A 144,179-nucleotide genomic window follows, 5' to 3' on the forward strand; every position below is an offset into this window, starting at 1 on the left:
TTTGCAACATCTGGAGGTCTGCAGGTTGGAGACCACTGCTATAGGGGGTCAAGCACATGGCCATAATATAGATCCACATAGTGATTTATACATGCATAGCTGTGTGCCTGCAGGTCCTTACGACTTAGGGACTTTGCATGCAGCCGTTCAGGTTATCTGCACACAGCTTTACCATGTGTATGAGCCTTTAGGACACGGATCCCCAACCCATTACTTGTAAGCCGCACAGCAACTTACCAATTTACATTTGGGGGAAGTTGCTTATGTCACGATGCCGGCTGGCAGGAGGTGGATCCTCTGTGCCAGAGAGGGATTGGCGTGGACCGTGCTAGTGGACCGGTTCTAAGTCACTACTGGTATTCACCAGAGCCCGCCGCAAAGCGGGATGGTCTTGCTGCGGCGGTAGTAACCAGGTCGTATCCACTAGCAACGGCTCAACCTCTCTGACTGCTGAAGATAGGCGCGGTACAAGGGAGTAGACAGAAGCAAGGTCGGACGTAGCAGAAGGTCGGGGCAGGCAGCAAGGATTGTAGTCAATAAGGTAATAGCAGGAGGTCAAGTACACAGTAAGGACAACACAGTAACGCTTTCACTAGGCTCTAAGGCAACAAGATCCGGCAGGGGAGTGCAGGGGCAGAGGTCAGATATAGTCTGGGAGCAGGTGGAAGCCAATTAAGCTAATTGGGCCAGGCACCAATCATTGGTGCACTGGCCCTTTAAGTCTCAGGGAGCTGGCGCGCGCGCCCTAGAGAGCGGAGCCGCGCGCGCCAGCACATGACAGCAGGGGACGGGAACGGGTAAGTGACCTGGGATGCGATTCGCGAGCGGGCGCGTCCCGCTGTGCGAATCGCATCCCCGACGGCCATGACAGTGCAGCGCTCCCGGTCAGCGGGACCGACCGGGGCGCTGCGGAGAGAGAGACGCCGTAAGCGCTCCGGGGAGGAGCGGGGACCCGGAGCGCTAGGCGTAACAGTACCCCCCCCCCCTTAGGTCTCCCCTTCTGTTTGTCCGGTAACTGCCTCCCCTGGGATGAGGACACCGGGAAAGAATGGAGGGATTCCTCAACGGCAGGCAGTACAGCAGGAGTGGGAATGGGGAGGGAGGGCAGAGGGCGAGGCCTGGCACGGGGCAGTGTGACACCAGGACGGGGGCCATGAGGAGGCACCGAGGCTTGCCTGACTGGACTGGGAGGGGGGGAGAGGCACTTCTTATGGCAGGCAGAGTCCATAAAGACCTTAGGGAGACCGGATACAGGGGGAACCACAGGGTCACGGCAGGGAGTACTGGGAACCGGTTTAAGGCAGTCCTTGAAACAAGAGGTACCCCAGCTCTTGATCTCCCCTGTGGACCAATCCAGGGTTGGGGAATGGTGTTGAAGCCAGGGTAGTCCAAGGAGAATTTCGGAAGTGCAATTGGAGAGGACCAAAAACTCAATTTTTTCGTGATGAGGTCCGATGCACATTAGGAGGGGCTCCGTGCGGTAACGCACGGTGCAATCCAACCTGACTCCGTTGACCGCGGAAATGTAGAGTGGCTTGACGAGACGGGTCACCGGGATGCGGAATTTATTCACCAAGGACTCCCGAATAAAATTCCCAGAGGCACCAAAGTCCAGGCAGGCCACGGCTGAGAGGGAAGAGTTGGCTGAAGGAGAAATCCGTACAGGCACCGTGAGATGTGGAGAAGCCGACTTAGCATCAAGAGACGCCACACCCACGAGAGCTGGGTGCGAGCGTGCGTTTCCCAGACGTGGAGGACGGATAGGGCAATCCACCAAAAAATGTTCGGTACTGGCACAGTACAGACAAAGATTTTCTTCCCTACGGCGATTCCTCTCCTCCTGGGTCAGGCGAGACCGATCCACTTGCATGGCCTCCTCGGTGGGAGGCCTAGGCGTAGATTGCAACGGAGACTGTGGGAGAGGTGCCCAGAGATCTAAGTCTTTTTCCTGGCGGAGCTCTTGATGTCTCTCAGAAAAACGCATGTCAATGCGAGTGGCTAGATGAATGAGTTCATGCAGGTTAGCAGGAATTTCTCGTGCGGCCAGAACATCTTTAATGTTGCTGGATAGGCCTTTTTTAAAGGTCGCGCAGAGGGCCTCATTATTCCAGGATAGTTCAGAAGCAAGAGTACGGAATTGTATGGCGTACTCACCAACGGAAGAATTACCCTGGACCAGGTTCAGCAGGGCAGTCTCAGCAGAAGAGGCTCGGGCAGGTTCCTCAAAGACACTTCGAATTTCCGAGAAGAAGGAGTGTACAGAGGCAGTGACGGGGTCATCGCGGTCCCAGAGCGGTGTGGCCCATGACAGGGCTTTTCCAGACAGAAGGCTGACTACGAAAGCCACCTTAGACCTTTCAGTAGGAAACTGGTCCGACATCATCTCCAAGTGCAGGGAACATTGCGAAAGAAAGCCACGGCAAAACTTAGAGTCCCCATCAAATTTGTCCGGCAGGGACAAGCGGAGGCTAGGAGTGGCCACTCGCTGCGGAAGGGGTGCAGGAGCTGGCGGAAGAGATGGTTGCTGCTGTAGCAGAGGCAGAAGTTGCGACTGAAGTTGCTGCACCATGGTGGACACTTCCGACAGCTGGTGGTTTAGATGGGCGATCTGTCGGGATTGCTGGGCGACCACCGTGGTGAGATCAGAGATAGAAGGCAGGGGAACCTCAGCGGGATCCATGGCCGAATCTACTGTCACGATGCCGGCTGGCAGGAGGTGGATCCTCTGTGCCAGAGAGGGATTGGCGTGGACCGTGCTAGTGGACCGGTTCTAAGTCACTACTGGTATTCACCAGAGCCCGCCGCAAAGCGGGATGGTCTTGCTGCGGCGGTAGTGACCAGGTCGTATCCACTAGCAACGGCTCAACCTCTCTGACTGCTGAAGATAGGCGCGGTACAAGGGAGTAGACAGAAGCAAGGTCGGACGTAGCAGAAGGATTGGGGCAGGCAGCAAGGATCGTAGTCAATAAGGTAATAGCAGGAGGTCAAGTACACAGTAAGGACAACACAGTAACGCTTTCACTAGGCTCTAAGGCAACAAGATCCGGCAGGGGAGTGCAGGGGCAGAGGTCAGATATAGTCTGGGAGCAGGTGGAAGCCAATTAAGCTAATTGGGCCAGGCACCAATCATTGGTGCACTGGTCCTTTAAGTCTCAGGGAGCTGGCGCGCGCGCGCCCTAGAGAGCGGAGCCGCGCGCGCCAGCACATGACAGCAGGGGACGGGAACGGGTAAGTGACCTGGGATGCGATTCGCGAGCGGGCGCGTCCCGCTGTGCGAATCGCATCCCCGACGGCCATGACAGTGCAGCGCTCCCGGTCAGCGGGACCGACCGGGGCGCTGCGGAGAGAGAGACGCCGTAAGCGCTCCGGGGAGGAGCGGGGACCCGGAGCGCTAGGCGTAACAGCTTATTGATAATAAATTGTTACTATCTGGATGGCCAGTGGCAGGATAGGGTTAAACTCACGTGATTACATGGACTGCCAGACATCCCACTCAAATCTATGTGACTTCCAGAACGGAAAGTCCGTCAGTCCGTCTGATCTAAGTTTCAGTGCTAGTCTTGGGCAATGGGATTACACTTTTTAGTTTAAAGGGGTACTCCGCCCTTAGACATCTTATCCCCTATCCAAAGGTTTGAGGATAAGATGTCTGATCGCTGGGGTCCTGCCGCTGGGACCCCTGCGATCTCTGTGCAGCACCTGGCATTTGTTTATAACGCTGGGTGCGGGCGGCAGGGTCGTGACGTCACGACCACGTCCCTCGTGATGTCACACCATGCCCCCTCAATGCAAGTCTATGGGAGGAGTCGTGGAGGCCGCCACGCCCCTTCCAATAGACTTGCATTGAGGGGGCATGGCATGAGATCCAGGGGCGGACACAGACAACAGAGGGCCCCTGTGCAAAGAATAAGCCTGGCCCCCCCCCCAGGTAATATGTTTGCTAGGTAAGCAGGTAGTACGTTTGCAAGTAGTAAATTAGGTAGGTGGAACATTCTCTAAGTAGGTAGGCAAGTAGTAAGTTTGCAAGTTATTTAGGCAGGTAGTAAGTTCAGTTGGTAGGAAGGCAAGTAAAAGGTTTGCCGCTAGGTAGGTAGGTTATACGTTTGTTAGGTAGGCAGGAAAAGTGTTTGCTAGGTAGGTAATATGTTTGGTTGGTAGGTAGGCAGGCATATGTTTGGTTGGTAGGTGGGTGGCCACGTAACATTTGGTCGGTAGGCCCTTAGTCCAGTGTTTTCCAAACAGGCTTTGGCTGTTTGGGCATGCTAGGAGTTGTAGTTTTGCAACAGCTGGAGGCACTCAGGTTGGGAAACACTGGACTAAGGGCCCAACTACCCACCAAAATGCCACCTTCTTTTGCAAAACTCTAACTTCCAGCTTAAGACTGTCCGAGCATGCTGGGAGTTGTAGTTTTGCAACAGTTGGAGAGACAATGTTTCGAAAACACTGCTGTAGTCAGTGTTTCCCAACCTGGCTGCCTCTAGCTGTTGCAAAACTACAACTCCCAGTATGCCCGGACAGTCTTAAGCTGGGAGTTATCGTTTTTCAACAGCTGGAGGTACCCAGGATGGGAAACACTGGACTAAGGACCTACCTACCAAACCTGAGTGCCTCCAACTGTTGCAAAACTATAACTCCAAGCATGTCTGGACAGCTAAAGACTGTCCAGGATTCTGCTGGGAGTTGTAGTTTTGTAACAGCTGGAGGCACCCAGGTTGGAAAACAATGGACTAAGGACCTACCTATCAAACCTGAGTGCCTCCAGCTGTTGAAGAACTATAACTCCCAGCATGCCTGGACAGCCAAAGACTGTCAGGGGAATGCTGGGAGTTGTAGTTGTGCAACAGCTGGAAGTGCCCAGGTTGGAAAATACTGACTAAGGCAGTGTTTTCAAAACAGTGTCTCTCCAGGTGGTCCAAAACTACAACTCCCAGCATTCCCGGACAGTCTCTAGCTGTCCAGGCATGCTGGAAGTTATAGTTTTGCAACAGCTGGAGGCACACTGATTTGTAAACACTGGTGTACAAAAGCAGAGATACACACCATGTCCAACGGGTCACGTCCTATCTTCTCCACAGGCCAGGCATCCGTGAGTGATGTCGTCAAGGCAGAGGTCACGGCCTGCTCTGTATACTGTGTACAGCTCAGAGCGGCGCCGGGGCGGGAGGAAGCCGGGCAGGAGCAGTGCCGTCAGTAAACTTTTTGTTTTCTTTTGTTTCCGACAAGGGAGGCTGACATAAGACGGGGAAGGGGGCCCTGCAGATGCTCGCCATGGAGGTATGTGCGGGGCACGCTACTGTAGTCTGACTGATTGGCTGACTCAGACTGTATGTAGTCAGTCAATGAGCAGTGCACAGTGGCGGCCCCCAGTGGTCAGTGAGTGACAGACACAGTCACTCACTGACAAGAAAGAAAAAAAAAGCACAGGGCCGGCGGGCCCCCTGAAGCTCCGGGCCCCTTAGAGGAGTAGGGGTTGTACCCCCCGATGGCGGCCCTGGCCCTGACTGTGAGCAGCGGCGGTGCAGCGCTGCTGCTCAGTGTGTGTTGTGTGAGGGGGCCCTCTGCCCTTTCAATGGGCAGCGGGCCCCCTCACACACTAGGGCCCCTGTGCAGCTGAACCGGCTGCACATATGGTATGGCCGCCCCTGATGAGATCACAAGGTGGTGTGGCCGTGACGTCACAACCCCGCCGCCTGCTCTAAGCGTTTTGAACAAAATGTTCCGAACGCTCGGGCAGCGGAGTACCCCTTTAACCTTATTTTGCCTAAGGCTTGAATAAGGCTGGATTTATGTATGCATTTTGCCTGAGCCGAAGGACAAAATTGTGCCCATTGAGGACCTGTCACACATCCGTAACAAAGAAACATCTGTATTCTGTTATATATCATGCAGCATGATAATCCTCGGCTGAACTGGCACAGTATCTGACATCTATATCCTCTGTATTACGGTATTGCATGTTATATTGGTCTCCTCAGAGGAGACAAACTTAGAAATATTGGGTTCGGCACCTAGGAGTGCCTAGAGGTGGGACCCGCACTGATCACACATTTATGGCATATGGTGTACATAATAGAAATACAACTTAAAGAAATAAATCTATATTACAATTTATGTGTATTTCCCTATTATATCATTTGACAATCTTTTGACCCCAAAAGGTACATATGGCATCTACAAAGGCCTGTGCATGTAACCTCTTTATAATGAATGAGGCCTGCATTAGTGATAAGCATATGAAGTAACCATGGCAACAGTGGGGACAATTGCTTATGTCATAATAAAGATTCCATTAAACAAGGGCGCTCTGCCATGATCAGCGCCATCTTGGATGCACCTTGAGCTTGACTACCTTACTCTACCCTACCCTTGATGTAATTTGGAGGTTCTAGAAGGGGACAAGTGTTACCTGCTGTAGACAAAACCTTTAACCAAGTCTCCACCTTCCTGAGAAGTGGATCTTGTCAGTAAGGGAGAAGAGCTACTCCTGCCCTGCCATAAATAAGGTCACATCTGGTTTAGTATACCTATAGTTTATTTTTGTTATGTCGTTGTCTGTAAATCATGTCAATTATACAAATTCTTAAACTATCCTGTTACATTTTGGCATTATCCTCTAAGCCCAAGGGAGGGGCAATACTCCGTCAATTTTCATCGATACTTGCATCATTTCTTGGTAAAAAAAAATTCCCAAATTTGATGAAAATGTAAAAAATTTTGCATTTTGTTTTACTTTGAAACTCTCTGCTTATAAGAAAAATGGACATCCCAAATAAATTATATATTGATTCACAAATACAATGGGAGACATTTCCTAATCTAGTCTATTCTGGCTATGCTTATAGACCAGCGTATGTGGTAGTCTCCTGTCTATTCTGCTCCTAATTTATCAAAGGTCTCACAGCCCTTGATAAATTCTGTGCTCAGACTTCAGGGTCTACAGCTTAAACTGCATTTAGACCTGCTCCAACATGGTCTGACATTTCAGCGTATTTTGGGCAGATGCGACTTGTCGCACAAAAGTCGCACTTTTCAGCACCAATGCAGTTTCCAAAGCATTTCCGTCTAAAATAGACTTGCATGCATCATGTTCTAAAAATCCTCTACAGCAAAAGTCGCAGAAAAGTCTCACATATTTAGACTGCGACTTTCTGTGCGACAAATTTAGACAGGAAAAACCAGTCTAAATCCTTTGATAAATCTCCCCCAATATGTCTACTTTATGTTTGCATCATAAAGTTGACATGTTTTTACTTTTGGAAGACACCAGAGGGCTTCAAAGTTCAGCAGCAATTTTCTAATTTTTCATAAAATTTTCAAAATCAGAATTTTTCAGGGACCAGCCCAGTTTTGAAGTGGATTTGAAGGGTCTTCATATTAGAAATACCCCATAAATGACCCCATTATAAAAACTACACCCCTCAAAGTATTCAAAATGATATTCAGTAAGTGTGTTAACCTTTTAGGTGTTTCACACGAATAGCAGCAAAGTGAAGGAGAAAAATTCACAATCTTCATTTTTTACACTCACATGTTCAAGATGTAAAAGGAGAGAAATCCCCCTAAAATTTGTAACCCAATTTCTCTCGAGTAAAGTACCTCATATGTGAATGTTAAGTTCTCTGTGGGTGCACTAGAGGGCTCAGAAGGGAAGGAGCAACAATGGTATTTTAGAGAGTGAGTTTTTCTGAAATAGTTTTTTTTTGGGGGGGGGGCATGTTGCATTTAGGAAGCCCCTATGGTGCTAGGACAGAAAAAAAAAAAACACATGGCATACTATTTTGGAAAATACACCCCTCAAGGTACGTAACAAGGGGTACAGTGAGCCTTAACACCCCACAAGTGTTTGATGACTTTTTGTTTTTTTTCACTAAAAATGCAGGTTTTTCCCAAAATTTTACATTTTTACAAGGGGTAATAGGAGAAAATGTGCTCAAACATTTGTAACCCCATCTCTTCTCAGTTTGGAAATGCCCCATGTGTGGACATCAAGTGCACTGCAGGCACACTACAATGCTCAGAAGGGAAGGAGTCACATTTGGCTTTTGGAAAGCAAATTTTGCAGAAATGGTTTTTGGTGGGCATGTCGCATTTAGGAATCCCCTTGGCGCCAGGACAGCAAAAAAAAATAAAACACATGGCATACTATTTTGAAAACTACACCCCTCAAGGAACATAACAAGGGGTACAGTGAGAAAATGCCCCCTCCAAAATTTGTAACCCCATTTATTCAGAGTATGGAAATACCCCATGTGTGGACGTCTAGTGCTCTGCTGGCACACTACAATGCTAAGAAGAGGAGGAGCACCGTTGAGCTTTTGGAGAGAGAATTTGGTTGGAATAGAAGTCGGGGGCCATGTGCGTTTACAAAGCCCCCATAGTGCCAGAACAGTGGACCCCCCACATGAGACCCCATTTTGGAAACTACACCCCTTACAGAATTTAATAAGGGGTACAGTGACCCCACTGGCAATTGATAGATCTTTGGAACAGTGGTCTGTGCAAAAAAAAATTTCATTTTCACGGACCACTGTTCCAAAAATCTGTCAGACACCTGTGGGGGCGTAAATGCTCACTGCACCCCTTATCACATTATTGAGGAGTGTAGTTTCCAAAATGGGGTCACATGTGGGGGGTCCATTGTTCTGGCTGGGGGCTTTGTAAACACACGTGGCCTTCAATTCTGGACAAATTTTATCTCCAAAAGCCCAACGGTGCTCCTTTTATTCTGAGCATTGTAGTGTACCCGCAGAGCACTTTACATCCACTTATGGGGTATGTTCTTACTCAGAAGATATGGGGTTACAAATTTTGGTGGTCTTTTTTTCCTATTTTGCCTTGTGAAAATGAAAAATTTTGTGTAACGCCAGCATTTTAGTAAAAAAAAAAATATTTTTATTTTCCCATACAACTTTAACGAAAATTTGTCAAACACCTGTGGGGTGTTAAGGCTCACTATACCCCTTGTTACGTTCCGTGAGGGGTGTCCTTTCCAAAATGGGGTCACATGTGGGTATTTATTTTTTTGCGTTTATGTCAGAACCGCTGTAAAATCAGCCTGAGCCATGTTGTGCGCTTGCAGAGCATTTTACGCCCACATATGGGGTATTTCCGTACTCAGGAGAAATTGCGTTACATTAACATGCTGGTATAGACCCCAACTTTTCCTTTTCATAAGAAGTAAAAGAAAGAAAAAAAAAGCCCCCCAAAATGTGTAACGCAATTGCTCCCAAGTACGGAAATACCCCATATGTGGCCCTAAACTGTTTCCTTGAAATACGACAGGGCTCCGAAATGAGAGATCGCCATGCGCATTTGAGGGCTAAATTAGGGATTGCATAGGGGTGGACATAGGGGTATTCTATGCCAGTGATTCCTAAACAGGGTGCCTCCAGCTGAAGCTAAACTCCCAGGATGCTTGGACAGTCAGTGGTTGTCTGGAAATGCTGGGAGTTGTTGTTTTGCAACAGCAGGAGGCTCCATTTTGGAAACACTGCCGTACGATACGTTTTTCATTTTCATTGGGGGGGGGGGCAGTGTAAGGGGGTGTATATGTAGTGTTTTACCCTTTATTTTGTGTATTGTAGTGTAGTGTTTTTAGGGTACATTCACACGGGCAGGGGTTTACGGTGAGTTTCCCGCTAGAAGTTTGCGCTGCGGCGGAAAATTTGACGCAGCTCAAACTTGAAGCAGGATACTCACTCTGGCAAACCTCCAGTTGTTGCAAAACTACAACTCGCAGCATGCACTCGGAGTTGTATGCTCGGAGTTGTACTTTTGCAACAGCTGGAGGCACACTGGTTGGAAAACCTTTAGTTAGGTTCTGTTACCTAACTCAGTATTTTCCAACCAGTGTGCCTCCAGCTGTTGCAAAACTAGGAGATGTAGTTATGCAACAGCTGGAGGTACGCAACTACAACTCCCAGCATGGCAAGACAGCCGTTTGCTGTTAGTGCATGCTGGGAGTTGTAGTTTTGCAAGATTTAGAGGGCCACGGTTAAGAAACCACCGCACAGTGATCTCCAAACTGTGGCCCTCCAGCTTTTGCAAAACTACAAATCCCAGCATGCCCACACAGCAAACAGCTGTCTGGGCATACTGGGAGTTGTAGTTTTGCAACTGTATAGTGGTCTCCAAACTGTAGCCCTCCAGATGTTGCTAGGCAACAACTCACCGGCTTCTGTAGTCTGCACCAGGGAGACCCACGTCATTGCCGCACGTCATCGCCGCCCGCCGATCGCCGCCGGTAAGTGACCGCTGGTCACAACACGGTTCCCCCGCTCTGCCCTGACTACCGTGGGTGGGCAGAGCGGGGGAACCGAACTTTAACCCCCCCCGCCCCCGATCTGCTATTGGTCGGTCGCTTCTGACCAACCAATTGCAGGGATAGGAGGGATGGCACCCCTGTCACCTCACTCCTATACCTTCAGGGGGATTGCTGGTGTCTTGGACAGCCCCGATACCCCCTATTTTCTGGGTCACCGGAGACCCGTATGACCTGAAATTGCTGCATATCTCTGGTCTGAATTGACCGGCGATTTGTGGTGCTTGCTGTGAAGATACGATATGTGCAGCACCTGAAACTATGGTTACTGGAAGCCTGTGCTAGCATTTCTCCTGCGGTGTATATAGTAGTATATAGCAGTGTATACAGATACTGGAAGCCTGTGCTAGCATTTCTCCTGCAGTGTATATAGTAGTATATAGCAGTGTATACGGATACTGGAAGCCTGTGATAGCATTTCTCCTGCGGTGTATATAGTAGTATATAGCAGTGTATATGGATACTGGAAGCCTGTGCTAGCATTTCTCCTGTGGTGTATATAGTAGTATATAGCAGTGTATACGGATACTGGAACCTGTGCTAGCATTTCTCCTGCGGTGTATATAGTAGTATATAGCAGTGTATACGGATACTGGAAGCCTGTGCTAGCATTTCTCCTGCGGTGTATATAGTAGTATATAGCAGTGTATACGGATACTGGAAGCCTATGCTAGCATTTCTCCTGCGGTGTATATAGTAGTATATAGCAGTGTATACGGATACTGGAAGCCTGTGCTAGCATTTCTCCTGCGGTGTATATAGTAGTATATAGTAGTGTATACGGATACCGGAAGCCTGTGCTAGCATTTCTCCTGCGGTGTATATAGTAGTATATAGTAGTGTATACGGATACCGGAAGCCTGTGCTAGCATTTCTCCTGCGGTGTATATAGTAGTATATAGCAGTGTATATGGATACTGGAAGCCTGTGCTAGCATTTATCCTGCGGTGTATATAGTAGTATATAGCAGTGTATACGGATACTGGAAGCCTGTGCTAGCATTTCTCCTGCGGTGTATATAGTAGTATATAGTAGTGTATACGGATACCGGAAGCCTGTGCTAGCATTTCTCCTGCGGTGTATATAGTAGTATATAGTAGTGTATACGGATACCGGAAGCCTGTGCTAGCATTTCTCCTGCGGTGTATATAGTAGTATATAGCAGTGTATATGGATACTGGAAGCCTGTGCTAGCATTTATCCTGCGGTGTATATAGTAGTATATAGCAGTGTATACGGATACTGGAAGCCTGTGCTAGCATTTCTCCTGCGGTGTATATAGTAGTATATAGCAGTGTATATGGATACTGGAAGCCTGTGCTAGCATTTCTCCTGCAGTGTATATAGTAGTATATAGCAGTGTATACGGATACTGGAAGCCTGTGCTAGCATTTCTCCTGCGGTGTATATAGTAGTATATAGCAGTATATAGAGAAGAGGGTTGCATTGACAATCCAACACAATGGGCAGCACATTGAACACATTTTATAAGTGGTCAGAAATTTGTAAATAACTCATGAAAGAATAAAGTTACGTTAAAACCAAGAACATCATAGTTTTTCTTGTGAAATTCCCAATAAGTTTGATGTGTCACATGACCCTCTTCCTATTGAAAAAACAAACGTTGGATTCAAAATGACCGACATCAAAATGGCCGCCATGGTCACCCCCCATCTTGAAAAGTTTCCCCCTCACATATACTAATGTGCCACAAACAGGAAGTTAACCCCTTAAGGACGCAGCCCATTTTGGCCTTAAGGACGCAGAAAATTTTATTTTTACGTTTTCATTTTTTCCTCCTCGCCTTCAAAAAATCATAACTCTTTTATATTTTCATCCACAGACTAGTATGAGGGCTTGTTTTTTGCGCGACCAGTTGTCCGTTGTAATGCCATCACTCACTTTACCATAAAATGTATGGTGCGACCATAAAAATACTATTTGTGTGGGGAAATTAAAAAGAAAACTGCAATTTTGCTAATTTTGGAAGGTTTCGTTTTCACACCGTACAATTTATGGCAAAAATGACGTGTTTTTTATTCTCTGGGTCAATACGATTAAAATGATACCCATGATAACATACTTTTCTATTACTGTTGCACTTAAAAAAAAATCACAAACTTTTTAGCCAAATTAGTACGTTTAAGATCCCCCTATTTTGAAGACCTATAACTTTTTCATTTTTCCGTATAAGCGGTGGTATGAGGGCTCATTTTTTGCGCCGTGATCTGTACTTTTTATTGATACCATATTTGCTTATATAAAACTTTTAATACATTTTTTATTAATTTCTTTAGGAATATTTTGGACTTTTTTTTTTTTTTACGTTCACCAAATGGTATCATTAACATTTTATTTTAATAGTTCAGATATTTACGCACGCGGCGATACCAAATATGTATATAAAATATATTTCTAACACTTTTTGGGGGTGAAATAGGGAAAAGGGGGCAATTTACGTTTTTATTGGGGGAGGGGGTTTTTCACATTTTTTTTTTTTACTTTTTTTACTTTTATTTTTACACTTTAATAGTCCCCATAGGGGACTATTTAAAGCAATCATTCGATTGCTAATCCTGATCAGTGCTATGTATAGGACATAGCACTGATCAGGGTTATGGGTCATCTTCTGCTCTGGTCTGCGGGAAGGCAGATCAGAGCAGAAGACTCCCGGAAGACAGCGGAGGCAGGTGAGGGGACCTCCGGCTGCCAAGCTGGATGATCGGATTGCCGCGGCAGTGCTGCAGGTGAGCCAATCATTCAATTAAGTGACTGCGATGCTGCAGATTGATCACGGCATCTGAGGGGTAAATGGCAGACATCCGCAGGATCGCAGATGTCCGCCATTACCGGCGGGTCCCTGGCTGCGATCAACAGCCGGGACCTGCCGCGCATGATCCGGGCATCGCTCCAATGCCTGCGGTTATGCTTAGGACGTAAATGGACGTCCTGGTGCGTTAAGTACCGCATCACCAGGACGTACATTTATGTCCTTCGTCGTTAAGGGGTTAATATCACCAACCATTTTATTAAGGTGTATCCATATAAATGGCCCACCCTGTACATACCCACCTCATGTTTGCTTCCTTGCCGGCAGGATTTCCCTCTCCCCAACTCTGCTATGGTGGCCACCAGCAGGAATGCGGGACTGTAGTGGTCATCTATTGTGCGTCTGATAGAGTGTAGATGGCTGCACAGTATTAGAATGGAGCTGGAGCCCAGTACTATGGGATATATTGTTGTCCGTGGTATCTGGAGGTTCCATTTGTCGTGTTATCTAGCACATTATAGTGGTTTAGTAAAGAAAGACAGATTACATGTAGCATATTATATCTGGATCTTTCATAAGACAAAATTACAAGATTGTAGAGAGACTTGGAGTTCCCTATACTATCTAAGACACCTTTCTACAGGCCTAATTGGAGAAAGTACAGATGGAGTTGATGGAGGCCATTTATGAAAGAAATGACGATTAATGTTACTTAGTCTATCTGCCCTAATCTTCATGAAGTGGTGATGTGCGATTACTCTTTTATAAGGAATAAACAACGTTCTTTGAGGATACTCATCAAGTCCCAAAGATATATCTGATGGCACGATTTGCCTCTGGGAATGTCCAGTACAACAAACAAATTTACATCTTAAATTGTCTTATGTACTACTGTATTTGTCTACCGCTTGCTATTTGTTGCTATGTATGTCTACTACACAGAATGGAATGATCTTTGACATCTTATTCCCTCCACTCTATAATTAGCACACATGTATAAACCCCTGATGAACCGTAACTGTATCAGCTATACGGAGAAATGCGTCGGGTTGTTGTAGGGGATTGACCCTGGGTTGATGTAGGGGGATTGTCACTGAATAGGGCCTCTTAAGTCTTAACCGGAGCCCTTGAACTCCTAGTATCTAGTGATTTAAGAGTTTTGTAATTGTTTTTAGACACTTTTTCAATAAAGATACATTTTAGCTATTTTTTTGAGTATTTTTTGGTTTGAGGGTAGCTAACTTGGACAAGTGAGTCCTTTTTTGTCAGTGATTCAAGTGCTCAGTACCTCTTTCTTTTTTGTATGTATGGACTGCACAGTGCCACTTCTCATGTTTTATGTGCTGGGTATACTTTTCAGTAACACTTGTCCTGTTATGTATCTCCTGGTGTCATTCTCTGTATTCTGTATGTTTGGACAGTGCACAGTATCCTGTTTAAGGGAAGGGTCACACGTGCCGTATCTTGCTGTGCATTTTGCTACCCATTGATTTCAATGGGTAGGAAAATACGCAGCAGCAAATATGCAGCATAATATGGCTCGTGAGACCTCACCCTAAATAGGACTGTGCGGAAAAAATCTTCTGATAAAGAGGAAAGTGAATCTATAAAACTGTACAAAATATGTAAATATCCTATAAGTCCCTTTATGAAACCAGCCGTGTGAACCTAAAGTACAAGTTGACTTGGATGAACTCCTCGCATCATTCACAGGGGTATCTGTATCTCAAAGCTACATCCATCTGGTCTGTGCGTTCATGATCTTCAGAAGGATTCTGTTACTTACATATATGGGGATTAAACTCTTACATATAAAGCAGCCCGGCTATAAAATCCTGGACTATAAAATGAAATTGGGTGTAATGTTTCTTGTATGAAAGGCAACTGAAAAAACTGTGCAACCATTTAAACTGCTAGGGACAACTAACCTTTTCCCTAAAAATCTGTCCAGACCAAATTCACTGGCCCACATTTACTAATTGTTGTCCCCTGTTGCACCAAGATCTGGCAACACATTCCAAATTCCAGGCAAATTCATGCAACACAAATTTGCCGCAAATTACACCCTGAGGAAGGTGGTGGGAAGTAACACCACGCCAACATACAACGTTTTTTGAAAATTGCACACTTACCCCAAACGCGCTGAAAAACATCAAAGAGACCCCAGTATTACAAATGTCATTTGGTAGGATGGGGATCCTTATTACACATTTTACACTGGAGCTTCAAGTAACATCTCTGCTTTTTTTAACTAAAAAACTGGGGAAAGGGTTTGGGCTTCCATCAGACGTATTCGTCGGCATGCTGCCAAAAACAGGATTCTGGTATATACTGTAATGGGGCACAGCGGATGGTCCGAACTGAGTCCCCACTCGGGCAGTATACTTTTTTTCAGCAAACCTAAATGTGCGGCCTGCTACATTATCCAATCTGCTACAAATAGCGCTTACAATATAAATGCCATCTGCTTCCCTTGGTTATAGGTATACGTCAGCATCCCATTTTCAGCCCCACGTTATCGTATACATCAGCATCCTGTTTTTGGCCCTCCATTATGGTATACATCTGTGGGTGGGGGGGGGGGGGTAGGGTAGCTGGGGTGTTGCTGATCAGGTATCAGGGGTTTATTAACCCTTGTCCCTCGTGACGCCAGGGTGAGGGTTAAATGCTGAGGTAACCCTGGGCCTATCGCCACCCTTCCCAAGAGCGATAGGTGAGTGCAGAATAACGGATTGTCCACCACCAGTGCTTAGCTGAAACCTTGTAGAAACTTTACTGAAGATTTTCTGTAACATGCAGCAGTAACAACAGTCCAGATAACAGAGTCTATATACAGCTGAAGCAGCAATTGACAGGTGGTTGGGACCTTGTAAGTTCTCTTTAGTTTAGGAGGATTTTGTAGCATAGATCCGCTGGATTTAGGGGTAGGTTTAGGTCCAGTGATCTTGTGGAGATAGCGGGGAATGATAAGAACTCACAGTCTTTAGCGTAGGCTGAGGCCGCAAGGCTTAGGCCTAGTAATTGTCTTTGTAAGTTGCGGAGGTCCTACCTCATCCAGTGTCAACAACCCAAGAGAGAGATTAATGGCTGCAGCTCCCTTATATGGGCAGGGGCGGGCTGTTTTGGATTGGTCCTTACAGCTGTCACTCACCGTTACATTGCATTGTGGGTGAACACCTGACACATACATTTATATTTAGATGAATATTACCTAACTGAGGGGTGATGTGGGGCTAACTAGAAAAGAGGGACCCCGACGTTCCTAGGAACTCTGACTTTGGGGACCTCTACCAAGGTACGGTATGCAATATGGTAGCGGGACACCACACATCGACATCCCATTTTTGGCCCTCCATTATGGTATACATCGACATCCCGTTTTCGGCCCTCCATTATGGTATACATCGACATCCCGTTTTCGGCCCTCCATTATGGTATACATCAACATCCCGTTTTCGGACCTCCATTATGGTATACATCGACATCCCGTTTTCGGCCCTCCATTATGGTATACATCGGCATACCGTTTTCGGCCCTCCTGTATTGTATACGTCGGCATACCTTTTTCGGCCCTCCGGTATTGTATACGTCGGCATCCTGCAGACAGTTAATTCACCACTCAGAACCCTCTTGTCCAGGCATTTCACAGGCAGTTTTTTTATTTCAATTATTTTGGTTTATCATCAGAGGAGGCTACTAACAAAAAAGGGACCCCTTTAAGAAAGTTCTACAATATAGTTAGGCAGGGAACAAGAAAAATGTGTGAACCTTCAAGGGGCTTCTGGCCTTTTTCAAAACTTGCAGATAGGCAAGGAATGGGGCGCAAAAAAGAAATTGGCAAGTGACTGCTGATAGGTTCCAGTGCCACATGTTCTTTGTATGGGGACATCATGGCAGCAGTTTGAGCAGGGGAAAACCACAGTGGTCCGGAACTGAGGGATGAGTACAGTTTTTTGTGTTTTTTTTGTACCCTACTCCCTGCCTGTGTGTGATTTTTCATAAATGACTATAAACCCTTTTTATGGGCTTTCTTGCTTCCATAGCAACACAATTTTTCTTGGTAGTCATACACTTTAGAAAGCTTTGATCTGAATGCTTTTTTGGTCAATGTCTATTCCTAACCCCCCCCCCCCCCCCCCCCCCCTTCTCCAATACACATACATGCTTTGGTTGAACATACATGTGTTGTAAGTTGGAAGAAGAGTTTACCATTGCCAGAATTTTCCATTGCCAGAATGTCCCATTGCCAGAATTTCCCATTGCCAGAATGTCCCATTGCCAGAATTTCCCATTGCCAGAATTTCCCATTGCCAGAATTTCCCAGCGGCTTATCTTTCTTGAATGAAAGAAAAAAAGAAGACTAGGTCAAGTTCATAATTTAACGTTTTACCCAATTTTCTCCGGACACATGCCATATAAACATGGGACAAACATGTTAAACACATTGGATGGTTGCCTAGTCCTACCAAAACTGGCAGCTTCGGTCAACCTATATCTCATGAGTATGGCCACCATAACATTGCTTATATAGCCACTATGCTATAGCAAATATATACTTGTAAATAGCTACCGTATATTGTTGCTCAATAGAGATCTTGAGCTTTATGTCTATAATTGATTGTTATAAAAGAGTACAGCTGGACCCTTCACTGTTCTGGTACTGCTGGAGTCCAAAATAAAAAAATCAAGTGATGATCCCCCCCCTAATAGTAAGACAGCGGATAGGGAAAAAGTGTTCTCACCTGCATGGACTTTCCCATATGTAGCAGTAGGTTTAGCATCATGATATACTGTAGGACCACTATACACCTCTTACTACAGACAATACCATGGCTCATACCGCCACTATGCTATTACTATATATACTCCTTCACTAAGCTTTATTACTGCTCCAACAAGATCTTTAGCTTTAGACTATGTTCACATGACCAAAACACAAAAACATTTTTGTAAATAATGAGTTCCATTAAACTAAATGGCAAAATGACTGGTAAACCCCATTCAGTAAAAATGACAGCAATAAGTTTACAGCTGCGAGGTATTTTTAGCCATTTACTGCTACAAAAAAAAACCCTGTTATTGGGGGTTTTGTTTTGCACAGTTTTGAGTTTTTGGTTTCCAAATTGCATATTCACATTTAATGTAGCAAAAAAAGGATAAGAAATGAGTTAAAAATCGTAAAAAAATAAAAAAAATACTAAAAATGGACCAAATGGCAGAAAAAATTGCAGAAATGTTCAGCCTTTACTGCGTGAAAAACTGTTGTTACCTTAAAGGGGCACTCCATCCACATACATCTTATCCCCTATCCAAAGGATAGAGCATAAGATGTCTGATCACGAGGGGTCTGGCCGCTGGGACCCCCCCCCGCGATATGCGGAGCTTCCTGGTTCGTGACCTCACGCCAACCCCCATCCAATTAGGTCTATGGGAAGGGGCTTGATGGCTGTGGTCGCCCATCATCCGGCACAGAGTGGAGTTCGCTCCGTGCATAGGATGACTGGGGTGCTGTACCGAAGATCGTGGGGGGTCCCAGCAGTAAACCCCCCCACCACCACTACCACCCCTGCGATCAGACATCTTATCCCCTATCCCCTATAGGGGATAAAATGTCTAGGGGTGGAGTACCCCTTTAAGAATGAAAATCAGCAGTCCACTGATAGGTTCCTGGTACAGTCAGACCCTCTGCTAAAGTACCTATGCCCTCTGGGTGTTGTCCCTGTGATACATATTATAAAAATGACTGAAAACAAACAAAATCCAGCTCACCCTATTCTCTTTTCTGCGACTCAGTTGGTGTAAGGCTGCATTTACATTACGTTTGGGCAAAATTTAAAACTGTGGTACTTTCTGACTCCGGCCAGCTCATTAAAGTGAATGGGTTTTGGCGCCGGTCCGGCTGGTATACGGGAGCTCCCGGTTTAGAAATTTCCCAGCCGTAGTGCCTGAACAGAATGTGACTGCAGCCTAAGGCAACAGCCATAGAAATGTACAAAGGATACAAATGGCCAGAGCAGAAGTTTGTTTCCAAAACTTTATTGTACAAAAATCGACAACAGGAAACAGATAGTGTCATGTGACGCGTTTCAGGTGTTTTGCACACCCTTAATCATGCATTAATGTACGGAATGTAGGGAATGGTTGTTCCTGAGGACAGGCAGAGTGTCTCACAGGATCTGTCCCTTTCCATACGCATTCACGCAAAACTAACTGCAGTACCATGCAATTATAGAAAGTGGTAGTACAGTGGTCCCTCGGGTTACAATATTAATTGGCTCCAGGACGACCATTGTATGTTGAAACCATTGTATGTTGAGACCAGAACTCTATACAAACCTGGTAATTGGTTCTGAAGACCCCAAAATGTCATCCAAAAATAGGAAAAAGTGAGGATTAAAGAAAAATAAGTAGATAACTAATATAGATAAAGCAAATCCTTACATATAAAAGTAATAAAGATCTGCTGGGAGCTGTAAATAACTGTCTATTTAAGTGTTTCCCAATCAGGGTGCCTCCAGCTGTTGCAAAACTACAACTCCGAGCATGCCCCGACAGCCTTCGGCTGTCCGGGCATGCTGGGAGTTGTAGTTTTGCAACAGCTGGAGGCACCCTCTTTGGGAAGCACTGATCTATGTAGAGGACAGAAGCTTCTTCAGGGTCCTGTACAGAACATGCAATGTCCTAAAAAAGGAAAATGGAGCCGCCCTCACCTGATGTCCAAAGGAGAAGCTAACCCTGGAAGAGGTAAAGTGTACAGAACATGTAATACCTCCCTGTACTGTAGGGGGCGCTACCAGACACCAGTCAGTGCATACGCTTTAGGAATACACAGGTTTTACTAGTGAAATATCCATTCTGATTGGTCGGTTCTTCCAGCCATTGACACGTTTTGCAGATTCCATTAGCATTGTATGTTGAGTCTGGTTTCAAGTTACAATGGTCCAGAAAAGACCATTGTATGCTGAAACTATTGTATGTTGAGGCCATTGTAAGTTGAGGGATCACTGTACTGCTAGAAACACATGAATAGTACCTGACATTGGCCCCCATTTACTTGTAAGTCTATCTTGCTTTCTTACCCGACTGCTTTTTTCCCCTGGTATTTATTATTATGTCGCATCTTGTTTGTCGCACGTGGGTTTTGTTGGTTTTGGTTTCCAACTCCTCTGAATTGTCGGGAAAAAATCCACAACAATTCAACAAATTCGGGTTGGAAACCTTTATAAATACGTGGGAAAGCTCAGAAATGTCGGGTTACGCCCCTTTTTCGGGTTTGGGAGAATCCACATGGGGTCTGTCGGGAAAAAATGTTGCATCGTGTCGCAGACTGGCGCATGATGTCTGCGACATGTCGCAGACAAAGATGCGCCGAAAAAACCCGACAAAACAAGTCGGGTTTGGAATAGTAAACGAGGGCCATTATCTACTGTATAATGGAGCGATGACACAAAACTCTTGCCTCCCCCCCCCTGCTGATCTACCAGGGACTCCTGCTCCGCCACATGTATCATGTCGTGTCCACATCTGCAAACATTTTATCGGTGCAGCTCTGAAGCATCTTATAGCTTCCAGATGGTTTTACTACTTCTCCTTGTTGTGATGAGCTCGTAGTCACTGGGGGGTCATATAGAGAAGACAAAGCTTACACAGACTAGTGCATCTTTATTTGGGCAATTGTGTCCAATAAAACCCCCCCAAAAAACAAATACGCATTGTCTGTTTACACATAGGCCGGCATAATATTCACGTATTCATCTCACTAAAATAGTATTTGTGACAAATAACTATATACTGTGACTACAGAGAGAAAAAAAATCAACTATATGCATTATCTCTGCATCGACTAGGTATGTATACATGCACGCGTGTTTGCAGTGATGACTAGGTATGTATGCATTCATGCGTGTTTGCAGTGAGGACTTGGTATGTATGTATGCACGCGAGTTTGCAGTGAGGACTAGGTATGTATGCATGCACGCGTGTTTGCAGTGATGACTAGGTATGTATGCATGCACGCGTGTCTGCAGTGAGGACTAGGTATGTATGCATGCACGCGTGTTTGCAGTGAGGACTAGGTATGTATGCATGCACGCGTGTTTGCAGTGAGGACTAGGTATGTATGCATGCACGCGTGTTTGCAGTGAGGACTAGGTATGTATGTATGTATGCATGCACGCACGCGTGTTTGCAGTGAGGACTAGGTATGTATGCATGCACGCGTGTTTGCAGTGATGACTAGGTATGTATGTATGCACGCGTGTTTGCAGTGATGACTAGGTATGTATGCATGCACGCGTGTTTGCAGTGATGACTAGGTATGTATGTATGCACGCGTGTTTGCAGTGATGACTAGGTATGTATGCATGCACGCGTGTTTGCAGTGATGACTAGGTATGTATGTATGCACGCGTGTTTGCAGTGATGACTAGGTATGTATGCATGCATGCGTGTTTGCAGCGATGACTAGGTATGTATGCATGCATGCACACGTGTTTGCAGTGATGACTAGGTATGTATGTATGCACGCGTGTTTGCAGTGATGACTAGGTATGTATGCATGCACGCGTGTTTGCAGTGATGACTAGGTATGTATGCATGCATGCGTGTTTGCAGTGATGACTAGGTATGTATGCATGCACGCATGTTTGCAGTGATGACTAGGTATGTATGCATGCATGCGTGTTTGCAGTGATGACTAGGTATGTATGCATGCACGCGTGTTTGCAGTGATGACTAGGTATGTATGCATGCACGCGTGTTTGCAGTGATGACTAGGTATTTATGCATGCATGCACGCACGCACGCGTGTTTGCAGTGATGACTAGGTATGTATGCATGCGCGCATGCACGCGTGTTTGCAGTGATGACTAGGTATGTATGCATGCACGAGTGTTTGTAGTACTGAATGGTGCAGCAGACTTTGCTTTCAGGGCAGCAAAATAAAAATAAACAGTATCCTTATGGAAAATAACAAACATGTCAATTTGGCATACAAACCTATACTTTTGTTTACTCTTATTTTGTATGCAAACATATACAGTGGTCCCTCAACATACGATGGTAATCCGTTCCAAATGGACCATCGTTTGTTGAAACCATCGTATGTTGAGGGATCCGGGCAGTGTAAAGTATAGGACAGTGATCTACAACCTTCGGATCTCCAGATGTTGCAAAACTACAACACCCAGCATGCCCAGACAGCCAACGATTGAAGACCACTGGTATTGGAGGTTATACTCACGTGTCCCCGCCGCTCCGGACCGTCACCGCTGCCCTGGATGTCGCCTTCCATCGCTGTCACCGCGTCCCCGATGCTCCGACAAGGCCTCTGCTACCCCGGCATCATCGCTCTCCGTCGTCGCCATCACGTCGCTACGCATGCCGCTCCTATTGGATGACGGGACGGCGTGCACAGCGACGTGATGACGACAAGTGCTGGGATTTCTACTTGTTTATCATGCTCTGAAGTATCAGGCAAACCTGATGTGATCAACCAAGTTGATGTGAAGTTGTGGCACCATGCGTGCAGACCCTGTACGGCGGCACATGGAATCAGCCCCTATATGGTTATGCTTACACATGGCAGATACGCTGCAGAACTGTTGCAAATTTCACATGTGGCAGACTCGCTGCAGAACTGTTGCAAATTTGTTGCAAATTTTTACTTCCCTATGGAAGTTAATTATGACAATCCACAACAAATCTGCAGTGTATCCACCATGTGTGGACATACCCTGCATGATCAGCTATGCCAGTGACGGAAGCCTGCACTTGAGAAGAGAGGTCTGTATCCCGTGGATACACCTTAATAAAACGGGAATGGTTGGTGATATTAACTTCCTGTTTGTGGCACATTAGTATATGTGAGGGGGGAAACTTTTCAAGATGGGTGATGATCATGGCGGCCATTTTGAATCCAACTTTAGTTTTTTCAGTAGGAAGAGGGTCATGTGACACATCAAACTTATTGGGAATTTCACAAGAAAAACAATGATGTGCTTGGTTTTAATGTAACTTTATTCTTTCATGAGTTATTTACAAGTTTCTGACCACTTATAAAATGTGTTCAATGTGCTGCCCATTGTGTTGGATTGTCAATGCAACCCTCTTCTCTATATACTGCTATATACTACTATATACACCGCAGGAGAAATGCTAGCACAGGCTTCCAGTATCCGTATACACTGCTATATACTACTATATACACCGCAGGAGAAATGGTAGCACAGGCTTCCAGGATCTGTATACACTGCTATATACTACTATATACACCACAGGAGAAATACTAGCACAGGCTTCCAGCATCCATATACACTGCTATATACTACTATATACACCGCAGGAGAAATGCTAGCACAGGCTTCCAGCATCCGTATACACTGCTATATATTACTATATACACCGCAGGAGAAATGCTAGCACAGGCTTCCAGTATCCGTATACACTGCTATATACTACTATATACACCACATGAGAAATGCTAGCACAGGCTTCCAGTATCCGTATACACTGCTATATACTACTATATACACCACATGAGAAATGCTAGCACAGGCTTCCAGTATCCGTATACACTGCTATATACTACTATATACACCGCAGGAGAAATGCTAGCACAGGCTTCCAGTATCCGTATACACTGCTATATACTACTATATACACCACATGAGAAATGCTAGCACAGACTTCCAGTATCCGTATACACTGCTATATACTACTATATACACCACATGAGAAATGCTAGCACAGGCTTCCAGTATCCGTATACACTGCTATATACTACTATATACACCGCAGGAGAAATGCTAGCACAGGCTTCCAGTATCCGTATACACTGCTATATACTACTATATACACCGCAGGAGAAATGCTAGCACAGGCTTCCAGTATCCGTATACACTGCTATATACTACTATATACACCGCAGGAGAAATGCTAGCACAGGCTTCCAGTATCCGTATACACTGCTATATACTACTATATACACCGCAGGAGAAATGCTAGCACAGGCTTCCAGTATCCGTATACACTGCTATATACTACTATATACACCGCAGGAGAAATGCTAGCACAGGCTTCCAGTATCCCTATAAACTGCTATATACTACTATATGCACCGCAGGAGAAATGCTAGCACAGGCTTCCAGTATCCGTATACACTGCTATATACTACTATATACACCGCAGGAGAAATGCTAGCACAGGCTTCCAGTATCCGTATACACTGCTATATACTACTATATACACCGCAGGAGAAATGCTAGCACAGGCTTCCAGTATCCGTATACACTGCTATATACTACTATATACACCGCAGGAGAAATGCTAGCACAGGCTTCCAGTATCCGTATACACTGCTATATACTACTATATACACCGCAGGAGAAATGCTAGCACAGGCTTCCAGTATCCGTATACACTGCTATATACTACTATATACACCGCAGGAGAAATGCTAGCACAGGCTTCCAGTATCCGTAGTTTCAGGTGCTGCACATCTCGTATCTTCACAGCATAGACAATTGCCTTCAGATGACCCCAAGATAAAAGTCTAAGGGGGTCAGATCGGGAGACCTTGGGGGCCATTCAACTGGTTATGTAAAATTGCTACATGATTATGTGTTTCCCTCTTTATGCACTGAAGCTGGCTCGTTCCCTGAGTTTTTCCAGTTGAATGGCCCCCAAGGTCTCCCGATCTGACCCCCTTAGACTTATCTTTGGGGTCATTTGAAGGCAATTGTCTATGCTGTGAAGATACGAGATGTGCAGCACCTGAAACTACGGATACTGGAAGCCTGTGCTAGCATTTCTCCTGCGGTATATATAGTAGTATATAGCAGTGTATACGGATACTGGAAGCCTGTGCTAGCATTTCTCCTGCGGTGTATATAGTAGTATATAGCAGTGTATACGGATACTGGAAGCCTGTGCTAGCATTTCTCCTGCGGTGTATATAGTAGTATATAGCAGTGTATACGGATACTGGAAGCCTGTGCTAGCATTTCTCCTGCGGTGTATATAGTAGTATATAGCAGTGTATACGGATACTGGAAGCCTGTGCTAGCATTTCTCCTGCGGTGTATATAGTAGTATATAGCAGTGTATACGGATACTGGAAGCCTGTGCTAGCATTTCTCCTGCGGTGTATATAGTAGTATATAGCAGTGTATACAGATACTGGAGGCCTGTGCTAGCATTTCTCCTGCGGTGTATATAGTAGTATATAGAAGTGTATACAGATACTGGAAGCCTGTACTAGCATTTCTCCTACGGTGTATATAGTAGTATTTAGCAGTGTATACGGATACTGGAAGCCTGTGCTAGCATTTCTCCTGCGGTGTATATAGTAGTATATAGCAGTGTATACGGATACTGGAAGCCTGTGCTAGCATTTCTCCTGCGGTGTCTATAGTAGTATATAGCAGTGTATACGGATACTGGAAGCCTGTGCTAGCATTTCTCCTGCGGTGTATATAGTAGTATATAGCAGTGTATACGGATACTGGAAGCCTGTGCTAGCATTTCTCCTGCGGTGTATATAGTAGTATATAGCAGTGTATACAGATCCTGGAAGCCTGTGCTAGCATTTCTCCTGCGGTGTATATAGTAGTATATAGCAGTGTATATGGATACTGGAAGCCTGTGCTAGCATTTCTCCTGCGGTGTATATAGTAGTATATAGCAGTGTATATGGATACTGGAAGCCTGTGCTAGCATTTCTCCTGCGGTGTATATAGTAGTATATAGCAGTGTATACGGATACTGGAAGCCTGTGCTAGCATTTCTCCTGCGGTGTATATAGTAGTATATAGCAGTGTATACGGATACTGGAAGCCTGTGCTAGCATTTCTCCTGCGGTGTATATAGTAGTATATAGCAGTGTATACAGATACTGGAAGCCTGTGCTAGCATTTCTCCTGCGGTGTATATAGTAGTATATAGCAGTGTATATGGATACTGGAAGCCTGTGCTAGCATTTCTCCTGCGGTGTATATAGTAGTATATAGCAGTGTATACGGATACTGGAAGCCTGTGCTAGCATTTCTCCTGCGGTGTATATAGTAGTATATAGCAGTGTATACGGATACTGGAAGCCTGTGCTAGCATTTCTCCTGCGGTGTATATAGTAGAATATAGCAGTGTATACAGATACTGGAAGCCTGTGCTAGCATTTCTCCTGCGGTGTATATAGTAGTATATAGCAGTGTATACAGATCCTGGAAGCCTGTGCTAGCATTTCTCCTGCGGTGTATATAGTAGTATATAGCAGTGTATATGGATACTGGAAGCCTGTGCTAGCATTTCTCCTGTGGTGTATATAGTAGTATATAGCAGTATATAGAGAAGAGGGTGGCATTGACAATCCAACACAATGGGCAGCACATTGAACACATTTTATAAGTGGTCAGAAACTTGTAAATAACTCATGAAAGAATAAAGCTACGTTAAAACCAATCACATCATTGTTTTTCTTGTGAAATTCCCAATGAGTTTGATGTGTCACATAACCCTCTTCCTATTGAAAAAACAGAAGTTGGATTCAAAATGGCTGACTTCAAAATGGCCGCCATGGTCACCAGCCATGTTGAAAAGTTTCCCCCCTCACATATACTAATGTCCCACAAACAGGAAGTTAATATCACCAACCATTCCCCTTTTATTAAGGTCTATCCATATAAATGGCCCACCCTGTATATTCCTGAAGCAATATTTTAGGGCTCAAACTATTTGATAGAGAAAACCTCTAGAAGCGTACTAACCTCCTAGAGTCGTGAATGTGGATAGGTGCAGCTCTATTGTAGGCATGGATAGATAAACCACACTCGCTTCACCCGGTGATATCCATTGGCATACTTACAGGGGACAGGGAATCAGAAGAATGCAGCAGATGCCTGAGGAAGGTTGATGCCGTAAGGACCGAAACACCTTTTATGTTTCACTCTCATGAAAACTAATATTTGCTATTGCACTCCTTATGGTAAATAAAAATCTTTTTAATGTACTTTGTTTTAAAAAAATGAAGTTTCCCATGTTTAATTTGTGTTTAAAAAAAGCTGCCTCCCTACTTGTGTCTCCCTACTTGTCCAGAGCACATTTCCCCCCTATCTCCTGCACAGACTCATGCTGACCTGGCAGAAGTCCAAAATCAGGAAATGCAGTCTGGAGTTGGGGGGGTAGTGCAGCCTTAGCCAATCATAGCTCATTTCACACACTGAACTGCTCTGGGCTGTGTGTAGCAGAGTGAGGGAGGAGGTTCTCCCCTGTATGGCTTCAGATGATGTCCCGCCTGCTCGGGAACGTCCCTTCCCAGTCTGTGAATCTGACTAAGACTGAGCAGATAATACAGAGCAATATCAAGGTAGAAAACTAAAAAATAATAAAAATAAAGGCAGGGGGTGGTTTATCATGATGGGGCAGTGAACTGGGAGGATTAATAAATTTACCAAGATAATGAGGTACTATTTAATTTATTACAATAATACTCTTATACTAGTCACAAGTGACTGGTGGTATTTACAAGATCTACTGGCTCGAACCTACGAGCGCCCATGTGATCCTGGATCTCCGGCAATCTGGTCCTGATTTCATTTTCTGCAGAAATAATGTTATAGAAAGTGTCACTTAGGCTATGTTCACACGGCAGAATTTCCAAATGGAATTCCGCAGGAATGTTCTGCTCGGAAATTCCGCTGCAGCAGAGTCCCATTGATTTCAATGGGAATCTGCTGCACTATGCAGACGGTGGAAATTACATATTTTACTTGGTATGGAAACAAAGCCAAAAACTGTTGTAAAGAAGGGTTTAATAATTGTGACCTTTTTATGGTACTTTTGTGTACAAGCACTTCAGTTTTTATTTTTGCTTTTAGAGAGTAAGGTCGGGTTCACACGGGCGAAAATGTGCGGAATGTCCGCTGGAAAATACCACACATTTACTTGAATCGGAGGCACTTGGACCACGCGGAAATGCCCTGTCTCCATAGATGGCAATGCATTTCAGAGTTTCAATGTTTCTGCAGATGCCGGAATCTGTATTTCCGTGGCACAAACATTGAAACTCGGAAACGGCCCTCGTGGCCCTTGTGAAATAGAGGTGGAGGTGAAGAAAAGACTGTTATCTGCTACTGTGAACTGTACAGAGGTAGTACCTGAAAGGGTTAAGTTGGTCCAGTGTTTACCGCACGCCCAAGCGGTCGCAGCTCCGCCCCGTCAGTCCCCAGCGGTGACGCCTCTTCAATCAAGTGAGGAGGAACCAAAGAGCCGCCCTGGGTTGCACAGGGGAAGATTTTGCCGAACGACCGGACCAAAACAGAAAGTTCCGTGGGCGCAGCCATATTGGAGGTTCCGGCTGCTGCGTCTGGCTCTGCCGCTATCTGTCAAGCACCCGCTGCAGTGCAGATTCTGCTAACTCCAATGATTGTCAGTATTAAGTCTCCGGTGTCAGTACCTGTTAGCATTAACCCATTAGCACCTACAAGTCTGGTCGCAAGACTGATTACAACCGGGTGCCTGCAAAATAGAAAGGGAGCATCCATTACAGTACCTCCATCAGTTAAGTCCAAGCCGCTGCAGCACTTCAGCAATCATCTTAAAGGGGAAAGCACTTTATTCTTCTTAAAGCGACAGTGCACTCAAAACAACAAAATGTCAGAACCCAGCTCTCCAGATCAACCAGACAACATCGCCCCTTCATCTCCAGCAGCGAGTTCATCACCTGCCCCAGCAGCCAGGATCTTGCCAGCTCTACCTGCAGTCAGCATCAACAGTCCTGGTGTTCTAGCGTCTGCACTAGTATTCATGTGGAACCCTGTCCTCCCTGCCTACAATGGACACCCCTTAACCCTGAGGGATTTCAAAGAGAGAATCCAGAGTTTGTTTGTCTTTTACTGTTTCCCTCCTAATCAACAGGTGCAATTGCTCACAGGACAACTCAGCGCTAGAGGTAGTCTGCACCTGGCCAGCCTCCAAGAAGGCAACTGTAGAGCAGATCTTTGAAGGGCTGTATCAGGTATTTGAGTCACATTCTTCATCACAGGTACGTCTCCGGCTGTATGAAAGGCGACAAAAGCCAGGTGAGACCTTGAAAGCATATGCTATAGCTCTACAGAATGCCCTAGAGACTGTCCAAAAACGACATGGTATAACTCCCGAGCAGGGCAATAAGGTGTTAATGGACAGATTTATTCATGGGGCTCATAATAAGTGGGACAAAGCCCAGCTGAGAATGTTAGCGGTCCAAAACCCTACTTGTCCTTCCCCGCTTTCAAAAGTGATTAAATCCGTGACTGAGTTATAGAAAGCTTGTGCGCTCCTTACAACTGTTCCAGAGGCACTAGGGGCGGTAGCCAGATCTATACCATCTACGTCACCAGCCCCTGCCCCAATGTAAAAGTTATTGTAGAAGGTGTACCATTGGAGGCATTGATGGATACAAGTGTCTACTATACCTAAAAGTGTTTTCTATGAGCATTGGGATGCTAGTCTATTGTGTGAGCCTGATGATGTTAACTTCCGAGTAGTTGCGGGTAATGGGCAACCAGTCCCCAGACATGGATAATGGGAGCCAACCATTCAGTTGGTAGAGCACGTACTTAGCTGGCAGGAAGTGATTGTAACTAATGTGACAGGTAAGGGGTCTGCTGAGTTTATATTGAGGATGAACATTATGAAGAATTGTTTCACTGACGTGTTGGATGCCTTGCATGCCTCTCTTCCCCATATGTCTCTTTCAGGTCAGCGGGCTGCGCCGCACCACTGGAAAGTTCTACAGGCGGAGCAGAAGTTTGACAACAAGCAAGGTGAAATCTGCAGAGTTTGAGTTCAAGACATCAGGTCGGTGACCTTAAAACCCAACACGGAGACCATCATCTGGTGTCGTGCATGTCCTGGAGTTAAGAATAGAGACTATCAAGCCCTGCTGAAACCTATGCAATTGGCAGATCCCAAGGGACCAATTCAATGGAATCATCAATGTTGCCAAGAGGTACCATGAGGCTTTCAGCAAGCACCCCACAGACTTCAGGCAGACTTCAATGATCCAGCACAGAATCCTCACAGGTGACAGCCCAGCTATCCAGGAAAGACAGCGTCCGGCATGAATCAGACTGTCAAGAAGATGCTGGCCGACATGAAAGAGGCAGACGTGTCCTAGTCAAGAAAAAGTCAATGTCACACATAAGGACGCTTATCCATTGCCAAGGATCGAGGAGTCACTCACCGCCCTCGAGTCGGCTGCTTACTTCTCCATCCTGGACTTAACCAGTGGATATTGGCAAGTGCCATGGCCGTAGAGGATCGGGAGAAGACCACCTTCGTGACACCCATGGGACTGTTTGAGTTTAAAAGTATGTCGTTTGGGCTGTGCAATGCCCCTGCTACATTCCAGCATCTCATGGAAAAGTGCCTGGGCCATCTGAATTTTCAAAGTGTCCTATTAGGACAATGTCTGTGCTTCAGTCCTAAGTCTGTGTATAAGATGGGGGAAAATGTGCTCTTGAGCTTTTTTTAAGCACAAATAAAACACAGAAAACTTCATTTTTTTTAAACAAAGTACATTAGAAATATTTTTTATTTAACATAAGGAGTGCAATAGCAAAAAATAGTTTTAACGAGAGTTACCCTTTAACCCCTTAACGACGAAGGACGTATATTTACGTCTTCCGCCGGCTCCCGCGATATGCTGCAGGGTCACGCGGTGTCCCCGCGGCATATCGGGTCGGTCCCAGCGGCTATCAACGGCCGAGACCCGCGGCTAATACAGGACATCACCGATCGCGGTGATGCCCTGTATTAACCCTTCAGATGCGGCGATCAAAGCTGACCGCCGCGTCTGAAGTGAAAGTGACCCAGCTGCTCAGTCGGGCTGTGCGGGACCGCCTCGGTGAAATTGCGGCGTCCCGAATAGCTTACAGGACACCGGGAGGAACCTTACCTGCCTCCTCGGTGTCCGATTGACGAATGACTGCTCCGTGCCTGAGATCCAGGCAGGAGCAGTAAAGCGCCGATAACACTGATCACAGGCGTGTTAATACACGCCTGTGATCAGGATGAGAGATCAGTGTGTGCAGTGTTACAGGTCCCTATGGGAGCTAAAACACTGCAAAAAAAAAGTTTAAAAAAAAAAAAGTGTTAATAAAGGTCATTTAACCCCTTCCCTAATAAAAGTTTGAATCACCCCCCTTTTCCCATAAAAAAATAAATAAAACAGTGTAGATAAAAATAAACATATGTGGTATCGCCGTGTGCATAAATGTCCGAACTATAAAAATATATTGTTAATTAAACCGCACGGTCAATGGCGTACGCGCAAAAAATTCCAAAGTCCAAAAAAAGCGTATTTATGGTCACTTTTTATACCATTAAAAAATGAATAAAAAGTGATCAAAAAGTCCGATCAAAACAAAAATCATACCGATAAAACTTCAGATCACGGCGCAAAAAATGAGTCCTCATACCGCCCTGTACGTGGAAAAATAAAAAAGTTATAGGGGTCAAAAGATGACATTTTTAAACATATACATTTTCCTGCATTTTAACCGTATGGACCTACAGAATAATGATAAGGTGTAATTTTTACAGAAATATGCACTGCGTAGAAACGGAAGCCCCCAAAAGTTACAAAATGGCATTTTTTTCTTCGATTTGGTCGCACAATGATTTTTTTTTCCGTTTCGCCGTGCATTTTTGGTAAAATGACTAATGTCACTGCAAAGTAGAATTGGCGATGCAAAAAATAAGCCATAATATGGATTTTTAGGTGGAAAATTGAAAGGGTTATGATTTTTAAAAGGTAAGGAGGAAAAAACGAAAGTGCAAAAAAACGGAAAAACCCTGAGTCCTTAAGGGGTTAAGGGCAGGAGGGGTGTTAGGAGTAGTTAGGGAACATAGCCTGAGAACAGTTTATTTGGTGACAGGTACTTTTTAAATAAAAATGTTTTTACTATAAAATGTGCGTGGGGTAATTTTGATGTGAAGCTGCCCAACATTTGGTTTCTATGACATGTACTCCAACCTGTGGCTGGGAATTGTAGTTTTGCAAAGAGTCACAGGTTGGGGAACACTGCCTTAGGACTAGAGAACAATCATGTTGTCGGTTGCTATAGGCAACTACAGTGATCCCTCAACTTACAATGGCCTCAACATACAATAGTTTCAACATACAATGGTCTTTTCTGGACCATTGTAACTTGAAACCAGACTCAACATACAATACTATGGAATCTGTGACACGTGTCAAGGGCTGGAAGAACCGACCTGTATTACTGAAGCGTATGCACTGACTGGTGTCTGGTAGCGCCCCCTACAGTACAGGGAGGTATTACATGTTCTGTACTCTTTACCTGTACCAGGGTTAGCTGCTCCTTTGGACACCAGGTGAGGGCGGCTCCATTTTACTTTTTTTTAGGACACTGTGTACTGTACAGGACCCTGAAGAAGCTCCTGTCCTCTACATAGACCAGTGTTTAGCAAAGAGGGTGCCTCCAGCTGTTGCAAAACTACAACTCCCAGCATGCCCGGACAGCCGAAGGCTGTCCGGGCATGCTGGGAGTTGTAGTTTTGCAACAGCTGGAGGCACCCTCTTTGGGAAACACTGAAATAGACAGTGATTTACAGCTCCCAGCAGATCTTTATTACTTTTATATGTAAGGATTTGCTTTATCTGTATTAGTTATCTACTTATTTTTCTTTAATCCTCACTTTTTCCTATTTTTGGATGACATTTTGGTGGCTTCAGAACCAATTACAAGGTTTCCATAGAGTTGTGGTCTCAACATACAATGGATTCAACATACAATGGTCTTCCTGGAACCAATTAATATTGTAACTTGAGGGACCACTGATCTTCAAACACAATGGAAGTCTTCTAATAGACATAAGTCAATAAGAAAGATAAATTTCTTCAGAAGCATTGGCTCCTAAAACCGACCACCTAACCAGCCGGGCACCTGTAGTCTGTGGACTGTGACCACCACCGCCGCCATAAACATCTCGCGCATGCGCTTTACGCCACGAAATCTTTCTGATATTGCCCCGCGCATGCGCGCTAGAACAGCACGGAGTTTTTTTTTTTTTTGTTTTTTTTTTCTCCTGTTTTGTTTAGTAGGCATGCGTCGTGTCCCTAAGAACTATGGTCGTCGCCCAGGGTGAGCGGAGCAGGTTGCGCATGCGCACTGGCCCCGGCAGGTCGGCCGCCCGGCCCCGGGGAAAGCAGTGGCGGTGGCTCCACGGGAGGATGAAGGAGATGGTTGGAGGCTGCTGCGTGTGCTCGGATGAGAGGGGCTGGGCCGAGAACCCGCTGGTCTATTGTGACGGCCACGGGTGCAATGTGGCGGTGCACCAAGGTGGGGCAACGCGTCCTGGGGGAGGGGCAAATATTGACAGAAGGGGCGGTAGATAGACACCTTTGGGGCAACTGTTCGGGTGAAAGGGGCAGGTGTATGACGGACGGCTATGCTAGAGATTGGCAGTGGGGGCATTGAGGATTAAATAGCATTGACCCCCCCTCTGCTGCCACCCACCTGCCCTCCCCTACTAAGGGTTAATCATAGGCAGTATTTACAAATATGCTAATTAGGTGTCAGTTACTTTGTAGCATATGTTTTGTAAATAGAACGTTGGGACCGTTACCGCATCACCTGATAGTTACAGTGTATCCGAGTGTGCACGGGACAGTCCGGGGCTGCGACTTTTCTCTTTGTGTTAAGCCACTGTTCACACTCAGCAATCTCAGATTGTGCGTTATTCACCATAGAGCGATTTATTTGTATTGGAGACCCCCCCCCCCCCTAGAGCAGTGGTCTTCAACCTGCGGACCTCCAGATGTTGCAAAACTACAACTCCCAGCATGCCCGGACAGCCAACGGCTGTCCGGGCATGCTGGGAGTTGTAGTTTTGCAACATCTGGAGGTCCGCAGGTTGGAGACCACTGCGCCTAGAGAGTTTTATTTATCTGGAGTGGGTTGATTTTTATTTATTTATTTATTTATTTATTTATTTTTGCTTATCACTGTTCAGTATCTGTACGTATAGGACCCCCTCTAAAAATCATCCAAAGGGATAGCGTTTTCCTGAATAAAACCCATTGACAATAGTTTGGCGTTTTCCTTTTCTGTAGTATTGCTGCGGCCAGTTGTCAGTAGGATAGTGTTTCCCAATTGGTGTGCCTCCAGCTGTTGCAAAACCACATCTCCCAGCACAACGGGGAGTCTATAGATATGTATTCCATATATCAGTGTTTCCTGAGCAGGGTGCCTCCGGCAGAAATGTATAATTACTATATATCTTGATCTCATACAGATAGTAGCAGTATACAGATAGAGCTATATATCCTGATCTCATACAGATAGCAGCAGTATACAGATAGAGCTATATATCCTGATCTCATACAGATAGCAGCAGTATACAGATGGAGCTATATATCCTGATCTCATACAGATAGCAGCAGTATACAGATAGAGCTATATATCCTGATCTCATACAGATAGAGCTGGAGGGGCTGTGTATAACTACTATATATCCTGTTTCCCAACCACAGCAATAAGAAAATATAAAACACATAACAAAAAGTACTTTTTTGTTTGTGACGGCTTTTTCCCCCAAAATGTAGCATGTGGTGACTATGGTGTTTTTTTTTTGTTTTTTTTTTACTCCTATAGACAATTTTTTTCCCTTTAAATAGACATTTAAATGTGCATGCTGGGAGTTGTAGTTTTGCAACATCTGGAGGTCTGCAGGTTGGAGACCACTGCCCCAGAGAGTTTTATTTATCTGGAGTTAGTTGATTTTTATTTATTTATTTTATTTATTTATTTTTGCTTATCACTGTTCAGTATCTGTACGTATAGGACCCCTCTAAAAATCATCCAAAGGGATAGCGTTTTCCTGAATAAAACGTATACGTTTTTAACTTTTCACTCCATTTTGAATAAAGTTTCACTTGTTTGAAATTCCAAGAAAAAAAAAACTGTGCAAAGTAAAAAAAAAAACGTATAGGGTGAAAACCGGATGGGACCGTACGCACATATGGTTCTGTACGTTTCCCATTGACTCCCATGCAAAAAAAATAAAAACGTATACGGTTTAATACAGTTTTTCACCCGGATCAAAAACCGTGGTAGACTACAGTTTTGGGTACGGGAAAAAACTGGACAAAACCGTACAGGATGCAAAATGGACGCAACCTGATGCATCTTTTGGCATATGGTTTACAATACGGTTCCGTACGGTTTTCACATTGAAAACGTATACGGGAACTGTATTGCAAAAACGTGGTGTGAGTGCAGCCTTAGGCTGGGTTGACACCACGTTTTTCAAATACGGTAACCGTATACGATTTTCCGCAAAAAAACGTATACGAAACCGTATGCATGGAGAAGCATTGTAAACCGTATTCCAAATGTTGTATACGGTTGCATCTGTTTTGACCCCGGATATGGTTATGCCGATTTTTCAACCATAGGCAAAAACGCTGTCAACCACATTTTTTGCCTCCGGTTGGAAAACCGTATGCAGTTCTTTTAACATTGTTGTCTATGAGAACCGTACACAGGATTTCAGAATACGGTTGCACACGGTTTTTCTAATCCGTTTTTGGAGTTGACACATGCGCAGATTGGAATTTCAATAGAACAATAGTAACTTTATTAAATTGCTGGAAAACTAATTCCAACAAAATAGCAAAAACTGATGCAAACGGATAGAACCGTACGGGGAAAAACCGTATACGTTTTAATTTGGAGTCATACGGCTGTATACGGTTGCATACGGTTTTTGCCATACGTTTTTTAGCGGAAAACTGTATACGGTAACGGTATTTGAAAAACGTGGTGTGAACCCAGCCTTACAGTGTATCCGAGGGTGCACGGCTGTCCGGGCATGCTGGGAGTTGTAGTTTTGCAACATCTGGAGGTCCGCAGGTTGGAGACCACTGCGCCTAGAGAGTTTTATTATTCTTAAGTGGGTTGATTTTTATTTATTTATTTTTGCTTATCACTGTAAAGTATCTGTACGTATAGGACCCCTCTAAAAATCATCCAAAGGGATAGCGGTTTCCTGAATAAAACCCATTGACAATAGTTTGGCGTTTTCCTTTTCTGTAGTATTGCTGCGGCCAGTTGTCAGTAGGATAGTGTTTCCCAATCGGTGTGCCTCCAGCTGTTGCAAAACCACATCTCCCAGCACAATGGGGAGTCTATAGATATGTATTCCATATATCAGTGTTTCCTGAGCAGGGTGCCTCTGGCAGAAATGTATAATTACTATATATCTTGATCTCATACAGATAGTAGCAGTATACAGATAGAGCTATATATCCTGATCTCATACAGATAGAGCTGGAGGGGCTGTGTATAACTACTATATATCCTGTTTCTCAACCACAGCAATAAGAAAATATAAAACACATAACAAACAGTACTTTTTTGTTTGTGATGGCTTTTTCCCCCAAAATGTAGCATTTTGTGACTATGGTGTTTTTTTTACTCCTAAAGAAATATATATATATTTTTTTTAAATAGACATTTAAATGTGTGTTTGCGTTTTTTATTGTTGTTTTTACCTCAATTTCTTTAAAGGGGTTATCAAGGAAAAAAACTTTTTTATAAATATCAACTGGCTCCAGAAAGTTAAGCAGATTTGTAAATTACTTCTATTAAAAAATCTTAATCCTTTCAGTACTTATGAGCTTCTGAAGTTAAGGTTATTCTTTTCTGTCTAAGTGCTCTCTGATAACACGTGTCTCGGGAACCGCCCAGTTTAGAAGAGGGTTGCTATGGGGATTTGTTTCTAAACTGGGCGGTTCCCAAGACACGTGTCATCAGAGAGCACTTAGACAGAAAAGAACAACCTTAACTTCAGAAGCTCATAAGTACTGGAAGGATTAAGATTTTTTTAATAGAAGTAATTTACAAATCTGTTTAACTTTCTGGAGCCAGTTGATATATAAAAAAAAAATTTTTTTTTCCTGGAATACCCCTTTAATATAAATTATTTAATCACATGAATTTAAGAATTATGGGGGAGATTTATCAAAACCTGTTCAAAGGAAAAGTTGCCTAGTTTCCCATAGCAACCAATCACATCGCTTCTTTCATTTTTAACAAGGCCTTTGCAAAATGAAAGAAGTGATCTGATTGGTTGCTATGGGCAACTGGACAACGTTTCCTTTGCACAGCTTTGATAAATCTCCCCCTATATGACTTTTAATGCCAAAAAAAGATGCATTTACTAATACACACTATTTTGAGGGAAAAATGCTACAAAAAGTGGATCTTGTAGAACCAAGTTAAGTGTATTTTAAATTTTTTTTGTGTATTTTTTTTAGGGTATGCTAAAAGTATGTGTGAACAAAGCCTAATAAAAGGGTTGATAGGTAATCTCAGGCTTGAAATTAAAATACACTTAAATATTCCGTAGTACTAAATGTAGTGTAACTAGTATACGCAGGTTGCTAAGTTTTATATGGAGGAATGTTGTTTATTTATACATAAATATATATTGAGAGAGATAACACTGATGTATGGGGATATAGTTGTAGTGCTAGTTACAGACGTTTTCTAAAAGCTGTGTGGTTAGGTGATGCTGTCTCTGAGGGGCGGATGTGGGTTCCATATGATTGAGCTGTCGCTGTCATTCACATTACAGGAAACCAGTGCAGTGTGACGGTATATATATATATATAGCATTCAAGTTGTAGATTAGGAAAAGATTTGTGTTTTAAAAGTTATATACTCATATGGGGGTTGTTGTTTTTTTTTTTCTCTTTAACCCCTTAACCCCTTAAGGACTCAGGATTTTTCCGTTTTTGCACTTTCGTTTTTTCCTCCTTACCTTTTAAAAATCATAACCCTTTCAATTTTCCACCTAAAAATCCATATTATGGCTTATTTTTTGCGTCGCCAATTCTACTTTGCAGTGACATTAGTAATTTTACCCAAAAATGCACGGCGAAACGGAAAAAAAAATCATTGTGCGACAAAATCGAAAAAAAAACGCCATTTTGTAACTTTTGGGGGCTTCCGTTTCTACGCAGTGCATATTTCGGTAAAAATTATGCCTTATCTTTATTCTGTAGGTCCATAAGGTTAAAATGATACCCTACTTATATAGGTTTGATTTTGTCGCACTTCTGGAAAAAATCATAACTACATGCAGGAAAATTTATACGTTTAAAAATGTCATCTTCTGACCCCTGTAACTTTTTTATTTTTCCACGTACGGGGCAGTATGGGGACTCATTTTTTGCGCCGTGATCTGAAGTTTTTATCGGTATGATTTTTGTTTTGATCGGACTTTTTGATCACTTTTTATTCATTTTTTAATGTTATAAAAAGTGACCAAAATACGCTTTTTTGGACTTTGGAATTTTTTTGCGCGTACGCCATTGACCGTACGGCTTAATTAATTTATATATTTTTATAGTTCGGACATTTACGCACGCGGCGATACCACATATGTTTATTTATTTATTTTTTTACACTGTTTTATTTTTTTTATGGGAAAAGGGGGGTGATTCAAACTTTTATTAGGGAAGGGGTTAAATGACCTTTATTAACACTTTTCTTTTACTTTTTTTTTGCAGTGTTATAGGTCCCATAGGGACCTATAACACTGCACACACTGATCTCTCATCCTGATCACAGGCGTGTATTAACACGCCTGTGATCAGCATTATCGGCGCTTGACTGCTCCTGCCTGGATCTCAGGCACGGAGCAGTCATTCGTCGATCGGACACCGAGGAGGCAGGTAAGAGCCCTCCCGGTGTCCGATCAGCTGTTGGGGACGCCGCGATTTCACCGCGGCGGTCCCGAACAGCCCGACTGAGCAGCCGGGATACTTTCAGTTTCACTTTAGAAGCGGCGGTCAGCTTTGACCGCCGCTTCTAAAGGGTTAATACCGCACATCGCCGCGATCGGCGATGTGTGGTATTAGCCGCGGGTCCCGGCCGTTGATTAGCGCCGGGACCGACGCCATATGATGCGGGATCCACAGACTAGTATGAGGGCTTGTTTTTTGCGCGACCAGTTGTCCTTTGTAATGACATCACTCATTATATCATAAAATGTATGGCGCAACCAAAAAACACTATTTTTGTGGGGAAATTAAAAAGAAAAACGCAATTTTGCTAATTTTGGAAGGTTTAGGTTTCACGCCATACAATATACGGTAAAAATGACGTGTGTTCTTTATTCTGAGGGTCAATACGATTAAAATGATACCCATTATTACATACTTTTCTATTATTGTTGCGCTTAAAAAAAATCACAAACTTTTTAACCAAATTAGTACGTTTATAATCCCTTTATTTTGATGACCTATAACTTTTTCATTTTTCTGTATAAGCGGCGGTATGAGGGCTCATTTTTTGCGCCATGATCTGTACTTTTTTTGATACCACATTTGCATATAAAAAACTTTCAATACATTTTTTATAATTTTTTTGAATAAAATGTATTAAAAAAGTAGCAATTTTGGACTTTTTTAAAGTTTACGCAGTTCACCGTACGGGATCATGAACATTTTATTTTAATAGTTCGGACATTTACGCACGCAGCGATACCAAATATGTCTATAAAAAATTTTTTTTACGCTTTTTGGGGGTAAAATAGGAAAAAACTGCCGTTTTACTTTTTTATTGGGGGAGGGGATTTTTCACTTTTTTTTTTTACTTTTAATTTAAAAAATGTTTACATTTTTTTTTTTACACTTGAATAGTCCCCATAGGGGACTATTCATAGCAATACCATGAATGCTAATACTGATCTGTTCTATGTATAGGATATAGAACAGATCAGTGTTATCGGCTATCTTCTGTTCTGGTCTGCTCGATCTCAGACCAGAGCAGAAGACGCCGGGAGCCGGACAGAGGCAGGTGAGGGGACCTCCGTGCGGCATTCTGAATGATCGGATCCCCACAGCAGCACTGCGGGCGATCAGATCATTCATTGAAATCACACACTGCCGCAGATGCCGGGATCTGTATTGATCCCGGCATCTGAGGGGTTAATGGCGGACACCCGCAGCGGGTCCCTGGCTGCGATCAGCAGCCGGGATCAGCCGCGCATGACACGGGCATCGCTCCGATGCCCGCGGTTATGTACAGGACGTAAATGTACGTCCTGGTGCATTAAGTACCACCGCACCAGGACGTACATTTACGTCCTGCGTCCTTAAGGGGTTAAAGGGGTTGTCCAGGAAAAAACTTTTTTTTTTATTATATCAACTGGCTCCAGAAAGTTAAACAGTTTGTAAATGACTTCTATTAAAAAATCTTCATCCTTTCAGTACTTATGAGCTTCTGAAGTTGAGTTGTTCTTTTCTGTCTAAGTTCTCTCTGATGACACGTGTCTCGGGAACCGCCTAGTTTAGAAGCAAATCCCCTTAGTAAACCTATTTTACTCTGTGCAGTTCCTGAGACAAGCAGAGATGTCAGCAGAGAGCACTGCTGACAGACAGAAAACAACAACTCAACTTCAGCAGCTGATAATTATTGAAAGGATTAAGATTTTTTAATAGAAGTAATTTACAAATCTGTTTAACTTTCTGGAGCCAGTTGATATATATAAAAAAAAGTTTTTTACTGGAATACCCCTTTAAGGCTGGGTTCACATCACGTTTTTACCAATATAGGACCGCATAAAGTCTCCTTCTTGCTAAAAAGGCCACTAGGTGGAGCTATATATATATACATAATGTATAAATCCCTCTCTATAAAAACATGTCACATGCATTTAACCATTACTATACTTTTCAGGATATTTTACAATTGGGTAAGGCTGGGTTCACATCACGTTTTTACCAATACAGGACCGCATATGGCTGGGGGAGCTAAAACCTTGCGCTCCTGTATCCCTGCCGTATGCCGCCCGTATGTCACTCATTTTAATGAGCCGGCCGGAGTGAAAAGTTGACTCCAGTCGGCTCATTTTTGCCCCGTATACAGTTCTCCACCGCACCTCAAACCGTGGTCGACTACGATTTTAGGTGCGGTGGGAAAACCGCATACGGGGCAAAAATGAGCCGACCGGAGTCAGCGTTTCACTCCGGTCAGCTCATTGAAATGAATTACATACGGGCGGCATACAGCAGGGATACAGGAGCGCAAGGTTTTAGCTCCCCCAGCCATATGCGGTCCTGTATTGGTAAAAACGTGATGTGGACCCAGCCTTACCCAATTGTAAAATATCCTGAAAAGTATAGTAATGGTTAAATGCATGTGACATGTTTTTATAGAGAAGAATTTATACATTATGTATATAGCTCCACCTAGTGGCCTTTTTAGCAAGAAGGAGACTTTAGTAGTTTACATAGAACATGAAAAACAGATGCGATGCAGTTTTTAAAGACAAAGCCAGAAGCAATAAGGAAAAGTATAAAGTAGTTCTTCTGTCGTGCATTTAACACAAAAAAAACCAAAAAAAACACAACCTTTAGCACTGCATGTGTGATTCGAGCCGCAGATATAAAAACGTTAGGCTGAATTCACATTATGATTGTAGTATCTTATGGCCTCAAATCATATATTTAAAAAAAAAAAAAAAACTAAACGATTGTGTCTAACAATCATATCTGTCATCGCACATTTTTGTCCATTTTATTAAATAAAAATTTTGACAAAAAAAAAAAAAAATGGAAGGACTCCAAAGGTAAAAACAACAATATAGAGGTCAAGGGGAATAAATTATGAATACTAATAGCCTATAAACAAGGTAAAAATACCACTAAGGAGACCATATTATGAGAAAACTTGTATCATCTTTATTAAGGTATACTAACAAAATACAATAAAACAATGTAGTACCACATAAACAGTATGGAAGTAGAACAAAGGGGGTAATGGGAAGGGCATCCTGCTATGCGTGTTAAAGGGGTATTCCGGGCAAAAACATTTTATCCCCTTTCCAAAGGATAGGGGATAAGATGTCTGATCGCGGGGGGCCCGCTGCTGAGACCCCCCGCAATCTCCCTGCAGCACCCGCATTCTATGCGGGGGCTGCGTCTCTAGTTTTGGAAACCTCCGGGACTTGGGACGTGACGTCACGCCACACCCCCTCCATTCATGTCTATGGGAGGGGGCGTGACAGACGTCACGTCCCCAGTCCCGGAAACTTGGAGGTTTCCGAAACTAGAGACGCAGCCCCCGCATAGAATGCGGGTGCTGCAGGGAGATTGCGGGGGGTCTCAGCAGCGGGCCCCCCGCGATCAGACATCTTATCCCCTATCCTTTGGATAGGGGGTAAAAAAAATTTGCCCGGAATACCCCTTTAATAATATGCTGATAAGGTTCAGTGGGCAGAGAAGCATAAAAAATAGAAAAAACCTGGTAATGTCTGGGCATGTGTATAAACACCAAAAAACATATAAGAAAACATAAGTAGCAATATACATCACCCTAAGGCATGCCATGCATGGAAATATAGTAATAGAGCCAAAGTGCAAGTGATAAAGTACTAGGAGAAAACCCTCAGTGCTGAGAATAAAGCCGCATATACAGTAGAATCTCCCAATAGTGGACACTCAAGGGGAATAAAAAAAAAGAGTCCGCTATTAAGAGATGTTCCTTATTAGGAAAAAAGGCTCAAAAGTGACAGAATACTGTACTATACTCCCTCCAGAATGTAATTACTAGAGATGAGCGAACTTACAGTAAATTCGATTCGTCACGAACTTCTCGGCTCGGCAGTTGATGACTTATCCTGCATAAATTAGTTCAGCTTTCTGGTGCTCCCGTGGGCTGGAAAAGGTGGATACAGTCCTAGGAGACTCTTTCCTAGGACTGTATCCACCTTTTCCAGCCCACCGCAGCATCGGAAAGCTGAACTGATTTATGCAGGATAAGTTAGCAACTGCCGAGCCGAGAAGTTTGTGACGAATCGAATTTACTGTAAGTTCGCTCATCTCTAGTAATTACCTATAAAACATTGAAGCAGGAGACCACTGTTTAAACTTCTGTTTAGTCTTCTGCTTCTGTGCTGGGGCTTCTGCAGGGGGGTGCATCAGGGGCCTGGGCCCCTTACTGGGGTATTGGCTGTACCCCCTGACAGTGACCCTGTGTGCAAGGTAGGGCTGGCGCATAAGCCTGGTTGTCCCCTATTGGGAGTGTTTTGTCCCCTATTGGATGTGTCCATGACTGCTATTGGGAGTGTCCCCTATTCGGAGGGTGCAAATACAGTAAAGGGGTACTCCGGTGAAAATCTTTTTTTTTTTTTTTTTTTTTTTTTTTTTTATCAACTGGTGCCAGAAAGTTAAACAGATTTGTAAATTACTTCTATTAAAAATCTTAATCCTTCCTGTACTTATTAGCTGCTGAATACTACAGAGGAAATTCTTTTCTTTTTGGAATTCTCTCTGATGACATCACGAGCACAGTGCTCTTTGCGGACGTCATTATAATAATAATAATAACTCTTTATTTATTGTTGTCCTTAGTGGGATTTGAACCCAAGGCCCCAAAGCTGCAAGGCAGCAGTGCTAACCACTGAGCCACCATGCTGCCCTTACCATACATCTGCTATGCACGGTTGCTAAAATGGACAGAGATGTCAGCAGAGAGAACTGTGCTTGTGATGTCATCAGTGTTCCAAAAAGAAAGGAATTTCCTCTGTAGCATTCAGCAGCTAATAAGTACTGGAAGGATTAAGATTTTTTAATAGAAGTAATTTACAAATATGATGATGAAATTACAGAAAAAAATAGATCAGACTGTGCTTCACTTTAAATGATGTACAAATTTAATATAAATTGATATAAAATATTGCAAATGAGACATAAAATAAATAATGCAAATCTAATACATAAATGCCTCCTACCACAGGGCCCTTGTGGGGAGGTATGATATTTGAATACAAAGCATATATTAAATATTCAAATTTTAATATATGCTTTGTATTCAAATATCATACCTCCCCACAAGGGTCCTGTGGTAGGAGGCATTTATGTATTAGATTTGCATTATTTATTTTATATCTAATTTGCAATATTTTATATCAATTTATATTAAATTTGTACATCATTTAAAGTGAAGCACAGTCCGATTTATTTATTTTTTCTGTAATTTCATCATCATGTACCATTTTATGGTATTAGTTTAGAGGCATTTGGTACCTCCCCTTTTTTACCTTTATATATTATTTTGTACTAGTATTTTTGGGTGTAAATACTTCCCATTTAGCCTCGACTAATTGATATTGTGAGCTGCACATACCCCAATTTCTTTCCGATTTAATTTACAAATATGTTTAACTTTCTGGCACCAGTTGATTTAAAAGAAAAAAGGTTTTCACCGGAGTACCCCTTTAAGTCTTATGGGACTCTTCCGGGGAATTAAAAACTGTCCACTTCTGGGAGGTGTCCGCTAAATGAGATTTTACTGTACTTATGCATACATAAAGCATAGGTCCCCATGTCCCAGTTACCCACCACACCTCCAACGCGTTTCGCCACCAGGCTTTGTCCAGGAGTGAAATTTTATCCATTTTTTCCCTCAATCTTTCTAGACTATTCCTAAGCTATTGTGCATGTCTAAAAAAAAAAAAAAGAATTGTATGGTTAAGCAGATAAAAATGTACAGTGATGCAATTCAATGGAACTTACATAGACCGTAATGTAAAAAAATGTAACACTGTCTGTTGTTTGTCTTTAGCCCCATTCCGGTTGCTCTGTTCATACATAAAGGCATTATGCCTTTCCTTAGTAACTCTTAAAGGGGTAGGTAGTCCACTGGCCAGTGTTCAGAAGTAAATGCTCCGAATGCTGTTTTCACGCTGCGGGGGTCTGCCACACACGTGATGCCACCTCCCATTGATTTGCATTGAGGGGTGGTGACCATGACGTCATGAGGGGGCTTGGTCTTCCCCCGCAGCTCGAAAACAGCGTTCAGAGCATTTACTTCTGAACGCTGGCCAGTGGAGTACCCCTTTAATGCTTGGCTCTAGTTTTGCTGCTGTGATTCCCTGCCAAATCTCTATGGCTCTCTTACTTAGCTTTCTAGAAACTATTTGTGTCCCTTTAACTCCCTTCCTAGCTGACTGTCAGGGCATGATGGGTGTTGTAGTCTTGCAACAGTCTGAGAACCACAGGTTAGAGGAACCTTTCCGTATAGCATTGTAGAATTCTTCTGAATTGGGTTATAAATAGCGGCACTATAAATATATTCGGATTGAGTAACATTGTGACAAATATTCTCTGTGCCGCTTTTGTTTCAAAAAAGTTTTAAAAACCTGCTGCGTGGTTAATTTAGATTAACCCTTCAGAGTGTTGACAAGGTGATTTTAAAACTGCACAACACCTCACATACTGAACGGCTTGTGCTGGGCTGATGATTTACACAGTGCACCAGAGCCCTGCATGGGACTGATCTTTTTTGTTTTTATTTTTAGTCTAGCTCCCACGATGTTTTTAACCACTACTGCCTTCTCCCACAAACATTTTGTCACAGGTTTTAGAAATGGTACCCTCCCTTGCCATTTTAGATCTCCCCTCTTGTGCCATTTCGTCACCCCTCCTTGTGCCATTTCATCACCCCTCCATGTGCCATTTCATTCCCCCCGTGCCATTTCATCAGCCACCTGTGACTGACTGTATATTTTGTAATCGCTTGCAACAGCCTCATTACCATTTTATATTGGGTCCCGAGGGCTCTTCAGTACACTACACTAGATGGCATGTAAGGGTAAAGGAGTTACTGATGTACTGTTTTTTTTTGCAAGGTGCTATGTGACCTGAAATAAAAGACACAGCAGGACAGCAAGGAAAGAGTTACTCTAGGCACTAAACAGGTTGCACCATGCTGGGGAATGATTTATACAGTACACTACTTTAGATGGCATATGGGGGATGAGAATCGGTTAATAGTGCACTAGCCTTGCAAGATGCTATAAGCAGAAAGGAAATAAACTGCAGCAGCAAAGAAGGTGGGAGGGAAGCCTTGATTTACCTTGCATGGACAGTGCAGATCCTCGTAGATGAAGGGACAGTCTTTTTCTTGCCTTTCTCCAGCACAGAGCACAGGGTATAGCTCCACCCCCACTTCCTGTAATCTGTTTTGCCATGGCTGTTACTAGAGAATAGATTTTCCCTAACAAAGGGCAGAAGATAACAGATTTAGGAAAGAGGGGCACCTAGTGGCCAAGACTTTAGAGCTGTTTTTCTGGATTGAAGTGTACCTCAGGGTAGGTCAGGGTCTGAACGTTCGGACCCTGACAGAGAACCATTATAAATCTGCCTGAAACCAAGACGGTCTAGTTTTGCCCATAACAACCAATCACAGCTCAGCTTACATTGTATCAGTGCTCATAAAGATATGAGAGCAGGGCTGTGATTGGTTGTTATGGGAAAACCAGACAGATTTGTTTTCAGGCAGATTTGATATATTAAAATAACTTTCGACTTATCAAAATTGTTAAAAGTGTTGATCTTAAGGCAGCGAAAGACATGGATCCACAACCAAATCTAATCCGGTCTCTGTTTCTCACTCTCCAGCATGCTATGGGATTGTACAGGTGCCTACCGGACCATGGTTCTGTCGAAAGTGTGAGTCACAAGAGCGAGCCGCCAGGGTGGTAAGTTGGGATTTGTATGTATACTTATTATCTTATGTATGTTCTACCCTAATCTTATCAATACATGCAGCTCACTAGATACATTGCAGGCCTTTGTAAATGGCTCCTAGACTGACAGAGCACTGGTGGGACTGTAGTTCAGCTTTGCAAGTCTGTGATTGGAATCGTCTGGTTTATATAAGAAAGAGAAACTGATCAATAAATAGTATATATTTATTTGTTTAATTCCCTCCTATATCAGAGAACGTTGCCCACAACATTTTATAAACTAGATAAAAAATAACTTTCATAACACTTATTCATAGTTACATAGTTCATAAGGTTATAAAAAAAAAACAAGTCATCAAGTTCAACCTAAATCCCTACTGTGTTGATCCAGAGGAAGGCAAAAAACCCCATGAGGCTGATGCCGATTGCTCCATGACAGAGGAAAAATTCCTTCCTGACCCCAATATGGCGATCAGAATAAATCCCTGGATCAATTTTCTGTCCCTATAAATCTAGTATCCATAACCTGTAATGTTATCACTCTCTAGAAAAACATGTTTATTGAGAACCTGTTTATGGAGTCAGACATCACAACATCATGTGGCAGAGCGTTTCATAGTCTCAATGCTCTTACAGTAAAGAATCCCGGTGTGTGATGATGGTGAAACCTTTTTTTTCCTCTAGACGTAAAGGATGCCCCCTTGTCATGGTTACCGGCCTAGGTATAAAAAGATCACTAGAAAGATCTCTGTACTGTCCCTTCATATATCTGTACACTGTGATCAGATCACCCCTAAGACGTCTTTTCTCCAAACTAAACCCCAAGCTTGATAACCTGTCTTGGTCCTGTAATCCTCTCATACCATTATTATCTTTGTCGTCCCCTCCTCTGCACCCTCTCCAGTTCAGCCATGTCATTCTTATATACAGGGGCCCAAAATTGGACACAATACTCCATGTGTGGTCTGACTAATGATTTATATAGAGGCAAAACTATGTCCTTGTCACAAGTCTCTCTGCCTCACCTGATACATCCCATGATATTATTAGCATCTACAGCCAGGAAATAGTAGACAGTGGCACTTGCTAAGCATTGGCCAAGGTTGGACACCACTGGATGCCACCTGGGCCCGATGATTGGTGTGTTTTAATGTTAATAAGATGGCGCCGCATAATTATTATTGCTGGATCATTTACATTATCCACTCATGTCATGTGACATTGGATTTTCCTTTTGTAAATACAGTCGAGAAGAGGGCATCTAATTGTCTTTTTCCTCACCCTTCCCCACAATTTAACTCAGATTATTTCTTAGGAGGCCAACATTTTCAGTTTTAAGTTTCTAATTATTTATGTAGGTGAAGAATATTTTGGGTTATTTTTACTTTTTATGGCAATTGTTCTATCTGTTACAATTTTTGCAAATTTTGTTTCTTACAAAATGTATTCCTCTGCTTATAATGTTTAATGCCTCTCCAATACCTTCTTGTGTCAGTGGTCTGAATGCTTTCCTCTTATCATTGATCACATTCCGAACGGTTTTGGTTAACCAATATTCTAATACAAGATCTATTCAGGATGCTTTTAAAAATGTCCCACATAGCTGTGTACTTTTATTCCTGAGGGCGCTCCAATCTGTGTTATTAAGGTCCTTACTAAAGTAAAATGTTTATGTAGTCCCACTAGTAGACATCTTTTTATAGAATAAGTTAAAGCTTATTATGTTGTGGTTACTCTTACCGAGATGACCCCCTACCTCTACTTTGGATACTATGTTTGGCCTATTGGTTAATACAGTGATCTCCCTATTTACGATGGCCTCAAAGTTCGATGAATTCGACTTACAATGGCCTGTCACAAACCATCATAAGTTGAATTCAGCTTTAGCTTACAATGCCTCTTTCCATCACAGACATCGGCCATCCCTGCCATGACTGATTTGTATAGCCGCCCCCTGTTGGGATAGCTGACTTCTGGCACTACCCTGCGGTCGGTGGCTGTACTTGGAGCACAGGTAGCAGAATAGTGATAGTGAATATAGTGCGTACGCAGAATAGTGATAGTGAATATAGTGCGTACCCAGAATAGTGATAGTGAATATAGTGCGTACCCAGAATAGTGATAGTGAATATAGTGCGTACGCAGAATAGTGATAGTGAATATAGTGCGTACGCAGAATAGTGATAGTGAATATAGTGCGTACGCAGAATAGTGATAGTGAATATAGTGCGTACCCAGAATAGTGATAGTGAATATAGTGCGTACGCAGAATAGTGATAGTGAATATAGTGCGTACGCAGAATAGTGATAGTGAATATAGTGCGTACCCAGAATAGTGATAGTGAATATAGTGCGTACGCAGAATAGTGATAGTGAATATAGTGCGTACGCAGAATAGTGATAGTGAATATAGTGCGTACCCAGAATAGTGATAGTGAATATAGTGCGTACGCAGAATAGTGATAGTGAATATAGTGCGTACGCAGAATAGTGATAGTGAATATAGTGCGTACGCAGAATAGTGATAGTGAATATAGTGCGTACGCAGAATAGTGATAGTGAATATAGTGCGTACCCAGAATAGTGATAGTGAATATAGTGCGTACCCAGAATAGTGATAGTGAATATAGTGCGTACGCAGAATAGTGATAGTGAATATAGTGCATACCCAGAATAGTGATAGTGAATATAGTGCGTACGCAGAATAGTGATAGTGAATATAGTGCGTACGCAGAATAGTGATAGTGAATATAGTGCGTACGCAGAATAGTGATAGTGAATATAGTGCGTACGCAGAATAGTGATAGTGAATATAGTGCGTACGCAGAATAGTGATAGTGAATATAGTGCGTACGCAGAATAGTGATAGTGAATATAGTGCGTACGCAGAATAGTGATAGTGAATATAGTGCGTACACCTTAGACCCCTGAAATACTACAGTTCCAGAGGCCCTGAGTCCAAACTGACTGACAGTTTCTGCTGCTCCTGTCCCGGGATGTCAAGACTTCCCCTCCCCCTCACTTGTCACGCTGAGTAGCATTAACTGTTTGTGTACCATGCTTGCTGTCAGGGGATCCTACAAAATGCGAAGAGGGGGTGTCCAGGGTCCAGGTCTCCTGTAAACACACTTGCACTGCATGTCTTACAAAGCAAGGTGCTAGTGGACAAGAAGGGAATGTCTGCAGACATCAGCCGTGCGGTCATACAGCAGCTTCTGGCCAAGGGACTGTGAGTGTGTGAAGGGTGGGAGCAAACGGGCTACACTAGGAAAGTGGTGTTCAGACACTGGGGGCTCCAGGAACGGGGGGACCCTGCAGTCAAGGGGAAAAAATGAGGAAGGAAGAATCTGGGGGCACATCTATCTCCTATCTATCTATATATCTTTCTATCTCCTATCTATCTATGTATCTCATATCTATCTATCTATCTATCTATCTCATATCTATCTATCTCATATCTATCTATCTCATATCTATCTATCTCATATCTATCTATCTATGTATCTCGTATCTATCTATCTATCTATCTATGTATCTCATATCTGTCTGTCTCATATTTATCTGTCTCATATCTATCTATCTCATATCTATCTATGTATCTCATATCTATCTATCTCATATCTATCTATCTATCTATGTATCTCATATCTATCTGTCTCATATCTATCTATCTCATATCTATCTATCTATCTATTTATCTCATATCTATCTATTTATCTCATATCTATCTATCTATCTATCTCATATCTATCTGTCTCATATCTATCTATCTATCTATTTATCTCATATCTATCTATTTATCTCATATCTATCTATCTGTCTCATATCTATCTATCTCATATCTATCTATCTATCTCATATCTATCTATCTCATATCTATCTATCTATCTCATATCTATCTATCGCATATCTATCTATCTCATATCTATCTATCTATCTCATATCTATCTATCTCATATCTATCTATCTATCTCATATCTATCTATCGCATATCTATCTATCGCATATCTATCTATCTCATATCTATCTATCTATCTCATATCTATCTATCTATCTCATATCTATCTATCGCATATCTATCTATCTCATATCTATCTATCTATCTCATATCTATCTATCTATCTATCTCATATCTATCTATCTATCTATCTCATATCTATCTATCTATCTCGTATCTATCTATCTCGTATCTATCTATCTCATATCTATCTATCTCATATCTATCTATCTAATATCTATCTATCTCATATCTATCTATCTCATATCTATCTATCTCATATCTATCTATCTCATATCTATCTATCTCATATCTATCTATCTCATATCTATCTATCTCGTATCTATCTATCTATCTCCTATCTATTTATCTCATATCTATCTATCTATCTCATATCTATCTATCTGATCAGCTATTAATCCTCTATCCTGTGGATAGGGGATAAGTAAATTTTTGCTAGAGATCTCCTTTAATTTTTTTTAATGCATTTTGCACATTTTTTGGGCCATCTTGCAATCAACTAGTAAGCAAACAGTTCCATAGCATTTAAGTTAACAAAAATAATATATAAATAAATGGCCCCATGTGGGCGGGCATACAGATGCAGAGGTGACGGTGGTAGGGATGATGTTGGGTATGCTGGGTCCCGCCTCCATTGTGCAAGCTGGCAATTAACATGTTAGCAATGAAGGCTAATACATTGTCTATCTCCACACCAGCGGCAACGATCCGGGTGTGTAATACAGTGGTCCCTCAAGTTACAATATTAATTGGTTCCAGGATGAACATTGTATGTTGAAACCATTGTATGTTGAGACCATAACTCTATGGAAACCTGGTAATTGGTTCTGAAGTCACCAAAATGTCATCCAAAAATAGGAAAAAGTGAGGATTAAAGAATAATAAGTAGATAACTAATACAGATAAAGCAAATCCTTACATATAAAAGTAATAAAGATCTGCTGGGAGCTGTAATCACTGTCTATGTCAGTGTTGTAATCACTGTCTATGTCCGGGCATGCTGGGAGTTGAAGTTTTGCAACGGCTGTGGGCACCCTGCTTGGGAAACACTGGTCTATGTAGAGGACAGGATCTTCTTTGGGGTCCTGTACAGTACACAATGTCGTAAAAAAGTAACATGGAGTCGCCCTCACCTGGTGTCCAAAGGAGCAGCTAACCCTGGTACAGGTAAAGAGTACAGAACATGTAATACCTTCCTGTACTGTAGGGGGTGCTACCAGAATCCAGTCAGTGCATACGCTTCAGTAATACAGGGGTTTTACCAGTGAATGCCCATTCTGATTGGTCAGTTCTTCCAGCTATTGATAGGTATCACAGATCTGGACTGTCTGTACATTGTATGTTGAATCTGGTTTCAAGTTACAATGGTCCAGAAAAGACTATTGTATGTTGAGGCCATTGTAAGTTGAGGGATCACTGTATATGATTTTTATCTGGTTCAACCGCACTATAACCCTGTGTATTTGGTTTAGTGTGGGTAAACCAGCTGTCAGTGTGAGTACAATGTTTAGTTATCTCCATCAGTCCCAAAGACTTTGAATAGACCAGCACTGTGCATGTTTGCCCATCACACCATTCAAAGTCCTCCAGAACCCCTCGGGACCCCCAGCGTTCATACATTTATCTCCTACCCAGTTAATAACTTATAATATATATATATTTTTTTTAGTAGAATAACCCCTGAAAACCATTCTATTAATTCCTTAAAGGGATATTCCAAGAAAAAAACTTTTATATATATATATCAACTGGCTCCAGAAAGTTAAACAGATTTGTAAATTTTTATTTTTGAACATGTGCTGCACTCTTCCCCACCCCCTCAGCCCAAACCTATATAGGTGGTAATTAGCCACACTAGGGCCATTTCACTCCTAGCAGCCTCCCAGTCTGACTGGGAGAGCAAGGTAAGTGAGCCATTACACCTTGTTCACACTGGTGTGGTGCGGGGCGGCGTCCATTGCTGCCGTGGCGCTGTGTCTGCGGGCGGGTGCGGCCCATAGACTGGTTGGAGTGGCATTGGGACCGCTCTGCCAGTGGGTCGCTCCGCCCCCCCGTGGGCATCTGTGTCGCAGCGGTGGTGGTCGCCGCCCGGTGCTGCGCCATTTTATGCTAGGGATGTTAGGGACCCACTCTGAATAGGTGGCCTTGACGTGGCGAGTGGGCTTGTACTTTTTGATCAAAAATGTATACTAACAACCTGTTAGTTTTTGATATTATGCTGAGAAGCAATCAGATCATTATACAAGATTGTAGATGTGCGCTATGTCTGTATTCTACTCGAATTCATATTGAGATTTGTAAATTACTTCTATTAAAAAATCTTAATCCTTTCAGTACTTATGAGCTTCTGAAGTTAAGGTTGTTCTTTTCTGTCTAAGTGCTCTCTGATGACACGTGTCTCGGGAACCGCCCAGTTTAGAAGAGGTTTGCTATGGCGTTTCCTGAGACAGGTGTCATCAGAGAGGATTTAGACAGAAAAGAACAACCTTAACTTCAGAAGCTCATAAGTACTGAAAGGATTAAGATTTTTTAATAGAAGTAATTTACAAATCTGTTTAACTTTCTGGAGCCAGTTGATATATATAAAAGTTTTTTTCTGGAATACCCCTTTTAAACTGAGTCCAAGGTAAAGCTTCATTGTTGCTTATTGAACCATTAAGCTTCATTGTTAAGCGAGAACTTTACACTTCCTGTTGTGCATGGGTGTGAGACACTACTAGAATTCACATGCATGACGTTTAGCATTTCAAAGGTCAGAGCCTATTACAATGTAAGCCTATATATTTATATCAGAGGGCCGTGCTAACCGTGAACACATAAAGCAGCATGTAAAAGTATAAAGTATAGAGCTGTTGTGAAAAAGTTCCATAAATGTAAGAAAAGAAATGTCCCTCACCAGTTAGCTGAAATCTTCTCCTTTTATTAGGTTTGGGTCACACACAGCGTTTATACAACATGTTTCACGCAGAGAGGAATACGCTACATATTTTCCTACAGGAATACCTGGCGGTAACCCTGAGGTTTGGAGGCGGGCTCACTTCAGCGCACTGGGCCCGCCTCCAAGAACAAGCAGTGTATATACCGCTGCGCAAGGGATTTCACTGTGTGATCCTACCCTTAAAGGGGTACTCTGACCCTAGACATGTTATCCCCTATCCAAAGGATGGGGATTGGATCCCCTATCCAAAGGATGGGGGATAACATGTCCGGCTGCTGGGGACCCCCGCAATCTTCGCAGTGGAACACCAGTCATCTGGTGCACAGAGCGAACTCCCGATCCATGCTGGATGACTGGTGACCACAACCGCTGTGCCCCCTCCATTCATGTCTATGGGAGGAGGCATGACTGTTGTGTAACAGCCGTCTCTCCCCCTCCCATAGACATGAATGGAGGGGGGGGGGGGTGGCATGACGTCATGAACCCGGAAGCCTCATGCTTCCGTGTTAATGAATGCCGCAGTGCCGGGCCTGGTCATCGCGGGAGGTCCCAGCAGCCTTACCCCCAGCGATCAGGCATGTTATCCCCTATTCTTTAGATAGGGGATAACATGTCTTGGGGCAGACTACCCCTTTAAGGTCTATTCACATCAGTGGGAGGTACATACAAATGACGGGTGAGATGCAACAACCGTTTCATAGTACATGTTTTGTAAAGATTACTCATATTTTACCTCCAGAAAACTTGATGTTGGGCTAATATTTGGATTTTTGTTGGTGGATCATGCCAAGTGTTGGATCTTGTCTAGTATTTCCAGTTAATGATTGAAGTACAATGTCATTGTATGGGCACCGGCCACTATAATTCACCTCATGGTTAGCCCACTTTTATAGCCTCATGCCTATGCCTCCATGTGCATTACAACAACACCCACCTACATACATACCTCACCCGCTTCCCCAGCGCTGCAGCGGTCACATCTTCTGGACTTCGCTACTGTGTTGTTCTTGCTTCTTACAGTGATTTCCTGCTCTGTGATTGGCTACGCAAAAAGCAGGACTTCACCGGAAGAACAACAAAGGAACGGTGATGGGACGGCGGCAGCATCAGGGGAGCAGGTGAAATGTATGTTGGCATTTGTGGTTTTATCTCATGTGAAGGATTAAGGCTTAGTATTGTGGTTTCCTTTATAAAAAAAAAAATAAATAAATAAAAAAAAAACTTTTAAAGGGGTACTCCACAGGAAAAGAAAAATTTGAATCAACTGGTGCCAGAAAGTTAAACAGATTTGCAAATAACTTCTATTTAAAAATCTTAATCCTTCCAGTACTTGTCAGCTGCTGTATACTACAGAGGAAGTTGTGAATTTCTTTTCTGTCTGAACACAGTGCTCTGCTGACACCTCTGTCCATTTCAGGAACTTTCCAGAGCAGAATAGGTTTGCTATAGGGATCTGCTCCTTCTCTGGACAGTTCCTGTCAGCAGAGAGCACTGTGGTCAGACAGAATGGAAATTGAAAAAGAAAATAACTTCCTCTGGAGCATACAGCAGCTGATAAGTACTGGAAGGATTATGATTTTGAAATTGAAAAATTTGTTAAACTTTCTGGCACCAGTTTAAAAAAACTATTTTTTCCCAGCAGAGTACCCCTTTAATGCCATGAGCATTGTTTAAATAAAAAGTTCATTAGTTGTGTGGAGTTTTCCCCATGAAACTACATTAAATGTCCTGTATTCCTATATACAGTGTAGTATTAGGTAAATGCATGGCCATACAAACCACGGTACAATGGATAATGGTTGGAATCAAATTATAACCAAGCTTTACATGCGCAAAAAACGCAACATGTGAACGCAGCTTTAGTGAATTCAGATAGAAACAGACATGGCCGCACATCTACAACGTGCACAGTGATCTTAGGCTTCTCTGCAAAATGTATTAAACTAACAGGACGATAGTGTACTTGATGAAGTGCAAGCCCGCTAGCCACGTCTTGGCCACCTGTATGTAGCGGGTCCCTATCATCCCTAGCATAACGGAAGCTTCAGTATTTTATAGCAGCATGAAAGAAAATCATGTCTATTTGGAAACTGGGAGCTGTAGTTATACAACAGTGTAAGATTCCACATTGCGGATGAAGACCATTCTAGAATAAGAATGGAGCTACACTCGACCAAGAACTTTCAGTCCACAAGTCTTTATATTGCTTATATTTATTAAAGGGGTACTCCAGTGAAAAACAAATGTTTTCAAATCCACCGGTGCCGGAAAGTTATACAGATTTGTAAATTACTTCTATATAAGAATCTTAATCCTTCCAGTACTTATCAGCTGCTGTATGCTCCAGAGGAAGTTGTGTAGTTATTTTCTGTCTGACCACAGTGCTCTCTGCTGACACCTCTGTCCGTCTCAGGAACTGGTAAGCTAAATCCCCTTAAGCAAACCTACTCTGCTCTGGACAGTTCCGGACACGGACAGAGGTGACATCAGAGAGCACTGTGGTCAGATTGGAAAGAATTACACTACTTCCTCTGTAGTATACAGCAGCTGCTACAGAAAGGGTTAAGATTTTTAAATAGAAATAATTTACAAATCTGTATGACTTTTTGATGCCAGTTGATTTAAAAACATTTCTTTCCCACCAGAGTACCCCTTTAAAGCATCTAGGCATCTTCTCAGGAAACTGTGACTGGTTAAAATAAAGATCTTTGCCATTCCTGCACTGAAGCCTTTTTCTATATACAATACAGTACAATCTGCAGGTATCATGTTATAAAGCAGGAGGAGCTGAGCAGATGATATATACAATACAGTACAATCTGCAGGTATCATGTTATAAAGCAGGAGGAGCTGAGCAGATGATATATACAATACAGTACAATCTGCAGACATCATGTTATAGAGCAGGAGGAGCTGAGCAGATGATATATACAATATAGTACAATCTGTAGGTATCATGTTATAGAGCAGGAGGAGCTGAACAGATGATATATATATAATACAGTACAACCTGCAGGTATCATGTTATAGAGCAGGAGGAGCTGAGCAGATGATATATATACAGTACAATCTGCAGGTATCATGTTATAGAGCAGGAGGAGCTGAGCAGATGATATATACAATATAGTACAATCTGCAGATATCATGTTATAGAGCAGGAGGAGCTGAACAGATGATATATACAATACAGTACAATCTGCAGGTATCATGTTAAAGAGCAGGAGGAGCTGAGCAGATGATATATACAATACAGTACAATCTGCAGGTATCATGTTATATATAGAGCAGGAGGAGCTGAGCAGATGATATATACAATACAGTACAATCTGCAGGTGTCATGTTATAGAGCAGGAGGAGCCGAGCAGATGATATATACAATACAGTACAATCTGCAGGTAACATGTTATAGAGCAGGAGGAGCTGAGCAGATGATATATACAATACAGTACAATCTGCAGGTAACATGTTATAGAGCAGGAGGAGCTGAGCAGATGATATATACAATACAGTACAATCTGCAGGTATCATGTTATAGAGCAGGAGGAGCTGAGCAGATGATATATACAATACAGTACAATCTGCAGGTATCATGTTATAGAGCAGGAGGAGCTGAGCAGATGATATATACAATACAGTACAATCTGCAGGTATCATGTTATATAGCAGGAGGAGCTGTGCAGATTGATATTTATAGTTTTGTGGAAAACGTTCCAGGATAACTTGTCATGTATTTTTGGACAGGCTGAACAGAATGGAGGTTTTCATCTTTCTATAGACACTCCCTTAAACATTGGTAAAACTTTTGGGAAGTCTGTTGTGTTGTGATAACCAGTGTGCTGTATATTTATATTTCCTATTAAAATGTAGTCATTCTTATTATCACAGGCTCTCTACTGGGTTTCCTCCACTGTATGTATTAAAGTAGGGGGACAAAAAGTTTGCACCCCATACGGTCCCCTCATACAATGCAGAGGTCCCCAACCTTTTGTACTTTGTGAACCATAATCAATTGTAAAAATCACAAGAACGGAGGGTGCACACTGTTCCTGACCTATGGGACGTCCAACCATGTTCGGAATCACATTGAGAATGAATGGAGTGATGGTGGAGCGTCATTCTCTAGGAGGAACAAATAACCTTCATACACTGTATTGGTGAGGGTCCCAGCAGTTCGATCCTCTGCCACAGATCAGCTACTATCCCCTGTTCCGTAGTTAGGAGATAATGTTTAAACTTGTGCAAATGGAAGTGGGGAAAAATAAAGTTTTTTAGAGGCGCTGCTCACAGGTGGTCACAAAACGACAGACTCAACCCGGCACAGGACAATATATATTTTATTTGCAAAGAAAGGACAACGCGTTTCGACATATACAGAATGCCTTCCTCAGGTCCAATAAGATAGTACACTCTTCGTTGTTGGTAAAGTGGGAGTGTGCTGGTTAGGATCCAGTCAGTATTTGGTGCCGGCGGGGCACTTGGGATAACCCTTTTTAAATGTGGAGAAATAGAAAACCCTAAAATCTGCAATCATTTCAAAGTATTTAAAGGGGTACTCCGGCGCTTAGACATCTTATCCCCTATCCCGCCGCTGGGGACCCCCGTGATCTTGCACACCACACCCCGTTTAAAATCGGTCCCCAGAGCATGTTCGCTCCGGGTCTGATTACTGCCGATCACGGGGCCGTGACGTCAAGGCTCCACCCCGTGGAGCCTATGGGAGGGGGCGTGACAGCTCCTATAGGCTTGCATTGAGGGGGGCGGAGCGTGACGTCACACGGGGCAGAGCCTTGACCTCACAGTGATCGACTGTAATCAGACCCGGAGCAAACACGCGCTCCGGGGACTGATTTTAAACTGGGTGCGGCGTGCAAGATCACGGGGGTCCCGCCGCTGGATAGGGGATAAAATGTCTAAGCGTCGGAGTACTCCTTTTTAAGTGTGAATTTTGACATGCTGGCATTTTACCCTACAAATTGGCACTGACCTTAGGTTAAAGAGAACCCTTTTAATAGTGTAGGGTGCCCTGAGCACAGACCATTATCTTCATACGCTCTCCTGTTTATAGTTTGTCTAATAATTTAGGCAATCCATCAGATTGGTTTGAACTTATTTTTAATAATGGGAGTGAATAGGGGTGTGAATGTTATACATTTAATACAGCCCCCCCCCCCGTATAATCCCGCCGATCACTCCGATTATAATATGTTTATGTTCATCTGACTGATTCCCTGAATTGTAAGACAAACTATAAACCCTGATATCTCTAGAACGGGAGGGTGTATCAAGAAGCTCATTCTCATTTTTTGGGATGGCCACAGGCCCAAAGGATAGGGGATAAGATGTCTGATCGCTGGGACCCCCTGCGATCTTCGTGCAGCACCTGCCTTTGTAAACAGTGTGTTTAAAACACTGGGTTCCCATGGCGGGGGTCATGACGTCATGCCACGCCCCTTCGTGAAGTCACGCCACGTCCCGTCGTGAAGTCACGCCACGCCCCCTCCATTCATGTCTATGGGAGGGGGCGTGACGGCCGTCACGCCCCCTCCCATAGACATGAATGGAGGGGGCATGGCGTGACGTCACGAGGGGGCTTCGTGTGATGTCACGACCATGGCCCCTAACCAAGCTCTCGAAATGAATAGTTCACAATGCCGGGGGGCGCGTGCAGGAGATTGTGAGGGTTCACAGCGACGGGACCCCCGCGATCAGACATCTTATCCCATATCCTTTTGGATAAGGGATAAGATCTCAAGATGCGGAGTACCCCTTTAAGGTGAACAGTATTGTAATAGGGTGCATGTTGTATTGTAACCAGTGCGTATGGTCATAATGGAGGACGTCTATGGTGACCGCCTCTTTATGTAAATGGTTTGGCTGTGTGGAAATCCCATAACAGACTTGGTCGCTGCATCTGATCTTTCTGTCTTCTTTTTCCCAGAGATGCGATCTTTGCCCTCATAAAGAAGGGGCGCTGAAGAGAACGGACAATGGAGGTAAAAGTTCATCCTACATGCAAAGATTGCCCCCATATCATAACCGTTCTGTTTATTTTAGAGTCGGAATTGTCAAGATAGGGTCATACACAGGGGCTATGTGCACTTTTTTAGTTTTTTTATCTGTATTTTTAGTTTCAAAAAGAGCCTGTTTTTCTTGCAAAAAAAAAGAAAAACATAAATTGTTGGGGGGGGGGGAGGACCTTGCACTTAAAGGCGTAGTAAAAATAATCTCCTAGTTTGCTGGGGTCCCATAAAAAAAAAAAATACTCACCTACCTCGCTCTGTGAACTCTCCCGCTCCCCCGCTGAATGATTCAGGACACTACTTCTAAAACAGACTTGTCTTGGCAGCCAATCACCGGCTGCCCCCATGTCCCTCCTTAGTGATGGGCTGAGCAGGCTGTCACCACTAAGATCAGTGGGGGAGATTTACCAAAACCTGTCCAGAGGAAAAGTTGCCGAGTTGCCCATAGCAACCAATCAGATCGCTTCTTTCATTTTGAAAAGGCCTCTGAAAAATAAAAGCAGAAAGTTAAACATATTTGTAAATTACTTCTATTACAAAATCTTAATCCTTCCAGTACTTATTAGTTGCTGAATACTACAGATTAATTTTTTTTTCCTTTTTGGAACACGGTGCTCTCTGCTGACATCCCGAGCACAGCGCTCTCTGCTGACATCTCTGTCCATTTTAAGAACTGTCCAGAGTAGGAGAAAATCCCCATAGCATAACATATGCTGCTCCGGACAGTTCCTAAAATAGACAGAGATGTCAGCAGAGAGCGCTGTGCTCGGGATGTCAGCAGAGAGCACTGTGGTCATGATGTCAGCACAGAGCTCTGTGTTCCAAAAAGAACAGTATTCAGCAGCTAATAAGTACCGGAAGGATTAAAGGGGTAGTCCAGTGGTGAAAAACTTATCCCCTATCCTTAGGATAGAGGATAAGTTTGAGATTGCGGGAGGTCAGACCGCTGGGGCCCCCTGCGATCTCCTGTACGGGGGCCAGGCTCTCCGGCCAGATAGCGGGTGTCGACCTCCGCACGAAGCGGCGGCTGACAAGCCCCCTCAATACATCTCTATGGCAGAGCCGGAGATTGCCGAAGGCAGCGCTTCCGCTGTGCCATAGAGTTGTATTGAGGGGGCGTGTCGGCCGCTGCTTTGTGCGGAGGTCGACACGCCCCCTTCCCGCTGGCTGTCGGGGCTCCGTACAGGAGATCGCAGGGGGCCCCAGCGGTCGGACCCCCCGCGATCTCAAACTTCTCCCCTATCCTTAGGATAGGGGATAAGTTGTTCACCACTGGGTCAACACTGGACTACTCCTTTAAGATTTTTTTAATAGAAGTAATTTACAAATCTGTTTAACTTTCTGTTAAATATAAAAAAAAGTTTTCCACCGGAGTCCCCCTTTAAGCAGATTACTATAGGTCAAATGCTCCATAGAAAATTATAGTTAACTATTCATTTTTGGTCAGATTATCGACTATGTTATATTGCATATGGCCAGCTGAGGGCGCTAGGGGGCATTGTCAATGATACAGGTTACTGCTTGCTCTGACAACTAGTAAGCTCACTGCCGTCCATTTTTCCTTGCTTCCCGCAGGTTGGGCTCATGTGGTCTGTGCATTATATATCCCTGAGGTTCAGTTTGCAAATGTTCTAACAATGGAGCCCATAGTCCTGCAGTATGTACCGCATGACCGCTTCAACAAGGTAACGGTCTGCAGGGGCCCATTTTACGTTCATAATGACGCGGTTATATGTTTTACCAGTTTTCTGCCTCGATTCTCTCTACTAGTCTTCCTGTTCTTCCTCCCTTAGACTTGCTATATATGTGAGGACCAGGGGCGAGAAAGCAGGGCTGCCTCAGGGGCCTGTATGACCTGTAATAGACATGGTTGTCGGCAGGCGTTTCATGTGACATGGTGAGTGGCCAACCTACCTATCAACCTATCAATGTGAAGCCAGCGCAAGCATTGCAGAGTCTTCAATAAACTATGTTATACCGTAGTTGTTTACTACAGATGTGGGACATGGACGTGACGTGATTACGCTACAACCATAGTGCTTAACCCCTTAAGGACTCAGCCCATTTTGGCCTTAAGGACTCAGACAATTTAATTTTTACGTTTTCATTTTTTCCTCCTCGCCTTCTAAAAATCATAACTCTTTTATGTTTTCATCCACAGACTAGTATGAGGGCTTGTTTTTTGCGCGACCAGTTGTCCTTTGTAATTACATCACTCATTATATCATAAAATGTATGGCGCAACCAAAAAACACTATTTTTGTGGGGAAATTAAAACGAAAAACGCAATTTTGCTAATTTTGGAAGGTTTTGTTTTCACGCCGTACAATTTATGGTAAAAATGACATGTGTTCTTTATTCTGAGGGTCAATACGATTAAAATGATACCCATTTTTATATACTTTTATATTATTGTTGCGCTTAAAAAAAAATCACAAACTTTTTAACCAAATTAGTACGTTTATAATCCCTTTATTTTGATGACCTCTAACTTTTTTATTTTTCCGTATAAGCAGCGGTATGGGGGCTCATTTTTTGCGCCATGATCTGTACTTTTTTTTGATACCACATTTGCATATAAAAAACTTTTAATAAATTTTTTTATAATTTTTTTTTAATAAAATGTATTAAAAAAGTAGGAATTTTGGACTTTTTTTTTTTTTTTTTCGTTCACGCCGTTCATGATTGCTAATACTGATCTGTTCTATGTATAGGACATAGAACAGATCAGTATTATCGGCGATCTTCTGCTCTGGTCTGCTCGATCACAGACCAGAGCAGGAGACGCCGGGAGCCGGACGGAGGAAGGAGAGGGGACCTCCGTCCGGTGTTCTGAATGATCGGATCCCCGCAGCAGCGCTGCGGGCGATCCGATCGTTCATTTAAATCGGGAACTGCCGCAGATGCCGGGATCTGTATTGATCCCGGCACCTGAGGGGTTAATGGCGGACGCCCGCGAGATCGCAGGCGTCGGCCATTGCCGGCGGGTCCCTGGCTGCGATCAGCAGCCGGGATCAGCCGCGCATGACACGGGCATCGCTCCGATGCCCGCGGTTATGCACAGGACGTAAATGTACGTCCTGGTGCGTTAAGTACCACCGCACCAGGACGTACATTTACGTCCTGCGTCCTTAAGGGGTTAATATACCGTATTTTTCACCCTATAGGACGCACCGGCATATAAGACGCATCCAATTTTAAAGGTGCAAAATCTAGAAAAAAAAAGATTCTGCACCCAACAGTGATCTTCAAACTGCGGACTTCCAGATGTTGCAAAACTACAACTCCCAGCATGCCCGGACAGCCAATGGCTGTCCGGGCATGCTGGGAGTTGTAGTTTTGCAACATCTGGAGGTCCGCAGGTTCAAGACCACTGGATAGGAGGTAATACTCACGTGTCACCGCCGCTCCGGACCCGTCACCGCTGCCCTGGATGTCGCTCCATCGCTGTCGCTGCGTCCCCGACGCTCCGGATGTCTTCTTCCCCCAGGATCCACTCTCTCCGTCGCCGTCATCACGTCGCTACGCACGCCGCTCCTATTGGATGACGGGACGGCGTGTGCGACGACGTGATGACGTCAAAGGACAGCGCCGGCCATGCAGGGGATCCCGGCACAGAGCAGACACCGAGGAGGCAGGTAAGGTCCCTCCCGGTGTCCTGTAAGCTGTTCGGGACGCCGCGATTTCACCGCGGCGGTCCCGAACAGCCCGACTGAGCATCCGGGTTAGTGTCACTTTGGCTTCAGACGCGGCGGTCAGCTTTGATCGCCGCGTCTGAAGGGTTAATACAGGGCTTCACTGCGATCGGTGATGTCCTGTATTAGCCGCGGGTCCCGGCCGTTGATGGCCGCAGGGACCGACCCGATAGGTGCGTATTCGCCGTATAAGACGCAGCAACTTTTCTCCCCCAAAAAGTGCGTCTTATACGGCAAAAAATACGGTAGTTATTAATAACCTATCCCTATCTGATAGGTGGCGGTCCGAATGAGAGAAGACCTTTATCAAATGCACAGAATATATGTGTGTGTGTGTATATTTGTGTACAATATATATATATATATATATATATATATATATATATATATATAATATATATATTCCTACACAGACATGTATTGTCTGTCTTTTGTGTTTTAGCGCCCAGATGGCTGGTTTGTTATGTGAGGAGGAGGCTCAGGAAGTGGATAATGTCAAGTATATTGGATACTGCAAATACCACTATAACAAGATGGTGCAAGATCCACAGGTATCTCTGCTTAAAATTACTTTTTTTTTTACCCTTGGCAAGTTGCTTGGTGTTTAAAGGGGCACTCCTGTGGAAAACTTTTTTTTTTTTTTTTAAATCAACTGGTGCCAGAAAGTTAAACAGATTTGTAAATGACTTCTATTCAAAAATCCTTATTAATCCTTCCAGTACTTATTAGGGTCTGTATGCTACAGAGGAAATGGTTTTCTTTTTGGAACACAGTGCTCTCTGCTGACATCATGACCACAGTGCTCTCTGCTGACATCTCTGTCCATTTTAGGAACTGACCAGAGCAGCATATGTTTTGCTATGGGGATTTTCTCCTGCTCTGGACAGTTCTTAAAATGGAAAGAGATGTCAGCAGAGAGCACTGTGCTCGTGATGTCAGCAGAGCAGAGAGCTCTGTGTTCCAAAAAGAAAACCATCTCCTCTGTAGAATTCAGCAGATAAGTACTGGAAGGACTAAGATTTTTTAATATAAGTAATTTACAAATCTGTTTAACTTTCTGGCACCAGTTGATTTAAAAAAAAAAAAAAAGTTTTCCACAGGAGTACCCCTTTAAAGGAAAATTGTCAGCTTGCTACCCCCGCACCTAATTATATTATACAGAAAATCGAAGATTTCGGCGGAACGGCGAGGCGAATCTGGGCACGGTAGGTATTAAACTGAACAGCGTCCCCCCACACTACCAGCCAGTATTGCTGGTTAGTGCGGGGGGAGCAAGCTGACAGTTTGGGGGTGGGGGGGGGGGGGGTGGGGGGGGGGAGGGTGTGAAATGTCACCTGATTTCACCTCCTGGCAAAGTTTTCCGTTTCCTCTGTTTCATTTGTTTCAATAGTACAAATAGTCAGCGAAAGAGTATATAATATACCAGAGGATGAAGAAGGATAACGCACTCACCAGAGGCTCTGTAGAAACTTTCAGGCTTTATTCGGCAAGTAGGAAATTCAACGACACAAGGAGCTCGTGCGGGAACAGGTGAGGCAGGGAATATTCACAGGGACGGCAACATGTTTCACGCACTCAGACACTTCGTCTGGCTCGTACGGGCCAGAAGAAGCGCCTGAGTGCGTGAAACATGTTGCCTCCCTTGTGAACGCCCCCTGCCTCACCTCTTCCAGCATGAGCAAAAGACTGTGCATCCAGCGCAGAGAGATCTCCATCAACACAGGGACCAAAAGCAAAATAGAAATTACTATTAAAGGGAACCAAGCATTAGAGCTTACTATATATATATATATATATATATATATATATATATATATATATATATATATATATAAAACGTGTGGCAACGCATTATATGTGGTAAAATCTTCTTCCTCACCATCCCCGGGGGACGTTCATGCCCACAGGGATGGTGAGGATATGAAGTTTGTAAGACTCTCCCGCAAGTAGTCCCCTGGGCGGGGAGCTATACTTACCTAGTCCTGTCTTCTACAGCTGTAATCACACCCTTTCCGTGTGATTGACAGCCCGCGTCACCACTCTGTGCCTTCTGCTTAGGGAGCGTTAACGTTGTAAATCAAAAACAGTACAAGACAACCAATGCAATTCATTTCTATAGTTACACAACATATTTTCTGACTATTTTTCTAAGTAGACTGCAGATAGTGTTCAGATGAGTATATACCATTTAAGAACCATTATAAGATATTAATTATATCTTTACCTTTTGTAATACTTTTTTTTTATATGGGTTACGTGATATTCTTTTTCTTTTTTTCCCCTTACTTAGAAAGTCTCCCGTCTCCCTTGTCCTTTTATCCCAGGACGGTGTAGCCGGTCAGGTTCCCCTAGTGTAGAGAAGCCAGTCCTGTATCGGGAACGACAGAAGAAGGTACGTTTTTGCTGGCTTTTTGTTCAGTTTTTTATTGCTTGTGATATGCAAAGTAGCTGTCAAGAAAAGTTTCTAAAGGTGTCCAATACCAACAGTTACTATATCTGTCTCAATATGCCCCGTCCATAGGGTCTTCTAGAGATTTCTTCTTCTCTTCTTCTTTCTTTCTTCTTCCCTATTGACATAAACATGCATCCTCATTTGCTAAGAGTGGAGTATAGTTTTTGTGTTTCCGACAGGTATTTTTACATGGTAATTACTATTGTATCTTGTATTTGGTGATTTTCCCTACATTTAGCCCTTTTTACACCTGCTCTGAGTTGTCGGGTTTTCTAAATCTCAGATCCACCACATTTTGTGTAGGAACATTGGTAAATTTGTAGGTTTTCTCTCTGCTTCCCCAATGGGCGGGGCCCTATCCGCTTATTGTCCCCTACCCTCTCTTCTGCTTCTCCTTATTTCCCCCCCTCTTTGGGGTCCATCAGTGGACTTCCACTTCTTTCCTTACTCCTCACCTCTTTACCCCCTCCCCCCTCTCCCCTATACCCACTTCCTACCTATTTTTCTCTCCTGACTGGTCGGCTGACTAGTCCCTTTGTCTGTGTTCGCGGCTCCCCCCCTTCTCCGCTGAGTGGGGATGGGAGTCGCTACATCACTGTTTTGGGGAGTCTCATATTTGTGTTACCGAGTCTACTATAATGCACCGGTGATACGCTCTACAGGTTTGCCCGTTTTATATTTCTTGGACCTGCCCATTAGGCTCCATTTCTATCTGCAGGTTGGCCATTGAATTATTATGTGTTACCCACTGTATGGAACAGATGCATCGCGATCAGTCCTGCGTGACTCCCATTGTTTGTATATTGTTCGAGTCAATGTATTCCTGTAAAAATCTTGAAAATAACAAGAATTGATCAAAAGAAAAAAAAATGTAGGTTTTCTTTTTTTGGGACATGCCCCTTTGCCCTGATGGCCACACCCCTTTTATAAGAGCTAGTAGAGTTTTTCAAAATTTTTGTAGGAAATTCTGGCGCACAACACAAAAAAGTCTTCACATGGCTGCATTACCCGGGCCATATAATGCAAGTTTTCATTATTCACAGTCAGCATGTGCACTTACCGTTGCTTTAGCAGCTTTGTTCTAGTGAACCATGGGGGTATCAGACCCCCGGGGCACCCTGGTAAAGGTCTCTGTGACAAAGTAAAAGTTTTATGTAACTGGGTGGAGGTACACTTTACATTTGTAAATTTACTTATTCTTCAGTCATTTTTTCATACATTAAAGTTCAAAAGGTTAATAATAATCTACAATATGGTAGGCAGCCTGTCTAGACCCATTTGCACAAGAACTTGTAAAAGTACTATAGAATTTTGATTCAGAAATAAAGCTTTATTTCTAGGGGTACTCCGCCCCTAGACATCTTATCACCTATCCAAAGGTCTGGCCACTGGTACCCCCTGCAATTTACGGGCCGGCGTTCTGTATGTTCAGAATGCTGGGTTCGGGTGGCTGTGATTGTGAGGTAACTCCATTCCCCCTCCATTCATGTCTATGGTAGGAGGTATGACTGCTGTGGTCGCTCGTCATGCCCCCTCTCATAGACATGAATGGAGGGGGTGTGATGTCACAACAATGGCTGCCCGAACCCAGCATCCCAGCAGCTGGGGTCCCCCGCGATCAGACATCTTATCCCGTCAAGGGGCAGAGTACCCCTTTAAACCTTATTTTTTCTGAACTTTTTTCAGAGTCACAAGGACAGAGAGAGAGCTCGCCATCGGAAGCATCGCGATTCGCCGGGTCACATAACCGCCCCTCCATTGTTACCCATCTCTACAGAGAAGGTAGTTGTTTTCTATGAGATCTCGCTATTGATATGGACACATGACGCCATTCTGCTTCTTGATTACTTTGAGTGCACTTTAATGCAAAAGTGACTGTTATCAGAATTTTCTCTAAGTTAATTTCTTTCATTACTTTTTATTCCGTTCTATTTCTCTCATGCTGTGTTTTACACCAATTCCATACAGCTGGAAAGCAGTACAGACAGTCCAGACGTTACAAGGTCAGAGAAGGGGAAAAAACCTCCAGGTCACAGAGGTCGAAAGACAGGAATCGGCAAAGGAGCCTCAGGAGCTGGTAGCGCTTCCTCTACAGGTGGGCACTAACTTTTCATTTTTGGATCGCAAAAAACCCCGATTGGTAACTATGGGCAAACTGTCTGATTGGTAACTATGGGCAAACTGTCTGATTGGTAACTATGGGCAAACTGTCTGATTGGTAACTATGGGCAACCCTAAGCCATTTCCTTTGCACTTTTTGCTAAATCCCCTTAGCGCTTCCTCTACAGGTGGGCACTAACTTTTCATTTTTGGATAGCAAAAAAACCCTGTCTGGTAACTATGGGCAAACTGTCTGATTCGTAACTCTGGGCAAACTGTCTGGTAACTCTGGGCAAACTGTCTGGTTACTATGGGCAAACTGTCTGATTGCTAACTATGGGCAACCCTAAGCCATTTCCTCTGCACTTTTTTTGCTAAATCCCCTTTATCGTCTCATGTGTGTGGCACATTTTTAGTTATCAGATTCTTATTCCATATGAGAAATTGTATAATAAACGGCCCACAAGAATTAAAGGGCTTGTCCATGTGTTGTCTTCTCTTTGTTATATGTAAATACAGTTTTTTTCTTTTTTTCTTTTCCTATTGATTCATTCAGCTCCTTGTAGATACAGAATCATATACATATAACCTGCTAATATTTTATTTTATTCGGGAATGAATGGTGCAGTCATCCAGTTTTCTATGCTTAAATGGTCACTATCATTTCAGTCAGATTTCTTTCTTGTAATAGCCTATGTGATTCCTAACATATTCGTGAATTACATAATTTACCAAAAATCTTTCATTATTCCAGAAAAATGTCTTTCAATTCTTGGCCAATAGGGGTCTTACTTGCCTGCAAACTGCTGCTCACTGCCTGTTAGGGGAATTCCATCTCTACTTACAGAGAGACCAAGAAGGAACAAGAGGAAATAGGGATTAGCTTGTGTTATTTGCAGGAGATAGGCTCAGCTTGTTTTCACACAGTCCAGGCTATCTTCCCCCACTATGCATTAAAGTTATCTGGGCAGCGGTAGTTTTTGTAGCTTGCCCCTTATCATTAGGAGTTCACTGTTTAGGCCAAGGCTGCTTTGGTACTGAAACCCCTGCTGTTGTTTTCTATTCTGCTCACATCGCATCTTGCCAAGCCAATGCATCAATAATCCCCTACTCCTCTCTCTCTCATGCCATCTATAGTAGTGTATTGTAAATAAGCCAAGCACAGTGCCAGTCTGTTCAGTCCAGTGAACTCTCTCAGGTACCATGTCATGGAATAACAGAAAGAAGTAGGTGCGGTTCTTTGACTAGAGAAGTAAGTGAGAAAGTAACACTGTGTGTACTGCTGGCAAATGTCCATCTCTGGTCCCTTCCCCCTCGAATAGATACAATAAGAACTAGCTGTACATCATGGATGGGGCTCAGTAACTGCAGTGAGGACCCTAAATTCACCTTTTTGTCACCACACTGAAAGGGTTAATCTAACGAAACCAGTCAGGTATATTGAAAGTCCAGGTACGCTTTAACGGAAAAGTATCGTTATTTTGACACTTACAAAATCCCCTATTGCAGGTAGTGCCTCATCTCCTCCTGAACTGGTTACATTTCCCAAATTGGAAGAGCAGGAAGAAGAAGACGAGGATGAGGAAGAAGAAGATGAGGAAGAAGTGGGCCGATCTTCTAGACCAACACCATCCTCTCCCCCAGAACTCACTTTTTCTAGCTTTGGCTCTATTATGCGTTTTTCAAGCGATTCATCAACTCATACCCGACCGTGGGATCCCTCTCCTGGTGAGCATAGACCACAGAGGTGGAGTAGAGAAGGGAGTGATCCCCCACGAGAGAAGAAACATAAAGGAAGCAGGAAAAGCAGGCACGGTCCTGGGAGACCCCGGGGGAGCAAAAACAACCCTCCTCACAGCATTGCCTCCTCTACCTTGCCCCTGCCACCCCGGCTGTATACTCACTCCTCTTCCCTGCACACCTGTGTCAGCATGGAGTCACCCCTCATGTCATCAGGTACAGTAAGACTACATGTGCTTGCAAAACTACGTTTATTTAATTTTTTTGTTTAATTTTTTATTTATCCATTTTTATTTTATGTTTTTTTGCAAATATCTGTCAAATCCTTTCCTAGTGTGAATACAGTGGTCCCTCAGGTTACAATATTAATTGGTTCCAGGATGACCATTGTATGTTGAAACCATTGTATGTTGAGGCCAGAACTCTATTTAAACCTGGTAATTGGTTCTGAAGCCACCAAAATGTCATCCAAAAATAGGAAAAAGTGAGGATTAAAGAAAAATAAGTAGATAACTAATATAGATAAAGCAAGTCCTTATATATAAAAATAATAAAGATCTGCTGGGAGCTGTAAATCACTGTCTATGTCAGTGTTTCCCAAGCAGGGAGCCTCCAGCTGTTGCAAAACTACAACTCCCAGCATGCCCGGACAGCCAAAGGCTGTCCGGGCATCCTGGGAGCTGTAGTTTTGCAACAGCTGGGGGTACCCTGCTTGGAAAACACTGGTCTATGTAGAGGACAGGAGCTTCTTCAGGGTCCTGTACAGTACATGCAATGTCCTAAAAAAGTAACATGGAGCCGCCCTCACCTGGTACAGGTAAAATGATCAGAACATGTAATACCTCCCTGTACTGTAGAGGGCGCTACCAGACAGGAATTCAGTGCATGCACTTCAGTAATACAGGGGTTTTACCAGTAAATTGCCCATTCTGATTGGTCAGTTCTTCCGGCCATTGACACGTTTCACAGATCTAAACTGTCTGTACATTGTATGTTGAGTCTGGTTTCAAGTTACAATGGTCCAGAAAAAAACATTGTATGTTGAAACTATTGTATGTTGAGGCCATTGTAAGTTGAGGGATCACTGTACGAGCATTCCTGTAAATCCCACAGTAATTCCTTGTTCAGGCTATGTATTCTTCTCACTTCAGGGATCTACACCAGTAATAAGGACCCCATCTCTTTAAGGACGGCCTGCAGCACACCCCTCCCCTCCAGCATCTTGTCTCATCAGAGCTCCCTCACCCCATACAGCAGAGGCTGCACCATCACCCCATCTTCTACCGCTTCCACTACCCAGGTGTGAATTATATGTGTGCTTTTAAGAGTGTTTTCATACTATTTTTATGTATTTTGTGCGAACTATCAGATTTATCAGGGAAACCTATCCAAGGTCCAGTTTGTTTATTGCAATTTGCTACACCTTACTTAACGAAACGCCCCATAGTGCCCAATACCGTATATACTCGAGTATAAGCTGAGTTTTTCAGCACGATTTTTCATGCTGAAAATGCCCCCCTCAGCTTATACTTGAGTGAACTCTCCGCCTGTCAATCCCTTCTCAGTGGTCTTCAACCTGGGGACCTCCAGATGTTGCAAAACTACAACTCCCAGCATGCCCGGACAGCCATCGAGGTCCGCAGGTTGAAGACCACTGCCGAGCCTTTGTCATCATCCAGCCCCCCCCCCCCCCTTTAGTTTTGTACTCACCTCCCCTAGGTGGGAAGGAAGGGTGAGCTGGTCCGGGCCATCTATGCTGCAGGGACCGTCCGGTGGGGAGGGTTAGTCGTTCCAGGCTGTCCATCTTCACCGGGAGGCCCTCTTTTCCGCTCCAGGCCGGCCCCGGACTAGTGACTTTGCCTTGACGACGATGCACAGGGACGGCCCTGCGCATGAACGTCCCTGTGCGTCGTCGTCAAGGCAACGTCACTAGTCCAGGGCCTCCCGGTGAAGACGGACAGCCCGGAATAACTAACCCTCCCCACCGGACAGGGAGGGTTCTGGATGATGACGAAGGCCCGGCAGTGGTCTTCAACCTGCGGACCTCCAGATGTTTCAAAACTACAACTCCCAGCATGCCCGGAGAGCCGATGGCTGTCCGGGAATGCTGGAAGTTGTAGTTTTGCAACATCTGGAGGTCCGCAGGTTGAAAACTACTGATTGACGGGATTGACAGGCGGTGATGATGAAGGGGGGGGGGGGGATGATGATAGGGTGATGACATGGGGGGGATGATGTATTCTCCACCCTAGGCTTATAGTCGAGTCAATAACTTTTCCTGGGTTTTTGGAGTGAAATTAGGGGCCTCTGCTTATATTCAGGTCGGCTTATACTTGAGTATATACGGTACTTTTCAAGTAACTTGCTTTCCCGCATGTCTGTTAACCATCTCCTATCCTGAGCTTTTATTAGAGCTTTTCTTTATTGTTACAATGCAGTTGTACTATTCAATCTTTTAGATACAGGTTTTGGACTGACGCTTGTGGTTTTACACATTTGTGTTTATTCCTGTTAGGTATTCTCACTGGCAGGCTCTACATTCAGTATCCCATCATCGCATATATTCGGAAGCTCCCTGTCCATGCCCCCTCTCCTCAGCCAGGCTGAAAACAATAGGACAGGTAACCTTATGTATAGTCATATCTTCTTATACCATCAATTGGAAACCAGGGAATTGTTTCTTTATTGCATAATAACAAAAATAAGTAAATAAGTGATAAAAAAAAAAAAAATTGGTGATAAAATTTTGATTGGGGGGGGGGGGGCTGTCCCTAGAAATTCCCCCCCACTAATAAAATGGGGTCCACTGACCCTCCTCACTCGACATATGGGGGGACATTTATCATTATATATACACCGTTTTCACTGTCTATATTGCGTAAAATTTTTGGGGCAATTCCGTTTTTTTGTATGTTTTTTTTTGCATACTTTTTGATAGAAGTTTTAATGTGGAATTCTACGTGACTGTGTACGGTTGTGCTGATTATGCAGTGTACATCATCATCGTCAGTGTACTGCGTCTTTAATGTTTACACGCACAAACTTTGCGCAAGTCCCGATTAAATTGCGCAAATATACACCATCAAGGAGGACACGTAAAAAGCTGTCAGAACCTGTCCAGCAATATGTAATACAGATTTAGAACCGCCTCCAATAATTTAATCTTTTTGCCATAGACTGACTATTATGCCACACTATGTAACAAATGTTAACTAAACTTGCTTATTTTTAATTTTTTCATATGCTTTTTCTAATTTTTTCTTTTTTTTTTCCTTTTGGGAAATATACAATTTATAGTTTAAGATTTTCAAAGCATTTGTACCATGCAGGACTGTCCTGAAAGGTGGCTTTACTTAAAGGAGATATCCAGTGCTGAAAAACTTATCCCCTAGCCTAAGGAAAGGGTATAAGTTTCAGATCGCGGGGGGTCCGACTGCTGGGACGCCGACGCGTTTCGGACTAATTAGTCCTTAGTCATGACTAAGGACTAATTAGTCCGAAACGCGTCGGCGTTGAGGAGTTTTTATCTGCACTGGGTGTTTTTGTTTGGATTTTAATTTGGACTAATTACATTTTGGACTTTTAATTTTTTCATGAATACCTTATGATTTTCCAGGGAGCTGGAACCCTTTTCTCTTCTGTTTCCGATTATGCAAAAATGCTATGCAAGTGATGCACTTCATGATGACCACATTATTTTTGCGCAAAATTTATCAAAGGACGTGTGCATTCTTGGTAAATTTTGCGCAAAAGTGTAAATTAGACAAGCAGTGTAAAGGGGTAGAACTGTGTCTACAATAGACACCTAATGATAACTCTCCCCCATGGAGCTGGTGGCGTTCTTCTCGCTGCAGCCCCTCCTGTAGGCTCCCCGCGTTCAGTCATTCGGAGTACTATTTTGAAGACAGAATAAAGTTTTTTCTGATAAGCAAAACCTTTATTTAGTCCTAGATCCATTAAAGGGGTATTCCGGCTTTATACATCTTATCCCCTAACGCCCCCTCCATTCATGTCTATGGGAGGGGGCGTGACGGCCGTCACGCACCCTCCCAAAGACATGAATGGAGGGGGCGTGGCATGACGTCCCTAGGGGGTGTGGCTGTGACGTGACATGCCCCATCTCGGAGGCAGCGCCTGGCACAGAATGCTGTGGACTGCACCGAGATCGCGGGGTCTCCAGCGGCGGGACCCCTGCGATCCTACATCTTATCCACTATCCTTTTGGATAGGGGATAACTTGTATAAAGCCAGAATACCCCTTTAAGATTACCATTCTGTGCATATCCTTAGTTATAGCCAAGATCATTATTGCTGGGAACCAAACCATCACCCTCTCCTCACAATGTTGCTAGTTTGGGTTTCTTTTACTTAAAATGGCAATTGCATATACAGTGGTCCCTCAGCATACGATGGTAATCCGTTCCAAATGGACCATCGTTTGTTGAAACCATCGTATGTTGAGGGATCCGTGCAATGTAAAGTATAGGACAGTGGTCTACAACCTGCGGACCTCCAGATGTTGCAAAACTACAACACCCAGCATGCCCGGACAGCCGTTGGCTGTCCGGGCATGCTGGGAGTTGTAGTTTTGCAACATCTGGAGGTCCGCAGGTTGAAGACTACTGGCATAGGAAGTTGTACTCACGTGTCCCCGCCGCTCCGGACCATCACAGCTCGTCACCGCTGCCCTGGATGTTGCTGTCGCCGTGTCCCCGGGGTGTCCCCGACGCTCCGGCAAGGCCTCTGCTTCCCCGGCATCCTCGCTCTCCGTCACCGCCATCACGTCGCTACGCACGGCGCTCGTATTGGATGACGGGACGGCGTGCACAGCGACATGATGACGACGATGGAGAGCGCTGACGATGCAGGGGATCCCGAAGAGGACGCGCCGGAGCCCCGAGGATAGGTAAGTGATCGTCAGCGGACCACACGGGGCACCGTAAACGGCTATCCGGTGGTAGCTGAAGCAGTCTGCGCTGCCGGATAGCCGTTTATGCGATGGCCCCGACATACAAAAGCATCGTATGTCGAAATGATCGTATGTCGGGGCCATCGTAGGTCGGGGGGTCACTGTACTATATACTTCATGTTTCTCTGTATCAAACCTGTATCACTGATCAAGTTGCTAAGAACTGGTGGCTTGTTATATGGGCTCAATGAGTGAGCGAGATCCTATAGCCAATGAAACACCAGGTACCTTTGTACAATTTTATGAATTAGAAGTGAATGTCCTAATAAAAAGAGGTCAATGTACTAATGTAAAATGAGACGTTGTGTTCTTCCACAGAGCCTGAGCTGGAAGACTGCAGTTTTATATGTAGAGGTAGTTCTCCACGGGAGAGTTTGTCCTCTATGTAAGTATACTTCATGATGCAGAAACTATATAAGGCAGCGTACCCCAACCTGTGGCTCTCCAGCTGTTGCAAAACTACAATTCAGATTGTCCGGGCATGATGGAAGTGGTAATTTTGCATTAGTTGGGGAGCACTGGTATAAGGCATCACGTTGCGTGCTCCATTATATGTTTCTTCAATTCATGCTGAGAAAAAAAAACATATCATTTTTTCCCACCAACAGGTCACCGATCAGTAGCTTGCCTCCTCTGTATGATCCAAGTGGTCCCTCTACGCAAAGTGAGAATATACCACAAGTGACGGCCAACCTTGAACAACTGCTGGAGAAGCATGGAGAGGCAGGGGTTAACAGTAAGACTGGGCAATAACAGGTTAAATAAGGGATACTGCCAATTGTCAGAACAGGGGCAGTGGTGATATGGCTTTAGGGCAGTGGTTCTCAACCTTTTTTGCCCGTGTACCCCTTCACAGCCCATTCCCAAAAAATGTACCCCCATATTAGAGACATGTTGTAATGATTATAGTATAATTCATATGTTTTACTTTCCTCTATAACAGGCCCCTGTTCCTCTCCCTATCTCCCCAGTCTCCCCATTTACAGGTGACGTCTCCTCTAACCGGGGTTGTTTACTTTTCTTTTCTTCACTATCTGACCTAGGCCGCCATTAAAGGGGTACTCCCGTGGAAAACTTTTTTTTTTTAAATCAACTGGTGCCAGAAAGTTAAACAGATTTGTAAATCACGTCTATTAAAAAATCTTAATCCTTCCAGTACTTTTTAGGGGCTGTATACTAAAGGGAAATCCAAAAAAGAAATGCATTTCCTCTGATGTCATGACCACAGTGCTCTCTGCTGACCTCTGCTGTCCATTTCAGGAACTGTCCAGAGCAGGAGAAAATCCCCATAGCAAACATATGCTGCTCTGGACAGTTCCTAAAATGGACAGCAGAGGTCAGCAGAGAGCAGTGTGGTCATGACATCAGAGGAAATGCATTTCTTTTTTGGATTTTTCTTTAGTATACAGCCCCTTATAAGTACTGGAAGGATTAAGATTTTTTTTTAATAGAAGGGATTTACAAATCTGTTTAACTTTCTGGCACCAGTTGATTAAAAAAAAAAAAAAAAAGTTTTCCACGGGAGTACCCCTTTAAGATTTCTCTCATACAAGACTTCTCCACAGAACCAGCCAAACAAACATTTTGGGCTCCTTTCTGCAGTACAATACCCACCTAGTTACAAACTCCCCATGTTTATTGTCAGACACAGTAATAGTACCCGCTTTGCCCCCAAATATAGCTGTAGGCCCCCAAACTGCCCCCATATATAGCTGTAGGCCACTATACTGTCCTGCTTTGTTGCTCCTCTGGTCTGGGGACCTATTCCTATGGCTCATAGCATCAGGTCCCCGGTCTGCTTGGGCAGTGGAGCAACAAAGCTGATGGTAGTTACTGCCCACAGCAGCCCAGTGCCCGCGCTTCCCCTTTGCTGTCCTCCCGCTCCGCTCCTCGGTGCAGTAACGTCAGCCCTCCATTTCTTTCAAAGTGGTCCAGACCAGTAACCAGTGGCTGTGGCTGCCATTACTGATTTTATTTTTTTTTTTCAAAGTACCCCCTAGGGTTACTTGTACCCCAGGTTGAGAACCACTGCTTTAGGGGGATCAGAAAGATTTAATGCCAAGGTGTTTGCAAGTCATTCGAGAACAATGCGTAATTATGGGATGGAAGCCACTATATTGTATGTGATACGAAATAGGGATCGACCGATTATCGGTTTAGCCGATATCGGCCGATATTCACGATTTTGGACATTATCGGTATCGGCAATTAACTTGCCGATATGCTGATAATGGGCCCCCCCCCCCCCCCACGGCCAAGGCCAGAGACCACCGCCACTGCCCCATTGCCTCCACCATCCCCGGTTTTATAATTACCTGTTCCCGGGACCCAGGGTCCGTGCTACTTCTGTCTCCTGCAATGTCCTGCGATGCGCAGCGCAATGACGAGTGACGTCCTCAACGCGACGTCACCGCCAGTGCGCACAGTGACAGCTCAGGACGCTGCCGGGGCAGAAATAGCGCGGACCCCGGGAACAGGTAATTTATAAAACCGGGGATGGGGAAGACAATGGGGCAGCGGTGTTGGTTGGACTAGGGAGGACCCCAGGACAGGCAGGGGGAGAGAAGCGGGTGGCGGCGGTGGTCTCTGGCCCTGAAAAAGCTGCTGCGGTTCATTGATTTAAAGAGCCCGCTTTAAATCACTGACCTCCAGCGGCTGTTGCGGGGCCGGGGGGAGGGTAAATAGCCGATAACTTATACCGGAATATCGGTATAAATTATTGTCTATCGGCCTGAAAGGTCACATATTATCGGTATGGGCCCTAAAAAAAAATCGATATCGGTCAATCCCTAATACGAAATACAGATGTTAGACTGGACCATAGTGATATGGCATTAGAGTAGAATGGCTCAGTAGCTGTTTGGATGGAAGCTATTACTTCTGATTCCCCCTATACCAGTGTTACCCAACCAGGGTGCCTCCAGCTGTTTGAAAACTACAACTCCCAGCATGCCCGGACAGCCAACGGCTGTCCGGGCATGCTGGGAGTTGTAGTTTTCAAACAGCTGGAGGCACACTGGTTGGAAAACACAGCAGTAGACACATGAACATACATGTGTCACCAATGTAGAGAGGGGGGGTGACGCTACCAGACATCTATGGCAATGCTTTACCGCCAAGGAGAACACAAGGCGCAGGCATGGAAAGTCAACATGTAACATGTCTAATCAACGCCCCCTCTAGTATAGATAGATTGTACAGTGGGAACGCAACCAGTGTATTCCAAGTTGATCATTCCTGTTCTTTATACTCTTCACTATACGTATTTTCTTTATAGTTGTGGATATGCTCCAGGCATTGCACTCTCTGCAGAAGGAAAACCGCTCACTACAAGACCAGATCTTGAATCTGACCGCTCGGAAGGAGAAGCTGCAGCTACTCAATGTCCAGCTGTCTTGTCCCTTTCCCCCTACATTACCAGCAGTCAATGTCCCTCACGGTGAGTCCTTGATTTATAGTCCTCCCAGTCCATTAGACATGGTTGGTAGCTGGTATAGAGTGGTGTCCAGCTCTCCTCCCAAGCCCGCAGCGCACGGACTGGCATGGGCAACGCCTGAGTAGGTAAACTGAAATACAAATGGATGTCCAACGCAGGTAGATGCAGAACGATGCTCTTTATTGCGGTAAAAACTTCAGTGCATACAAGGCATGGGTACAGGTGACGCGTTTCGGCCCTGGCGTTGGGCCTTAGTCATGCTATGGTATGACTAAGGCCCGACGCCAGGGCCGAAACGCGTCACCTGTACCCATGTCTTGTATGCACTGAAGTTTTTACCGCAATAAAGAGCATCGTTCTGCATCTACCTGCGCTGGACATCCATTTGTATTTCATTAGACATGGTTGTCTTCGATCGGCAGATTCTGTATAAAGAATTTCTTTGTCATTCCGCTTCTTTAACTGTTTCCCATTTTCTTTATCTGCAGTGAGCACCCATGACTCTTTAAGCAATAAGAGTCCCAATTCCAAGAGCAGCATTCGTACTGAAAGCTCTCCTTCTGAGGTGAGGTTATATAGGGGGATATTGGATGATAATGTTTTTCGGTCAATTAAAGGGGTACTCCGCCCCTGGCATCTTATCCCCTATCCAAAGGATAGGGGATAAGATGTTAGATCGCCGCGGTCCCGCTGCTGGGGACCCCGGGGATCGCCGCTGCGGCACCCCGCCATCATTACTGCACAGAGCGAGTTCGCTCTGCGCGTAATGACGGGCGATACAGGGGCCGGAGCAGCGTGATGTCATGGCTCCGCCCCTCATGATATCACGGCCCGTCCCCTTAATGCAAGTCTATGGCAGTGGGCATGAAAACTGCCACGCCCCCTTCCCATAGACTTGTATTGACGGGGGCGGGCTGTGATGCCACGAGGGGGCGGAGCCGTGACTTAACGATGCTCCGGCCCCTGTATTGCCCGTCGATCTCGCTCTGCGCAGTAATGATAGCGGGGTGCTGCAGCAGCGATCCCCGGGGTCCCCAGCAGCGGGACCCTGGCGATCTGACATCTTATCCCCTATCCTTTGGATAGGGGATAAGATGCCAGGGGCGGAGTACCCCTTTAAGGCAATTTCAATGTATACATATTTTTCCCATCCCTCTGTAGTCCCTTTTTATCGCCTCTAGTCGTTTTGCATATAACATCATGGGAGGGGGAGATTTATCAAAACCTGTGCAAAGGAAAAGTTGCCCATAGGAACCAATGAAATGGCCTTGTTTAAAGGGGTACTCCAGTGGAAAACTTTTTTTTTTTTCCCAATTCAAAAGGAAGTTTATTAATAAACAAGAAAACACAGCCATACAAAATAACAAATGCTTATAAAAGAAGGGTCCCGCGGCCAGGGGAGGACAGGAGGGACAAAAACATCAGGCAAAATGTAACAATGAAGAACAAGAACAAAGGCAATATAATGAGAGAGTATGAGAGGCAATGGGGGTGATAGGAAGAGCGACAGGGCAAGGCAAGTAAAGGACATAACATGTCCAACGCAGCAGGAAGGGAGCCAGCAAGGGGCAAGCTAGGTAAAAGGCCTGTCCACTAAAATCGGGGCTGAAAATAAAAGGAAACACCAGCTCATTACAATACACGGCAAAAAATCAAGAAAGGACAATAGAAAGGGAAACTTTCTTTCTTTAAATCAACCGGTGCCAGAAAGTTAAACAGATTTGTAAATTACTTCTATTAAAAAATCTTAATCCTTCCAGTACTTATTAACTGCTGAATACTACAGCTGAAATTCTTTTCTTTTTGGAACATAGTGTTCTCTGCTGACATCACGAGCACAGTGCTCTCTGCTGACATCTCTGTCCATTTTAGGAACTGTCCAGAGCAGCATATGTTTTCTATGGGGATTTTCTCCTACTCTGGACAGTTCTTAAAATGGACAGAGATGTCAGCAGAGAGCACTGTGGTCATGATGTCAGCAGAGAGCTCTGTGTTCCAAAAAGAAAATAATTTCTTCTGTAGTATTCAGCAGCTAATAAGTACTGGAAGGATTAAGATTTTTTTAATAGAAGTAATTTACAAATCTGTTTTACTTTCTTGCACCAGTTGATTTAATAATAATAAAAAAAACAAAAAAAAAAGGTTTTCCACAGGAGTACCCCTTTAATAATGAAAGAAGAGAGCTAATTGGTTGCTATTGGCAACTTTTCCTCTGGACAGGTTTTGATAAATCTCCCCCTTTATCTTCTAGTCCTATTTCTTTGCTTTGCTCATTTTTTTCCCCCTTGTAACCTCTGGTGTTGTGTCTTCTTTGCATGTCAAGCTCAGTGCTTGGCAATGTCCAGACGCCTCATAAAGAATGCATGGAATGGTGCTCGTGTATGTGCACTTCCCACTCCCCTCTTTTTTGGGAAAAATTGTCCTTGCTTCTCAGGATCGGTGAAGATCTTAGCAGTTGGACCTCCAGATCATCTAGTTATCCCTTAACCTGTGGATAGGACATCACTTTGGATTTTGGGATAATGCATTTAAAGAGGTTTTCCACTAGATTAGTGTAGGCCTAATGGCTAAACACTAATATCTTTGTACAGTGGTCCCTCAACATACGATTGTAATCCATTCCAAATTAACCATCGTTTGTTGAGGGATCCGTGCAATGGAAAGAATAAGTCATACTCACCTGTCCCCGCTGCTCCGGACCGTCACCGCTGCCCTGGATGTCGCCTTCCATTGCTGTCGCCGCGTCCCCGGGGTGTCCCCGACGCTCCAGACGTCTCTGCTTCCCCGGGATCCTCGCTCTCCGTCGCCGCCATCATGTTGCTACGCACGCCGCTCCTAATGGATGACGGGACGGCGTGCGCGGCAACGTGATGACGACGATGGAGAGCGCCGACGATGCAGGGGATCCCGAAGAGGATGCTCCGGAGCCCCGAGGACAGGTAAGTGATCGTCAGCGGACCACACGGGGCACCGTAAACGGCTATCTGGTGGCAGCTGAAGCAGTCTGCGCTGCCGGATAGCCGTTTATGCGATGGCCCCGACATACAAAAGCATCGTATGTTGATGCTGCCTTCAACATGCGATGGCCTCTGAGAGTGATCGTATGCTGAAATGATAGTATGTCGGGACCATTGTAGGTCGGGGGGGGGGGGGGGGGCGGGTCACTGTATTTTCAATATGCTTACTTTGCTTGATATCACATCTCTTGTTCCCCATAAGCACTGTCTACTCCTTAGCTAAATCCCCATTATGTAGTCTCGCCGCACTCTCTTGCACATTCCCAGTAGCGCTGACTGCAGCATTCACCTTCATTGCCTGGCTGGTATCTTTCTGTTACATGGGTACACCCTGGAGAAGTATGGGACAGAGGGGAATTAGTGGTGCACTGCAAGAGTTTTACAATGGAAATTAAAGGGGTTATGCAGGAAATAACTTTTTTTTTTATATATATATCAACTGGCTCCAGAAACAGATTTGTAAATGACTTCTGTTAAAAAAATCGTAATCCTTTCAGTACTTGTGAGCTGCTGAAGTTGAGTTGTTCTTTTCTGTCTAAATCCTCTCTGATGACACGTGTCTCGGGAACCGCCCAGTTTAGAAGCAAATCCCCATAGCAAATCTCTTCTAAACTGGGCGGTTCCCGAGACACGTGTCATCAGAGAGCACAACCTTAACTTCAGAAGCTCATAAGTACTGAAAGGATTAAGATTTTTTAATAGAAGTAATTTACAAATCTGTTTAACTTTCTGGAGCCAGTTGATATATATATAAAAAAAGTTATTTTTTCCTTGATAACCCCTTTAATGGTGCTCATGGGGAAATCCTTTTACTCCCAAGAAATATGTAACACACTTAGCTGCAGCATGCACAGCTGGATATTGTAGCCCACTTGTATTAGTAGGAAAACCTTTTTTTTACACCCACTGCCCCTTTTATAGCTACTAATCTTTATATCCTTCTGCTTAAAGGCTTATTCACATTTGGACATTTTATGGCCTATCAACAGGATATGCTATTATGTCCAATAGATGCAGGACCAACCTGTCTCAAGGTCGAGGGATCCCCTATGGCAGTGGTCTTCAACCTGCGGACCTCCAGATGTTGCAAAACTACAACTCCCAGCATGCCCGGACAGCCAACGGCTGTCCGGGCATGCTGGGAGTTGTAGTTCTGCAACATCTGGAGGTCCGCAGGTTGCAGACCACTGCCCTATGGCCTGGTTGAGGCCACTGGAGATGGTTGGAAAGTAAAAAAACATCCAATGTGTCTGTTATACACAGTTTGTGTAACACATTGGCCCTGATTTACTAAGAGTGGAGTGTTTATTCTGGAGTGATTTCAATATCACTCGTCTTTTTTTTCAGGCTTATTTACTATTCTGTCGCACATTTCGTTTTTTTTTTCTGTCGCACGTTTTTTTGTGTCGCACTAGTCAATTGTGTCGCCCAAACTCAGAGCTAAGGAAATGAGTTGTGTGAGTCAAAATGGTTTAGACTTTGTTTGTTTAAAAATGTTTTTATGAATCAAAAGTATTCATGTGTTTATAATTTTTCAAACATTACAACAATTATCCTTAAAATTGATTTAAACCTAATATTGCAAATGTGTTAAAAAGAAAAAAAAAATATATAAACATTAACTATCATAAAAGCATTCAATATTTTATTCATAATAGTGTTGAACTGTACAAAATGTTTTCCGGTTATAAAACAAGTTACTTTCACACAAAACACAATGGCAAACAGTCCCTTGTTAGAAATCACGCCATTTTTGGAATTTCACTCGCGCTCTTGGCTGTCGGTTATTGTGTGATGCAAACTCACACTCTTTTTCGAGGGATTTTGGTAGTACGCCCGAGTATTTTTTGGGTTTTGTCATTAAAACGCCCATTTTTGCATAAAACACCCCCATTTCAGAGTGAAAAATCCCCCACTCCAAGTGTTTTTTAAAAAGTCGGTTGTGCGACTAAAATTTGGTCGCCTAATTAGTCGCACAGATGTTGCGACTAAAATTTTGGCGCAATAACCGAGAAAAAGAGGCGGTTGGACTTTAGTAAATGAGGGCCTATATACGCAACTCCTACACAGCCCACCCGGCTGTACTTGGCTTCCCAACCAAGTCTTGTAGTCATAAATGTCCAGATGGTAATATCGGTTCAAAGGGAACCTGTCATCGCTTTTTGTTGCCCAAACTGCAGGCACCGCAATTGTGGGACACTATAAAATGACTCCAATAAGCTCAGACGTTTCAGAGTTAAAGTTTATAGTTTACCGTATTTATCGGGGTATACCACGCACCGGCCTATAACACGCACCCTCATTTTTTCAAGGAAATTTGGGTAAAAAAATTTTTTTTTTACCCAAATATCCTTGTTAAAATGAGGGTGCGTGTGTGAGTGGGTATACCTCAATTAAAACAGTTTCTGTCCCCGCAGAAGCCACTTTAGTTCAATGATTTAAAGCGGGCACTTTAAATCATTGAACTGAGGCGGCTTCTGTGGGGCCATAGTCCTGCCGCCGCCACCTGATTCCGTCCCATATCCCCTGTTTTATAGTTACATGTCACTGTCCCGCCGCTGCCCGATTCCCTCACTGTCCTCGGGTTGCATGTCCCGCCGATGCCCGACTCCCTCACCGTCCTCGGGTTGCATGTCCCGCCGATGCCAGATTCCATCCTGGTGACCGCGCTCTTTATGGTCCTGCAGCGTCCTTATCTGTCACTGTGCGCCGCGCACAAGTGACGTCCTCAACGCGACATCACTCGTCAGTCAGTGCGCGACGCACAGTGACAAATAAGGACGCTGCAGGACCATAAAGAGCGCGCTCACCAGGATGGAGTCGGGCATCGGCGGTACATACAACCCGAGGACGGTGAGGGAGTCAGGCATCGGCGGGACATGCAACCAGAGGATGGTGAGGGAATCGGGCATCGGCAGGACATGCAACCCGAGGACGGGGAAGGAATCAGGCAGCGACAGGGACAGTGACATGTAACTATAAAACTGGGGATAGGGGAAGGAATCGGGTGGCGGCGGCAGGACTCTGGCCCCACTTTAAATCATTGACCTAAAGTGGCTTCTGCGGGGCCAGAAACAGTCTATCGGCATATAACACGCAGATAGACTTTAAGCTAAAAATTTTAGTCTAAATGCGTGTTACACGCCGATAAATACGGTAGTTAAAAAATGCCAGGTAACTAGTCTTCGGTGCGGGTCCTGGCGGCTGCTCCACACCCCTCCCGCACTGTGACGTGTTTTTCCCTATACACTGCCAGGAAGAGACGCGTCACTTGTTGCTTGTCGGGCAGGGGGCAGCCACTGGGACCTGCCCTGAGGACTAGTTACCTAGGTCCCCAGAACATATTTAAACTAGGATTACTCTGAAATGCCGGAGAATATCGAAGTAATTCAGGTTCCCTTTAAGTTATTCTTATTGTTTTTCTCATATATAATCTCGTTTCCTTATTTTTAACAATACGTACAGGACCCGCACTCGGGCTGCCCTAGTAGAAGCAGCTCCTGTCTATCCTTGCACAGCACTCCACCCCCTGGTCCGCTCTCTCAGACTGCTTCATCGCTTCCCACAATGGGAGCAGAGCAGCTAATGAATGGGCTGGTACGAAGCGCCGGCCCCGCAGCCCCCTCTGCACTGGCAGCCATTCCTCTTCTCGGAGCTCTGTCTGGGAATCCTGGAGCGCTATCACTGAATAGTATCCTAGGAAGTATCGCGGGAGGCCTACAGACAACATCTGGACAGACTCCGAATCCTCTGTGCAGCGGGACTGTCAGCGGCCACATACCAACCAGGTAAGTTGGTCTATATGAAAGATTTCATCTGTCATGTTTTACATCAACTTCCTAATGCAACTAACCAAAACTTGGTTGGTTATTTTCGTGTGCAGCCTCTCTCCACTGAGTACACTGTCAGAACAACAGAGGCAGCTAGCGCAACAGCTACAGCAGCTCACCTCCGCTCATCTCACTGTGGTAAGTATCCTCAGCCCTGCTGTGTACGCTCAGGATATAACCATGCTTTTATATGCGTTAAAGGGTTAGACAACTGCTTGCTTGCACCTTCGGCAGTCAGCTGTTATTGCTGGGAGAAGCTGCACCTATATACACATTACTACTGGGTAAAATTAAAGGCAAATTTGTCACCACCAGATTTGCTTATGAACTAGTTACAGTTTTATGTACAACACAATCCCTGATGAAATATCAGACCTCTAAAAAGTGTAATTGTGGCTTAAACCACAACTCCAGTGATGGTTCTGGTCATTCTGACAGCCCTGCCTAAGACTCGTGCAAGTACGAACTCATTCAATCTACGGATTTTGTGGAAGGTCCATGCAAGCCTATAGGACTTCCTCCAAACCCGTAGATTGAATGCCGTAATCTCGCGCAAGTCTCTGGCTCGAATGCCATCACAAGCCATCTCTGGGGTTGCGCGTTATTTAGCAGAAAAATACACTATAATGCACCATCAAAGGATCAGAAAGGCATGGTCTAGGGTCTACTGTGCCCTATAGGTGTAATGCCTCAGTGCCTTCTCGCTCTGTAACAGGCAGGGGTACAGTGCCGATCCCGGCTGTTATCTTGCATCAGCCTCACTCCCTAGCTGCGCCTGTGCAGCACTGTAATTCAACAACGCATGCATGAGAGTTTACAGCGCCAAGCCCTACCTAGAAGGAGAGGACGTGACTTTTGACACACAGGCGTTGCAGCCCTAGGACCCAGAAGACCCTAGGCCACGCCTCTCTGACCCTTAAACAGCACATTAAAGTGCTAAATTAAGACACAGACACATTTTTAAAGGTCTGATCTTGATTCAGGGATTATGTACATAGAACTGTGATTGGTTCATAAGCAAATTTGGTGGTGACAGATTCAAAGTAGCTCTGTTGTTCTATTCCTGGATAAACCCTTTAAAAGGGATAACAGCTTTATAAAATGAATGGGTTATCTTCAGGATAGGTCATTATTTTTGGATTAATCAGAAGTTTGAAGGGGGCTGTAGCTGTGTTTACTATCTCTTATATCTGCATCACCATGCGATCCCTTGACTTGTATTGGTGTACTGCAGTGTCACCCCGTTCACTTTAATGAGACCATGATGCAGTACCTTGTCCTGCTTCTACTAATAGTATGGTGATGCAGGTAAGATCACTGGTAAACAATGAAGAGGCTGTGGCCCCTTTAGTTGATCGTAGGCGTTTCAGCCTGGATTCAGATCCCCACAAATCTGATATTTATGGCCTATCCCAAGGAAAATGCCATCAGTTTTATAAAGCTGGATAAACCCATTTAAAAAGATTTCGTCCACATTTAAAAACGCATACCTACTATCTATTAAAAACTGTGTTGCACCTGTAAAACAGACCATGTATTATATTGAAGCTCATCAAATCAACACAATGAAACTGAGCTGTAGTTGTAGACATAATCTATGGACAGGTTCAGTGTTGTTTCTAGAAAAAAAGCAGTCATGTTGTTTTCCAAACCAGGTAATTAGAGATGAGCGAACTTACAGTAAATTTGATTCGTCACAAACTTCTCGGCTCGGCAGTTGATGACTTATCCTGCATAAATTAGTTCAGCTTTCCGGTGCTCCCGTGAGCTGGAAAAGGTGGATACAGTCCTAGGAAAGAGTCTCCTAGGACTGTATCCACCTTTTCCAGCCCACGGGAGCACCGGAAAGCTGAACTAATTTATGCAGGATAAGTCATCAACTGCCGAGCTGAGAAGTTCGTGATGAATCGAATTTACTGTAAGTTCGCTCATCTCTACAGGTAATGTATCATCATAAAATTACCTAACCTTTATGTTTACAAAAAATTATTTAAAATACGGTATGTTAATGTCTTTTCTAATTTTCCTTTTTACTATCTATATTATAAAATAATCCTGAGATCTTGCAGTTTTCATTCCCGCCACTAGGTCTAAAATTAAGCTGACCCTTCCTGTTCTGTACAGATCACTTTTCATCATTACCTCTTAGCATTACAGACAAGAGTACAGTGAAAGGTGACACTAGTATATAGATAAGACACCATTCACAATAGCCGAAGCTCAGAGCTCAGCCTCCCTCTCCGTGTAGCATGCCTAGAAAACTCTCCCATTCTAGTAAATAGGGTCCCCTTCTTTCTATTTTGTCTGTAGTCCATGGGTCCTGCTGTAAAGCATATCTGTAAATGCTGTTAAAATAGTCCAGGCAAGATGGCTGTCCCCATAATAGTTTACTATCAGAAAATAGAAACCGAATAGAAATTTATTTTTTTTCCTCAATATTTAGGTCTAATCGGTTTAGACTGTGTTTAAGGCTGGGTTCTCTCATTGAAAACAATTAAAGTTTATTTTAATGTGTGCGCTGTAATACTTCATACTCCCTGCAGAGGCACTATTTGTGAAAGGAGCACTCCAGTAGGATTTCCTTCAGTAGTGTCAGCTAATACCAGACAATCCTATCAATGAGAGTTTTAACAACCAGCTTTAAGTAAGTTGGTATTGTTTAACAATCAACCAAAGACACTTTATTTAGAGTAAAAAAAACATTACAATATAAAAAAAGCATTACAATATAATAAAGCATCACAATAGAAGAGATACAAAAGCCCCTCGGGGCAACAAAGATACAAAAAGCTACAGAATCCAGTATACATACATCGAGGAAATGGTAAGAATGAGTACAAATGTATCGTAGTGTAGCAATAATAATGAGAATGAGACAGGCTGCTTACAGTAATAACAAAGAATTACAATTACAATGGTGACACACGCTCCCCTATCAATAAAGTGAAAAGCAATGAGACATGGGGGGACAATAGGAGGATGAGATCCAAGAATCCCAGACCACATGAAATCTCTCCACCGAATCCTCCCGAATGGCAGACAATTTCTCATTAAGCATTATTTTATTAAGGCGAGCATGGACAGGTGGCAGAGTAGTCTGCTTCCATTGAGAAGCAATATAAATGCAGGCAGCCAGTAAAATTTGTTGAGCCAATCTTAACACACGGTACGGCATTCGGCTAGGTCTGTGTCCCATGAGACAGAATGCGGGTGTTGCAGGGATGGAACATGGCAATATAGCAGTCAATACGTCAAGCACTTGTCATCAAAGAGTCGCAGCTACGGGGCAACTCCACCACATATGGTACATCGTACCCCTAGACCGACAGTCCCGAAAACAGAACGGTGAAACCAATGAGTAGATATTATGTAACCTAGCTGGGACCATATACGTTCTATGCAAGAATTTAAGTGTACGTTCACACATACAGGATCCTGCGCAGATTTGATGCGCAGGATTTGTAACTGCAGATTAGAAGTTGTGCTCAGTCATTTAGTTTACATTGAAATCTGCAGCAATAAATCCTTTGCATCAAATCAGCATATGTGTGAACATACCCAAAGAGATATTTCTGCCAAGGACACCTGCCAACTGCCCTTGCCAACAGATTCACAGCAGGCATGCCAATGCGGGAGAGAGAGTTCAAAATGGTCATCATTCTCCCAGTCCACCATGAATTTAAGCTTCCGATCCTTAGGGGAAGGGGAGTTAAATTGCGCATATTAAGAAGATAAAAGGCCTGGGGAATAAAGTGAATAGGCCTCTAAAGGGGTCGGAGTAACCTCAAAATGTCGAGGGCCCTGTGATGAAAAAAAGGATTAAATTTGGAGAGCCCTGTAACAATCACATGGAGGGGGGGAAATCTAGAGATATCAACCGTTTCCTAATTAAAAAATCAGACAAACGAGTTTTGCCTCCACCCACCATCGAAAGGTGGAAACATGTAGCCCCAGTGTAAAGAGAGAGGATTAGCTAGAAAAGAGAGAAGAGGAGAGGCAGGTGAATGTAGAGAAAGCTTAGAGCGAACTGATCCCCACAGGAAGAGAGCAATCCAGGCTGAGGAAGGTGGCAAAGAAGAGACAGGGCAAGAAGACCAAAGTAAAGCAGAATAGGAGAAAAGAGGGAGGACTCAAGTTCCACCCAGCGTGGTGCACTCTTGGGGACCTGAACGAAAGCCAATTTGCGCTATCCTGGCTGCGTAATAGTACCAGATAAGATGGGGAACAGAAAGACCTCCCACCCGTTTATGATAATGCATAAGGGATCTATTTATTCTGTGTCGTTTGTCGACCAAATATATTTAAAAACTTCACGTTGTAAAAGGCGAAGGTCCCCTAGTGGAACTGGGATAGGTAGCATGCAAAAAAGGCATAATATACGAGGAAGTATCACCATTTTGATTACATTCACCTTGCCAAGCCATGATATAGGTGGTAGATCCCACTTACGAAGATCAGATTTAATGGCTTTATGTAAGGTTGGGTAATTGGCCTGGTAGAGAAGGGGCAGTGTAGAGGTAAGCTTGATTCCCAGGTAGGAAAGACCCCAACTAGAATCCCTTAAACCAAAATTAAGAGAAATAAGATGTTGTGTAGTGGTGGGAACATTACAATATAGAACTTCCGAGTTGGCCACATTTTCATGAAGTCCCGACTGCTTACTGAAGGTAGTTAAAAGTTGAAACAGATTGGGTATCAACACCAATGGTTCAGTTAGGGTAAGCAACAGGTCATCCACAAAAAGATTGGTCTTATATACAGAGGATCCCACAGTCACAACACTGATATCCGGGTTAAGGTGAATCAGAGTCGCCAGAGGCTCCATTACCAGGGCGAACAAGGCTGGGGATAGGGGACACCCCTGCCTAGTACAGTGCCGAATAGATAGTTGGGTTCTGGGGTAGAGGTTGGGAGCTTCAAGTAAGCAGTTGGAGTCGAGTATAAAAGGCGCAACACATGGACAAAGGGGCCAGAAAATCCAAACTTAGAGAGGACAGCAAATAAATAGGGCCAAGATACACTGTCATAGGCCTTTTCTATATCCAGGGCCAAAGCTAGCATAGGTGTAGAGGTAGTACTTGACCATTGTATAAGGTTCAAGATAGTGCGAATATTGTCAGGTGCCTGCCTTCCCGGGACAAACCCTGCTTGGTCAGAATGCACCAGCACTGGGAGAAACTGGTTAAGACGTGTCGTTAGGATAGAGGTCAGAAGTTTAGAGTCAATATTAAGAAGAGATATAGGGCGATAGTTAGTAGAGTGAAGGAGATCTTTAAGAGGTTTAGGAAGAACTGTAATAAGAGCATTCAAGAAATCAGAAGATAAAGAAGAGGCAGACAACAAGGAGTTAAAGAAGGAAGTAAGATGTGGAATGAGAAGAGGTGAAATGTTTTTAAAGTAGGCAGCAGAAAAGCCATCAGGGCCCAGAGACTTGCCTGATTTCAAACGGTCTATTGCAGCTGAAACTTCTTCTTCTGTTATTGGGGCGTTCAAGATTTCTCTGTCTGATGAAGAAAGAGACGGCAAGGGAACAGTAGAAAGAAAAGCATGTAGCGTTTGCTCTCCACCAGGCAAGGCAGCAGGGGGAGAGTAAAGGGAGGAATAAAAAGTATGAAAGGCTCCATTAACACGGTCAGGGTGTGAAGTGCGTAGGCCAGGGCGCAGCTGGATGCACTGTACCCTATTGAAGGAGGTCATCTTTTTAAGCATAAAGGCCAACAAACGATCTGTTTTTTTTTTTTGCGATCTTATAGTAAGTAGCACCTGGCCAGCGAGGTGCTTTTTCTTCTTTAGTAGAGAGAAGTGCATCCAGCTGGGCCCTAGTGTCACTGAGAGACTTAAATAGGTAAAGTGACGGTGACTGCTGATGTGCAATGGTAAGTCTAGCCAGTTTGATACTCATGGCTATGGATATTAGGCGAACACGGATGTATGCTTTATGTGCCAGCCAAATCCATTGTGGATCTACCCCAGGGTCAGTATTGGAGGCAAAGTAGGCCGCCAAGTCACCTTCCAGTTGAGTCTTAATCCTAGGTATAGTTAAAAGTGACTCGTTGAGGGGCCATTTGAATGGTGACTCAGTACGTGGGCCAAAATAAAAAATGGCTAGAACTAAGTCGTGATCGGACCAGGACACTGGAACATGGCGAGCAAATAATAGTTGTGGTAATGCCAGCGTGTTGGTCAGGATCCAATCTATTCGCGTATAATGATGGTGGACTGGAGAATAATAAGAGTATCCACGAGAGATACCGTTATGTTCTCTCCAGACATCTGCTAAATAATTATCAGTGAACAAAGCATGTAACAAACAGTGCTGGGCCCCGTCCTACAAACAGTGCAGTATTCTAGTGGTCCAGTTTACCATTAACTACAAAGATAAAATCCCCGGCCCAAAGCAAAGTGTCATAGGAGAGGTGGTCCTGTTTCTCAAAAAAGGGATAGGAAAATCAGTCGGTGCATAAGATTTTACTATACATAGCCGTTTATCATAGTAATCTCCCAAGAGAAGCAAAAAATGCCCTTCCGGGTCTACATGCATTTCGGTCACATTAAAAGAAAAATAATTATGCAACAATATAAGGACACCTCTACATTTAGTAGTAAGTGAGAACATATAAAATCTAGTGTAAGACTTGTGAAAATAATTAGCATGACTCAAAAGTAAAGTGGGATTCCTGTATGCACAATACATCAGGCTGATGGCGTGAATAATCACGAAAAGCTTTTCCCTGTTTGCCAGGTGAGTTGAAGCCTCTTACATTATGAGAAATTATCCTACACATTGTATCCGAACCAAACTGCTATCATGCTGGCAAAGGGGGAATAGTAACCACCATACACAAAAAAATAATAGACAGGGGGGGGGGGTGTCACCTGGAGAATAAGCAGCCTGACTTCAGTACTCAGGCAATAATTACTTGTACAGCAAAAATGGAAACAGTGACATAAAACAAAAACAAAACAACATACAGTCTGGTAGACAGGAAAGACAGATCACTCAACCAGGTGAGCTGTTGTGTCCATACCCATAGTAGGGAATTCAGGACACAGTGATCTACTCCGCGTCCAGCCTATGGCCAATGGGCTACTGCCCAATACTAATACAGCAGAGAACGATAGAAAAAGAAAGGAGGGGGGGTTGAGTAAAGGAGGGAAGAAGAAGAAAGAGGAGAGAATTGGGGAAAAATTTTGGGGGATTAGATAAGCAGTCGGAGCTGGAGTATGGGACTAGGAGTGGGTAAAGATGGGAAGAAAGGGGGGTAGAAGAAGCGGGAATTAAGAAAAAGAGGGAGGAATGTAGAAGGTATATGAAAGAAAATGTGTAGAAAAGAGGGAGAAAGAAAAAAAGAATGGAAAAAATGAAAGAGAGGGAAAAGGAAAGAGAAAGAAAGAAAAAAAAGTCCTGGTATTTATAAGAAAAATAGAGTTATCTCGGTATACGTGGTGCCGAAGTCAATTATCTCCGTGGCAGCTACATTCAATTAGTCAACAACTGCTTTAGCTTCCTTCAATGAGCGGACTGTGTGCGAGTGTCCATTAATCCAAAATGACCAAGAAAATGGGAAGCCCCAGCGATATTTAACTTGTGCCTGCTGGAGTGCTAGGGGTCACTGGAAGGAATTCCCTTCTGCGGGCCAAGGTAGTGGGGGCCAAATCAGAATACAAATAGACTGAAGACTGAACCCCCGGCAGGGATGGTAAGTTCCTGGCAGCCGCCAGCAAAATATCACGTACCTCTGGATAATGCAATTTCAAAATAACATCACGTGGAAGATCAGGGTTCCTGGGTGCAGCCAAGGCACGGTGTATGCGATCAAACTGTAAGAACTCCGGCTCAAGTTGTGGTGCCAACTCAAAGAAAACAGCGATTACCATTTTAGTGAGATTCGTCTCAGTCAGGCTTCGGATCCTGAGGTTGGCCCTGCGGGACCGATTTTCGAAGTCCTCCAGTTTAAGCTCCAGATTATGCAGCTTGGCAGCATGATCATCCAGGTCGCGCCGGTCATCTTCAGCTGCGTCAGCAAGCTCGTCTATTTTTGCCTCCGTGTCAGAGACCCGTTGGGCCAGCTCCGGAATCTGTGAGGTAAAGTCCGATACCGCTTAAGTTAGAGCATTCTGGAACAGGGTCTTGATGTTGTGGAACATGGCTGCTGGGGAGTGGTCGTCTGGGTCTTGTGATTCATCCCCGTCATAGAGGTCAGTAGGCGAGTTGTAGCCGCCATCTTAGATCTCATCTCCACCCGAAACAACTCCGGGATAGATTGCGAAAGAGCCTGAGTTGCTCGTGTAGAACCACGCTTGTGGGTCCGGGACATGCTAGCAAGTAGTCCAGTGGGTCAGCTGCGCTTTTCGAGCAGATATTCGGCACCGAGAAAGGCTAAACAGGCGCAGGCAGCACGGAGCTCACAGCAGACGTGTCTTCCTCAGTGAGCTGCGTGCATGCGCCCCCAAGTTGGTATTGTTTAAAGGGGTTTTCCACCACAATGGATCCATAGATTTTGTAAAATCGAAAGCGATTACACCAATGCGAACAGCACCTTTACTCTATTCATTTTCTTAAATTCTGATATTGTGTCCTTCTTCTTTCCCAGGAACAACAAACTGTCCTTTATCAACTTGTTCAGCACTTACAGCAATGTCGGGATTTACAGCGTCTGATAACCCCACCAGCAGCCCCTTCTCTGCTTCCTGTGACATCAACTTGTAGCACCATGGCCTCCTCGCCTGCCCCACCCATCCTCACCGCCCAAGCCCCCCCCTACCTTGGGTCACAAGGCGAGGGGGGGGTACAGAAGTCAGCAGTACGTTATACTGAGTAGTGGTACGGGGAGGGAAATGGGATCTGGTTGTTGTTGGCGGATTGTCATTATCCAGTCTGTCCCAGGAAATAGACCAGCAGCCCCTTGACTAAAGCCTGGCCATATACATAGCATCAAAGTCACGCAGCTTTTCTTGATTCCTGAGCGGTAGACATTTCGCTGCTGTATAGCTATGCAGCTTGTCTTTTATGACTATGCATCTCCTTCATAATAGATGGCAAACAAATTCTTTGCACTGTAAGGCACTATGGCAGGAGTAGATGACAGGACATTCTCCAATGGATACCTCCTCCATATAACTGTGACTGATGCATCATACATAGACTGCCATGTAAACAAAATGGATCCCGCATTATAGAATACGCTATTCCATCCTGCAGAAAATGTGAAAACCACAGGGACAGAAGCCAGAATGAATTTTTTTTTGCCCTAGTCAGGTGATAGGGGTCAGGACATGTCTGCCATTTGGTTCTGGGAGATTTCCTGATGCATACTGGATTTAAGCATTAAAAGGCCTAACCTTGCAGTCTTATACTTTGTATTCTTCCTGTAAACCAGCGCAGATCTCATAAATCAGTTTAAAGAGCCTATTACAAGGCTCAACCACTGTAGGGGGATTACAGTGCTCCCTATAGTTGCAATATTAATCGGTTCCAGGATGACCATTGTATGTTGAAACCATTGTATATTGAGACCATAAGGGTACGTTCCCACTACGGAATTCCCGCGAGCAGAATTCCACGGTGTGAACTTAACAATAGTGTGAACGGGTCTCCGCGAGACCCGTTCACACTGCGTAATTTCAGCGGCGGACAATTCCACCGCGGAAATTGTTCCTCGCAAAGAAAGAACATGTTCATTCTTTGCGTGGATTCCTCTAGCACTGCATAGCCTTCAATGGTGACGGCTCAGTGCCCCACGGCCCTAGCGCCAAAGTATTTTTGGCGGCGGCCAGACGGAATCTCCGCTCGCTGAACTCAGCAAGCAGAGATTCCGCAGTGTGAACGCACCCCGCCTCTATGGAAACCTGGTAATTGGTTCTAAAGCCCCCAAAATGTCATCCAAAAATAGGAAAAAGTGAGGATTAAAGAAAAATAACTAATATAGATAAAGCAAGTCCTTACATATAAAAGTAAGAAAGAGCTGCTGGAAGCTGTCAATCACTGTCTATGTCATTGTTTCCCAACCAGGGTGCCTCCAGCTGTTGCAAAACAACAACTCCCAGCATGCCCAGACAGCCTTCGGCTGTCTGGGCATGCTGGGAGTTGTAGTTTTGCAACAGCTGGAGGCACCCTGGTTGAGAAACACTGCTCTATGTAGAGGACAGGGTCCTTTGTCAAAACCTGTCCAGAGGAAAAGTTGCCCATAGCAACCAATCAGATCGCTTCTTTCATTTTTCACAGGCCTTTTCAGAAATGAAAGAAGCGATCTGATTGGTTGCTATGGGCACCTCGGTAACTTTCCTCTGGACAGGTTTTGATAAATCTCCTCCAGTGTCCCAAAAAAGCAAAATGGAGCTGCCCATACCTGTCCCTGGGACAGGTAAAGAGTAGTACAGAACATGTAGTACCTCCCTGTACTGTAGGGGGGCACTACAGGGGTTTTACCAGTAAAATGCCCATTCTGATTGGTCAGTTCTTCCAGCCATTGACATGTTTCGCAGATCTGAACTGTCTGTAGTATTTATGTTGAGTCTGGTTTCAAGTTACAATGGTCAAGAAAAGCGCATTGTATGCTGAAACTATTGTATGCTGAGGCCATTGTAAGTTATGGGATCACTGTATACACAATCCTGCGGGCCTCTGCTTCCATCATTCATCGGCCGCACATCCCCTATTACAAAGGTAGATGTGCGGCCGATCAACAAGGATTTTTTAGGAAGGCAAAACAAAGGGATCAGCTTGAATGAGCGATTGCTGATCGCTGGCCCTTTTTACACAGGGTGATATCGGGTTGTGACCCGTACTCGCTTGGTTTAATAGGGCCCTAAGGGCTTATTTACATTTGTAAGGTTTGATAGAAGTAGAGGACAGATGGAACAGCATTTGTATGCATGAATGAAAACATCAGCCCGGATTTATCAGTCTGCCAGAAACCAAAACTCTCTGGTTTTGCCCATAACAACCAATCACAGCTCAGCTTTCATCAGCAATTTAGTGAGGGGGGGCTCAACTCATATATACCCCAAAATGTACATAAAATTCGGGGGTGCAGCTCCAGTGAAAAAGCATACATAACAACAAGTGAGCAAAAGTGATCACTGGAAAAAAAAGGGCGCACACCACCAATAAAGTAATGAAAAATACAAAAAGTCTTCATTTTACACATATATCAACAAATCCATATACAGTGGTCCCTCAACATATGACTTTAATTGGTTCTAGGAGAACCATCATATGTTGAAACCATCATATGTCGAGTACATATGTCTATGTAAAAATGGTAATTGGTTCTGGGGCCTTGGAACCATTGTATGTTGAATACATATCTCTATGGGAAACTGCTAATTGGTTCTGGGATGACCATTGTATGTGGAGTGTATGGGGAGTGTTTAACAAACCAGGGTGCCTCCAGCTGTTGCACAACTACAACTCCCAGCATGCATGTACAGCCATTGACTGTCTGGGCATGCTGAGAGTTATAGTTTTGCAACAGCTGGAGGCACACTGATAGGAAAACATTGATGTATGGGGTGTATAGTGTATATGTATTGTATGTGATGTGTGACATTGCATACAGTACTGTACAGTTCTTTAAATACCTTCAGGGGGGACAGAATGTCCTCCATTACCATCCTGCCGACTACAGCTCTATAGGAAAGGAAGGGGAGGGCAGCCAGCAGCTCATTGGATGCCTGCAGCAAGATGCTGCAGGCTATTGGCTATGGCTGCACTGGGGGGCGGGGCTTACACGGAGCTCACAGTGGAAGCCTGTATGAGTTAGCAGGACAGCATGTGAGTGACAGGAGGCAGAACGGGGCACATTATACAACTATCTGTCAGATGCTGAAGTTGTCAGCGCTGTCAGATAGCTGTTTGTATGATGGCCCCGACACACAGCAGCATCATATGTCGATACTGCCTTCAACATACGATGGGCTCTGAGAGGCCATCATATGTTGAAATGATCATATGTCGAGGCCATCATAAGTCGGGGGATCACTGTATAGGGAGACATTTAAAAACAATTAAAATAGCTCAATATAGAGCATAGCACAACCCTGGGGAAGGGCCATGAACCCCCTCCCACAGGTAAGTGACCCTGTCCGTAATGAACCTTCAATACAATGATGACAGATAATGGGGGAAATTTATCAAAACCTGTGCAGAGGAAAACTTGCCCAGTTGCCCATAGCAACCAATCAGAGCGCTTCTTTCATTTTTCACAGGTCTTCATAAAAATGAAAGCAGCAAGCTGATTGGTTGCTATGAGCAAGTTTTCCTCGGCACAGGTTTTGATAAATCTCCCCCAATAACACGATGTCACAGTCACTTATCCTGCCCAGAAATAGAAAACAAGTCTAACAATAAAGACCGTGCTAAATAATATTTAGGCAAGAGACAGAGATGGACATCCAATGTCTGGAGGGACGAGGTCACGTCAGAGCCCCACGTGTTCCGTCGCAGATCGACTTCCTCAGGGGTGTTGAGGAAGTCGCTCAGCGACGGAACGCATCGGGCTCTGGTGTGACCCCGTCCCTCCAGATATTGGATGTCCATCTCTGTCTCTTGCCTAAATATTATTTAGCACGGTCTTTATTGTTAGACTTGTTTTCTATTTCTGGGCAGGATAAGTGACTGTGACATCGTGTTATTATCTGTCATCATTGTATTGAGTGTTCATTACGGACAGGGTCACTTACCTGTGGGAGGGGGTTCATGGCCCTTCCCCAGGGTTGTGCTATGCTCTATATTGAGCTATTTTAATTGTTTTTAAATGTCTCCCTATATATGGATTTGTTGATATATGTGTAAAATAAAGACTTTTTGTATTTTTCATTACTTTATTGGTGGCGTGCGCCCTTTTTTTCCAGTGATCACTTTTGCTCAGTTGTTGTTTAGCTCAGCTTTCATATCATAACAAGTTCCGGTGAAGGGAAAGCTGAGCTGTGATTGGTTGTTATGGGAAAAACCAAAGACTTTTGGTTTCTGGCAGATTGATAAATCCGGACCATTGTCTGTAAAGATTACCATAAGCCACCATGTCCACCTGCCAGGTATTCATTCTGTATACTTTGTCCTATCATTTGTATTAACATCATCCCCAATTATTCCCTCATCTGTTTTCTTCCTCAGAGAGGAGGTGAGAAGACGCCCACAAACCACGACAAGGGATGAACCAAACTCCTATCATCCACCACATCTGAACATTCTCTTCTAAGCCGAGGAGGAGTGGACGGGAGGACGAGGAGAGGATGTTCCCAGTGTCATCGGGAGGAGATGACATGTCTACAGAGCAGCGTCAATATGTGTCGGCCTGCAGTAGAGGTCATAGTATGTAGAATAGCTTGTAATATCTGTCTCAGACACATTCAGAGACTATGTATGTGTTCATGCGGAGTGACGTGTCATTTCCATGTAATGGTCTATTAGTACAGATCATCCTGTATGTGTCATACAGATTGTACACTGCACACGTTACTCGTGCGTCTGTACACATTTCTAAATGTTACATCTACCAGTGACCTCTCCCATTACCTTTACAGTGGGGGGTCTTATCTGCCCCCACTCCTCTCTCCTTATAGTTCGCTTAATGGAAGTAGAACTGAGTGCACTCGGCCCCTTCCCATGCTTGTTTCCGTTCTCCGGCGCCAGGGGCGAAGCCTGAAGCACCTTGTGATACAAAGTATCAGTCCATGTGAAGGATGAGTGCCGGCAAGTTCTTCGCTCTGTTGCACTATCCTTGTGTTTCTCTGTGTACATTAGATCCATATTTTATAGTATACATTCACTTGTACACATAGGTATACACAAGCATTTTTTTTTTTTTCTTTTGATCCTGGTCGTTCATGTTTCCGTGAGTTCCGTGCAAGGAGCGATTTATATGTAGCAATTTTCTTGTGAATCCATTAGCACAAGATGTAGATATTTGATAATTTGTGTATCTTGGGGTAAGTAAGAATTTACTGATCCATTTTAAAGGGGCCTGGCTTCTTTGTAATATAATCATTTATATATATATATATATATATATATATATATATATATATATATATATATGTGTGTATATAACAATGTAAGAAATATGTCCGGAGCGTTCAGTAGCCCCAGAATTTTGCACCTTCAAAAAGTCGCTAGATGCGTCTCAATGACTGTTTTGTACAGGAATAGAATTGTTCTTCTTGATAGGATAGGTGTAGGAAACCTTTGTTTGACAAAACATGCTGGATATATGTGTATATATATATATACGGTATATATAATTTAAATTTTTTGAGGCAAGCCAAAAATTGTCTGCCCTTTTATTTGAGTCTAATATAATGCATCTCCCGTGTCATAATGCAGGAAAGTTTACCGTTGTCTACAGCCAGGGATAGGAAAGAAATGCCCTGTCCTGGGGACTTGTCCTTAGTTCTCATAAATAAGGCAACTAGTGATTGATCATCACAAGTTCCAGCATGTTCTGGTTAAAAGGACAATCTTGGACTTGTAGTTCCCCAAGAGCTGCAGTGTCATTGCTTGCTTATCTATACTCAAGTAGTTCAGACCAGTCCCTGGAGTATGTCCAATGGTGCAGGAATATGTAAGAAATTGTATATTTAAAGGGGTACTCCACCCCTAGACATCTTATCCCCTATCCAAAGGATAGGGGATAAGATGTCTGATCGCGGGGGTCCCGCCGCTGGGTACCCCCGCAATATAGCATGCAGCACCCACCTGTAACTGCTTCCGGCAGCGCTGGAGGTTCTGGCTCCCGACCACGGGAACAGAAGATTGTGGCGTCACGACTCCGCCCCTGTGTGACATCACACCCCGCCCCCTCAATGCAAGTATATGGGAGGGGGCGTGACAGCTGTCACGCCCCCTCCCATAGGCTTGCATTGAGGGGCAGGCCCGTGACGTCACTATGCTCCGGCCCCGTGATCGACAGTAATCAGACCATGAGCAAATATGCTCCGCGGACTGATTTTAACGAGGTGCAGCGTGCAAGATCACGGGGGTCCCCAGCGGTGGGACTCCCGCAATCAGGCATCTTATCCCCTATCCTTTGGATAGGGGATAAGATGTCTAAGCGCCGGAGTACCCCTTTAAGAGATTTTCTTATATTAGGCACAAATGGAATATCCACAGGATTTTCATCTAGTGTCGTAATAGGTCGGGGTTACCCCCCTGCAAAAAAAAAAAGTATCCAGTGACCCCCAGTTTGCTGATTTAAAGTGCAGCTCTCTCCATTAGAGTGTATGATGGAAGTAAAATACAGTAGTTTGGTGCTGTTTTGTATCAGCAAAAAGGGCCATTCTCCTACAGAGGAAGAGAAGATATTACAATATAAGGCAGAGGACTGTGCCTAGACTGTAAAAGTCTTTTATTCTTTGAAATGGTTTGGACTCACACTTACCACTCCCACGTTGCATTTCGATATATCCCTTGCATACACACGTGCTCCCCTACCACCATATGTGCAGCCATGTATAGACTGTATGCATGGCTGCTCACTTTATATTCGCCGGGTCGGGTGAATGTACTGTGCCGAACAGGTGATCAGCGATGCATACCATCACCAATCACTACCGGGCAGGTGCAGAGAGTGCAGCAATAGACAGGAGTCCCTGCACCTTTATGTACTTTGATGTATTATAAACGGCTGAGGAGGATATATCAATGAAACAGATGTATCAACAATGGCAATAAGGCTATTATGCATATGAAAGAGCATAGTTGCAAGTCAACCGGGAGATGAATCAATCCATCGAATAAATTATAACTTATGACGGACTGGTAGATTATACTGTGTCTAGTTGTCCTGGCTTGGTTACACTCCATGTTTTTATGTGTCATTGTATTTTTTCTATATACAGATTTGTACTGGCTTTAGCACAATGGCACTTCTCATATTATTCTCATCCGTCCGCTATTATTGCAGGGTACTATTGTATAGTTGTCCTGACTGGGCTACGGAGGGTGCACCTAGGATGTCATGGGAAGGCATTAGGAGACAGTGCTGTATTCAATGCACCTTATTGTCCATTATTCTCTTTAGCCTTTTAGCAGTAATAAACCTTATCCTATTATCCTGTTAACGTTTACCATAGAATCCTGTTTCAGATGTAAAGGAAAAATGTATTTAAAGGGGTACTCCGTTCCCTTGCTTTCGGAGCTCCGCTCCCCAGCGTCGGGAAGTTATTGTTCCGAACGATGTTTGTGCGGGCTTCCGTGTTCAGGGCCACCCCTCGTGACATCACGCCGTGCCCCCTCAACAAAAGTCTATGGGAAGGGGGCGCGACGGCCGTCGTGCCCCCTTCCCATAGACTTTTGTTGAGGGGACGGGCGTGCGTGACGTTGCGAGGGGCAGCCCTGAACACGGAAGCCCGCACAAACATCGTTCGGAACAATAACTTCCGGATGCTGGGGAGCGAAGCTCGGAAAGCAAGGGAACGGAGTACCCCTTTAAGGTTGGCTGACTGTCAGATTGCAGCTAGGGCTGGAGCCACTTGTGGGTTACAGCATGGCCCCCATCTTTGGCCTCAAAACCTAGTCGCCATGTGGCCCTCTTCTGCTATCCTCTTGCTGCAGTTGGACCCACCATAACATTTCCCGAATATCATATAATGGGTCATAGGGCCTCCAGACTGATAGAGTAGCCACGGGTTGTTTTGAATTTCCTATACCCCTTGCTATTGGTTTTATGACTTTAGGGGTAAAGGAATGTTTTGTTGTTTTTTTATTTTATTATAAAAGTCACCTTTTTTTTTCTGACTACGTCATGCACACTCACTAGGCCTACAGCGCCCTCTGTTTTATTCCAGCACAGCTACATCCATGCATTTCATTACAAGTAACATGGTCATGTGACCGCCAGCCTGACCTTACAAACCTTCCAGTAGTTAAAGGGGTTATCCAGGAAAAAACTTTTTTTTTTTATATATCAACTGGCTCCGGAAAGTTAAACAGATTTGTAAATTACTTCTAATAAAAAAATCTTCATCCTTTCAGTACTTATGAGCTGATGAAGTTGAGTTGTTCTTTTCTGTCTAAGTGCTCTCTGATGACACCTGTCTCGGGAGCCGCCCAGTTTAGAAGCAAATCCCCATAGCAAACCTCTTCTACTCTGTGCAGTTCCCGAGACAAGCAGAGATGTCGGCAGAGAGCACTGTTGCCAGACAGAAAACAACAACTCAACTTCAGCAGCTGATAATTATTGAAAGAGATTTTTTTTTTAAAGATTTTTTAATAGAAGTAATTTACAAATCTGTTCAACTTATTGGAGCCAGTTGATATATAAAAAAAAAAAGTTTTTTTTCCTGGAATAAAGGGGTACTCTGGTGGGAAAACTTTTTTTTATTTTTTTATTTTTTTTAAATCAACTGGTGTCAGAAAGTTAATCAGATTTGTAAATTACAAGTACAAGTAATTTACAAGTCTTTTTAACTTTCTGGCACCAGTTGATTAAAAAAAAAATAGTTTTCCACCGGAGTACCCCTTGTGTCAGAGCAGGATGTCAGTTCTGGGATCTGACTTCCTGTAAACTACAGGATGACAACATCCTACCAGATCCTTTCTCCGAGCTCTCAGATCCCTCCCTGCTCCACCTCCTATCTGTATCTGTGCAGCTGTGTCATTTTTACCACGATTTATGAAACAGCATAACTGCAGTAGAAAATGTGCACACAGTCTAAAGACTTCATATCTTCCTAAAACACCTTAAAGTGTACAGTACCTGTCAGATCCCACAAAAAAAACTAAATTGTTATGTTACTCAGTATCTCATCTTGATCATGTACATGTCATTTTTTTGTCTCTATCACCTATATTTCACAAAAAAAATAGCATATTACAGCTACTCAATGTCTTTTCCATCTTGTCAAAGGGAGGGGGCGTGTCCATCTCATGCCTGCATTGTGATGACTCCTCCCCTCCCTCACTCTGCCTACAGCTTTTGCAAAACTACAACTACCAGCATGCCCAGACATCCTTTGACTGTCCAGGCATACTTGGAGTTGTAGTTTTGCAACAGCTGGAGGCACATGTTTGGTAAAACTCTGTGTTACAGCAGTGTTACTGCAGGCTGTGTTCCTCCTGCAGCCTTTTTCAATCAGCCATCTCGTGTCCTTGACCCTTGGACACGATCATGCTGCTGTGGCTGTTTTGCCAAGATATACAACATATAAAAAGTTTTTATATCTGACAGGGCCCATTTAATTGTTATTACAGGTCAAAACACTTTCACCTCATGGCAATATTCGGGAAAAAAAATAAAACAAAAACCAAACAAAAAAAATGCACTTTGAATAAGAAAATGCAATGAAACTGCATGACGTGTGAACTGACACCAATCCTGTGAGTCTCAGCTTTTTAGGCTTCTTGCTGCAGCCTAGCAGGTGAATAGGTTGGTTTCAATATGGATTAAACCACCTCTCCTCTCTTTGCAAATCTATAGAATTCATAGGCAATGTAGGCTGAATGACAAATCTAGTCTGAAAGCATGTCTCAAAACCCATGCCTGCCACAGCTAAAACAGGTAAGCACAGCACATACACAAGAACCTCTACGCTATTGTGTAATTATAGTCTATTCTGCACTTCTTTAAAGTAAATGGTCAAGAATAATCATCAGCTTTGTAGGCCAAAAAAACTTCCTTATTATGCAGCAGAAATTATATTGCAAGACGAGTGGATGAGATTGTACAGAGATTGTACAGACTTTCATCTACATGCTGCAGAAGTATTTTGCATGGATTTAGTGGATCTGAAAATTAGCAGCATTTCCGTTCAGTTGCGGATTGTGTTCGTATTTGATCAGCAACAAATCTGAATTTAAAGGGAACCTGTCATCACTTTAATGCTGCCCGAACCATCCGTCAATGGGGTGGTCCCTAATGGTTTTTCCACCCCCACCAGCCATGATTGATAGATCTGTGATTCAGATTTGTAAATTACTTCTATATAAAAATCTTAATCCTTCCAGTACTTATCAGCTGCTGTATGCTACAGAGGATGTTGTGAAGTTCTTTCAAGTCTAACCACAGTGCTCTCTGCTGCCACCTTTGTCCATGTTAGGAACTGTCCGGAGCAGGAGAGGTTTGTTATGGGGATTGGTTCCTGCTCTAGACACGGACAGAGGTGTCGGCAGAGAGCACTGTGGTCAGACTGGAAAGAACTACACAACTTCCTCTGGAGCATACAGCTGCTGATAAGTACTGGAGGGGTTAAGATTGTTGTATAGATGTAATTTACAAATCACTAACTTTCTGGCACCAGTTGATTTGAAGACATTTGTTTTCTACTTGTTTTCCAGCGGAGTTCCTTTAAGTGGGTACTCCGCTGCTCAGCATTTGGAACAAACTCTTTTCCGAACGCTGGAGCTGGCAATTCGTGACGTCATAGCCCCACCCCCTCATTAAATCACACCCCGCCCCCTCAATGCAAGACTATGGGAGGGGGCCTGACGGCTGTCACCCCCTTCCCATAGACTTGCATTGAGGGGGCGGGGCGCGGCTCCAGCGTTTGGAACAGTTTGTTCCAAATGCTGGGGTACTCCGGTGGAAAACTTTTTTTTTATTTTTTTTTAAATCAACTGGTGCCAGAAAGTTAAACAGATTTGTAAATTGCCTCTATTAAAAAATCTTAATCCTTCCAGTACTTATTAGCTGCTGAATACTACAGAGAAAATGTATTTTCTTTTTGGAACACAGTGCTCTCTGCTGACATCATGAGCACAGTGCTCTCTGCTGACATCTCTGTCCATTTTAGTAACTGTCCAGAGCAGCATATGTTTGCTATGGGAATTTTTTTCTCCTACTCAGGACAGTTCTTAAAATGGAGAGAGATGTCAGCAGAGAGCACTGTGCTCGTGATGTCAGCAGAGAGCACTGTGCTCGTGATGTCAGCAGAGAGCTCTGTGTTCCAAAAAGAAAATAATTCCTCTGTAGTATTCAGCAGCTAATAAGTACTAGAAGGATTAAGATTTTTTAATAGAAGTAATTTACAAATCTGTTTTAACTTTCTCGCACAGTTGATTAAAAAAAAAGGTTTCCACCGGAGTACCCCTTTTAAGGCCCTTAAATACAGAAGCCGAACCATGGGATCAGCCAACCACCTGATGTGTATGGGGGGCCTTCTCAATAGAAGATGTTGGGGAAGAGAAGGATCGGACATGTTGGATTTAATTTGCCTGATCCTTTTGTTATTTAGGGATATAGGGGGAGATGGATCAAAACCTGTCCAGAGGAAAAGTTGCTGAGTTGCCCATAGCAACCAATCGGATCGCTTCTTTCATTTTGCAGAGGCCTTTTCAAAATGAAAGTAACGATCTGATTGGTTGCTATGGGCAACTCAGCAGCTTTTCCTCTGGACAGGTTTTGATAAATCTCCCCCAGAGGTGTCTGGCATCGGCTTATATTCCTCATTCTCCATTGAGTACGCTCAGCTGAGCCGAGGGTTCACGTGTATCGTCAGCTTTTGCCGAATGAACGTTTTACCTTTGCAGTGAGACACTTATGTTCTAGTTCTGGGGCAGTATTCCCATTTCCAAGGTTCACAGTGTGTAACAGGTAAAACATAAGCTAGCGTCACAATATATTCAGCGCATTGGAAACGTGCGTGCCTATCATTTCGTTATTCCCGTCTGTACATTTCTCTTTTTGCATTCTGCACCCCCTCTAGTTATTTTGTATATACATTTCTTATGGGTTGGTTTTGTGAACTAAAGACAGGACATAAAGTTGAACTCCACCTCTGTTCTCTATTACACCAATCTCTCTCTATTGTAACGAAAGAAATTCTGATATATATTAGGACAGTGTTTCTCAACCAGAGTGCCTCCAGCTGTTGCAAAACTATAACTCCCAGCATGCCCGGACAGCCAAAGGCTGTCCGGGCATGCTGGGAGTTGTAGTTTTGTAACAGTTTGAGGCACCCTGGTTGGGAAACTCTGTATTAGGAAATTACTCTTAAAGGAGTACTCTGCCCCTAGACATTGTATCCCCTATCCAGAGAACACCCCAACACCCCCCCTCCCCAATCTCCAGGCTGGTGCTGCGGAATTCTGAACTCTGAATTCTGAACATGGAAGCCTTGGGCTACCATGTTTGTGATGTCACGCCATGCCCCCTCCATTCAGGTCTATGGGAGTATTCCAGGAAAAAACTTTTATTTTTTTTATTTTTTTATATATATCAACTGACTCCAGAAAGTTATACAGATTTGTAAATGACTTCTATTTAAAAAAAAAAAAATCTTAATCCTTTCAATAATTATCAGCTGCTGAAGTTGAGTTGTTGTTTTCTGTCTGGCAACAGTGCTCTCTGCTGACATCTCTGCTTGTCTCGGGAACTGCACAGAGTAGAAGAGGTTTGCTATGGGGATTTGCTTCTAAACTGGGCGGTTCCCGAGACCCGTGTCATCAGAGAGCACTTAGACAGAAAAGAACAACTCAACTTCAGCAGCTCATAAGTACTGAAAGGATTAAGATTTTTTAATAGAAGTAGTTTACAAATCTGTTTAACTTTCTGGAGTCAGTTGAGATATATATATATATATATATATAATATAGTTTTTTCCTGGATAACCCCTTTAATGCAATTTCCTGTGTATCTGTTCCAGTAGAACCAATAGTAGAGTCCCCACTTTCAGGGATAACATGTCTTTTTATTATTATGTTAAATTTGTTCTAATGCAGACATCCCCAACCTCTATCTCTCCGGCTGCTGCAAAACTACAACTCCCAGCATGCCACAGTTTTGCAACAGCCGGAGTCATCATAGGTTAGGGAACACCGATGTTCATGCAAGCTTATACAGTACATGCAAACACATAGCTGTTTAATGGATATTTGGGGGGAAATTGAATATGGGGGAAACTGCCCTTTGCTGACTTTTTTATTTATTTTTTATGTATAATATATTGTTCCAAGTTATAATGAAAATAGAGCAATTAAAAATCAGGGGAGGGTGGAATGTCCGCCGTGGAATTCCGTAGTGTGAATAGTGCAGCAGAGTCCCATTGAAAAACAATGGAAAGCTGCTGCACCATATTTTCCGCAACGGAACTCCAAAGAGGAATTCCACTTGTATAATACATAACGTAAACGGGCCATAAGTGGTCCTAAAAACTGGGGTCCCATATGCTGTCATTGGTCGCCTATGTCTCCCATAGAGATGGATGGAGTGTGCCCACTGATTAGCGCCCTCCTCTGATTTTATCCACTGGAACGGGAACCTGTCTTCGCTTTCATGCTGCCTGAGCCATTTTCAGTCATTGTGCAGTTGCCTTGATGGGTCAATCTCTCCCTATACCCAAACAAGGGGAGGTCTATTGGTTAAAGAGTTACTCCGCTGCTAGATATGTTATCCCCTATCCAAAGGATTGGAGGGACCCCCGTTTTCTCTGCTGCGGCACCCCAGTCATCCGATGCACGGTGCAAACTCTGCTCCGTGCCAGATGACTGGCGATCTCGGCTGCCACGCCCCCTCCATTCATGTTTATGGGAGGAAGCGTGACAGCTGTGTAGACATGAAAGGAGGGGGCATGGCGTCACGATCACGGAAGCCCCAGGCTTTTATGACCAAAACGCCGTAGGGCCGACTCAGTGTTCGGACCTGACCCCCGCGACGACATCCATCCCCCACCCCCCCACCCCCACGCGAACAGACAGGGGATAACATGTATAGGGGCCAAGTACACCTTTAAAGGGGTTATCCAGGAAAAAAAAAAAAATTATAAATATCAACTGGCTCCAGAAAGTTAAACAGGTTTGTAAATTACTTCTATTAAACAGTCTTAATCCTTTCAGTACTTATGAGCTTCTGAAGTTAAGGTTGTTCTTTTCTGTCTAAGTGCACTCTGATGACACCTGTCTCGGGAAACGCCCAGTTTAGAAGCAAATCCCCATAGCAAACCTCTTCTAAACTGGGCGGTTCCCGAGACAGGTGTCATCAGAGAGCACTTAGACAGAAAAGAACAACCTTAACTTCAGAAGCTCATAAGCACTGAAAGGATTAAGATTTTTTAATAGAAGTAATTTACAAATCTGTTTAACTTTCTGGAGCCAGTTGATATATAAAAAAAAAAAAGTTTTTTCCTGGATAACCCCTTTAAGGCCAGTGAAACAGAAAGAAGCCGCCACGACTGCCCTGATGACTCGTGGTTCGGGTAGCATGAAAACAAGCTCTGTGAGTGGAGGGATCCCACTGTCAGGACCTCCACCACCACCAATCAAACCAGGAACACAATATTTACTTGCACTTACAGCAATGACATTAAAATGTTGTTGTATTCAGCATTATTATGATTATTATTTTGTTATAGTCAGGGTATATTAATTCAATGGGTTCTGAGCACATTTCGGAAGGGATTGGTCAAGTAAAGGCCCAAGGATAATGGAACTGCTTTTATATATATATATATATATATATATATGATTTTGTATGAAAAAATTAATAAGTGTGGCAATTGCTTTCTGGCTTTTTACAAAAGAAAATGATCATCTTTGTTTGCGTTTTTTTTATAATAGCGCCCGTGGAGTTTTCCCATGGGATTCCTTGTTATACTTGTAAATATTTTACGTTGTGTTTTTCTTTTTTGACCATTTCTGCAGGAAAAAAAATCACAAGACTGTTTTCTCTCGATCATTTGAATAAAATGTCTGTTTAACTTTCAGATTGTTGGACTGTTTTTATTTCCTCCTCTTTTTGTTTCTGGAGCACAATTCAACATCAAAACTACACAGAATGCAAGTGAAATGGATTATAATTTTTATTTTTTTGAGTAAACTTGAAAAGAAAAAAAAAACGTGCAATCCAGCTCCCCAAAAAATACAAAAATGGTAAATAAAAAATAGATTAAAATCTCCAAAATGTTTTGCATCATTTTTAGCATTTCTATTTTTCTAAACCTTTTTTAATATGACCTAATTTTGAAGATTTGAATCTATTTTTTATTTACCATATTAATTTAATACATTTTTTGGGCCCCATAGCAAACCTTTCCTGCTCTAGACAGTTCCTGACAGAGTTGGCAGCAGAGAGACTGTGGTCAGACTGGAAAGAACTACACAACTTCCTCTGTAGCATACAGCAGCTGATATGTACTGGAAGGATGAAGAATATAAAATAGAAGTAATTTACAAATCTGTATAACTTTCTGGCACCAATTGAGTTGAAAACAGTTTTTTCCCACCGGAGGACCCCTTTAATGACATATCTTTTTCCAGATTAAATTATGGAATATATTATGGAATCGTCTTGCAATTTGCATTTCTAAAACAAATTCTGGCATAGGACTAATAATGTAAGTTAGTCTACAAAGCTCTTACAGACCTTAACAAGATGTGGACTTGCGCAAAGGAAAGAAAACTAGCCTAAGCAGGAGAGGTGTTAGGCCGGGTTCACACCACGTTTTTGCAATACAGTTCCCGTATCAGGTTTTTGATTTTAAAAAACGGATTCCGTCATGTCTGCCTGTTTCTGTGTTTTACATACCTTCTTATTTTTCTGTACTTCACTCTTTATGTTTAACCCTCTATTTTTTTCTCTTCTGAACCTTGCCGCTTTAGCATTGATGTGGTTATTACATATTCTAAGTTGGTGTTCCTTGTTGAGTATACTGATTGCTTTGACATGATGTCCTTCCTGTCTGTTGCGCGAGTAACGGACTCCCTAGTGCTGACCGCACTTTCTGCCATGCACGGTCTTTATGACTTATTCTGTTTTTATCTTGCATTGAGGCCATGCTTAACACCTTGTGCCTCTGCCACGGTCATGCCTTGTTATTGTTTCTTGTTTATTGAAAATTAATAAAAATTCCAAATGTTAAAAAAAAAACGGATTCCTCAAAACCTGACTAAACTGTATCAAAACGTGTGTACACATTTTTATCTGTATACGGTTGAAAACCGTATATGGTTTGAAAAATGATGTCCGGTTGCATCAGTTTTTTAAGAAAAAAATCGTATAGGTTTTTAACTTTTCACTCCAATATGAATAAAGTTTCACTTGTTTGATTGCAGTTTTTTTTCCTTGGAATTTTTCAAAGTCAAAAACCATATGGTGAAAACCGGATGGAACCGTACGGACATACAGTTCTGTACGGTTCCCATTGACTCCCATGTTTAAAAAAAAACATATACGGTTTAATACACTTTTTCACCAGGAGCAAAAACCGTGGCAGGCTACAGTTTTCTGTAAGAAAAATAAAAAAACCATATGGTTTGACAAATGGAGACAATTGTATGCATTATGGTGCATATGGTTTTGAATGGGAAGTCTATGGGCACGGTTTTCTGTACGGTTGCATACTTTTTTTTTTTTTTATATGAAACAGTATAGCAAAAACGTGGTGTGAACCCACTCTTAGGCTGGGTTCACACTACGTTTTGTCCCATACGGGAGCGCATACGGCAGGGGGGAGCTAAAAGCTCGCGCTCCCGTATGTCACCGTATGCGCTCCCGTATGTCATTCATTTCAATGAGCCGACCGGAGTTAAACGTTCGGTCCGGTCGGCTCATTTTTGCGCCGTATGCGCTTTTACAACCGGACCTAAAACCGTGGTTGACCACAGTTTTAGGTCCGGTTGTAAAAGCGCATACGGTGCAAAAATGAGCCGACCGGACCGAACGTTTCACTCCGGTCGGCTCATTGAAATGAATGACATACGGGAGCGCATACGGTGACATACGGGAGCGCGAGGTTTTAGCTCCCCCCTGCCGTATGCGCTCCCGTATGGGACAAAACGTAGTGTGAACCCAGCCTTAGTTGTATTTTTGGGAGAAAGGAAGGAGTTTGACATGGAGTGCAGCAGAAGATGTTGGTTGTTCCCAGGCAGTAAAATTTCGTGCAAGTATTAATGAAATGAGAAAATCGTGATCATCCCCTCAACAGTGAATATAGTAATTGTGAACGTTTTTCACACTCAGTCAACAGAAAAGAGATTTGTGATGATGTTGATAATAACAAGTGAAGGAAATCTGTCCGCTGTATATGCAGTTGTTGCTGCTGACATCATTGGATAGCTGTTAGGGTATGTTCACACTGAGGAATTCGGGCGGAAATCACGCTGAAGATTTCCGCCCCAAAACAGTTTTTTTTCCCCTCAAAATTAGCATCGATTTCGCGCAGAATTGGCACGGAATTGCCCGCGGAAATGCAGGTTTCATGCGGAGGAGGAGTATCAAGTATTTCTATTCATAAAAAAAAAAATTCATGCGGGAATTCCGCGCCAATTCCGTGCCAATTCCACGCAGATTCCGCGTGGAAATGCTTCTGACTGGAAAAAAAAATAACATTGATCTCTATGGGAGAACGACGCTGATTCTGCCTGAAAGAAAGAACATGTTCTTTCTTCAAGCGGAACAGACTTCCTCGTCAGAATTCTGCTTGAGGAAATTCCTCAGTGTGAACTGAGGGGCAGAAATTCTGTACAACTCTATGGGGGTTTTCACTGCTGAATGATTTGGCGAGGAAAAAGCGAGCAGATTACTCGTGGAAATTCCTCTCCAATTCCTCAGTGTGAACATACCCTTAGGATATAAGAGCACACTGTACCTTTCCTGGAGCTGATGGCGGATGCAGAACTTGTAAAATTGCCTTTTTATGTCTTAGTCAAATGTCAAGGAGGTGGGGCTAAGCTGCTCAAGTGCCACAGCCTGGCACGCCTTCTCACTTACTGACCTCCTAGTCCATTTTTAATTGAAAAACAGGGATGTTAACATCAATTAAAGGGGCTGTGAGGTGAGAGCAAGGAAGGCGGCATGCCAAGCTATGACACTTAAGCAGCTCAGCTCCGCCTCCTTGACTGAGAAATAAAAAGGCAACTTTATAAGTATTGCAACCACTACCAACAGCTCCAAGAAAGGAACAGTACTACAACAGTACTTTTACACCTTAACGCAGTGTTTCCCAAGCAGTTATTTGCAAAACTACAACTCCCAGCATTAGTTAGGTTGTCCAGGCATGCTGGGAGTTGTAGTTTTGCAACAGCTGGAGGCACCTTGGTTGGGAAGCCCTGACCTAACAGCTATCCAACAGTGTCTGCAGCAAATACATCTGACAGATTCTCTGTAATGCTTTTCTTCAGAAATGACATATTAAAGGGTAGTAATGTGCCCTAAGACCTGTATGCATAATAATATGCATGTGTTAATACATTAAATACATTTTCATCCTTATTACTGTGATGAGTCTTTCTGCATTTCTCGGGGAGGCTGGGGTTGTTTCCCCTGGAGTATGATGAGCTCCTCTGCACCCCTCTTCCTTTCCCCAGTCATGAGGTATGCACAAAATTTTTACATTTGCAAAGCTTTCTACCTAAATGCATGCTCTATGTAACCCTAATGCTGCCATTTGAAACTATATGGTGCAAGTACAGAAGAAAAACCTGCATTTTGTGGCAAAAAAATAGCTTTGTGACCAAAGTGCATGCTTTTTATACCCCTAAAGCTGCCATGTGGAAATAAGTTCATAAAATGACCAAACCATTTTGCCTAAAAATAATAGTTTAGCACTTTGTCTGGATCTCACAGGTGTTCAGTTCATGCTGGTGAAAGCTGGCTAAGTTCATATGGCCGTTTGCATCCGACCCGTTAAAGGTCTGTTTTTTTTAAGCAGATTAAACCCTGAAATGGGTCAGATGCAAACGGCTACTACCGGGTCATGATGGACCCCATTCATTTACATGAGGTTCATTGGTGACCCGTTAATTTAAAGGGTTACTCTCATTAAAACTAATTTTTGCTATTGCACTCCTTATGGTAAATAAAAAATATTTCTAATATATAGGAAAAAAGGCAGGAGCCAGCGCTGAGAGTCTTCAGATTTATTCGAGGTAAAAACAAGGAACAGGTTAATTACACAAGCCGGTATGTGTAATTATCTTGTTCCTTGTTTTTACCTCGAATAAATCTGAAGACTCACAGCTCTGGCGCTTGCCTTTTTTCGTACATACTGTTTGTGGAGACTGCCCGGCGCTCAGATTAGGAGAAGCTGACTCCCTCTCTTATCTGTCTTTATTTATAATATACTTTGTTGTTTTTTTTTAAATGAAGTTTTCTATGTTTTATTTGTGCTTAAAAAAGCTCAAGAGCACATTTTCCCCCAACTCATACACAGACTTTGGACCAAAGTTCAAACACACAAAGTGCAGCCTGGAGTGCTGAGGGGGTGTGTCCAGCCTCATCCAATCATAGCTCCTCTCACACTTAACTGCCATATGCTGTTGGTTGGACACACCCCCCTCAGCACTCCAGGCTACACTTTCTGTGTTTGGGCTTTGGTCCAAAGTCTGTGTATGAGATGGGGTAAAATGTGCTCAAATAAAACATAAAAAACTTCTTTTTTTTTTATTTTTAAACAAAGTATATTAGAAATATTTTTTATTTACTATAAGGAGTGCAATAGCAAAAATTAGTTTTAATGAGCATGCCCATTTAACAGGATTTTAGCGGGGGGAAAAAATAGAACTTGCACTATTTTTTTTCTCCGCTAAACTCCCGTCCTTCTGGCCGGATTGCCGACGGAACTTCGAATAGCTGAGTCCGACGGCAATGTGAACGAGGCCTTATACACTGCTCTGAGACACCGCAGGGAGATAACCACACCTCCCTCCCCTCACAGAAAAAGGTCCTTTTTTGATGTACCAAAAGGCTTGATTTTCAGGGTTCGTTTTCAAAATTAAAAAGACAGAGATCCCGAGTTGCTATTGTTTTTTAGCCATTGTCTTTACATCTTTAGCAATCAAATTTTTTAATTACGTATATTAGCAAAATGCCTAGTTTTTAAGGAAGTATTACATGGAAAAAATAGTTTCTAATGACAGTAACGCTGTCACTGACATGGCCAGAAAACTGTCCGCATTTCATTCTTATTGAAAATTTGAAGTTGAAGTTTATTGTATTGGTCCATAACAAGACTCCATCCTGCTGACCAGTCACTGCTCCTTAATAAAATTTAGAACCATCAGTAAACTTAGGACCCCAAAGAAATCAGAATTCCATAGAAGCCTGAGAGGGAGAAACAAATGACTTAATGGGATTATTTTAGTAACTATTCCTTAAAGGGGTACTCCGCTGCTCAGCGTTTGGAACAAACTGTTCAGAACGCTGGAGCCGGCGCTGGGAGCTCGTGACGTCATAGCCCCACCCCCTCGGGACATCAAGAGGAGGCAGGGCTATGATGTCACGAGCTCCTGACGCCGGCTTCAGCGTTCTAAACAGTTTGTTCCAAACGCTGAGCAGTGGAGTAACCCTTTAACACTAAGGAGGACATTTAGCAATAACTGTGCAGAGGAAAAGTTGCCCATTGCAACCAATCAGATCGCTTCTTTCATTTTGCAGAGGCCTTGTTAAAAAGGGAAGAAGAAATCTGATTGGTTGCTATGGGCAACTTTTCCTCTGCACAGGTTTTAATAAATCTCTCCCCAGGATTGGTGCAAGGATTTTTACCACCCTAGGGGAAAGCTAATTTTTCTGCCCCTTGACCCCACCCATTGGCTACGCCCTTTGACACATCCTACCTTACTACTGGGGTGACACACTGTAACAAACCCACTCCTCATGTAATCACCTACTACAGGGGTGACACTGTAATAAACCCCCTCCTCATGTGAAGGTGGTTCTGGCTAGGCGGATGCTTTAGATGAGCGGTGGGTGCTTCAGAGGCTGGCTGGTTACTAATTTTCTTGCAGCGGGCAGAGCGGCGCCCCCATCAAGGGAACGCTCTAGGCATGTCACATCCCCAGTCCCAGAAACCTGGAGGTTTCGGAAACTAGAGACGCAGTCCCCGCATAAAATGCGGGTGCCACAGGGATATCGTGGGGGGTCTCAGCAGAGGGCCCCCCCCACGATCAGACACCTTATCCCCTATCCTTTGGATAGGGGATTAAATATTTTTGCCCGGAATACCCCTTTAACATGTTGTCTAGACACATCAAAAGTTTAGATTGCATAGGGTCTGACTTCTGTGACTCGCTGTGCTCATGAGTAATGGCTGGGTGAAGTGCGTGTCAGCGCGTGCCTCACTCCCCTGCTATTAATTAAATTTGACTCTTTCACTGCATTACGCTATGTTCACACCCCAAAATGTCTGCACGTAAAATCGCCATCTCCATAGATGGCAATTCATTTATAGTGGAGTCCACAGTAAGAGTGGGCATGCGCATTCCGCACGGAAATTCTAACGTGTGAACATATCCTCACTCTATGAAGTAAAAAAATTGGATAAGGCCGCCAGCCAGGGAGTGAAGAGCTCTGCCGCGCAGTTTGGCCGGCTATAAGTGACGAAAGCTTCAGGACTGAAACCTGGTGTAAGTAACACTAAAGCTTTAAAGAAGTACTCCAGTATTTTAAAACAAATTTCCTATCTACAGGACAGTCTGATCTCCAGAAAAGTACCCCAATTTCCCTGTGCATGGGGCAGGGTCAACACGCCATCCATGCATTCTCTATGAGAGCGCCACAGACCGCCATCTACCAGGTGCCATTTAGAACATACTGGACTGGTGCTCTCATATGTGGCAGAAGGGCCCTCCTTTAGGAACCAGGTCCTGGGTGCAACATCTACCTCTGCATCCCCTACAGTTAGGGTTTCCACCTTTCTTGCAAAAAAATACCGCCCATGCTAATTTGCATAATTATATATGCGTGACATCACAAGATACACGTATGCGTGGGAAATTTTGCCCTATTCTGACCCCTATAACTTTCCCATTTCTCCTTATACGGACCTGTATGAGGGCTCATTTTTTGAGCCCCGATTTGTAGTTTTTAGCAGTATTTTTTGTTTTGATGTGACTTTTTGATCACATTTTTATTTTATTTATTTTTTTTAGCAAATCCGGGAGTTGCAGTTAGTTACTAACTACAACTCCCAGCATGACCTGATACAGGCTCTGGCTCAGCAGCTGCCCCAAATGAAAACTACAACTCCCAGCACAGTGGACTTATATAGTAATATATACACTGCTCAAAAAAATTAAGGGAACACTAAGATAACACATCCTAGATCTGAATGAATGGACTAATTGTATGAAATACTTTCGTCTTTACATAATTGAATGCGCTGACAACAAAATCACACAAAAATTATCAATGGAAATCAAATTTATGAACCCATAGAGGTCTGGATATGGAGTCACACTCAAAATCACAGTGTAAAACACATTACAGGCTGATCCAACTTTGATGTAAAGTCACAATGAGGCTCAGTAGTGTGTGTGGCCTCCACGTGCCCGTATGATCTCCCTACAACGCCTGGGCATGCTCCTGATGAGGTGGAGGATGGTCTCCTGAGGGATGTCCTCCCAGACCTGGACTAAAGCATCGCTAACTCGTGGGCAGTCTGTGGTGGAACGTGGCTTTGGTGGATGGAGCAAGACATGATGTCCCAGATGTGCTCAATCGTATTCAGGTCTGGGGGATGGTCGGGCCAGTCCATAGCATCAATGCCTTCCGCTTGCAGGAACTGCTGGCACACTCCAGCCACATGAGGTCTAGCACTGTCTTGCATTAGGAGGAACCCAGGGCCAACTGCTCCAGCATATGGTCTCACAAGGGGTCTGAGGTTCTCATCTCGGGACCTAATGGCAGTCAGACTACCTCTGGCAAGCACATGGAGGGCTGTGCGGCCCCCCAAAGAAATGCCACCTGACACTAAGACTGACCCACTGCCAAACTGGTCATGCTGGAGGATGTTGCAGGCAGCAGAACGTTCTCCACGGCGTCTCCAGACTCTGTCACGTTTGTCACATGTGCTCAGTGTGAACCTGCTTTCATCTGTGAAGAGCACAGGGCACCAGTGGCGAATTTGCCAATCTTTGTGTGCTCTGGCAAATGTCAAACGTTCTGCACAGTGTTGGGCTGTTTCCCAAACAGGTGTGCCTCCAGCTGTTGCAAAACTACAACTCCCAACATGCCCGGACAGCCGTTGGCTGCTGGGAGTTGTAGTTTTGCCACAGATGGAGGCGCTCTGTTTGGGAAACACTTGTATAGCATATGGTGCAACATTCCCGAGAGTTGGAGGATTGGTTGGATAAATACCGGCAGGGTGGCCAAAATACCAGCTGTGAAGGTAAAATACCGGCCAGGTGGCAACCCTACCTATAGTTACCCCACTGTGTGCCGCAACTAACAAGCCTTCATACAGCTATGCTGATGGAAAAATAAAAATATTATCTTGGATTGTCGAATGAAAAAACAAACAAAAAGGAAATGTAGTCGCCAAACATTGTTATCAGAAGGGGTAAAAGGGGTACTCCACTGGAAAACATTTTTTTCTAAATCAACTGGTGCCAGAAAGTTAAACAGATTTGTAAAATACTTCTATTTAAAAATCTTAATACTTCCAGTACTTATCAGCTGTTATATGCTCCACAGGAAGTTGTTCTCTTTTTCAATTTTCTTTCTGTCTGACCACAGTGCTCTCTACTGACACCTCTGTCCATTTTAGGAACTGTCCAGAGTAGAAGCAAATCCCCATAGCAAATCTCTCTTGCCCTGGACAGTTTCTGATATGGACAGAGGTGTCAGCAGAGAGCACTGTGGTCAGACAGAAAGGAAATTCAAAAAGAATAGAACTTCCTGTGGATCATACAGCAGCTAAGTACTGGAAGGATTAAGATTTTTAAATAGAAGTTATTTACAAATCTGTTTAACTTTCTGGCACCCGGTTATTTGTAAAGACATGTTTTCCCAGTGGAGTACCCTTTTAACATGCTCACCACATAAAGCAGTGGTCTCCAACCTGTGGCAATCCAGTTGTAAAACTACAACTCCCAGCATGCCCTGACAGTCTTTGGCCTCAGGTTGTAGATCCTGGCATAAATATGTGCCCCCTCCTTGGAATACAATGCACTCTCAGAAAAAGAAACATTCCAGCATGTGTCATGAGAAAAAGAACACGGAACCAAAGATTTAGGGGAAGTGTTTCCGGGGGATACAGATACCGTCCGGTAACGTTTGCAATGAGGTCACTGAAGGGATTGAAAGTCATAGTGTTGCGGGTGAGTGTGCTGGACATCTAGTGAATGTAAATACTATGACGTCTACCCTAACCCGCCGTCCATACAGTAGAGCAAAGATCTGTGTAACCAAGAATCTCCTCCGCCAGAATTCCCGTACTCTCCGGTTAGTGTTGTGTATTTTCCAGCATGGTACACGCGCGCCATCTGGTGACCAATGGTCGGTATTACAGAGGTCGTTTTAAGATATTTGCTGAAAAACACTGGAGATTTCTTTTATATTAATAAAAAAAATTTAAAAAAAACTATACTCTCCCTTCAAACTACTTCCAGATTGACAGACCTGCACCAATTTATTCTAAGTTTAATTTAGTGTATATATTATGCTGTACAATAGCTTAGTTTCATTGAATGATAGTTAGACCAGACCAATCCCCAAATAATAAACTCTGTTGCCCCCATGACAGTCACACTGGCACTGTTAGACTGTAACCCGGTGTTTCCCAACCAGGGTACCTCCAGCTGTTGCAAAACTACAACTCCCAGCATGCCCGGACAGCCGTTGGCTGTCCGGGCATGCTGGGAGTTGTAGTTTTGCAACAGCTGGAGGCACCCTGGTTGGGAAACACCGGGTTACTGAGCATGACGGTTTAAAGGGGTACTCCACTGGAAAACATTTCTTTAAAAATAAACTGGTGCCAGAAAGTTTAACATATTTGCAAATAACTTCTATTTAAAAATCTTAATTCTTCCAGTACTTATCAGCTGCTGTATGATCCACAGGAAGTTCTTTTCTTTTTGAATTTCCTTTCTGTCTGACCACAGTGCTCTCTGCTGACACCTCTGTCCATATCAGGAACTGTCCAGAGCAGGAGAGGTTTGCTAGGGGATTTGCTTCTACTCCGGACAGTTCCTGACATGGACAGAGGTGTCGGCAGAGAGCACTGTGGTCAGACAGAAAGGAAATTAAAAAAGAAAATAACTTCCTGTGGAGCATATAACAGCTGATAAGTACTGGAAGGATTAAGATTTTTAAACAGACGTTATTTACAAATCTGTTTTAACTTTTTGGCACCAGTTGATTTAGAAAAAAAATGTTTTCCAGTGGAGTACCCCTTTAAACCTCCCCTTACACTCCTTTTAACTGTATGAATGTCTTCATGATGCCCATACAGTTTATTAACATGATGGAGCCACCAGCTCCCTGCACTATTGTAGACATAAGGAACTTTAAATGGTCACTCCGGTGGAAACCTTTTTTTTTTTTTTTTTTATCAACTGGTGCCAGAAAGTTAAACAGATTTGTAAATTACTTCTATTTAAAAATCTTAGTCCTTCCAGTACTTATTAGCTTCTGAATACTACAGAGAAAATTATTTTCTTTTTGGAACACAGCTGCTCTCTGCTGACATCTCTGTCCGTTTTAAGAACTGTCCAGAGTAGGAGAAAATCCCCATAGCAAACATATGCTGCTCTGAACAGTTCCTAAAATGGACAGAGATGTCAGCAGAGAGCACTGTGCTTGTGATGTCAGCAGAGAGCTCTGTGTTCCAAAAAGAAAAGAATATCCTCTGTAGTATTCAGCAGCTAATAAGTACTGGAAGGATTAAGATTTTTTTTTTTTATCTAAGTAATTTACTAATCTGTTTAACTTTCTGGCACCAGTTGATTTAAAGAAAAAAGTTTTCCACCGGAGTACCCCTTTAAGCCTTCAGCATAGGAGACTCAGACAGCATCATTACTAGTCCGGTGACCGCAACCTTCGACTGCATCTGTGTTAGTTACTTTTTTTTATTTTTTATATATATCAACTGGCTCCAGAAAGTTAAACAGATTTGTAAATTACCGTACTTCTATTAAAAATAGTCCTTTCAAATAATTATCAGCTGCTGAAGTTGAGTTGTTCTTTTCTGTCTGGCAACAGTGCTCTCTGCTGACATCTCTGCCTGTCTCGGGAACTGCACAGAGTAGAAGAGGTTTGCTATGGGGATTTGCTTCTGCTCTGGACAGTTCCCGAGACACATGTCATCAGACAGCACTTAGACAGAAGAGAACAACTCAACTTCAACAGCTCATAAGTACTAAAATTATTAAGATTTTTTAATAGAAGTAATTTACAAATCTGTTTAACTTTCTGGAGCCAGTTGATATATATATATATATATATATATATATAAAAATTTCCTGGATAACTCCTACTAAGTATATACTGTACAGTTAAATACAAGTCTGGAGCAGGGAGGTCTCCGCACCCTGCTCTGCTGTTCACTCTGATTGGTTGCAGGCACATCAGGTCTGCAGTAGAGATGAGCGAAGTACAGTAAATTTGATTCGTCACGAACTTCTCAGCTCAGCGGCTGCTGACTTTTCCTGCATACATTTAGTTCAGCTTTCCGGTGCTCCGGTGGGCTGGAAAAGGTGGATACAGTCCTAGGAAAGAGTCTACTAGGACTGTATCCACCTTTTCCAGCCCACGGGAGCACCTGAAGGCTGAACTAATTTATGCAGGATAAGCCATCAACTGCCGAGCCGAGAAGTTTGTGACGAATCGAATTTACTGTAAGTTCACTCCTCTCTAGTCTGCAGCCTCCAGAATGGGACCCCTGCATAGGCTGGCACAATGTCACTATGCCTGCCCAGGGCACCTGGCTCTTAGGCTACATGCCTGATGAGAATGAGCAGCTATGTTTGTGTGAAATAGAGATAAGTATTACTTTTTTTTATTTTTTTATATTAATTTCTTTATTTTTATTGATACATTAGTAGGGGTGAACTAATGGAGCCATTATTACTAAGTGGTAAAGTGTTCTGCTGATTCTGTATATGTGACACTCCTGCCTTACCCCCATATGTACCCGTGCCCTTTGGTGGAGTATCTTGTTGGCAGTAACGCTTTTTTTGTTAATAGGCATGCAGTACAGCACAGGCAACTCCGGTTATTGCCGCAAAGCATCCTTTTAAAGTGGAGCTAAAGGCTGATAAAAAATACCCGTGGTGCAGCTGTGGGTACAGCAAGAAACAGGTGGGTGGTATCGATCATAATCCGTGCCCTGCATCCCTTATGATGTAAAAGGGGTACTCCGGCCCTAAGACATCTTATCCCCTATCCAAAGCATAGGGGATAAGATGTCTGACCACGGGGGCCCCGCAATCTTGCATTCGGCACCCACCTCTTTGAGCTGCACGCCGCGCTGCCAGCTCACAAACTGCCAGGTGCCGAAGTATCGCGACGTCACAACTCCGCCCCGTGTTACGTCACCCCTGCCCACGCTATGCAAGTCTATGGGAGGGGGCGTGACAGCCGTCACGCCCCTCCCATAGACTTGCATAGCGTGGGCAGGGGTGACGTAACACGGGGCGGAGTTGTGACGTCGCGATACTTCGGCACCTGGCAGTTTGTGAGCTGGCAGCGCGGTGTGCAGCTCAAAGAGGTGGGTGCCGAATGCAAGATTGCGGGGCCCCCGTGGTCAGACATCTTATCCCCTATGCTTTGGATAGGGGATAAGATGTCTTAGGGCCGGAGTACCCCTTTAAACAGTAAAGAATTCCACTGTCTATAGAAAACACTGACTAAACCTGCTACACAAGTGTAGCAACATTTCTGTAAAATGTCTGGAAATTTTGAAGCCATTGGCGAAAAACTGTTTTGTTTTAGTCTTTAGTAGTTTTACAAATTAAATATCATTTTGATGCTGGATTTTAGAAAAGGAAAAGACAATAAACCGGTCAGACCGAAACAATGAACCACTGTTATACCAAAAATATGTTTATATAATATCAACAAAATGGCCCAACCACAACCAAACTAAAACCTCCTCCCTACAGCGCCCCTACAGACAGAGATGGATATTGTTCTTTTTTTTTTTTTTTTTAAATTACATTTTCAGGATTTGCAGGATTTGCTTGTCGTCAGGTGAGACTGGAGAATTTACCAGGATTCTCAGATGTCTTTCATGAAGTTATAAGCAGATTATTTATAATTATAAAAGAACATATGCCATACTTTTTATATATATATATATATATATATATATATATATATATATATATATATATATATATATATATTTATTTATTTATTTATTTTTTATTTTTTTTTATTATTATTTATTTTTTTTTTCCAGTAAAAAAAAACAACAAAAAACTACTTTGGAAAAAAAAAACTAAAAAATGATTTCCATCTCCAGCTACGACTAACTTGTCGTCAATGTTACTTCACCGTGCTAGCGTTGTGTTTAATTTAATTTTGCTAGATTATGGGCTACGATGTGTCGTAGAATGGGGCTACATCATTTTCTTACACAGAGTCCCGTTCCTAAGGATCCAGTTCTCCAACCTGTATCACTCCAACGTCTACAAAACTACAATTCCCATCATGCCCGCATAGCCGTCGGCTGTCTGGGTAAAATATGGAATGGTCGTTTTGCTCCAGAAAGTTAAACAGATTTGTAAATGAATTCTAGAAAACAATCTTAATCCTTTCAGTACTTATCAACTGCTGAAGTTGAGTTGTTCTTTTCTCTCTGACCACAGTGCTCTCTGCTGACACCTCTGTCTGTCTCGGGAACTGTTTAGAGCAGGAGAGGTTTGCTATGGGGATTTGCTCCTGCTCTGGACAGTTCCTGAGACAGACAGAGGTGTCAGCAGAGAGCACTGTGGTCAGAGAGAAAAGAACAACTCAACTTCAGCAGCTGATAAGATTCTTTAATAGAAGTAATTTACAAATCTGTTAAACTTTCTGGAGCCAGTTGATATGAAATTTTTTATTTTTTATTTTTTTTTTATTACCTGAATACCCCTTTAACCACCACATGCCATTCATACCATTGTGCCTGGATTTTGAGGCTTTATTTCAATAAAAAAAAACTATTCCCGTGGGCCACGACACCTCTCTGGTCTGACGTCAGGCTGCTCCGCTTGTTGATTGACACACAGGGCTTGGCTGCCAGCAGCGTCCCTGTGTAATATATTTTCCTGGAATACCCCTTTAATCCCTACTACTCTCTGTTATAGATTTAATCACTATAGACCAAGTGACAGATGCACTTTAATTTCAATGGAACCATCTATGTGTGTGTGTGGGGGGGGCGAGGTTCCCCTGAGGACGGAAATTTCTTATGGCTTGTTCACATATGTCTAAAGATTCAGGGATATCCCAGATGGGAATAGCGGAACCTTGATGAGTTGCATCGGGCGTTCACTATAGGCTAAAATGCTAAAAACTATTCTGTATTAAAGGGGTACTCCACTGTAAAACATTTTCTTTTAAATCAACTGGTGCCAGAAAGTTAAACAGATTTGCAAATTACTTTTATTTAAAAAAAATCTCAATCCTTCCAGTACTCATCAGCTGCTGTATAATACACAGGAAGTTCTTTTCTTTTAAAATTTCCTTTCAGTCTGACCACAGTGCTCTCTGCTGACACCTCTGTCCACGTCAGGAACAGTCCAGAGCCGGAGAGGTTTGCTATGGGGATTTGCTCCTACTCTGGACAGTTCCTAAAATGGACAGAGGTGTCAGCAGAGAGCACTGTGGTCAGACAGAAAGGAGATTCAAAAAGAAAATAATTTCCTCTGTAGTAGACAGCAGCTGATAAGTACTGGAAGGATTGTTTTTTTTTTTTTTAATAGAAGTCATTTGCAAATCTGTTTAACTTTCTGGCACCAGTTGATTTTAAAGAAAATGTTTTTCCAGTGGCGTACCCCTTTAAAGGACATATATTTGAAGACGCCCTTCACAGTCACATGGCGGTGATGGGACGGTTACATTATTAGCTTTGCTGAATCAGGACACTTTATAACCGAGTTTCTTTTTTCACCCAATCTTCAGCCGTTCTGTGATGGTTCACACAAGAAGGCAGCCCCGGGTCTCTCTCCATTACGCTTCACCATAACAGAAGACAAGGAAGCCTGGCTGTGCGGCTGCAAGCAAACCAAAAACCCGCCATACTGTGATGGAACACACAAAGAGAGCTACGTGCAAAATTGTACCCTGAAACCGAACCAGTGAATTATGGTCTCTATAGGGTTAATAACACCCAAGGGGGCCTGGTTGAATGTATTAAAGGGGTACTCTGGTGGAAAACTTTTTTATTTTTTATTTTTAAATCAACTGGTCCCAGAAAGTTAAACAGATTTGTAAATTACTTCTATTAAAAAAAAAATCTTAATCCTTCCAGGACTTATTAGCTGCTGAATACTACAGAAGAAATTCTTTTCTTTTTGGAACACAGAGCTCTCTGCTGACATCACGAGCACAGTGCTCTCTGCTGACACCTCTGTCCATTTTAGGAACTAAGCAGCTTATGTTTTCTATGGGGATTTTTCTCCTACCCTGGACAGTTCTTAAAATGAACAGAGATGTCAGCAGAGAGCACTGTGCTCGTGATGTCAGCAGAGAGCTCTGTGTTCCAAAAAGAAAACCATTTCCTCTGTAGTATTCAGCAGCTAAGAAGTCCTGGAAGGAGTAAGATTTTTTTAATAGAAGTCATTTGCAAATCTGTTTAACTTTCTGGCACCAGTTGATTTAAAAAAATAAAAATAAATAAATAAAAAAAAGCTTTCCACCGGAGTACCCCTTTAATTATTGTGGCAGTGTACTGCACTGTTACATGATGATTCTACAGCTGTAATTGTACAATGTGATTGACCGGTGGTGGTGGGGGGGGGGGAAACAGATCCCATCTTGATACAATTCTCAGCAGCATTTTGGGTACTAAATTTGGTGGAAAGTGACCACAGTCATCCCAACATTTACATATAGGAAGGATAGACTCGGTTTTCACTGATACAAGGTGTCGTGGTTCTATGTGTTGAATGGTCTACTGTATGTTTCTTTCTATGTATAATTCATATACAGATTCTGCTGTTAAACTGTATATAAGCTCATTGTGAATTATTATATTCTTAGAAGATATACATTTATGTGGCGTCCTTGATATTGTGTGTGAAGGATGAAACTTGATTTTAGGTCCATATAGGGTCTATATATTTCTAGGGCAGCCAGTGGTGCTCCCCCATAGTCCGTATCAGAACCTAGGGTTGCCACCTGGCCGGTATTTTGGCCGCCCTGCCGGTAGTTTTATATTAAAAAATACCGACAATGCAATGGCTGGAATTTATCCAACCAACCTTTACCAGTGTTTTCCAACTAGAGCGTCTCCAGCTGTTACAAAACTACAACTCCCAGCATGCCTGGACAGCCAACGGCTGTCCGGGCATGCTGGGAGTTGTAGTTTTGCAACAGCTGGAGGCACACCTGGTTGGGAAACACTGACCTATACTATATACTACTATATAGTCCAACATCCTGGGAATTATAGTTTTCGTTTGGGGCAGCTGATGAGCCACAGGCTATATCAAGGCATGCTGGGAGTTGTAGTTAGTAACTAACTCCCGAATTTAAAGGGTTACTCCGATGGAAAACTTTTTTTTTTTTTTTTTTAAATCAGCTGGTGCCAGAAAGTTAAACAGATTTGTAAATTACTTTTATTAAAAAATCTTAATTCTCCCAGTACTTATTAGCTGCCGAATACCACAGAGGAAATAATTTTTTCATTTCTGGAACACAGATGCTCTCTGCTGACATCGCGAGCACAGTGCTCTCTGCTGACATCTCTGTCCATTTTAAGAATTGTCCAAAGTAGGAGAAAATCCCCATAGAAAACATATGCTGCTCTGGACAGTTCCTAAAATGGACAGAGATGTCAGCAGAGAGCACTGTGCTCGTGATGTCAGCAGAGAGCTCTGTGTTCCGAAAAGAATTTCCTCTGTAGTATTCAGCAGTTAATAAGTTCTGGAAGGATTAAGATTTTTTTTAATAGAAGTCATTTACAAAACTTTCTGGCACCAGTTGATAAAAAAAATAAAAAAAAATTATATTTATATATATATATATATATATATATATATATATCCACCGGAGTACCCTTTAATAAAAAATTTTTTAAAAATGATCAAGAAGTCACATCAAAACAAAAATGATACTGTTAAAAACTACAGATCGGGGCGCAAAAAATTAGCCCTCATACAGGCCCATATAAGGAGAAATAATAAAAGTTTATAGGGGTCAGACTAGGACAAAATTTTCCCCGCATAGGTGTATCATGTGATGTTATATATCTAATTATGCAAATTAGCATGGCCACAATTTATTTTTTTTTTCTGCAAGAAAGGTGGCAACCCTATCAGAACCCCAGGATTCAGTGATAATAAATCATTCCTGTAAATTGGGCTTTACACACTTAGATCTCCAAATTAAAGAAAGAACAGAGGGGGAGATTTATCAAAACCTGTCCAGAGGAAAAGTTGCTGAGTTGCCCATAGCAACCAATCAGATCGCTTATTTCATTTTTCAGAGGCCTTTTCAAAAATAAAAGAGATCTGATTGGTTGCTACGGGCAACTGGGCAACTTTTCCTCTAGACGGGTTTTGATAAATATCCCCTAATGTGCAGATGTGCAGACGTTTGGGACTTCTCTCGTGGGGCTTCTTCAATTGCAATGAATAAGCTCGGTTATGGTGCATATAATCGGCTTTATTGTAAAGCTTTTCTAAACTAACACAGGCTATGTTCCCTAACTACTCCTATCACCGCTCCCACCCTTAAGTTCTCAAGCTCTGTATCTTATATATTTAGCTGCGGATCCGCCGCTGAAGGACCTCTATATGCTGCCTTTACATGTGCCTGCTCGGAGCGGCAATACGCAGCTACGAGCAGACACACTGCGATGTGTGAGTCGCCAGGCGCATGAGCAGTATACTCGCACATAGTGGCAGCTCTCGGCCTAGCTCATTGAGTAGGGGGAGCGGTCGCGATGTGTGAGAGTACACCACGCATGAGCGGCGACTCGCACATCGTTCCAGTGTGTCTGCACGTAGCGTCATATTGCCGCTCCGAGCAGGCACATGTAAAGCCAGCATATAGAGGTCCTTCAGCGGCAGATCCGCAGCAAAATACGCTGCGAAAATCCACTCATCTGAACGTACCCTTATTCTTGTTCACATAGTGCAGTCTCCCAGCAGGAGAAAGTGGGCATTTCCCAGCAGGCATGACATCACTAAAGCCTGCTGGGGGATCACTTCCGCCCTCACATCATTGCAGTGCTGTGATGAATAGAAGACCTCAAGCTCTATGCATGTTTCTGTGAGGCTTTATGCAGCTGTCAATCAGGCTCAGTGCAGGGAGAAGCACTTCCTGAGTTTGGTCTCTTGCCAGGCTGAGAGGAGACCAAACTCACTGTATCAATTGTGGCAGGGAACAGAACAGAGCCACCTAGTGGCCATTTTTTCTATTACATAAAAAAAAAAAAATAAAAGCAAGTGAATGGTAGTGTCTGATAATTACACAAGGAACACTATATTAAAAGTTTTATTTGGCGACAGGTACTCTTAAGTATAGCGCAATGCACTTTAGCTTTTCTAGCCTGGAACCGGCTCTTTCCTCCTTCCCTGGCCCAATACGTCAGGCTGCAGCTCATAAAAATTGCTGACCGCAGCAATGCTACCTCTTGGGCCCAGTGTGACGTCATGCTCCGCCCCCTCAATGCAAGCCTATGGGAGGGGGCGTGACAGCTGTGGGGACTGATTTTAACGGGGTGCGACGTGCAAGATCACGGGGTTCCCCAGCGGCGGGATCCCTGCGATCAGGCATCTTATCCCCTATCCTTTGGATAGGGGATAAGATGTCTAAGCGCCGGAGTACCCCTTAATAAAATTAGATATTGTGAATAAAACTTCCTGTAAGAAGCTGCTCATAAAACAGAATCAACACAACTAGTTATCATTGCTAAAAATTTGACTGGTTAGGCTAGTTATCCCATATGTTAAAAGAAACGTATAACTAAATCAAGTACAGTACAGTACCTTGTGTATTCACCTCCATTGGACTTTTTTACATTTTGTCATGTTTTAACCACAGATTTAAATTAGTCCATCATTTGGGAGTCGTAGGGAATATTACAGGGTTTCTAAAATATAAAAAGTTGTTGAGTAAATGCGTGTTCACCCCCCTTTGCTGCGAAACCCCTAACAAAGATTTGGTGCGACCAATTGCCTTCACAAGTCACATAATTAGTAAATAGGGTCCAGCTATCTGCAATTTAAGGGGGTTTTCCAGTGTCTTTTTTTATTTGACTATGCTACAGGGGCTGTAAAGTTAGTGTAGTTCATAATATAGTGTCTGTACCTGTGTGTGACGGTTTTATCACAATTCTTCTGTGATTATCGCCCCAATTTTTATATTTAACAGCATACAAAATTACTCATATCTCGGGATTTCCCAGGTTGCAGTGCGTCGAGACCTGACATCACTAGTCAGGTGATCAAAGGGAGCCTGTCTTGCTTCAACTTAGCAACAGCTGTAGGCCCTCTGTTTAGAAAACAGTGGGTTTCAATGGGTGGGGTGGCTGATGTGTGGGAGGAAGGAAAGTGATCTCAAACTTTCAAGCATGGAATTGTGGGATATGTAGTTTAGAGAACAAAATCCAGCAGGAAATACCCAGTACTGGCAGGTAAGTACTAAAATCATCTTATAGTGGATAACCCCTTTAATCTTGTACAAATACACCTGTTACGAAAAGGCCTCAGAGTTTGTTAGAGAGTATTACAGAACAAACAGCAACATGAAGACCGAGGAGCTCAACAAACAGGTCAGGGATAAAAGTTGTTGTTAGAATCTATTTCTCCCTGTGATCAGTCAACTCCAGCCGTGTTGATTAGCAGACAGATTTAAAGGGGTATTCCGCTGCTCAGCGTTTGGAACAAACTGTGCCGGCACCAAGAGCTTGTGACGTCATAGCCACGCCCCCTCAATGCAATTCTATGGGAGGGGCTATGACATCACGAGCTGCCGGCTCCAGCGTTCCGAACAGTTTGTTCCAAACGCTGAGCAGCGTAGTGCCCCTTTAATGCACATGTATCGATACAGGTGGATGTTCTCTTACAAGCAGAGAAACAGCTCCGCAGAAGAAAATCACACCCCAAAATACAAGCAAAAAGAAAAATAGCCAGCACAACAACCTAATACATGGGTGCACACTGCTGTGGCAGATACAGAGTATACAAAAAAAGAGGATTGCAGCAGCACACATTAGTCAAAAAAATGAGGCTCTTAGCGCACTTTTTGATCAAATTTTTTTTTCTTTTTGCTTGTATTTACTACACAGGGGGAATGGCACCCTCTTTAGCTGTGCACCCCTCCCCCTTTCTCACAGGTGGAGTTTTAAATTGTATATGGATCCAGCATGTCACCCAGTCAGAGGCTATATGCCCAGCAGAGGTGAGTTGGTATCTGAGTGTTAGGCTCAGAATGTGTGTTAGGGTCCCATCCTAGATGAGGCCACCTCCCCGTGGTGGTTGGGGGACACGTTTTGATCAAAAAGTGCGCTAAGAGCCTCAATTTTTTGACCAATGTGTGCTGCGGCAATCCTTTTTTGTATACCCCAAAATAGATTACAGCTCATTTATATGGCAACACTAAGTGTAAGCTTATTGGCTAAGGAAACCCCGGTGGATAATGGTGGATAACTTTATTACAAATCACAGGGTTCCTTTACACTTTCTTCCTTATCATAGAAAAAGCTTGTTATCCAACAAAAGATTCATTATTTACCAAAGGTCATTTGGATAGTTTTCCACCTTCTGGGTGCTGGCCAGGACTAGGACAATGGTTAATTGAAACTAGATAAAACCAGCCAACACCATCTAAAGTTAGACAAAATATATATATATATATATATATATATATATACACATACATACACACACACACACACGAAGGTACGGAGACAGCACAGCCGGAGTAATACCACAGCAACAGTCCCAGTCGCAGACTGTACAGGTGCAGTTTAATATCCCATATACAGATACGTTTCGGCAGTATCACACTGCCTGAGAAAGTGCTTGAGAAAGGCAGTGTGATACTGCCGAAACGTATCTGGATATGGGATATTAAACTGCACCTTATTTGAACACTACCCGGTGTGCTGCCTTATACCTACTTTGGATGTCTACCTGTACAGTCTGCGACTGGGACTGTTGAAAGTTTGGCTTGCACCCACTTGCTGTGGTATTACTCCGGCTGTGCTGTCTCCGTACGTTCTTGTGTGTATGTATGTATATAATATATATTCTCTCAAGTACACTAAAATCCATAATCAGAAAATGAAAAGACTATGGCACAACCACAAACCTACCAAGACAATAAAGAGAGGGTTATGACAACTATTATTAGTCATGCACAAATCTGACCATTTTTGAAAGTGAGACACACGAAATCCTGTTCGGAGTTTGCTACAAGCCATGTGGGAGGGACAGCAAATAGGTGGAAAAAGGTGCTCTGGTCAGATGAGACCAAAATGTAACCTTTTGGCCTCGGTGCAAAATGCAATGTGTGGCGGGAACCCAACCGTGTCCATTACCCTGAGCACACCAACCTCACAGTGAAACATGGTGGTGATAGCATCATGCTGTGGTGATGCTTCTCTTCAGCAGGTAAAGTGCTCAGAATTGATGGAAAGAGGAATGGAGACAAATACAATCCTTTAAAGGGGTTCTCCGGTGCTTAGACATCTTATCCACTATCCAAAGGAAAGGGGATTAGATGCCTGATCGCGGGAGTCCTGCTGCTGGGGGCCCCTGTGATCTTGCACGCCGCACCCCGTTTATAATCAGTCCCCGGAGCGTGTTCGCTCCGGGTCTGATTACCGGCGACCACAGGGCCGACGGCGTGTGACATCATGCCTCCGCCCCTGTGTGACTCTCCGCCCCTCAATGCAAGCCTACGGGAGGGGGCGTGACAGCTATCACTGTCTAAGCATCGGAGAACCCCTTTAATGAAAATCTGTCTGCAAAATGCTCAACTGGGATGGGGGTTCATCTTTCAGCAGGACAATGGGGGAGATTTATAAAAACCTGTGCAGAGGAAAAGTGATCCAGTTTCCTATTGTAACCAATCAGATTGAATCTTACATTTTTAAAAAGACCTCTAAAGGATATAAGAAGCGATCTGATTGGTTGCTATGGGCAACTTTTCCTCTGCACAGGTTTTGATTAATCTCCCCTAATGACCCTACTCTTTATGGATCAGATTTCAGGTCAAGCACAACGACCTTCCATATTTAAATACTTGACAGTTGTTGTAATCATACGTGCACAATAACAGTTTGTATATCTTTATTTATATAGACAGGTAGAGACACCCCACAACCCCAAAATCCCACCCACAACAGGGACACAAAATGCTGGGGGGAGGGGGGGTTAATCATATGAAAACCGGGGTTTGTGGACCCCGTTGTGCCATATTATTGTGGTGACCAGGTGCTACCGAGGGCACTTTGAAAAAAATATACATTCAATAGCGCAATAAGGATAGTGGCGCCCCCTGCAGTGCACTTCATACATGAATGGCTAGCAATACACAAGCCCTCCGGTAACCTTTCTGCTCTATCCTGTATTTCAAAGTCCACACAAAATTAAATAATTTAACACCCTGTAGAAAGGAGTCTTACAGGCGGCCAGCCCCAGCGATGACCTGTCCAGGCCTATTCCTCTTCATTGTGAGTACAAACATGTAACAAAACTGGCAGCTCTTAATTCATCCGGTGTGGATCGGGCGGTGCTACATTCCAACAAGAACATGTCGACTCACCTCAACCGCTTTATAAATTATAATAAGAAAACATTACAAAAAGATAAGTGTAGGGAGGGATTAAATTACTCTTGTCCATAGAAAATAAAAAAGTTCTTTTCTTTTTAATATATACATATGTATAAAAGACTCTGGACACACAAAATTCTCAAGTCAGGGGGGGTCCGGGAATGCCATTGAGCGTGACTTTACGCCCCCGATTGGCAGAGTGCCCATTGTGGATGGTGGATGTGGGGGCGAGTTCAGTGCTGGGATTTGGAGAGCCTTGGCAAGGGGTGGCAGGGCTGGGGAGGGAGGAAGAGGTAGAGGGAATTGGTGCTGGGCTGCTGGCCTTGTCACTGGTCGATTCCCCTTCTGATGTGGTTCCACGATTGGCTTCTTGTAGGCTCCTTGGACGACTGAATCGTATTCGCTTGCAGGATGGTTGGACCCGATACTTAAGAGGTAGTGGACCAGTCTAAGAAAGGAGATCAATGTACAGGGATCAGTTTGTCACATAACAGCATTTTTTTTCTGTAGCGATAACATTGCAGGTAACTGTCATATATGTAACTCCTTGTACACTACCGCTAATATAACACCTCTTCTGCCTTGTGAGCACCAGTGCCAAAAAGAGATGAGCTCAGAACAGTCGAAGGCTGCATTCACACTTTTTTACATTACGGGTGTCTGATCCAGCTGGGGGTGGAGCAAACCGGGCTCTCCCATACACCAGTCGGACCAGCACTGAACTCTCACGGTCAAATGGTGACTCCGGTCGGCTCATTTTTGACCCGTATCCGGTTTTGTGATCGGACCTAAAACCGTAGTATACTACTGTTTTAGGTCCGGTCAGAGAACCGCATACGGGTCAAAAATGAGCCGACCGGAGTCACAGTTTGACTCCGGTCGGCTCATTAAAAGTAAATGGAGTTCAGCTCTGGTCCGACTGGGGTACAGGAGAGCCCAGTTTACCCCTCCCCCAGCCAAATCCGGCACCCAGAATATAAAAAAAGGAAGTGTGAATGCAGCCTAAGGGTGGGTTCACACTAAGTTAGTAGTGTACGGGTGCCGGATCCGGTTGGGAGGAGCGAAAACCGGCAGCTCCCGTACCCCATCTGGAACCCCATTCATTTCAATGAGCCAACAGGAGTAAAACGCTGTCTCCGGTCGGCTCATTTTTGCCCCGTATACTGTTCTCTAACTGGTACACCACGGTTTTAGGTCCAGTGGGAAAACCATATACGGGGCAAAAATTAGCTGACCGGAGTCAGCGTTTGCCTCTGGTCGGCTCATTGAAATTAATGGGGTTCCGGCACCCGTACACTAAAAACGTTGTGTGAACCCACCCTAAAGCTGCCAAACACTTCATCTCTAAATCCCTAATATACACAAACATCCGAATGAAGGGGAAGAAAGCTGCTGCCAGTGGCGGATATTCCTGAAAACAAGAGGATAGGCCATGTTGTTGAAATCTAACATGCCCGACAGTTCTCCCTACTAATATCTGTTATATGGGGAGTCTCAGGAGGCTACTATTAGATGGATGACTAATCCCACAAAAATGAGGGGTTTGGGTGACACCTAGCTAATGTGTATGACCTGCTTAAAGGGGTACTCCGCTCCTAGACATCTTATCCCCTATCCAAAGGATAGGGGTTAAGAGGTCTTATCACGGGGTTCCAGCAGCTTTAGAACGTTGGAAGCAGGTGGCGGGAGTCATTACGTCATGGTCATGCCATGCCCCCTCAATGCAAGTCTATGGGATGGGTGTGGCCACGCCCCCTCCCATAGACTTGCATTTAGGGGGCGTGGTGTGACATCACAAGGGGGGGGGGCCCATGAAGTCATGACCCCCGCCGCTCGCTCCAAGCGTTTGGAACAAAATGTTACGAATGCTGGGGCATCGGAGTACCCCTTTAAAGCTGGCCGATTGATCTTTCTTCACTTCTATACAGGGACTGGCTGAGCATGCACATTTGTTTCAACAAGAAAAGAATAAAAAGCCTTTGACAGATATGAGGGCATGCTGAAATCTAAAGAGGCTGGATTCCCGGGTTTACAGGGTCTACATGCTGCACATAATATTACTTACTCGTCCCCAGGGGTAAATGTAAGCAATGTCCATTAGTGTATAGTAGTCCTTCAGCAGCTCTTCCTCATACAAAATCTCAACCTGCAACCAAGAGCATAGAGTGAGACATCCACCAACAAATACAATCCATAACCAAGTGCTTCCCAACCAGGGTGCCTCCAGGTGTTGCAAAACTACAACTCCCAGCATGCCTGGACAGCCTTTGGCTGTCCAGGCATGCTGGGAGTTGTAGTTTTGCAACATCTGGAGGCAACCTGGTTGGGAAGCACTGCCATAACCAGACCTCCATCAGAAGCTTCTCATCTCCCTCATATATAGTATCGATGTGACGTTTCGATTGATCTTCTCAATCAATGGGACTGAATGAGATTAAATATTGGTGTATGGTCCATATTGCTCTCCTACAGTTTTTTCCAAAAACAGGGTTGGACCTAAATGCAAGAAAGAAAACACATACCATACATACAGAGCCCACATAGGATATTTTACTATCAGAATTTTGTGGTGCCCATAGGGGTTGGCCCACCATAGAGGACTCCAGGATTGAATTTAGGGCATTTATAGGGCCGCCTGTCTGGAACCACCTCCTAATGTCAAAATAATAATTTTTCCTCACAGCTGTCAAGAGTCTCATTTGGTTTGTAGTACCTTGTACTTGCTGGGAACATCCATTTTGTTTCGTAAGAATTTGGCGAGGTGAGTTATGGTCATGGCAGCAGGACAGCGCAAGAAACGAAGACTGTTCCTCTGACGGAAGAAAGGTGAAAAGTCAGCCATGTGAAGTATTCCTAGAGAGCACAGACCTCATACAATGGGTGACATATTATATATATATATATATATATATATATATATATATATACATACATACACATACATACATACACACACAGTGGGGCAAAAAAGTATTTAGCCAGGCACCAATTGTACAAGTTCTCCCACTTAAAAAGATGAGAGGCTGTAATTTTCATCATAGGTTATAACCTCAACTATGAGAGACAGAATGAGAAAAAAAAAAATCTATAAAAATCACATGGTCTGATTTTTAAAGAATTTATTTGCAAATTATGGTGGAAAATAAGCATTTGATCAATAACAAAAGTTCACCTCAATACTTTGTTATATACCCTTTGTTGGCAATGACAGAGGTCAAATGTTTTCTGTAAGTCTACACAAGGTTTTCACACACTGTTGCTGGTATTTTGGCCCATTCCTCCATGCAGATCTCCTCTAGAGCAGTGATGTTTTGGGGCTGTCGCTGGGCAACACAGACTTTCAACTCCCTCCAAAGGTTTTCTATGAGGTTGAAATCTGGAGACTGGCTAGGCCCCTCCAGGACCTTGAAATACTTCTTACAAAGCCACTCCTTCATTGCCCAGGCAGTGTGTTTGGGATAATTATCATGCTGAAAGACCCAGCCACATTTCATCTTCAATGCCCTTGCTGATGGAAGAAGGTTTTCACTCAAAATCTTACGATACATGGCCCTATTCATTCTTTCCTTTTCTCGGATCAGTCGTCCTGGTCCCTTAGCAGAAAAACAGCCCCAAAGCATGATGTTTCCACCCCCATGCTTCACAGTAGGTATGGTGTTCTTTGGATGCAACTCAGCATTCTCTCTCCTCCAAACAGGACGAGTTGAGTTTTTACCAAAAAGTTCTACTTTGATTTCATCTGTCATTCTCCCAATACTCTTCTGGATCATCCAAATGCTCTCTAGCAAACTTCAGACGGGCCGGACATGTACTGGCTTAAGCAGGGGGGACACGTCCGGCACTGCATGATCTGAGTCCCTGGCGGCGTAGTGTGTTACTGATGGTAGCCTTTGTTACTTTGGTCCCAGCTGTCTGCAGGTCATTCACTAGGTGCCCCAGTGTGGTTCTGGGATTTTTGCTCACCATTCTTGTGATCATTTTGACACCACGGGTTGAGATCTTGCGTGGAGCCCCAGATCGAGGGAGATCATCAGTGGTCTTGTATGTCTTCCATTTTCTAATAATTGCTCCCACAGTTGATTTCTTCACACCAAGCTGCTTTGCCTATTGCAAATTCAGTCTTCCCAGCCTGGTGCAAGTCTACAATTTTGTTTCTGGTGTCCTTCGACAGCTCTTTGGGCTTGGCCATAGTGTTGTTTGAAGTGTGACTGTTTGAACTTGTTATCAGTATAAAAGACACCTGTCCACAACCTCAAACAGGCGCCATTAATACAGGTAACGAGTGGAGGACAGAGGAGACTCTTAAAGGAGTTACAGGTCTGTGAGAGGCTGAAATCATGCTTGTTTGTAGGTGACCAAATACTTATTTTCCACCATAATTTGCAAATAAATTCTTTAAAAATCAGACAATGTGATTCGCTTTATGTCTCTCATAGTTGAGGTATACCTATGATGAAAATGACACACCTCTCATCTTTTTAAGTGGGAGAACTTGCACAATTGGTGGCTGCCTAAATATTTTTTTGTCTCACTATATATCTTTATCTACCGTCTATCCGCGTCATGCTGCTTACCTTCTCCAGGTCTTCACTGTCTGCTAATTCTCGAGTATCATCCCTGGCAGAATGTAAAATGTGGTAATGGAATATTAAAAAAACAGTATTATGCATACCATACATACCACCCCCCGAGTCCAGTCTGTCATTATACCTTGCATCCTCGGAAAACTGGATTGATAGACTGATGCTCTCCTCCTCATGTACCACCAATTCTCCCGTCTCGGTGACTTTGTCCCCCTGCTCGGAGCTGGAGCCACTGTTGACTGTAAAACATCCGCACACAGCAGACTGATCAATAAAGTAAGCGGTGTTTTTACATGATGTTTGAACATGCACTGCATTTTATTCCTACACAACTTGCAGCACATTTCTATGTCCCTTTGTCTGCTTTGCTTGCACTCACAGGCATCTATACTTATAGAAAATGTTATATAATACTTCAGAGTATATTATAAGGGAGTTATCCAGGAATAGAAAACAGAAAAACAGCACCACTCCTGTTCTCAGGTTTTGTGTCGTATTACAACAGTGTTTCCCAACCAGGGTGCCTCCAGCTGTTGCAAAACTACAACTCCCAGCATGCCCGGACAGCCAAAGGCTGTCCGGGCATGCTGGGAGTTGTAGTTTTGCAACAGCAGGAGGCACCCTGGTTGGGAAACACTGTATTAGAACTTAGCTCTATTAACTTCAATAGAAGTAAGTTGCGATACCACGCACAACCTGAGAACAGGTGTGGTGCTGTTTTTTTTTTTTTTTTTTTTTTTTTTTTTTTTTTACAAATACACTGTGAAATCCTACAAATCTTCCCGTTGCACATTGTAGAGGCTGAAGTGGTAACACTCACCTTCTTTACGAGCATAAGTGGCGTAGAACTCCCTTCGCCGCTTCATCTCATCTGTGGGGGAGAAGACAAATGACCTTCAGGTTTACAGCCGCAGCACATGTCTATACTCCATGATAACAATCGCACACCGTAGATTTGCTGCAGACATTTCTTTGATATAAAATCAGTTCTGTGCATAGGGATCTGCAGCATTTCTGCAAACCCCATTCAGAAATTTCTACAACAATCTGTGAATATACCCCGCCTAGGCCCTTATACTGCGGCGCAGTCATTCTGTACAGAATCTTTGTGAGTCTAGCCCCCCAAAAAAGGGAGAAAATCCCTTAGAATTTTTTTCTGGTTCCTCGCAAGAACAAACGGGGGAGATTTATCGAAAACTGTGCAGAGGAAACGTTGCCAAGTTGCCCATAGCAACCAATCAGATCGCTTCTTTCCTTTTTAACAAGGCCTCTGCAAAATGAAAGAAGAAATCTGATTGGTTGCTATGGGCAACTGGGCAACTTTGCCTCTGCACAGGTTTTGATAAATCTCCCCCCAAAATGTCGACTACACAGACCAAAAACATAGCTAAAATCTTGTCTTTACTCCTTACCTAGCTATATGTTTCAGGAAATTGCATACATATAAAAATCTGTCATATATGAAAGGCTATGGGTGAAAACACACCGGGTGTCGGCCGTATGTGGCCAATGACCACACGTAAAGGATATGTAGGTAAGAATGATGGCCATTGGGACCACCCCAACAATCCTAAAAGGTGCCCATACACCTATTGCCTTCCCAGCTTTACCCAAATGTCTAAGGCAGTATGGCTAAGGTGTATGGTGGCCTCCCAACTCTCCACTGACAGATGAAGTCTGTGGAGAGAAGAGTCGGGCACGTTGGAGTCTTGCTGCGGCCTACCCCTTCACATAAACAACTGAATGTTAAGCCGCCCTGAACGTTCATGTGTATGGGGAGGTCGGGTTATTGGCTACCTACTGTGCAGGAGAACTGAACAACATCTCCATTCAAGTGAATGTGGCCGCAGTGCTTTTTTGGTTAGGACAAGCGGGGGTTGTAAGGGGCCGTCTAGTGAAGCATGATGGAGATTGCTAAGATTGAGCCAGAGAGAGAAGCGCTTAAAAGGGGTACTCCGGTGTTTAAACATCTTATCCCCCATCCAAAGGATAGGGGATAAGATGCCTGATCGCAGGAGTCCCGCCGCTGGGGACCCCCGTGATCTTGCACGCGGCACCCCGTTTGTAATCAGTCCCCGGAGCGTGTTCACTCCGGTTCTGATTAGCGGCGACCATAGGGCCTATGGAGTGTGACGTCACGCTCCGCCCCTCAATGCAAGCCTATGGGAGGGGGCGTGATAGCTGTCACACCCCCTCCCATAGACTTGCATTGAGGGGCGGAGTGTGAGGCGACACGGGGGCGGAGGCATGACGTCACACGCTGCCGACAGTTATCGACAGTAATCAGACCCGGAGCGAACACGCTCCGGGGACTGTTTACAAACGGGGTGCCGCGTGCAAGATCACGGGGGTCCCCAGCGGCGGGACTCCTGCGATCAGGCATCTTATCCCCTATCCTTTGGATAGGGGATAAGATGTTTAAGCACCGGAGTACCCCTTTAAAGGGGTACTTCGACCCTAGGCATCTTATCCCCTAGCCAAAGGATAGGGGATTAGATGTCTGATGTCTTATCACTATATCTGATCGCGAGGGTCCCGCCACTGGGAATCCCGCAATCTCTCCTGCAGCACCCCATGTCACCTTGTGCACGGAGCGAAGTTCGCTCCGTGTACAAGGTGACATGGGATGCTGCAGGAGAGATCGCGGGATTCCCAGCGGCGGGACCCTCGCGATCAGACAAAGGGGATAAGGCATCATACAATTTATCCCCATCCTTTGGCTAGGGGATAAGATGCCTAGGGTCGAAGTACCCCTTTAAGTGGAAGCTTCTCTCCGCTCATTCTAATAATCATGGGGGTCCGAGCAATGAGATCAAAAGTTTTTTTTTTTATGACAGGTACACTAACATTTACTAGAATTGCACTAAAATATTAATAGCCCAGTAGAATCGTGCCAAAGATTAGTCCTTGTCAGACAGACAGACTGAGAAATTGGCATCCATAGATGGAGATTCTGAAAAAGTTTATAATAGCAAACACCATTATATGTAGAGAAAGGTAAAACTAAAGCAAATCTCACCAATCCACTCATGATCACAGATGCTCACATAGGTGTCGGAGTCACTCAAATTACTAGCAGGTAGGACAAAGAACTAGGTTAAAGGGTTCTCCTGTGGAAAACTTATTTATTTTTTCAAATCAACTGGTGCCAGAAAGTTAACCAGATTTGTAAATTACTTCTTTTAAAAAAATATTAATCCTTCCAGTACTTATTAGCTGCTGTATACTACAGAGGAATTTAAATGTTTTCATCTAACCACAGTGCTCTCTGCTGGCACCATGTCAGGAACTGTCCAGAGAAGGAGAAAATCCCCATAGCAAACATATACTGCTCTGGACAGTTCCTAAAATGGACAGAGGTGTCAGCAGAGAGCATTGTGGTCAGACAGAGAAAAGAATTTCCTCTGTAGTATACAGCTGCTGATAAGTACTGGAAGGATTAAGATTTTTAATAGAAGTAATTTACAAATCTGTTTAACTTTTTAGCACCAGTTGATTTAAAAAATAAATAAATAAAGTTTTCCACCGGAGTACCCCTTTAAGTCAGGGCAAGAAAAACTCAAACTTAATCCATACTCGTGCACTGGATCTTCGTACTGCCTTGTATAAAAATATAATGCACTTCTAGCAAGTGTTATATTTTATATAGATATTTATATAATCCCATCTGTGAAATAGCCTTTGCAATAAAGCTAAATATAGGGAAGACCTTACAATTGGTTTCCCTTGTTCTAATGGGCCGGGCACAATTCCTGTTGGGTCACTTTGAAGCTTTATACTGCCACTGCCCAACAGGGGGCACCAAGAGCTCCGAGAGTTTTAGTATTTGACCTCATTCCTATGGACATCTCTTACTGTTCCCAATGTATACAGATGAATCCAGGTTGTTTAGTGACACAGAACTACTCATCATATACTGATGAATCGCGGTGAAGTTGTGTTATCCCTCTTTTCTATATGCTTTCAGGGAGTCACATGTAAAATGCAAAGTAATGAAATGAGAGGAACTGAATAAAAACAAACCTTAAAACACCTGCTGCCAATACCCTGTAGACGTTCCTGTCTGAATGGGGATGTATACAGTTTGGCGAGGAGCCATTGTCAGGTTGAAATTTAAGAACAGGAAAAAAAGGCACCAGTCCAGCAGACGTAATAAAATATTCTGTCACTATTGTTTACACGGTAATCTCATCAGACCACAGATGTGCTTCAAGTCACACACCTTAAAAAACAGTCAGCCGAAAAAAGCTGTCAGCTATTACTCTTCCCCACGCATCCGCATGCATGCTTGGTTTAACTGAGCATGCATGAGCTCTTAAAAGGGTATTCCGGCCTTAGACATCTTATCCGCTATCCAAAAGGATAGGGGGTAAGAGGTCTAATTGCGGGGGTCTCGTCGGCCATCACACCCCTCCCATAGACATCATGTCTCCCTGTCGCGGAAGCAGTGCCCGGCACAGAATGTTGGGTGCTGTATGGAGATCGCAGGGGACCCCCGTGATAAGACATCTTATCCCTTATCCTAGGCCAGAATACCCCTTTAATGGGGAGAGGGAAATAAACTTCAGATAGTCACCTCTGGCAGTAGCCTCTCCCCCATTGGACATATTAAAAACCTAACATCTAACATTGGGGAAGAGTCGGGACAGCCTCAGAAACAGATTGTCAGGTTCAGACAATTTTCATGGGATAGGATAGGGGATAAATAGCTGATCGCTGGGGATCTGACCATGGTCATTCTTGTAGCGGAATCCGCTCTGAAATGCATTGCCGTTTATTGAGACGGCACATTTCCGAGCGGTCCTAGTGCCGACATGTTTTTCCTAGAAATTCTGTTATGTGAGTAAGCCTTTAAAATGGAGAAAACAGGCTTCCGGTTCCAGTGTGGGCATGTGAGGAGCGCTGCGCCAGAGCTCCCGCGCCGTACCGTGCACACGGAGGGTTTCTTACCTGCCCACCCAGCTGATGGAGGCTCTGGAGCACACGGGAGGAGCAGAGATCCAGACTTTCCTGCGCCACCAGCTGCGGAGACTGCGATCTCCAGCTGAGCCTGCAGGATGGGAACGCCGTCTTCTCCTGACCAGCAGAGGGAGGCGGAGAAAGTTCCTGTGCGTCCGTCTGCACTATTCAGGTATATAGCAGTGCAGCTGCAGGGGACCGCACCAGCACTTAGGACTCAAGCAGCCCCGGGACCTATAAGGGGCTACCACCTTGCCTAGATCTGCTACAGCCACGCTACAGAGAAGACCAGGCAGTCTCTTCCCCAACCTGGGTCATGTGCCCCGCCTGCACACCGTGCCATAACTGCTCCAGTGCAGCGCAGGGGGGGGGGGGGGGGATTACTGTACCCTATATATGTAGTGAGGACCCAGGATCCCTCCACTATACCTCCCCTTGGCTAAAGTGTGCCCTCTGCCTCTCCTGCATGGACTGCAAGGGGCCGCACGTGGTGTCCCCAACAGTGGCACCTACCTCTATAACTGCTCAGATGTCTGCTACTGTATCTGACCCAGAGACCTCCAAGGGCACACAGCCCAAACAGGTTGCCATGGACATTGCCGACAGCCAGCCGCTATTCACCCCTGAAGAGGGGGCACAGGCGCCTCCTGTACCCCTGCAACCCCCCCCCCCCTTGGTGGGGGCCTCCCATGGATCTCCAGACATTGGCGGCAACCTTGGTTAAGCCGATTACTCCTACTATACAGTTAACCCTGGAAAACACAATGCGCTACACATTAACACAGCTACAGATGTATCTGGGCGCTCAATTGGGCCGTCTGGATGAGGCAGAACAACGCATTATCACTCTGGAAGTCAAAAATAGTGGACCTGCTACCAGACTTCACCAAACTGAAATGGATTTTTGCTATGTAAGCAAAAAATTGGAAGAGCTGAAAAAAAGATCACGACGTAATAACCTGCATATTGTGGGGGTCAATCCCTCCTTCCTTCTGATCTCCAGGACTTTTGTGAAAGTGATCTGCCAAAAGCTCTGGGACTCACGCACAAATGCAGGGTGGAGAGGGCCCATCGAGTGGGAGGGCTACAGACGTCACCTTCTCATTCTCGGAAGTCCGGAGAAGCCCGCCCCCGACAAGTTATTTTCAAATTATATGATTACAAATGACATACAGGAACTCCTGAGGGCTTATAGAAAGCGCTCTTCCCCGCTTACTTTCCGCAACAAGAAGCTGTTGATCTTCAAGGACTTCTCTGCTGATGTTGCTAAGCGTCGGAGGGCTTATGATAAAGTCTGCACTGAACTGTTCAAAGCGAAGAAATGTTTCCAGCTCCAGTATCCAGCTACTTTGAAAGTGTTTCATCCGGATGGATCCTTCACTTCCTATCAGACTCCGGCCGCGGCAGAGGCTGCCCTGCAGGAACTCCTGAGAGACTCATCTCGCCTTACCCGCTCTCCCTCTCATCACTCTCCACCATCCAGAGACCGGGGTGACACATCTCATCTCTCTTCACGACGCAGAACCAGCCGTACGAGATCTCCGGGTGACTCCAGGAAACAGCGCAAGTCAGTGCGAAGGCGTAGCAGAAGCAGCCGATCATCCTCTCCAGACCGAATGTCGTTTTGGCTTTTTCTCCATGTCTTCCTTCATCTTGGAAGCAGGGGGGGGTTTACCATTTATAGGTGGTTTCAGTTGCTGTAGTATTTTTCATGTCATTTATTACTATGTTCTTAATATAATGAGGGAGGGTACTGTTTTATACCTAGAAGGATTACTGTCATCTGCTGTTGAGTATAATGACCCTTTACTGTTCTGCACTGTTCTTGTGTACAATTTAACCTAATATTGTTACTCCTTTTTTGCTTTCTTCTCTTCAATGATGTGATTGCAGATTTCATGTCAAACGCCACACAACATAGCTCTCATGTCCCTCTATATCACTGGTCCAGCTTTCTCAAATATGTCAGGTGGAGTGGGGACCGGCCGCTTTTTCTTTGCCAGCAGTCTCCCAGCGGCTCTCACAGGATTCCTTTCACACCTTTTGTTGACCTAATCTTGTTATGTTTCCTTCTGACAGCCCTTTTTTTCTCTGTTACTGCACTAAACCTTGGCCTGCCTCGTAGGGGTCCGGGGTGGGAGTTCTGGCTACCCACATGCCTGAAAAAAGTGGAGTCCATCACCCAATTCACAACGCCCTTATTCTATTCTGGGGATCGGTCTATCTAGGGGTTTTTCTGTTCCTGTTCTATTTTGGGTTACCTGTGTTGGCTTCGCTCCTCCTCCCTACCCTTTGGAGGGTTTTTCTTTCAACATGTGTAAGATTGTGACGTGGAATGTTAAGGGCCTGCGCTCTCCACAGAAGCACATGAAAATTCTGCGTTTCCTGAAACGCCTGTGTCCAGACATAGATCTCCTCCAGGAGACTCCTCTAACGGAACAGGATTTTCAGAGAATGCAGAAGTTGTGAGTGGGTAATGAGCAGTCCAGCGACAAAAGGCAAATCTGGAGTGTTAAGACTGAATAAGTCCTTCCCTCACCACATACTCACATGACAGATGATGAAGGGCGCTTCTCACATCTGCAATTAGTTCATAATGGTACCACGTACCACATTAATTCTTCCTTCTCCCACTCTTTAGCAGCCACGGTTAACAGCACTAATGGACCGCTCACCATTCTGGGAGGGGACTTGAACACAGTAGTTGACCCGCTAGTGAAATCATACTGTCGTACATATGGGACCATTGGTGAGTGCGGGTCCCGTTTACACCACAATCCTTATTATTTCACCAATTGTGCCCACCGGAGGGAGGAGGGTAGGGGGAGAGGTTCCCGCGGTTTATTAATGTAATCCTTTTAGTGGCACTACGTTGCCTTTATGCCAAATGGTTGGATCCCATCACTCCAGATTTGCCAATGCTGATTGAAATACTTTTTAGAGAGCTTGATCGATTAGATGCCGGACGACACTCTGAATCATGCACCAACGCTTTTTTCTGAAATGGAAATCCTTTATTGTTACTCACTTTGACTCTCAGGGGATTGCTGAGATTGTACGACCATTCAGATACACCACTTGGTATAGTGTGGAATCCCTGAAAGGTTCCCTAGGTGCTTTGCGCTTACCGGATACTTAATATAGTCCACGTATTCTTCTTCAAACACAATTGTTCCTCTTTTAGATCCCCTGGGAGTCAGAG

General features: G+C 43.8%; 3 protein-coding genes and 1 long non-coding RNA gene across 7 annotated transcripts in view; 2 read left to right on the plus strand and 2 right to left on the minus strand.

Annotated features, from left to right (window-relative positions):
* The first annotated feature begins 6,351 nt into the window (after window positions 1-6,351).
* On the plus strand, window positions 6,352-101,031 carry MLLT6 (MLLT6, PHD finger containing). 2 transcript variants are annotated; one of them, XM_056548045.1, is made up of 20 exons: window positions 6,352-6,503; window positions 46,570-46,649; window positions 59,532-59,586; window positions 61,189-61,298; window positions 61,407-61,510; window positions 63,751-63,859; window positions 65,599-65,700; window positions 67,447-67,542; window positions 67,729-67,855; window positions 69,370-69,816; window positions 70,752-70,900; window positions 72,116-72,221; window positions 74,888-74,954; window positions 75,178-75,305; window positions 77,847-78,008; window positions 78,494-78,570; window positions 84,488-84,810; window positions 84,906-84,990; window positions 93,447-93,656; window positions 97,970-101,031. In XM_056548045.1, the coding sequence occupies exons 4-20, from the start codon at window positions 61,251-61,253 to the stop codon at window positions 98,009-98,011; spliced, it is 2,382 nt and encodes a 793-aa protein (XP_056404020.1). In that variant the 5' UTR covers window positions 6,352-6,503; window positions 46,570-46,649; window positions 59,532-59,586; window positions 61,189-61,250; the 3' UTR covers window positions 98,012-101,031. The 2 variants fall into 2 exon arrangements, with proteins under 2 accessions (XP_056404020.1, XP_056404019.1); XM_056548044.1 differs by lacking the exon at window positions 6,352-6,503 and adding an exon at window positions 33,256-33,433.
* On the minus strand, window positions 65,719-96,647 carry LOC130296481 (uncharacterized). 2 transcript variants are annotated; one of them, XR_008849222.1, is made up of 3 exons: window positions 96,436-96,647; window positions 66,821-66,891; window positions 65,719-65,875 (listed from the first exon to the last, which is right to left on the minus strand). It is a non-coding gene; the product is annotated as an uncharacterized LOC130296481 (long non-coding RNA). The 2 variants fall into 2 exon arrangements; XR_008849221.1 differs by lacking the exon at window positions 96,436-96,647 and adding an exon at window positions 71,311-71,461.
* Window positions 101,032-117,682: 16,651 nt separating the features above from the next.
* On the plus strand, window positions 117,683-123,930 carry CISD3 (CDGSH iron sulfur domain 3). The gene is made up of 3 exons (XM_056548047.1): window positions 117,683-117,820; window positions 120,687-120,800; window positions 123,609-123,930. Exons 1-3 carry the CDS (start codon window positions 117,704-117,706, stop codon window positions 123,786-123,788), a joined length of 411 nt encoding a protein of 136 aa, XP_056404022.1. The 5' UTR covers window positions 117,683-117,703; the 3' UTR covers window positions 123,789-123,930.
* A 7,004-nt stretch (window positions 123,931-130,934) lies between these two features.
* Window positions 130,935-144,179, minus strand: part of PCGF2 (polycomb group ring finger 2) — a 24,544-nt gene continuing 11,299 nt past the window's right edge. For both annotated transcript variants that reach the window (XM_056548048.1, XM_056548049.1), the window contains 6 exons: window positions 136,839-136,889; window positions 136,146-136,257; window positions 136,010-136,052; window positions 134,149-134,247; window positions 133,501-133,581; window positions 130,935-131,883 (listed from right to left, as the gene is read on the minus strand). In XM_056548048.1, the coding sequence (XP_056404023.1) occupies window positions 131,575-131,883; window positions 133,501-133,581; window positions 134,149-134,247; window positions 136,010-136,052; window positions 136,146-136,257; window positions 136,839-136,889 (695 nt within the window). In that variant the 3' untranslated portion in view covers window positions 130,935-131,574. The remainder of the gene's footprint in view (window positions 131,884-133,500; window positions 133,582-134,148; window positions 134,248-136,009; window positions 136,053-136,145; window positions 136,258-136,838; window positions 136,890-144,179) is intronic.

Source organism: Hyla sarda, chromosome 12, assembly GCF_029499605.1.
Source record: "Hyla sarda isolate aHylSar1 chromosome 12, aHylSar1.hap1, whole genome shotgun sequence".
NCBI lineage: Eukaryota > Metazoa > Chordata > Amphibia > Anura > Hylidae > Hyla > Hyla sarda.

Bases quoted from the DNA above. Each gene is read 5' to 3' on its own strand.
- CISD3 (XM_056548047.1), top strand. From the start codon at position 117,704: ATGAGAAAAAGAACACGGAACCAAAGATTTAGGGGAAGTGTTTCCGGG. The intron at 117,821-120,686 runs GTGAGTGTGCTG...TTTTGTTAATAG, and splicing joins TGAAAGTCATAGTGTTGCGG to GCATGCAGTACAGCACAGGC. The intron at 120,801-123,608 runs GTGGGTGGTATC...CCCAATCTTCAG, and splicing joins GTGGGTACAGCAAGAAACAG to CCGTTCTGTGATGGTTCACA.
- MLLT6 (XM_056548044.1), top strand. From the start codon at position 33,256: ATGCGCACTGGCCCCGGCAGGTCGGCCGCCCGGCCCCGGGGAAAGCAG. The intron at 33,434-46,569 runs GTGGGGCAACGC...CTCACTCTCCAG, and splicing joins CAATGTGGCGGTGCACCAAG to CATGCTATGGGATTGTACAG. The intron at 70,901-72,115 runs GTGTGAATTATA...TATTCCTGTTAG, and splicing joins CTACCGCTTCCACTACCCAG to GTATTCTCACTGGCAGGCTC.